Source organism: Chrysoperla carnea, chromosome 4, assembly GCF_905475395.1.
Source record: "Chrysoperla carnea chromosome 4, inChrCarn1.1, whole genome shotgun sequence".
NCBI lineage: Eukaryota > Metazoa > Arthropoda > Insecta > Neuroptera > Chrysopidae > Chrysoperla > Chrysoperla carnea.
This window is the reverse complement of record NC_058340.1, coordinates 53,822,320-53,931,994: the sequence shown is the minus strand read 5'-3', so window position 1 is coordinate 53,931,994 and position 109,675 is coordinate 53,822,320. Positions and strand designations below refer to the sequence as shown.

General features: G+C 28.5%; 10 protein-coding genes and 1 non-coding gene across 11 annotated transcripts; 6 read left to right on the top strand and 5 right to left on the bottom strand.

Annotated features, from left to right (window-relative positions):
- Window positions 1–6,723: 6,723 nt before the first annotated feature.
- LOC123298088 (tryptophan 2,3-dioxygenase) lies at window positions 6,724–20,828 on the top strand. The gene is made up of 7 exons (XM_044879992.1): window positions 6,724–6,916; window positions 13,296–13,453; window positions 13,857–13,990; window positions 17,836–18,195; window positions 18,358–18,607; window positions 19,569–19,872; window positions 20,687–20,828. Exons 1-7 carry the CDS (start codon window positions 6,894–6,896, stop codon window positions 20,709–20,711), a joined length of 1,254 nt encoding a protein of 417 aa, XP_044735927.1. The 5' UTR covers window positions 6,724–6,893; the 3' UTR covers window positions 20,712–20,828.
- Window positions 20,829–24,622: 3,794 nt separating this feature from the next.
- LOC123298089 (cathepsin O-like) lies at window positions 24,623–28,092 on the bottom strand. The gene is made up of 4 exons (XM_044879993.1): window positions 27,991–28,092; window positions 27,832–27,915; window positions 27,194–27,768; window positions 24,623–25,429 (listed from the first exon to the last, which is right to left on the bottom strand). Exons 1-4 carry the CDS (start codon window positions 28,090–28,092, stop codon window positions 25,126–25,128), a joined length of 1,065 nt encoding a protein of 354 aa, XP_044735928.1. The 3' UTR covers window positions 24,623–25,125.
- A 1,964-nt stretch (window positions 28,093–30,056) lies between these two features.
- Window positions 30,057–32,127, top strand: LOC123298096 (40S ribosomal protein S3-A). The gene is made up of 3 exons (XM_044880001.1): window positions 30,057–30,209; window positions 30,472–30,711; window positions 31,635–32,127. The coding sequence occupies exons 1-3, from the start codon at window positions 30,180–30,182 to the stop codon at window positions 32,088–32,090; spliced, it is 726 nt and encodes a 241-aa protein (XP_044735936.1). The 5' UTR covers window positions 30,057–30,179; the 3' UTR covers window positions 32,091–32,127.
- A 1,690-nt stretch (window positions 32,128–33,817) lies between these two features.
- LOC123298095 (Krueppel homolog 2) lies at window positions 33,818–40,655 on the bottom strand. The gene is made up of 5 exons (XM_044880000.1): window positions 40,208–40,655; window positions 37,824–38,005; window positions 36,871–36,938; window positions 35,291–35,424; window positions 33,818–35,228 (listed from the first exon to the last, which is right to left on the bottom strand). Exons 1-5 carry the CDS (start codon window positions 40,366–40,368, stop codon window positions 35,000–35,002), a joined length of 774 nt encoding a protein of 257 aa, XP_044735935.1. The 5' UTR covers window positions 40,369–40,655; the 3' UTR covers window positions 33,818–34,999.
- A 1,849-nt stretch (window positions 40,656–42,504) lies between these two features.
- Window positions 42,505–44,763, top strand: LOC123298790 (retinol dehydrogenase 12-like). The gene is made up of 6 exons (XM_044880887.1): window positions 42,505–42,768; window positions 42,837–42,944; window positions 43,004–43,180; window positions 43,243–43,456; window positions 44,319–44,511; window positions 44,572–44,763. Exons 1-6 carry the CDS (start codon window positions 42,606–42,608, stop codon window positions 44,761–44,763), a joined length of 1,047 nt encoding a protein of 348 aa, XP_044736822.1. The 5' UTR covers window positions 42,505–42,605.
- Window positions 44,764–49,341: 4,578 nt separating this feature from the next.
- Window positions 49,342–51,759, bottom strand: LOC123298101 (ras-related protein Rab-30-like). Its single transcript, XM_044880005.1, has 4 exons — window positions 51,723–51,759; window positions 51,402–51,608; window positions 50,064–50,399; window positions 49,342–49,857 (listed from the first exon to the last, which is right to left on the bottom strand). Exons 2-4 carry the CDS (start codon window positions 51,570–51,572, stop codon window positions 49,753–49,755), a joined length of 612 nt encoding a protein of 203 aa, XP_044735940.1. The 5' UTR covers window positions 51,573–51,608; window positions 51,723–51,759; the 3' UTR covers window positions 49,342–49,752.
- Window positions 51,760–53,791: 2,032 nt separating this feature from the next.
- On the top strand, window positions 53,792–75,169 carry LOC123298073. The gene is made up of 14 exons (XM_044879969.1): window positions 53,792–53,917; window positions 54,231–54,444; window positions 61,868–61,993; window positions 62,133–62,309; window positions 62,921–63,166; window positions 63,615–63,740; window positions 64,310–65,441; window positions 65,507–65,678; window positions 66,964–67,274; window positions 69,037–70,854; window positions 71,326–71,928; window positions 73,097–73,350; window positions 73,664–74,138; window positions 74,603–75,169. The coding sequence occupies exons 2-14, from the start codon at window positions 54,277–54,279 to the stop codon at window positions 74,977–74,979; spliced, it is 5,985 nt and encodes a 1,994-aa protein (XP_044735904.1). The 5' UTR covers window positions 53,792–53,917; window positions 54,231–54,276; the 3' UTR covers window positions 74,980–75,169.
- Window positions 75,170–76,775: 1,606 nt separating this feature from the next.
- On the bottom strand, window positions 76,776–79,029 carry LOC123298087 (probable asparagine--tRNA ligase, mitochondrial). The gene is made up of 3 exons (XM_044879991.1): window positions 78,899–79,029; window positions 77,774–78,805; window positions 76,776–77,088 (listed from the first exon to the last, which is right to left on the bottom strand). The coding sequence occupies exons 1-3, from the start codon at window positions 79,013–79,015 to the stop codon at window positions 76,819–76,821; spliced, it is 1,419 nt and encodes a 472-aa protein (XP_044735926.1). The 5' UTR covers window positions 79,016–79,029; the 3' UTR covers window positions 76,776–76,818.
- Window positions 79,030–79,917: 888 nt separating this feature from the next.
- On the top strand, window positions 79,918–84,481 carry LOC123298084 (mini-chromosome maintenance complex-binding protein). Its single transcript, XM_044879988.1, has 9 exons — window positions 79,918–80,038; window positions 80,100–80,282; window positions 81,138–81,239; window positions 81,390–81,629; window positions 82,169–82,515; window positions 83,087–83,266; window positions 83,328–83,571; window positions 83,997–84,164; window positions 84,235–84,481. The coding sequence occupies exons 1-9, from the start codon at window positions 79,955–79,957 to the stop codon at window positions 84,415–84,417; spliced, it is 1,731 nt and encodes a 576-aa protein (XP_044735923.1). The 5' UTR covers window positions 79,918–79,954; the 3' UTR covers window positions 84,418–84,481.
- Window positions 84,482–86,192: 1,711 nt separating this feature from the next.
- Window positions 86,193–86,264, bottom strand: Trnaa-ugc. Its single transcript has one exon. It is a non-coding gene; the product is annotated as a tRNA-Ala (tRNA).
- Window positions 86,265–91,807: 5,543 nt separating this feature from the next.
- LOC123298079 (5'-AMP-activated serine/threonine-protein kinase catalytic subunit alpha) lies at window positions 91,808–95,845 on the top strand. The gene is made up of 5 exons (XM_044879981.1): window positions 91,808–91,972; window positions 93,056–93,317; window positions 93,727–94,009; window positions 94,075–94,382; window positions 94,445–95,845. The coding sequence occupies exons 1-5, from the start codon at window positions 91,904–91,906 to the stop codon at window positions 95,773–95,775; spliced, it is 2,253 nt and encodes a 750-aa protein (XP_044735916.1). The 5' UTR covers window positions 91,808–91,903; the 3' UTR covers window positions 95,776–95,845.
- The last annotated feature ends 13,830 nt before the right edge of the window (window positions 95,846–109,675 follow it).

Below are 109,675 nucleotides of genomic sequence, written 5' to 3'. Positions count from 1 at the left end.
TGGATCCATAGAGATATGTATAATATTCTATATAAAAGATGTTCTGTTATTGACTGCAGATCGTTGGCCTACTGAATAAGCTCATAAAGATACGAAGGAAAAGCTTATTTACCAATTTTGGATCTGAGGCCTAGTTTGCGAAATAATTAACAAAATAAATTAATATAATATTAATAAAAAATAAATAACTATATCGATCACAATTCAATAAAATATTGAAGGCAGGTAGGAGGTGATCCTATATTCTATTTACATACATAAAATAAAAAGACACAAAAAATGCATAATTTTGTTTCCAGAGCAAGTCTGAATTAGTTGACTCGAGTCATCAATCATCATCAGCTTAGTTTATTATATGCAAATTGATATAATATAGTAGTGGGAATGGTTGTATCTATGTACAATGTCTCACACCCTATTAATTCTTCTTCTTATTATTATAATTTCTTAGTTTATGTAATAATACAATACCAGCCTTCAATATTTTATTAAATTGTGATTCGATATAGTTATTTATTTTTTATTCATGTTATATTAATTAATTTTGTTAATTATCTTGAAAACAAGGCCTCAGATCCAAAATTGGTAAATAACTTTTTCCTTCGTCTTTATAAGTTTATTCTGTAGGCCAACGATCTGCAGTCAATAACAGAACACCTTGTATTGTAAGATCGATCTCACTGGAAGTGCAGAAAAGTGAAGTTGGTTTTAAAAATATTTACTAGTACGCAAGATATGAACGTTTAAAATTTCTAATTAAACAAAGAGGAAGATACCGACTAGTGACGTCATACGTTGGTAACGCTCGGGGATTTTTCACAACAGAAACGGGCACCAGGTATCTGGTGCCCGGGGTACTTATGGTACCCTAAAATCCATCCTCAAACCCGTCTTTCTGTTCAAATTTTCGAACTTCAGTGCTTCGTTTCTGCAAGCATGAATAAAAAATCTCTAATTATGTGAAAAATAGCATGATTCAAGTTCACTTCGCTGAAGTAAAGACCACCGAATTGTATGTAGCCTCCATTTCCCTTGTTCTCACTTATCCTCTTTCCATAACACTCGAAATAGCAATAGGGATTGTTTTACACAGTCATAAAGTATTGAGTATGTCAGAGTATCCTGGTTGAAATACGAAACTCGTTTTTTGGCTTTTTTTTTAAATTTCCAAAAGCTATATCCAATGTTAAAAGTGCAGGGTTTTTTCCGTCCTTGACTTTGGAAATTAAAATTGAATTAAATTGCTCTTAATATCAATAACATTAGTGTTTATTTATTGAATAAAACGCACATTAATAGAAACACCCGCGGCGAATTTTTTGTATCAGGTGGCTATAATGATATAAGTTAATTCGCATTAATTATTATATACTCATGAGGGAGAGTACTTAATGTTTTTCTAGTATGTAGGTATGTTTCGAGTTCACATTTTCGTTTATTTGCTATTTGATAAGTATTTATATTGTTCGAAGATCACCAAATAATGAGTATGTATTGCGGGCCTTTATTGACGCAAAATATTTTTGCTTATCTTGAATAATAGTCTAATTTAACAAGCAGTCTAAGGGGCCATTCATTACGTAATTATTTAAGCATGATTTTGACGATTTTTGAACGAATCTATAGTAAAGGCAAAGATTAGTCAAAAGGGTTAAAAATGCCAATGATGGGTAATGTGTGATAACATTTTACCCAACATTGAGAGGAAAAACCATTAGTATTTTCTAAGCATAATTATTTTCTCATTACACATTTTTAGAAATTTCAAAGAATATATTAGCAACAATTTAGTCTTGTATCATGTATATAGATGTAATATACATAGCATATTAAGTTTAGTCCCAAGTTTGTAACGCCTAAAAATATTGATGCTACCAACAAAATTTTGGTATAGGTGTTCATAAAATCACCTAATTAGTTCATTTTCGGTTGTCCATCCGTCCGTCTGTGAACACGATAACTCAAAAACGAAAGACGATATCAAGCTGAAATTTTTACAGCGTACTCAGGGCGTAAAGAGTGAGGTCGAGTTCGTAAACACCATCCGGTTAAAAAAAAAACGTATATTATGATGCATAGAAGTAGATTCCAAGCTAAAACATAAAATAACTTCAAATCAATTTCATTGGCATTTAAATTAATAATTTATGGTAAAAATAATACATATTTAATATAATTGCTACTCTAGTCAATATATTTTTAGTATGTTGTCACAAACATAGCAACAAAGACGATTATTCAGTTGTTAAACAACAATTTTTTTGTCACAAAAGTAAAAGATGTTTTCTAACAAAACTGTTTTTTTTTTTTTTCAGATTAATTTGAAAAATACTTGCAGTTTTAAAAAACATTCAAATTGAATAACGTCTATGATCGATGAATTATCATCGTATGACGTAATAACTTTTAATATAACGGACAAACAATAATAATAACGGCGAAACAGTTTTTACACCCAGTAAAATCCGTCATTGAGGATGAATAATTTTCGAATGGAAAATTTTGGCGATATCGCATTTAAATGCTGGTGAATGTAAAAGTGCACGTTGCCGGTGGGTAGCCCGGTAGGATATTGGTTAAATTAATTTTTTTTAACAAATTAATAATATTGATCGAATTGCTTCAAAAATTTTATAATATAATTTCGCCAAAATTAACAAATAATGTTCTTAGACCTTTTTCTCTAAGTCCTCCGGTTTTCTGCTCTATACATGCTAGAAAGATGGAATTTTCACCAATTGACTCGAAATAAAGTCAAATTAACAGAAAAGTTCAAAAAAATTTCATTTTCCACAACGCAACACCTTGAAAAATCAGAAAACCCCCTTTTACCAATTTTCTATTGTATACGGTACAATATTGAACTTAGCCAGATGTCTAAATTCGGCAGTTTATTTTTTTTCAGTCTTTTGTTTTCCTTTTAGTGATGGAAAACAGCCTACTATACGTAGCTGGTAAAAAGGAGTTTCTAGGTTATCATTTATTTTATACCGTTTCTATGACTCGTCATTTGATAATTAATTCAACTAATAATAAATTAGTGTGAATAATTTACCACTATTATCTACTTAGAAGACCACAAGCCCATGCTGAAATTTTTCGGCTGAAATGACCCACCAAGAATCATGTTGGAAAAGATTCTCCTATATCATTTTTGCGAGATACAGATGAGTACAGGTGAGAATATTAATATCACATCCCTGCACCACCATGTACGACGGAAGTTAAGAAAATGTAGAGTTAGTATCCAGCAATGCCGTACATGTAGGTTGCCAAACATGGAGAGTTACTAAAACCATCTCTAGCAAAATACAGACATTCATTAACAACTGTCTTAGAAAAATACTAAACATCTTTTGGCCAAATACGATATCCAATGTTAACCTGTGGAAGAAAACAAATCAAACACCCATAACAGACGTCATCAAGCAAAGAAAGTTTGGCTGGATCGGCCATACGTTAAGAAAACCTCCTGAAGACATCAGCCGCCAGGCACTCGATTGGAATCCACAAGGCAGGAGAAAATCGAGAAGACCTCGCATCACCTGCCGAAGAACCGTAGAAAAAGAGTCAGAACTGAAAAGCAAAACCTGGAGTGAAGTCAAGAGTCTGGCCAGCAATCGTGTTCGCTGGAGATCCCTTGTTGCGGCCCTGTGTCCCCCTAATTCATATTCTAACCTGTACTCATCTCTACCTCGCAAAACGGACGCCATGGTGCTGTAACTTAATTTTACAACATGATTCTTGGTGGGTCATTTCACCCGAAAAATTTCAGGATGGGCTTTTGGTCTATAATTACTAATTAGAATATATTAGAATAATATATTTATTGCAAAAATTATTAATGTAAGTATCTAATTTGAATTCAGTGTTTTATTAACATATTTATTAATTTTTATAATCATAAATATTATTATTGAATTTTAATTATTATTATTTATTATAATTATTGTTGTTGTCGTCAGCAAATCTTGAATGACTTTATTACGTTCATTGTGTTGCTGTTGTTAACTAAACCTTAATATTCAAACGACAGGGTTGAGCAAAATCAATTTTACAATTTGTTTTTTGCAAAGGGTCCCAAAAGTAGTGAACACCAGAAAAATGATGGATATGAGATGGAATTCTAAGAATTCAACGATGAAAAATCTTATATTTAAAATTTATTCTGCATAATTTTCCCAAGTCTGGTGACATTATTGCAAGTTTGAAATATACTTATTTGGTAATTTTGAAAAAATGAGATAGATTGAAGGAATGGAAACATCCTTTAAAATTAAAGGAAGTATTTCCATCCCAGAATGAGAGTTTTCTCATTGCACTTTAATGAAAGTTATTAGATATTTCATATTTCAAATATGAGCACAATTACAAAAATACTTAAGTACGTTCGCATGTTCGAGGTCGTAGACAAACTCATCGGTGTAGTATTTATGTCGGACAAAATATTTTATTGTTTAATAATTATTAATGTTATTAAGTGGTCATAGTTTCCGACAAATTCCTTGCTGCGTTTTTTGAGACCGATAGCTTAAATATGACGTAATCGTGCTCACTTGGAAACACTGCGTTTTCGAAAAAAAATCGTAAATAAGCAACTTGTTTGACGTTATATACGTATTTCAAGTTGCCTATTTATTAATGTTGTAAGTCACGTTTAACATTACCATTTCAATGAATTAATACTTTATTGTTTATTAACAAATAGAAACATTTGCACCACTAACTCATGCATTACTAAACACCTAAGAAACACATTCCATGACATTTTGACAAAATATGAGCGGTTTCTTTCATTTTCCTTTATTTGTAACATCTTTAACTGTACTAGTATTGCTACATCAGTGTATGATGTATGTCGCGTCTAATTAAAGTTTAACTAGTTAACAGCCAACTACCCTATTAAATACATTCTAGTGACTTTTTTCAAAACAGATTACAACCCTTGTGTTATATTTTTTTATTAAAAAAAAAATTAATCCCAGTAGCTAGCTACCTGCGTATACTTACGTTACTTACATTCGTTGTTTTTATTTAGATAGAATGAAACAAAACAAAGTTCTTGTCAGACAAATGTAATATGATCATATTACCTATATACCACAAAAACTTCATATATCTTACCTTTATTATATTTAAATTAATTATCCATTAGTATGACAAAAATAAAACATACCTCCTATATAATATTATCCATTTGGCTATTGACATTTTCTAGTTTTCAAAGTAAAATGTTATTATTAATTAATATTGATGAAACAGGTATATGTACAGGTTGTAATAAGAATATGGTGTCATACTTTGAATATTTTTTTATATTTTTTTAAATCGGCCATTATTAGATTGTTTTTTTGGGAGAAACTTTATTATTTATGGCAAAAAAAATTTTATATAATATTATGCAAGTAATAAAGACTACAGTAAAAGATGTTACAAAAATCGCCTAATAAAGGAAAATGAAAGAAACCGCTCACATTTTGCTTAAACCTCATGGAATGTGTGTCTTGAGTATCAAATATCATTTGTAAATAATAAATTTTTAATTCAATGAAACGATCAATGTTAAAGTCACTTAAAAATTAGTAAATAGGCAACTTGTATGACGTATATGTTAAGTATACGTAATTCAAGTTGCCTATTTATTAATTTTGTAAGTCAACTTTTAACATTAACCGTTTCATTGAATTAACAATTTATTGTTTATTATCAAATAGAAACATTTACGCCACTAACTCATGCGTTACTAATGATATTTGACACTTAAGAAACACATTCCATGAGATTTTAGCATAATGCGAGCGGATTCTTTCATTTTCCTTTATTTGTAACATCTTTAACTGGGCTATATGGATTTTAAATCTATCTTTTAAAATGGTTTTTTTTTTGAGAAACTTTATTATTTATGGCAAAAAAAATATTATATAATATTATGCAAGTAATAAAGAATATGGGATTTTGACGCTAAGATGACAACTCCACGAGTAAAACAATGTAAGCCATACCTGTTAGACTCTAGCTGATTTTTTTTCATTGAATAAAAAGACAAAAGATACCTACTTCATATTTGCTCCCATAATTTTTTTATTTTATTTTAGTTTGTTTTCAAGCATTTTTGCCTAGGATAGTGGGTTCGATTTCACAACAAAAATTAATTTAATTAATAGTTGTGATGGGTTGGTGTGTGCATGGTATTGAGGAGCTGGTAAAAATAAACAGTGGTAAAACACATATATGATATCACAATGGGTTCTATAGCCAAAGTTTGTCCTTCGTGGATAGCCAATATAACCTAACCTAACCTAACCTATTCTAAAAACATTTCTTTCAACTCTACTACATTTTTTTCAATTCTGCCAAGATAATTTTTTAATATCGTAAGAAATAGCTAGAAGGACAGTGAGATTTACATGCTTTGAATATTAAAATCGCAAACTTTGCTGCTGATTATGTCGCAATATAAACGACCAAAACTTCTACAGCTTCCGGATCTCACAGCTAACATTATTCTGAGCCTGTGAAAAAATAGGCCAAATCTACTGACAAGTTCCTTTATGCTGGAAATACCTTTAGTTAGAACAAAACATTTTTTCTATTTTGTTACGTAACTTCCACCCTCGTAATATGACATCCTTTTTTCTAACACCCTGTATATTTCTATATAAGTATAATATAAATATATTGTATTAAATAAAATAGAAATATTCAATTATTGGTCTTTATTGACCATTTTTAAAAAAACTTCTCTATTTGTGTGTTCTAAACAATAAGATTCCTTGTTCCCACACACGCAAATTTAATTTCGTGTGTGTTATCCCTAAAAAATAGATTTTTATTAAGTTATTTTTTAATTTTTTTTTTTTTAATTATTGTGTATATTTTTATAAACTGTGAAAATGAGTTGTCCAATGAAACACATGTAAGTTTAATAAATAATTTTGATTGAGATTTTATTCAATTTTATTCTCTTTTTTTTTTAAATTTAATTTTTTTTAAATTTTATTTGATAAATTATGTAGAAAATTATTTACTAAAGTAAATTAGACATGCAATCACGATCTGTATTTATAGATTTAAAATATCGAAAAATTAATAATACTGATTTACTTAAACGAAAAATTAAGACTTATTTGAATAGAATAATTAACATTTAGGTATTTTGTTATTTTAATAACATTTTTAAGTTATTTTACTCTGCGGTGTATAAAAAGACAGCTGTGAAAAGAAAATTAATTATTTCTCTGATTTTTTTTTTCATATTAATATTAAAAAAATGTTTTATTATGTTTCCAAATCGACTTGAGTTGAATGTTGTTGGGTCGATTTATATAAAGTTGGCCTTTGTTTTAATAATTAGATAATATTTGGCTTTGAAGTAGTAAATTTTTAAAGTTTAGGTAAGGTTGATTTTTGGCGTTTTTTTTTCGCTCTAAAATTTATAACCACAAGAATTTATTCACAAATTTTGACCAGACAAAAGTAGTTTTGACCGGTTATGAGTTTAGACCGTAACATATGCATAGGTATATTAGATTATTTTAAATTAGTAAATTTTTATGAAATTCATCACAGTTCGGAAAATTAATAATTTTATTTCAGAAGAAAAATTTTTTTATATCAGAAAATAGGTAATCTGTGATTTTGCACAAATTACTTATAGCTAATTTCAATTTGATTGTAAAAATTATATTAATTTAATTTAAACAAATTTTCATACAAAGCACGTAAAATTTCTAATTAGTCTAAATGGCCATCCATAAATTATTTAATTCTGTGAAATCAGTTATCCGACAAAATCATAATCGTAAAAAGAAACATTGTTTAAATCAGAGATCTTTAGGCAGAGAAGCAATCGTGCTTGCCCTCTATCAATGATTAGAGGCCCTTTACTCAAACTTCTTCGTTTCCCTTCACTTTTTTTAGCATACGTAATCTATCTACCATACCTTCTAAAGGTCTGAATTCCATAAATTTAAATTCAACGGAGTTAGATAGGCCTGGTTTATCCTTATTTCTAAGCAAAATATCTAAGCATTAGTCTACCTTCACAATTTTATTCTCCCGAAAAAAGTATTCAATTACTAATATAAAAAATAAAAAACTAATAAAAATTTATTAAATTATTAAAAAATGAATTAAAAAAATAAAATTTTTAAAATACCAAATACAATATAATTATAAATGCACATAAAATTTTAATAGAATTTTTAAAATTCATAGTTTTTTTTTTACGTAATCTACCAAAATTAGTTGCTATATGGTTTACTAAAGAAATGAGTAGAAAACAAAATTATGTTTTTTCAAGTGAAATTTTATAATTAATAAAACAAATTTTATGGATTATTGATGCTTTTTTTATTCACTTGGGAGACTAAATATATTCAAAAAAAATATTCAATTTCGAAAATAACCAATAAAAAATTTGTTTACGCCCAAAGTCCTCACATTTATCTTTTGTTACCGTTGTAAACATTTCTTAAAGTAATTAAATATCGAATTCTCTAGAGGAAGAATTTTTTCAGTGGAAAACCTAGAGGCCGAGATAACTGGTGTAAAATCATTAGTTTTCAAACCCACCAAGCTCGATATGGGTCAGATTGAGGTTTGATTTTCCAGATATCCTGTATATTAGTAATTTTAGAAAAATAGGTTTTTAATAAAAAATAAATTATCACCAATTAGTACAGATGATACACTTATAAAAATGAGAATTGGCATTTTTGATTAAGCATATCTTATTTTGGTTAAAAAAATAATAATGAAGTTTCACCTCCGTTTTTCTGGCGTACGCCTTATCACAGAGGCCACCCACATCATTGTTTGTTAATCTTTATTTATTAAATTACATTAATTTTTACAATAAAATTTATGATGTGGGTGGAATCGGTTACTTCGTTCTTATCCAAGCGACGAAAATGTGATCAATTCCACAGATCCCATTAATTATAATTGTTCACACGGCCGCTGCCTGGATTCGAACCCGCAACCTAAGTCTAAGTAGTCAAACGGTCAAAGACTAACGCCATAGACCGCTCGGCCATTTAGGCTCTATTTTGGTTATTAAATTGGTGTTTTATAATTAGGACGGAAGAGCTGGTGACATTTATTTTTGGTACAAAAATATCAGTTAAATGCACTTATCTGCGCTCCCACCAAGATGTTTTTATTGTAACTATACTTGCCCAACCAAAATAAACTATGTCTGAAGTTATTTCATTTACGTCGTTGTTGATATAGACATTTATTTTTGAAACAAATATATACTTATGTTCAATACATTTATCTGCGCTTCCACCAAGATGTATTTATTGTAACTATACTTGTATCTATCCAAAATAAACTACTTCTGAGGTTATTTCATATATATCTCGGTGTAGACATTTGTAGTATTTTCGTATGATTTAATTTTGGTCAATTAATCAGTTGATCATATAAATAATTTTTAACTAAAATCTATTGTTATCATTAATTTCCGCTGATATCATAATATTATCTAATTTATATTCGACAATTGCTATAATTATTGGTAGGTAGATACATATACGTCAATGGTTTTATACAAAAACCACACAATAATTGAAATTTATCAAGGTCCTAATTTTATTCATACTAATAATTTATAATTTACTTGTAAATCCTCTGCCAAAGTCAAATCTCCATTCATTTTTTGTGCTCTAATTTTATTAAAATAACTATTTATTTTATTTTCTGGTCGAAGTTTTTGCTAACAAAAACGCATTTTTGTTATAAGTGCGAATATAATATCGATTTTCCACTCAGATTAGAGGAAAATTCCACTTAAATTAGATCAAATATCGTTGCTTTTCAGAAGTTAAATAAACAGCAGAAATGCGACCATCTCTGCCAAATTATAGCCAACTTGTAGAATAATACAGAATGGTCAAATTATGATACAAACAAGATCCGTTACAATCAATAATTAATAAAAATTTAAATAAAACATACGTTTTGATATGACACGTTTTCAAAATGGATAAAGTATATATTTTTCCAGATTTTCCCACGAGGTTTTACAATTTACTTAAAAAACTAGGGAATTTAGAGAAAAAATACTTCAACCCAAAATTCTACAGCATGAAATATTTAATCGATCTATATATTTTGATTGTTTCAAACATGTGTAGATTTTTTCGAAGCCATCCTTATCTTTTTCTACGCATGTAAAAATTACAAGTCAAAAACTACAACTTGGCATGGATTATGCTGCTGCTTCTTTTTTACTTCTTTACACCCATAATTTTTTAAAATATTGAACACCTTTTTAAATTTTATATTTGGCTTTTTCAAAATTTTATTTTTATAAATTTTAAATCAGTAGTTTAGTCAAAGTTTATTTTTATCATTTTAACAAAAATACTGCACTCTAATGGCGTCCTTTTCTAGATAAAATACTAAATAAACGAAGAAATAAGTTTTTACAAGCTAATTAAAAGTATAAGCATTAAATAAGACGAACAATGGAAAGACTTGGCTGAATAACTGCAAAGAACAATTTGATAGTATGGAAACTACGTTTCAACAGGATATAAAAATAAAATTATTATTTTCATACAATTATTTGCAAAATTTTTTTGAGAAAAAATTCACTAATTTAATCATATAATTAGGAAAAAATTATTCATAAATCGTGTTGAAATTAAAACGTTGTATACTTACTAAAATTTTCTTAGAAATTTAATGACACATCATTGAAAAACAAAACAAAATTAAACGAATTAAACAAAACAAAATTTAATAAATTTATTTTAAAGAATTCCATCATATTATCAATTAAATTGAAATAAATAGCTATAGATTAATAATATATAATTAAAATTTAAAATTTAAAATAATATTTACAGAGTCAGCGTAGGAACATTTTCTTATGTTTTCATAGCCATAATAGTAATGAAGAGATGTTTTAAGAAGGGGGAATCATTAAATTGCAAGCGGAAATTTTTTTCTCGGAAAACTTTTTAGAATATAGAATAATTCTGTTTCTTTGACAGTAAATATCATATGAATATATAAGTGTTTGGCTGGAAATTAAAACCGAATTTTTCATTCAAAACATAGTGCACTTGCAGTCCTTGGCATTAAAGAAAATGAATTAGAAAAACATTTAGAAATAAATTATATTCTCATAAATTCACTATTTGAATAAAAATAATAAATTCAATGTCATCCTGTTGTGAATCAAATCTTGCATTCCTCTAAACGCTCTCGCTGTTTAAGATGCCCCCCTTGAAAATAGTTCTGATTTCCCCTATGTACAGAGTGGGCCAAATTTGATGTTTTAATAGGGTACATCCATAACTATACGAGATAGAAAAAAAAATTTTCAACAAAAAGAAAACCGACTTCAAAAGAAAAACTTTTCCAAAACAAATTAATATGCACTAAAAAGTAAAAAAAATAACGAAAATATGTTTGTAGTTAAAATTATTGTTATTTTTGGAGTCGGTGTCAGCCAAGGAAACAACTCTGATAGAACAGTTTGCTATATTAGCTTGGCTGACTCCGACTCCAAAAATAACAATAATTTTAACTATACATTATATTATCGTTATTTTTTTACTTTTTAGTGTATATTAATTTGTTTTGGAAAAGTTTATCTTTTGAAGTCGGTTTTCTTTTCGTTAAAAGTTTTTTTGTTATTGTGATTTTTAAGTGAATCTTAAGTACACTAACTAATTTGTCACTAAATCAGGAATAATCGAAATCGGTTGGCGTGGTATTGAGTTATTCTACCTCTTGTCGTGCATACTTAATGCAATTTTAAGACTTTTATGGTTTTCTTATTTATGCCGTTGTCACACGAGAAACACCAGCTTTCAATTAGATAAAGAATCATTAAAATCGGTTCACCCAGTCGAAAGTTCTGAGGTAACACACATAAAAAAAAATACAGTCGAATTGATAACCTCCTCCTTTTTTGATTGAAGTCGGTTAAAAAGGGATCGAGAGAATACTATTCATTTTTCTCGTATAGTTATGGAGATACCCTATTAAAACATCGAATTTGACCCACTCTGTACATATGCAAGAGGATATTCAGGTAAAATTAATTGTAATTCCTGTGCTAGATTTTTTTATGGCCCAAATGAAGCGTAGTCTCTAGAGACTAAACAAACATCGTACGACCTTAAATAAATTGTAAAACAAGTTTGTTTTTTTTTTAATTAATTCTTATAAACATATAAATAATAAATAAAAATAAAAATCCGGAATTATATTTATGTTATTAATGAAAAATATTTTTACTTAAAATTTTATATAATTTCAGAAAAATGTATATTGATTATCATCAACAAGATTGTTTTGCGATAAGAATTTATTACAAGGTCAATAATAAACTTTATCCTCTAATTGCTTGCATAAGAAACAAGTATAATTAATCCAATAATTGACATGTCGTATAGAATGTCAAACCGAGGAAAATTTTCAAATCAACAGCAATTGCAGCTGTTGGGAGAAGTTCTGTGGAAAAGTTTGAATCGAAATATAGGTCATTTTCTGCCAATCAATTAAGCTCACATAACTCACTCCAGAACACATTCCACACTTAAGTTTAACTTATTAAGGCCATATGCCAACTACGTGGATAGCATTTCCAAAAATTAATTTTTGATCACCGAAACACTTTTAAAATACTTTCATTTTTCAACAATTTTGTTACTTGCCAAGGATTTTTGCCAATGCCATGATTTTTTTCAGTAAATATAAATATTTAGATATTTTATCATGACGACATACAAATATTTACTCAAGATATTTCCCCATTAAGTTATAAGCTGATTAAAACGACTCAAAGTGATGCCCCATAAAAAATTTAAAAATCGGCTAGTAAAAGAAAATGAAAGAAATCGCTCGCATTTTGCTAAAACTTCATGGAATGTGTTTCTTAGGTGTCAAATATCATTAGTAATCCATAAGTTAGTGGCGCAAATGTTTCTATTTGTTAATAAATAATAAATTTTTTATTCAATGAAACGATCAATGTTAAAGTTCAATTAAAAAATTAGTAATTAGGCAACTTGTATGACGTAAATGTTTGTCAAATAATCGAAAACTTTTATACATGTATAACATATATGTAAATCAAGTTGCCTATTTATTAATTTTGTAAGTCAACTTTAACATTGACCGTTCCAATGAATTAACTATTTATTGTTTATTAACAAATAGAAACATTTGCACCACTAACTCAATACTTTATTTAAAAAAACACTTCTTAATCCTTATTTTTTTGAGTATATAAATTGTTTTTAACTTTGGTTTTGTTTTATTTTCAACAGAGAACCAGGTCAAGAAGGTGATCAATTGAATGCTGAAGCTGGAATGCTTTATAGTGAATACCTTATGTTAGATCGAGTTTTAAGTGCACAACGAATGTTATCCTTAGAAAATGAGCGACCCGTTCACGATGAACATCTGTTTATTATAACACATCAAGGTAAAAAAACAAAATTTCTTATTAATATAACTAAAAAGAGAGGTAATCATAAAATCCTTTTCTGACCCTAGGGATTAGATTACATAATAATGTACGGAAACAATCCTTTCTAATATTATAAATGCGAAAATAACTCTGCTTTAATTAAATTCAATTTGGTACAGACAGTCTAGCGCCTGGGACGGGCATAAGCTACTTTTTAATGCAAAAAAGTTCTGTCAGGAGTTGAAATAGGGGATGCAAGTTTAAGGGGGTGCACAGTGGAGTATTTATATCAAATTTCTGGACAAAATATAATGAAGGGATTTTTATGCTCAAAATTGATTCAAAAGACTATTTAGATTTTTTCAATATTCTTTCCTTCATTTTTTAATGAATTAATTTGAATAACCTTTTTTTGTAGCATATGAATTATGGTTTAAACAAATTATTTATGAGTTGGATTCAATACGAAATTTATTTAATGTTCAATCATTAGACGAAAATCAAACATTAGAAATATTGAAACGCTTAAATAGAATTGTTCTTATTTTAAAGGTATGTTCAATTTATTTTAATATTATTATGTTCTTTAAAAACTCCATTATTATTCTCTATCATTTTTCTTACTATGGTACCTTCGGTAAGTAGCGAATAATAAATTATGAAATAAATAAATTCGTTGTAAGCAGAACCGAATATCGCAACACGCGCGAAAAAAATTATAAAGTCTATATCTTTTCATTACATCATGAATCTAATTTTTCACACAATCTTTTCCTCATTTATGTAATAATATTGTGTGTTAAATTAAAAATATAGGCAATATTACTTACAATACTGTAAAAAAATGTTAGGATTATATTCTAAATATACTTCTTATCTGATGATTTAAAATAACTTTTAAAAAAAACCATGTGGCTTTTCATTTATTCATTAGTAGCCGCAATCTTCAGAAAACTTTGTGACATATTTAATTCACGTATCATAATTTCCGGTATTTCCAATTGATAAACATAAAAAAAAATATCATATTATGAAACACATACACACAGAAAATCAATTGTAATATGATATTATTATTATCCACTATTTTAGTAAAATAATTTCATATTAGTTTTTAAAATATTAAAATGTTTTTTTGGCTTCTTCAAAAAAGAAGTGGCGCTTGCTAAGAGAGAATGTCGTACCGTGCGTGATTCGCAATTTAAAGTCATCTTGCCTCTCCTTATATCGTCATTCGTCGTCCACACTAAATATTTTTTTAATAATTTTAATATTTAACAGCTATTTATAAGAACGGTTTTTTTTTAAATATTTGATCCATGGTAAAATATCATAATGTAAGATGGATCTTCGATTGTACCTGATGACGCAGTTGTCTTCAACGTGTAATCTTTACAGTAGACTTGACAAAGTTTTAAGTTTTCACTTCCGTCAACAGTCCCCGTAACTGACTTTTTTTAAATCTATTTTACTTTGTCAACAAATACACTTGGACAAACCTTATCTCGGTTGCTTGCCTTCTGAAAAGCAAACTGTTTTCATATGGCTGTATCGTAGATAGGAATATATCTTTCTTCTTTCAAGAAACTGAAGGATAATAAATTAAGTGTATTGTTCCAAGAGTGAGGTACAACACTTTACCCTATTATAAAAACTAGTAGTAAAAAAATAATATAATAATGAAGCTTCCTTTTTCACAGAGATTATTGAACTTATTCAATTTAAAAGAATTCAATAACCTTTTTTGTAATTCAATCCTATTTATGGTTTATTTTAGGTGCTACTTACGTATTGTTTTTAAAAATTGTCCTTAATTAATTGATTGATTTGTTCTATAAGAACCATTCAAGGTTATTATACTTTTACGTGTTTAAATTAAAATGTTACTGTGATTTAATAAGCATTTCTACAGAAATTTAAAACACTAGGAAACGATCGGCAGAAATGAAGTCGGTTTAACAGAAAAATATTCAAAAAATTTCAATACAGTTGATTTTTACGACTTGCATTTCCTAATGTTAGTATAGCTTTAAAAATGTATATGCACATTACCAACGACTAATGAAAATAATTAAAAACTATCTGTCTTCAACGAAGAATCAGGAACGTCCTTCTGGCCCTGCGATCCTAGCCACTAAATTACGAACCCATATAACATGGACGTGAAATTCCTATGCCGAGCTATAAGCGCCCGTTGCTGAATTTATGGCGCCTATCTGAGCGAGGTCTAGTCATCGCTCGTTGCGTACTTTGTGCTGCGCATCAGGCTGCCTGAAAGCGATGTTTACACAATTGAAATTGTTTTCAATCAATTAAAAGTGATTGACAATAAATTGACAAACAAAAGGCAATAAATTGAAAACAAAAGACAGCTAGATGTGCAGTACAAAGTACGCAACAACCGAGGACTAGACCTCGTCCAGATAGGCGCCTGTTTTCCTGCTACCCTCTTCACTCGAGTTTCCTGCCCTTGTTTTATGGGTTCGTGCACTGAATATAAAAGTGCTTTTGAAACGGACTTTAATGACCTAATCGATTCTATCACAGAAAAGAAAGCACGCCGTGCAAAACTGTAGTAAGACTAGAAAGAGAATAGTTTCGGGTCCTAAAGATTAAGGAAATGTCCCGATTTTCACAAAATATGCTATCCGTTATTATATTTGTCAGTTTTTTTTTTAACAATTTATCTCAAACGCTGGAGAGAGGGGTGTCATTATCAAGTTAGTTCTTGACGCGGTTGAAGAAAAGCATAAATCCGGGGCTGTAGAAGATGTTTTCAGATTATATCAATGTGACATAGGTATATTATACACATGACTTTCCATTTTATATCATTTGGTTTTTGGTTGTCTATAAAAAACACTACCAACTTCTCTACAAAAATTTTTCGTAATCTGATTAAATTTTACACCAATCGGCTGTAAAAAATCAATTCTCATTGAGATCAAATACTGCAATCAGACTAATGTAATTGAAATAAATTTACAGTTACAAATAATAATTTTATATTATAAAATTCCAATCAGTTATTTGATATGAAATATAATTTCTCTGAATTGTGGTAGCGTCAATTTTATATTTCACACAACGTTTGTTTTCTACTTTTTTTAAATTTCTGTGTAAGCGTTAAGAAATTAGAATTTAATATATATTAATACATATTAATTACATTTACAGTCTTATTTATTCATTTTTACATGAAATTATAAGCAATAATTTCCTTGTTCTTATATCAATAACCAGAGGCGGATTCAGAAATTTTGTGCCCTTGAATTCTTTATTTTTTATAGAACCTGTAAAATTGCGTTGGTTGTTTGCAGTAGTTCGCCATTTCGAGCTATCGTTGTTAAATAAGAAGGTCGATAGATACATTCATCAAAAAAGCACTTTTATAAAAAGCACTTTTCTTGTTCTATTTTGAACTTATCTTCAGTGTTTTAATTGATCAAATTTTAAAAAGCTATAATTTACTGTAAAAATTGCTGCACAATTCTCGCCTCTTTTGAAGTTTAATCACAAATCTGCTTATAATTACTTGATATATTATCATTCTGAATATTTCCTGCGACTACATAATGAAGTAGTAATGTTTTCGGAAGATTCAACTGCTGGCGACGTGTTAATAGGTCGAATAACATAATTAAAGTACAGAACGGCTTACAGAACGACTGAAATAATTCGTTACAGACGTTATTTTATTTGCTACAGGTTATTCTTTTGAAAATAATGAGCACCGAAGCCAAGTACACTGAGGTACCTACACTAACATCCTCTTTTCATGCAAGAAAATATGCAAAAAAATATCTCCTTTGAATCTTAACAACATTTATTTAAATTAAAAACAAAATGTGCGTTAATCCATAAAAAGGTGTAATGCGTTTAATATAGCAAAAGCTATTAAAATCATCTTAAATGCAACCTTGACTTATAAAAAGCATGTAAAAATATGAAACAAAATTTGGTTTCATAATAACAAGTAACAATAATTCTGTTTCTAACATTTTTCTATACCTAATTTACTTCATTTTCGAACAAATAATCATTTTTGGACGATTGTCGTGAATAAGACATGGTAAATGATTTTTAAAAAAATTATCCCTTAACAAATAAAACAGTTAACGCCTATAACAAATTCTCCGACCATCATTTTCTTCAATTATTACGTAATTAGACCTAACAAGCAAATTGAAATTCAATACGGTGAACTTACGTAGGATCTGATTACAACTGTACGGTATACCGGATCATGGGTATTAATTTCTTGTCTTTACAGGCATATCTAGACAATTATCCGGTATTCAAGATAAAATTTTTTAACAACTCATCCCCATATTAAAAAATTAAATCAAAATGGAGCAACCGATATAATAAATATTTAATTATTTCTTTTTTTGCAGTTATTAGTAGATCAAGTAATGATATTAGAAACAATGACACCTCTTGATTTTATGGAATTTCGTGGCTACTTATGTCCAGCATCAGGTTTCCAAAGTTTACAATTTCGTCTATTAGAAAATAAACTTGGCGTTAAACAAGAACATCGTGTTAAATACAATCAACGATATTCAAAAGTATTTGGTAATGATGAAAATGCCATGAACGCAATTGAACAATCAGAAAAGGAACCACCTTTATCACATTTAGTACAACAATGGTTAGAACGAACGCCTGGTCTAGAACTAGATGGTTTTAATTTTTGGGGAAAATATCAGGATGCTGTGAAAAATTTAATTGATGAACAACGTGAAGCTGCCATGGTAAATAAAAATATATTAAACTATCTAGAAAAAACTTCTAGAAAAAAAACATGGATAAAGAAGTCTTTATTCAGTTTTTATCCTTAAAAAATTATTCGAAATTGACAATTTATTTGAGTTCATTCAAATTGTATTCATTTTATGATTTTTTTTTGGTTGTAGATGGAAAGTTCGGAAGTATTGAGAAATTATCGTTTAGCAGATTTAGAAAAACGTGAAGAAGTTTACGAAAGTATATTCAATCCTGACGTACACGAGGCGTTAGTCGCGCGTGGTGAGCGTAGATTTTCTCATAAAGCATTTCAAGGTGCTATAATGATAACATTCTATCGAGATGAACCACGATTTTCACAGCCTCATCAATTATTAACCTTATTGATGGACATTGATTCATTAATCACAAAATGGCGATGTAAGTATTACTTATATTTTTAAAAAATTTACAAAAGCAGCTTAAAATATCTTATGAAAAATATTGACTTCGAATTATTTAAATTTTACATTCGTATATGGTCAGGCCCGGAAATCTGTCGCCCTTAGACAGTTGTGAAAATTGCCGCCCCCTTTCCTCTCGAAACTTTGAAATACGATAATAGGCAATTGGAAATAAAACAATCTTCACGAGTGGATGGAGAATTAAAACAAGTGAAATTTACAAAATTAAAAAACCTCAGAGAAGTTTTTCGGGTACGGAAACCTAAACTTGCACTTCAAACGTATCTAAGAATACTCTCCATTAAATTACCTATTTCTTTAGAGCGTTCTCCAACCTGAACCAATTTTATGGATCATTGCCTATTTTTTAGTTGTTCCGGATAAGGAACCCTAAGCTCGTACTTGCCGTTCAAGTTCTTGCCGCTCTAGGCAGGCCTACTCTGTCTGCATAGCAAATCCAAGCCTGTATTTGTTGTAGTTCTGATTGGTTGTACAATTAGTGTTTCGTTATATAAATGTTTGTCAGGTTCCCATGATCTTGATTTCATGATAGTCATAATTTTGCTTAAATTTGCATCTAATTGTCTATGTTTATGATTTTGTAGACTTTTGAATCTCGAGACTATGTTAAACTTCACGAAAGCGAATCGCCGCTTTCTACAACTGTGCAAATTTCAATCACCGGCGAAAGTGATTGCATATTTCAGTTCGATTTTAGAATGCAAATTACCATAAAAATGAAACTCGGATATGGATAAATTTAAATCAGGAAATGCAGGCTTCTGTACTACCCATAATCATGCTGCATGCATCACAGCTTTATCTGAAAGTTATAGACAAAATTTAAAATATTTTGGGGGCTAATTTTCATAAAATCTGAAAGAGCTCGTGTAAAATATAACAAATTTGATTATAAGTTTTAAATAATTTTTTGACAGATAATCATCTGATAATGGTCCAACGTATGATTGGTTCATCCCAGTTAGGTACAGGTGGATCATCTGGCTACCAATACTTACGATCCACGTTAAGTGATCGATACAAAGTATTTTTGGATTTATTTAATTTATCTACATTCTTAATTCCAAGATCGTTGATACCACCATTAACATCAGCCATGAAAAGTCGATTGAATCTGTCGTGGGGTATGATGAATAATAATCATCATGAATCGGAAGATAATTCATCAAGAGCATCATCTCGGGCTGACCCAGAACTTGAAAGTTCCATGGAGAAATCAATGTAATATCATGTAGAAAAGATAAAAATGCTTAAACCTTTTTTGGGATATGTTTCAATAAACTATAAGTTATAAAATTGTTCCTTAAGAAGTAATCACAAATTTTATTGGATATTTTTCTTCTTCGAAAACTGAGTAACTTCGATACAAATCAATTATGAAGATATATTTAATTGCATTTAATTTTACCAAATCTATTCTATTTTCGAACAAATAAATCAGTAGAAAATTTTATTTGCTTACGAAAGGAACAATTTTGCAACATAAAATTGTGTTCTACCTCTTAACGTTTTTGGAACCCAAAAAAAAAAAATTGTGGTTGAAAATTAAATTTTAAGTTATTATAAAATATACTTAAGCTATGACTTTTTTGTTAATCTATGAATTTTTTAAAAAGATTTTAAGGAGATCCTCGTGGAATAGCAAGTAAATTAATTCTACGTTAGTTAATAATTAATAAAAAAACAATAGATTTCCTGAACTTTAAATGAAATAATTAGTTTTGAAAATTGCAATTTTTAAATGTAAGTAAATGGGGATCAATCCAGTTGCGTCTTTGGTTAAGAAGATTAAAACAATACAAAAAGTGGGTTTCCCAACGAATTACGGAGATATTAAATATTTTTTATGAAAAGTATCACATCATTCAGATGGTACTATACTTCGGTACTTCCTACTTTTAAAGCATAATATTTCACTTGGCAACACTGCCATTGAAATGCCTTTGTCCTTATGTCGATTTCAATGTACCTTTCGATTGATAAACAAAATTAGAATCGATAAACACACGAGATAATTTTTTCTTTCTTATTCTAGCAAAACAACATTATGGCGTCTATGATGTCAACAAGTGCTATTTCCCTTTCTTTCTATATATACATTTAAATCATTGATTTCTCACGATGTTTTGGCTCGATACCGAAGATCTTTTGAAGCAATAAAAATTTTTAGGGCAAAGGCCCATTATTAAAAATAATTTATAATTGATTAATAATAATATATTTTTTAAGCAAATAATAAAATAAAAGTTTCTTTTTATTTTTAAAATAAAGTGTCTATTTTTTATTATGGTGGTACTTGGATCTCCTTAAACGAAAGTTTTTATTCTGTGTTAAAATTTCTATGGTGTAACAAAATTTATTTTTTTAATATCACAAAGCAATAAACACGATTGTCACAACTTACAAAGCATGAGTGCCCAACCGAATATTTCCAACAGGAAGTATTTTTTATTTTTCTTGATTATCTTTCCGGTGATAGAGAAAAAAAATTTAATGGGCTTCTGTTTTAAAAGTCGAACCTTCGAAACTTAATGCTGAAAAAATAGAATAATTTGAAAATATAACAAAATAATTCAGAAATTATTCAAACAAAACTTAAACATACAGCTTGTGGATAATGAATTTTTATTTTCATGTTTCTAAAAGTAAATACTTACTAAACATTCTCCCCCCCCCCCCCCCCCATACACACGCAAACCAATGCTGACAAAAAATACAACCGAATGATTTAAACCTTTTCGTTAATCATATTAAAACATCGGAGGAACAAAATTAAATTTCGAAAATGAAGCGCCATTACCTGTATTCTACATAAATTGAGTAAAGGCTTACCTATCTCCTAGTTCCAAGGCTTGCAGATCTCCACAATCTGACTGTTGAAGCAAATGTGATTCGATATATAAAAAGACTAAACTATTCACCCTATTTTTGTTCATCGTAGAATATCAGTAATTTTTAAAACTTTTCCAAAATGAAAATGAACGTTCTGCCCTGCAGTTTATTACAGTTAATGCCATGAATATTTGATATGCTATTTCCAGGTAAGAAATCCCAGTGTATGTCGTTTGCAAGCAACAGTTTTAAAAGATCAGGCGAATTTCGTTCCTTTATCTTTTCAGTACAATGCGCATGAAAGTGTACGAATTCATTATTTAATAGCTCGAAATCAGAGAAATAAACGTCTCTTTTTCTCAATTTTGTACTTCTAATTGTTCCGATTTTAACACATTCAATCAAGTTGAACCCAATAATATATTTCCTGATTAACATTATTTGTTAAAGATGTACAAAATGATTGTAACTAAAAAATAAAATCCATAAATAATAGTCATAAAAATATTCATATTAAATTAAATTTATTAATCGTTTTGTAAATATAATAATAATAATAATAATATATATTATGTATCAAAAATATTTTTGTTCATTTGTTAATTTTAATTAAATGCAAATTATTTCTAGTATGGCACAATAAAACTCTTAGAAACAAACAACTTTTAATAAAAACTTTTTTCTTATTACCTATGCATTTATTTATTTATAAACTATATTTGAAAACTGTTTATAGCGACATCGTTTGATATAACATATCGGATATTGGATATTATAAGCAGGCTTAAATCTTAAAAAAAAGCAACAGTGTTCTATGGAATGGCTAGATCATTCAAAAGGTGGGTTATAAATGCCAACTGAGTTCATTCATACATTTCGCCTGCTGAAAAGAAGACACATTTACTGGTAAATATTTCATGCCTGAATCACAAAGTATGACAACTCTTAGGATTTTAAATTCTTGAATTTTTTTTCAAATTAATACTAAAAGAAATAAGCTACACTTTATTCTAAATATTCTCTTGGCTACCTTAATTTTTATGATGCGGTTAAATTTGGTTAATTTTTAACTGGCTCTCCTATAAAATTTTTTTCCTGTAAACATGAAAGTGCTGCTTTCTTTTTCAGATTGTTTCCATCATTTTATTCAATGTACATAATTTACATTCGATGTCTAAATAGTTTTTACTATATACAGAAAAAAGAATTTATGTTCATATTGCACCATAGATTTCTTTCCTTTGTCACGGTGTATTACATTCAGTGTAATAGAAAAAGGTAGTGCTATTACAATGTTATAAAACTATCCTTTTCTATCTTCTATTCTGTGTAAATAATGTATACACTATGGTACAAAAAAGAAAATACCTCATGAAATCGTTAGAAATCATATACAGTCTTTTAAATTTAATTCTTAATTATCAATAACCAATTATAGGAATTTAATTACAATAGAAAATATTTCTTACAATTAATTAATTTTGGGTGTTTAATAATTTACTATCAATAATATTATTATTGCAACTGTCTTGAGCAATTTTCTAGGAATATACGGGGAGTATCAATAAATTGGTGTATCAAAAGTGATAAAAGTTTGTACAAAACAATATGCCAGGGCTTTTAAAAGAAGGCAGTTTATGTTTTGGAATGATGAGAACAAAAAATTCAGTGCGATGATTATTTTAAAAGGTACAGGATTTTAAATCCAGAATTGTCAATTTGGTTGAAAAGCAAATATCTTGGTCGAAAAAACTCGTACGGAAATTTTAATGGGTCATTTTCAAAAAAATAAACAAGTTTTCGAGAGGTATTAGCTTTGTTGTAAAATAATTTTCAAAATTTGGGTACGTTTCAAAACTTTATTTAAACTTTAGGGATAACATTTCTCAGCATTTCAACCCTTCGTCCAAAGCGGCAAGGAATGATAAAACTAATATCACGAGATATATTTATTAACGTATCGCAGAGATTCAGCTGTTTTCCTTTATTACTTTGGATGAGTATATAATAAAATGTTACAGAAACAGCAAAGCTTTGAATGGCAAATTCGGTAAATGTATGAAAAATTTCTAGCTCCTGTAGTTCAGGAGGACAGCGTTTCCGCATACAAGTTTCTTATACCAAAATATTTCTTTTGTTATACCTTATGAGTCCCTAGATTATTCACTATCAATTCTGATACACCCGGTATATTCGTTATATGATTCGATTTCTTTATTTAATATTGTGTATAACTGGAAAAACTTCGACAAAAGTTGGAATGTGAATTAAATGTTTGTAATCAGTTCACGTAAATAGACATAGTATCGTATTGTTACGCATTGTTTTTTAAAATATTGCTACATATTCAGAACCGGCCTGAACACTAGGCAAGTTTAGCTCGTCTACATTCAAGGATACTAGACAAAAATGGAAGACTGTAATAAAGGCTTAATTATTATATGTTTCTCTGTTGGAGCTTATAACAATATTTGTATTTCTTAAAATTTTCATTGCCCTACATCAAGTTATATCAACTTATTTTCTGATATCTTACCGAATTGAATTATTTTTCAAATTAACATTATGTGGCAAAAAGGCCCAATCCATACTAATAAGAACAAATAAAGTGTTAAATTCGAAAAGAGCCAAGATAAATTTTCTAAGTTAGCTTCAAGCTAAACTGGTTAATCAAACGTCATATTAACGTTATTTTACCACGAATTACAGTGTAATACAACGAAGAGATTAATTAAAACATTATTTTTTTAAATATTAGATATTGCATATTTATTAGTGTTGTTTGCTGCAAGAATCAAGTGATTCCACGCTTTGGAAGACGGAGTTTTTTTAATTTCTAAACTATATATTCTGAATTCACCTAATCTCAAAACTTTTGATTGATAGTATTTGTATTCTAGAGTTAATTATCTTTAGTAAATTTAAAATAAATTAGTATTTATACATTTTTTGTCATGCTCCTGTATATCCTCCCTTGCATATTAATTTACTGTTTTCCAAAAATATGAAAACTAAAATTGAGAATATACTAATAAATCGAAAACTACAATTTAAATTTAATATTTAACTATTAACTTTTATAAAATAAATATAAAAAAAATTACTTTTAAACAATGAAAAATATAAATTAAAAATCACTTAAGTACGATGAAACTACTTATGAAAATTCCCATAACGATTTTAATTATTTCTTAAAATCTAGCTTTTCTTAAATAAAAATATTACACTTGACTCAAGTAACTTGAGTTTAGAATCTAGCTTATTAAATTCAATTCATAATTAACTTATAATATTAAACTCAATTTTAAAAGGTCAAACACTGGAGCTCATAGAATGACACAAAATAAATGTATTAAAATAATCGTGGTATGAAAGCGATATTCTTCGAATGCTTCTGGGATAATATAGACACGTGATATTTTAAAACGTTTTATAACATTTGAATAAAATAAGATATTCACTCATTTTGATAATTCGGCAAAGGCTTTATAATTATAATTTATAATTCTTAATAAATTGTAGTTTAAAAAAATCAAAACAATTATTTTAATCATTAAATTTTTGTACCATCCTTTAGTTTTAACTTGAAACTTTCAATAACAACGAAATAACAAAAAGTTAACAACATTCGTAACCAATCTATCACACATAAATTGATGCTACTTCATGAGCTAATCCACACATATTACTACCTATAGCAATTTTTAGGTAACCTTTCTCACCAAAACTTTCACCCCATGAATTTCGTACAATATAATGTGGAATTTCTGCAGTTAAATCATAGCCTACAATTTGTACAGCATGATTTAACATGTCTAATGAACTATCACAATGAAATTGTATGACACCACCTAAATAATTTTGCCAAGTTAATGCATTTACAGCAACAGCGACAGGTCCATGATTTGCGATTAAATCTAATATCAATTTTTCATTTTTTGAATACCTATAATTTAAAAAAAAAAAAGGCGTGAGTAATATTAAAGTTATAGTTTAAAGTTTAAACGAAAGTGAATTTAAAATAAGTTTTTTTATGGCTATGTCTTTACGAAAGCACTGACGTCACTACATCTGCACGTTTAACTGTGTAAAATTACACAGGTCTGCGACTAAAAAACTGCATAGGATTTTTTTACATTTTCACATAGGTTTTCATAGATATTAGTAACAATATAAACTAGCCTTAAAGTATTATTATTGCACAATGAAAATAAATTAGCTTCGCTTCCAATGGGGTATTCTGAAATGAAAGTGAGGCAAAGCTTTTACTGTTATTTTTTAGCAAAGAAATTAAATTTAATGTAAATGATGAAATTAATGGCAACATTGAATCGGAAGAATATTATTTCCTACTAACAAATAATTAAGATAACAAAATTTAGTAATATCAATGAACCTAAACAATCAATATAACCTTTGCTCATAATAGGGAATTTGTACTTTTTTTATTGCAAAATTTTAAAAATGATAGCAGAAAATAAAAAAGAATAACTAAGAACATTAAAATTACACAGGTCTGCAAAAAAAAATTTTTTGTCAGCTGCATGAGATATTTTTACTAATTATATGTTTTAGAATGCGCTGATTTCAGAAGTGATGGCGATTTCTTTCTATCGCGTAAGGTTTTTATACAAATACAAAAACCAAAAATTGGTAAAAGCACTCGTTTATTAAAAATTAAACAGCAGCCTGCAAGCATAGTGACATCCCATCTTCCTTGGTACCGTCTCTCGATATCGCGGATATCCTGGTGAAACCAGTCCCCCTGTTTTTCACTGTAAGCTCCCAGGTTTTCAAGAAAATATTCTATGTGGGAGTGTAAAAAATGAACCTTCAGGATTATCTTGCAGCCTTGAGCTTCATATGCTGCTAGTTGAACAATGTGTATTTCCCAAAAACTTTCGCACTACATCCTTAAACGATACCCAAGCTTCTTTTTCCTTCTCATTCATACTTTCCACAAAGAGGATGTAGGTTAAAAGCCTTCTTATGTCGGGGCCAGTGAAAACTCCCTCTTTCAACTTTGCTTCTGACAGCTTCGGGAATTTTGTACATAAATATTTAAAACAGTCCCCACCCTCTTGCAGTGATTTTACAAATTGTTTCGTCAACCCCAATTTGATATGGAGAGGTGACAACAAAACTTTTTTTGGTGGCACCAGAGTAGTGTTGATAACATTTTTATCTCCAGGTTTTAATGTTTCTCGGGGTAGCCAATCACTTTTAGTCCAGTGCTGTTCTCTGGCTCTACTATCCCTTAGGCATAAGAAGGAAGGGTATTTAGTATAGCTTGCCTGCTGACCCAAAAGCATCGTGAGTATTTTGAAGTCCCCACAAACCATCCATTAAAGGTCCTGATATTCGATTCTTCCCAGGATAATGGCCAAATTGTTATGGTTAGTGTTAGTTTTCTTCCATATGCACAGAATACCTCATTGGAAGCGAAGCTAATTTATTTTTATTGTACAATAAAACTACTTTAAGACTAGTTTTATGTAATATTACTATAAAATACTATATAATACTACTTAAAGACTAGTTTATGTTGTTACTAATATCTATAAAACCCTATGTGATAGAATGTTTTGAATATTTTTCCTGTTTTTAGGAGGTCAAAATCTATAAATGTACAAGAAAATGTAAAAAATCCTATGCAGTTTTTTAGTCGCAGACCTATGTTATTATTCTGCGAAATAAAAAGATAACTTACGTATTACAAGCATATTCCGTAATTCCAACGCCATAACTTGCACCTTTTAACAAACAAACGCCAGTTTTCCATTTCAATGGATAATCTGTGGCTGGTTCAATTTTAATTTGTTTAGCAAACATCCATTGTAATAAACTACAAATATCACCACCCGAACATCCATCATTCACACTACTCGAACAATCAATTGCCTCTTGTACACTTAACTTTTCTAAAACACCTGTTTTAATTGCATTCATTGTTTCTAGCGTTTCGACTGTGCTAAATGCCCAACAAGCTCCACATAATTTTTGATTATAAACAGGCGTTACCACACCTTTATCACGCCAATCAAATTTTTCAGGTAATAATGCTCGCCGTAAACGAGTCACTAATATTTCATTTGATGCTTCATTATTGTTCATACTATTTTTTTGTCGCATTTGTACACGTTTTTTTACTTTTTCATGATTATTCTTCAAATGATGTGTATTGAATTCACCGAAATCCATGTCAGAAAATTGTGTTAGACCATAATACGCACTACTATTAAAAGTTCTACCTGCATTTAACTCTTCAATCATTTTCAACGATTCCTAACAAATATATAATCAAAAATTTATATTAAAATAAATACATAAAAGTATTATATTGTTTACCTTAAATGATGCAAATCTTCGATTTAACTCCGTTACATTATACTTATACGATTTGTTAAATTTATTAACGTAAGTTAAAAATAAAGTATGTTCAGGAGTATCAGCTGGAAAATTTTCGTTTGTATTAACTAAAATATTTTCAGATGTATCAGCTGAAATTTTTTCTTTTATTTTCTCTGGTTTATCAATACGAATTGGTATTCCAAAAAATAATAAACAAGTCATTCCAAGAATTGTTAATATTTGTCGTACGTCTGCCATTATCGTTATTTATTAAATTATGTTATTTATTATTAATTATTGTAAAAATATGTATTCAGATAAATATAGTATGTACTCATTTATTTAAAACCAGTTTTTTACGTCATAATAACAGATTTGCTGTAACCACTTTATGCATTTTTTAGTAAATTTTTCATAGACATTAGTACAATATTTTTTTACATTTTAGTACGAAAAATTAACTACAGGGCGAAATTAATAAAACAAAAGGATATTCCACTATTTTTGAAAAAGTACTTCAAAATGTTGATTTTGCTAATTAATCTTGCCAAAAACTTAAATTTAATTTTAAACCTTTTTTAAACTGTCAAAAACGCGGGCATCCAATTTGATGACGTAATATGGGTATCATTATACGAAATAACACAAATAATTTTGACAGATATATTCATAGACATCTGATTATAATAAATATAAATACTTATTATCTATGTATATATTATACCCAGCTGTCTACACTGAACTAATTGATGGTCTATGACTCATACCGCTATGACATCACAGCAGGGCTTACCCGCGTTTTAGGTCACGTGATATACAGTTTAAAAATTATGATTTTTAATTTTAATATTTTAAAATAAAAATGTGCTTTTATGACACGAAATCAGAATATTTAAGTTTATTTTTACATAAATTTTAACTTTTTTCAAATTTCATAATTTATTTTTGACTAACGATAATACCCTAATGTTTCTATAGCACTTGTTTGATTAAGATGGTTTCAGAATAAGACACTTTTGATAACACTCCTTTAAATTTTCGATTCTGAGCTAAAAATAACGTTAAACATAAACTAATAAATTTTAAAATTTGATAAATTTTGAATTCTAAATTAGCAACAATACTAGCAGTTCACTCAGTTTGATTGAAAAGAATTAAAACTTCGCCTCACAATTATTTTTTATTTGTAAAGAAACGAATTTAGAGTTTTGAATAAAAAGAGAATAAAGAAATATGATTTTTAATAATATAATTTTTTTTAATGCTAAACTGTTTTTTACAGCATTGATAATTACTATCAGTTTTTTATATGCTTGTTATCACAGAATAAATACACGCAGTATATGTCGAATTTGTATGAAGTACTCGCTTCAAAATAAATTTGAAGCGTGTTTGATTGAACCTCCTTATAATTGTACTTTTTAGTATGCCGTACCAAAAGTTATATGTTTGAATTGCGATTTCAGCATCAAGGGTTTTGTTTTGTATAGTTGCATTAATCACAAAAATAATCTATATATGGCTAGAGATTTTATAATCAATTTGAAAACTGATAAAATAGAAATATATTAACAAACCTTAATCAGTCTATATGATAATGAAATTGCTTGAAAAAATATATATTTTATTTTTGGGTACTGAGCCCTGAAAATGATGTATGGTAAATACATAATTAAAATCAAGATTTTAATAAGAAATTAAATTTTTTAAAACAAGCAATTGGAAATATTTACATTAACTTGTTCTTTTGTAAAATGTGAAAATCAAATTTAAAATTTGCATTTAATAGTTATATTATAACTTGTTTTATTACAGATTTTAATATAATGCAAACCTTAACGTGTTTAATAAAATTTTTAATTAACACTTTATTTATACTCCAATAAATAAGTGAATAAAAACGTACAAATCATAAAAGTTAATTAAAATATTCATGGTAGAGAGCTTTAATTTGTGGTTTTCCATAGTTTTAAATATGTTATGTAAATAAATAAATTTAAATACTTTAATTTTCGATTAACCACTTTATTATATTTAATAATGCGACATGTTTCGGATATTACTCCATATTCAACTGCAGTTAGTTGAATATGGAGCAACATCCGAAACATGTCGCATTATAAAATATAATAAAGTGGTTAAGCGAAAATTAAAGTGTTTAAATTTATTTATTCACATATTTAAGATAATTAAAATATTTTGACTAAAATATTTTTCGCGGTAATAGTAAAAATAGAGCATGCGCAATACTATTGATATACTAGCTCACTCTATTAGTAATGTCTGAAAAATCTTTCTAGTTTCTCTTTCCGATCTGTATGTAAATCGTGTGCTTGTCTGTAAAAATGGCAACCCCAATTTCAAAAAAACGGAAGGTTTGTATTATTATTTAATTTTTATGAATGCCTTTTTCTATAAAATATAAATGCTAATCATTTTTTCTTAATTTAAACTATCGAAAATTGGTAAAACATTTTACTAAAATACTTAACCTAACATTGGATTGAATGGATAAGAAAAATGTGTTGTCGTTTATTAACCAACAAAATATGTTTTTAGAAATTATCAATTAAACTTCCCGACTTTAAGTTTCATTTACCAAGTTTCTATGTTATATTTAAATTTTTTTAATTTTAGTTTGTAGGAGATGGAGTATTCAAAGCTGAATTAAATGAATTTTTAACCAGAGAATTAGCCGAAGATGGATATTCTGGTGTTGAAGTACGTGTTACCCCAACACGTACTGAAATTATTATTATGGCCACAAGAACACAAAATGTTTTAGGTGAAAAAGGCCGCAGAATTCGTGAATTAACATCTGTTGTTCAAAAACGTTTCAACTTCCCAGAACATTCAGTCGAATTATACGCCGAAAAGGTTAGTTATTATTTATTATTCCTACGTTTTTGTGCATAGTTACTTAATACGATCACCATAAAGTGTTTAAAGTGTTACTTAATCGTTCATGATATATTTGAAAATCTATAAAGGTAGATCACGGAGGACGCCGTAGGTTTTGAAATATGTATCTCATTGTGTTTTATATAAGTTCGAATATAAAAGAGAGGAAAAAACACGAAAAACAATGTATAACTGCGAAAATTGAAGATTTTATAATGAAAAAATGAGGACTTTGAACAGCTGAAATATGTAAATAATTATTAGTTGACAATTGGTTCAAGTAAAAAGTAACAAATCTCTGTGTTTTTGATGTTCATATTTCAAATCTTTCGGTAAAACATTTCGTAATTGTTTTCTCTTCAATAAATAAGCCAGAAAAATTCTTGATACGTTTTTCCATAATTTTTTACTTGGTATGGCCCAAATGCTCTTTATTTAGCTTTGCGAATACGCGAAGTAGTTTATCGGGGGCCGAATTATTTATTTTCACAGAGCAAACGCATAGGTTGTGTTCATTTCGATTATACACAACCAATGCTACATTTTGTCGAAGGATAGGTCATTTTAATTAGGAATAAAGAAACAGGAGATAAGCAAAACTTCTTATAAAGAACGACTTTTTTTTCCTTAAAACCTCTATACGGGGACACACTGTATATATTGTCTTGGTCAAACAGATCTACCAAACCTATCCGTCACAAAATTGAATCGTAATTCAAAATGAAAGGTTTATTCGTTTGAGAAACCAGAATGCCTCGAAAACTTATATTTTATTATTTGTTAAAATTTTGTGTCTCACACGTAAAATCGTCCGTTTCTAAGTAGTCACTGTGATCCGATTGCGTATAACTTTTAGTTGTTAAAGAGCTATTCTTAATAAATTTTATTTAATTTTTAAGGTTGCCACTCGTGGTTTATGTGCAATCGCCCAAGCTGAATCACTTCGTTACAAGTTAATTGGAGGTTTAGCTGTCCGTCGTGCTTGCTATGGTGTATTAAGATTCATTATGGAATCCGGCGCAAAAGGATGTGAAGTCGTCGTATCTGGTAAATTACGTGGTCAACGTGCTAAATCAATGAAATTCGTTGATGGTCTTATGATTCATTCTGGTGATCCATGCAATGATTATGTAGACACAGCCACACGACACGTATTACTCAGACAGGGTGTATTGGGTATTAAGGTCAAAATTATGTTACCATGGGATCCACATGGTAAGACTGGTCCAAAACGACCATTACCTGATAATGTGTCTGTTGTTGAACCAAAAGATGAAGTTTTACCAACAAATCCATCTAGTGATATCAAAGCGGTAAAACCTGAATTTGCAACACCTATTCCAGTTGTTGATTAATTTAGTAATTTAATAAACAATTTATTATAAACTTTGATTTTTTTGTTCTTTATTATTAGTATCCTTTTTGATACACATTTCAACAAGAAGTAAGTAATTTATTTCTACCTACCTTTATGAAACTGGAACTTTGCAAGTGCACCAAACATCAATAATTTATTATTTCTTTCATAAGGGATTCATATTATGTACACTATTATTAAAATGGTGAGATTTATTGTATAGTTGGTTTTCCAAGCAGCTATCAAGGTAGTACTAGCACAAAGGTAGTTTTAGATTAAGAGTTGAAACTTAGTCCAACTTCATATAAAAAAACAATCTTTTAATTAAAATCCTTGGTGGTCGTACATCCTTAATAAGAACTATGAAGATTGAATTTGAGCACAGCAAGGGTCATAGATTAAAATAAGAAAATAATTCTAGCTCGGTCAAAGGCTACTTTTTTACAGCGAGTGATTTCCCATATCTATGGAAATCTTGATTCCTTACGAATAATATATCTATACTTACTTGTTACTTTGATGTGAAAATCGCCCAGTCTCGTTTTGATGAAATTTAGAAGAGAGATGGTTACACTTTGGAAGCTTAGAAGAACCCCTTTAACAGTAGGAAATCTTGAATCCTTACATGTTAATATGAGAAAGTTAAAAGAATAAGGAAGGACAAGGATAAAAAAATAAAAAAAGTTTCGAACAAAAGTCACATGTATTCATACATTTAAAAAAAATGAATATCAACATAATAACAAAAAAAAACTAATTAATATCTATTGGACAAACAATTCCACCATTCAAAATTTGAAGAAATACACCTTTGTTTTTTTTTTTTTATATATAGAATATTTAAAGATTATTTGATAAAAGTATTTTGTTTATAAACGATTAATATCTTAATAATAAAAATAAAATGATATAATCTTAAATTATTTAATATATTACTCTTATTATTTTTTTTTATAGTAAAATGTTCCAACTTTTATGGTTTCCGTAAAAATGATTTTATTATTACAAATATACGTTTTGCAATACAAATGCCATTAAATTGGAACAAATTCTATTTTATTTGTTTAAATTCTCTATAATTATTTTATTTGAGATTATAAATCATTTAATTTTGAAAAATCTGATTATAGATTTATCACAATATAGTACGTCTTTCAGTGGCGGCCCTAGAATAGTGTCAATGGTGTGTCACCCCCACATAAACTATTTTGGTTGTTTCAGCTTTAAAAAATTTAGATTTTTTCACGGTTTCATTACAATTAGTCATTGTATATTGAGGAATAGAGCACCATCATGAATTTTCGCCACTACTCTTAAAACTTGCTAGGTCCACCCTTTGAATTGTCTTTGTGGAGTGAAAAGGATGAAAATTAATATATTTTCATAATTGTACAATTGCATCGATTTATATTATGCCTTTTTTATAATTGCACTTATAAAAAAAACCACGTTGGGCAGTACCATACAGAGAGGAAAATACTGTCAAAAAATCATAATTCATATGTACATTATATGATTAAAATGTCAAAAATCATAAAAGTTTTAACAGCATTTGTTCCTATTCATTTGTTTTACGGATTCTACACTCTCGTAGTTTTACAAATGTGGCATTATATCAGACTGAGCTACAGAAAATTCTTTGAAATGTTAAACAGTATAAATAAAGAGGGTAAAGTTGAAATATTCCCTATTTATGATTTTTTTCTTTAAAGAGTCATATTTAAAAAAAATAGTCATAAATTAATATTGCGCGAGTAAAGAATCTATTTTATAATAACAGTTCCTATTTATTAACCAACATGCGGCCTTTGGAGTACGCCCAATCTACATTTCGATGTATAGAGATTACTTCCCACCACGTTTCATGTCCTACCAGATAAAATATCAAGTTTTTTTAAAATATACGACTGTTCAATATTTAAAACTAACCGAATTCCGCATTTCGGCTGCATGTTGAAAATATTTTCTATGCATTTTACCTTCTATGTTAACTTAATTTAAAAAAGCCGCATCTTGACATTCTCAGTAATTTTCCATTATTTCTTATAGACATGAAACGTATTAGGATGTTATTTATATAGACAAATTTGAATGATTTTGAGGTAGTTCAGTAGCGCTAACTGGTTTCATTTTTATGTAAGTATTATTACTCAAATATATCTGGAATTAAAGCTGGATGTTATTGCAATTGCGGATAAAACGTGATTTGAGAATAATTTTTTACAGTTAAAATTATTGTTTTCTGCTTTAAAATCGATATTTGGGAATAATTTGAACTTTCAATTCAATCAAATTAAAGCGAATTATAAAAAAAATGCATTAAGAAGCAACCTCTATAATTTGTGTATGAAACATGAAAATGTGTTACGAAAGGCAAAATTTTATAATGAAACATTCACGGATTTACAACAATTAACAGTATATAATAGTACAAAAAAAAAAAGCTTCTCAGAATTAAATGAAATATAATTTTCCGACAAATTTTAAAAATTTAATATAATACAAAAAAAAAACAACTATTTTCAATTTTTCAAAAACCAAATATCAAACACATACAATGTGCAAAACTCATTAACATAGTTTTTTTTAAGTGCAAATTTAAAAGTAAAATGCACTACGCATTTATTAAAATTAAGTTTCGTGAATATACGCCGGCGTATTAAAATTTCATGATGAACACTTTCGAATAATCTGGCACGAATATTTTTTTTAAATATTATTTAATTAAATTTAAGTATCTCTTTCTTTTTCATTTAAAAGTTTTCTGTATTATATTGAAATCAATAAAACCTCTATTATCTCATTATGGTAAATTAGAAGTTTTTTAAAAACTCTTTTGTTTTGTTTCTGAGAAAGTTGTGTTTACGGAGATTATTGTTTTATTTTATAAAAATATCATAGATTCAATTATTGAGCTGCAGCTTGCGCTTGAACTGGTGCAAGTTTGGTGGTAATTGTAATCATACTGTATAATGCTTTTCGTATGATTAATGGTAAATTTGGTTTTTGTGCAAGATTTTCAATTTGTAAACGTAATTCTCTGAACATGTTTCTGGTGTACGGATTACGTCTAGATAAATAACGTTGTACCAAAAAGTGATAGTAGATGAATGGTGTTAATAATCCAGCACGGCCCCTAAAAAAATAATTTTTATTTTTAATACGTGATATTGAAAGTAAATTTCCTAAAATACTTACATTAAAATTAGAAATACCGTGAACGGCATTAAAATAATTTCCGTGAAACTGATAAGGCGTAAGATATTTCTTGATTGTAGTTCTATTAAAGAAATCAATATTCGTGCACCCCACCAAGAATTTTGTCCCAAAGTCTATAAGGAAGTAAATAAAGATATTAGATTGATTTGGAATACGACTGGAACATAAGAAACACTTGACAAGGATTCCGAACTACCATTATGGAAAATAGATTGCAATTATTTCAATATTTAAAAAAAAGTTTTATCCTAATTTGGGTCCTCACGGATAAACAGCGACGTTTACGAAAAAATTTTCAAACAAAAGTTGTTTAGTTTTTTATAAGAAATATTTTTTACATTTTAAATTTTTGTTCTATCTCTAACGGTTTGCAAGATTTGTCCTACGGACTCAAGACCCAATTGACCTATGTTGCTCATTTACGAACTTAGCCTCAATTTTTACGTACTGAACACGCTATAAAAATTTCAGCTTAATATCTCATTTCGTTTTTGAACACCTATACCAAAATTTTTACCTTTTTTCTGCCTTATTTGCTAGTACCGAAAGTAGAAATTAGTCTACAAATTTTCTTATCATTTTTATCTATTTTGGAAAAACAGATTCAAAGTTCTTGTATCAAATTTTATAACCTTACAAAGTCTATTCCTACCTCCTTTTTTCTAATATTTATATAATAAATGTAATAAATCATCGGACATAAAATATAGTAATATTAAAATCACATTATTTTAATTGAAATGATTAAAGTTTCATAAATTAACATCAATAAGTAATTATCTTAATGAATAGTAGTCGGCTGTTCTCAGCTATTAATAATCATACATTCTTATTTATGTATTATATACAGGTTGCTTCACAAAAAAAGAAATCGATAAACTTGACGATAAAACAGGGTTGACAAGTATTTTCTTCTCCTACTCCCTGATCATATTATAAAAGGTAATATTGAATAGTACAGGGTAATCCGCGTTATAACAGCAGAAACGTTATCAACGTTAAAACAATGACAATTTCATAGCCAGGAAAACGTCATTTTTTAGATACAGAGTAAAATTTTGGAAGAAAAAGATTATTCTTGTGAATATTACCAAAAAGTCTGCATAGAAAAATTGAAAAGTACGAGTTTAGAAGCCTACACGATTTAATGCTTATAGCGATAGATCACGAAATTTAACGAACGGTAGAGTTTGGAGAGAAAAAATCTCTAACGCCATTGATTTTATTGCAAATACAATAATAAGCAATGCCTCATGCTTGGGGCATTGTGTGCCAAATTTCTATTTTTTCTAATCAAAAGTTTTTACAATTTTCACTATAATTTTTTTTTCTAAAATTTTAACACCTTCTATTTAAAAAAGGATGCCTCTCCAGCTATAAGTGAATTGAGAAATTGTCATTATTTTATTATTAACTACCACCTGATGAAATCTTGTTGTTATAACTTAGGCCACCATGTATAAGCACACACATATGCATTCATGTGCACATTAATGTATTACCGTAAGGTAAACAAATAATATCCACCATAATTTAATTATATTAATAATAATACTTACGTCTAATAATGTAAGTGAATAACTTGCTGAGTGTAAGGTTGCAAAAAGAACAACAGGAAGCAAAACCACTAAAAATCAACTGTTAAAGAAATATATTGTTACTAATAAATAATGAATAATATAGAATAGAAATATATATTAAATTTCCATTTTTTTAACCATGACCTTCTCATGTTTAACACAGGTTCGTATTGAAAGTTTTTTTTAAAGGAGCAAAGCGAAACATTACCATATCTGACCTACTTGTTGCAAACTTTTCAAATATTTTTTGCTAATTGGTATGGACTATTCCTATCTAAAATTCTAGCTAATAAATAACAGACAATATTCATTACAAATCACTCCTAAGTGTATTAATGCTTTTGTAAGGAACTGCAAACAAACCAAGATTTTGAAGGCGCAAGTTATCTGATATTTATGGCAGGGCATATAATTTTAATTAAATAACTATTCGCAATTTTACGTTCTTAAATAGAATGGTTGATTACATGATTAAAATTTTTGTCTCTCAAGATTCATTAATTAATGTAAATTTAACTCAACTTTTTAATTTATTAATTTATGTAAATTTAACTTGGTCCATGTTTAAATAGATTTTTGTTAACTCTTAATAAGAGAAGATACTATCTTATGGAAGTCAGTTCCGGGTTAAAAAAATTCCTATGTGTAGAGATGCCATATAAATATAGACAAGGTTAAGAGGAAGGTCGAATTATAATTCGAAATGCCCATCATTATTCTTAGAAACGATAATTTAAGATGTTTTTTTTTTTTTTTTTTTTTTTTTTTAATCACCTTTTACGACTTAACAATGGAAAAGATTTTTTCATACAATAATTTTTTATTACATAAATATTTTCATATTAATAATTTAATGAAAATAATGAAATCAAATAAAAAGATGTGCAGAATTTTTAGCGCTCTAAGCGAAGAAAGTTTTTTTAAAAGGATACATGTAGCCGGTGACACATACAAAAATATTAATGAATATAGTAAATAATGGCAACTGTCTTCAGCAAACAATTCGGCAAGAAATTCCTTTGTTAATGATACTCTTGGTAAACGTTGGTGCAGTCTTAATGCACTTGTAGCTGCATTGGCTAATAATACTTTGTTATATGTGTTGTTTGCATTTCTGAAATTAAATACAAAATCAATCAATAAATTAATAACTTGTTCCAAAGAATTTTACATTATTCATATTCTGAAATATTTATATTAAATTAATAATTCTACAAAATATATAAAGGAAAAACCCTAAATTTTTCATTTCTTATAGACCGAAAAATTATTTAGTGAGATCCATATAAATTTTCCGTGAGCGTTTTTAAATAATTGTTAATTTTATACATTTTATTTTTAACTGAAATTCCGGAAATGGCTGACCTTTGATTAAATAAATTTTTTTAAAGTAATTATTTTCTCTCAGAGCAAATTTGTTTCTATTAAAAGCTTATGATAGACAGGAACGGTAGAAAAGGTAACCAGTAATCTTCTGCAGGTGCAATTCCTATTTGAGAACGTACCACGTAAAAAATCTATTTTATTCTTGAAAATAATGTGGAAAGGAGTACACATTAGTAAATAGGTTATAATTTGGTCTTTAGAATTATTTCAAAAATAGTTATGCCTAGGAAACAATTACGTGATTTAAAAAAAAACTATTCACACTGGAACAAATTACGAAATTTAACATTTACGGTGTATTTTCATGGCATGGTAATTTCCTCATAGAATAGGGTGCCAATAGTGCCACAATTAAATGTAAAAACCTACGAAGGGGATCGTTAATTTTGGATTTGATTAAAAAAAGAAGACAAAACCGTCCATAAATATTTAATCGATAACATCATATTCGGTTAACAATGTTCTTGAATTTTCGTTTTTCAATGGGAGCTGTACGATAGGACCGACTGAGTTCTGAGCCAATTTAGGACGGTTCTTAATTTACTTGTCTGTTTATTACGTCCATTTTGCTCCTTAAAACTTTTTTCGTAATTTTAATTTGTCATTAATAACGCAAAAACCCATTTTTAACCGATTATTAAATTTTTTCCCAAAATGCACTATATTTATTCATCTGCCAAATTGAGGGCACTTTTTTTCCAGACATCGATATTCTAAGTAATATTTTACGTTTAGTTTGTAGTTTTTTTAAAAGATAAAACATAATTCTTCTAAAAAGAACTTATTAGTGTATGAAGCTGTAGTTTGAATGCGCTAGAAGGTTAACTTTTGAAGTCGGTGTGAAACTTAAGTTTCAAAATATTTTGAAATTCTCTCACTTGCATCGGTAGTAAAAATGGCATAAATTGATAGTATAAAAAAAACTTCGTGTACGCTCAGGGTCAAATTAATTACATTATTATCTTTTCTGCTGCTTAACCGAACTTTTACCGGACCGGAGTTTCGTGTACGCTCAGGGTCAAATTAATTATATTATTATCTTTTCTGCTGCTTAACCGGACTTTTACCGGACCGGAGTTTTAGGGTTCAGCTACATTCAGACGTCAAGTGACGTAAATGTTGAGGGTGGGTAGCTCATGAAAACCGAATAAGAGCCATCCATGTTAAGTTGAAATTACTTCTATTTGATTTTGACGTTGCTTGACGTCTCAATGTAACTGGGCCTTTATAGCCATTGACAGGAATACCTAGGGAAGCATGTGAGCTTTATGGGAAGTTCCAAGCCGCATATTTAAACCAACTTATTCTATAGGCAACATAAACCGTCATGAAGTTAGAATTAGGTTTAAATTACGCAGCCTGTTCTATTTATAATTTTCGTAGCCCTAGTTTGTTTGGAAATATTGAGTATATTTGCATATCTGTAAGTGAGATTAAATATTTTAAGTCAATAGGTCAAGTAAAACAATACAATAAGAATTGCAAAATTGGGCCCCGTAAAAAAACGTTGCAGATTTTTTTTAAATCGTCCCATCTATCTGAACTTTATAACAAAACAACGCTTAGCTACATGTTATAAAATTTAAATAACAATTTTTTTTTTTTATAATTATAACATAATACTTAACTATTATTTCGACCTTGAATAGTTCAGTATTAAATTAATTTATCATAAAAATATGTGATTAAGTTTTTATATAAAAATTTACAGACATATTCATAAAAAATTTATTCAAAGGCTATATTTTTAGAGAAAATATGCAAATGACATACCAAAAAAAAAAATAAAATGACGTGGCTAAACTTTTAGGACAAATACAAGTTTATATACTAGTCCTACTTAATAATTCAAATAATTTTGAGGTTCGGGGTACTCAAAATATGCATGTAATTCTCACAGGAACAACAATTAAAGAATGATAAAACTTACCCGAATATTGGTATTACATAAAAAATAGCACATATTATTGTAAGCATTCGAATTGCCCAAAGGGCAACATCAATTTTATTTGCAATACAATGTCTTTTTAATGCTTCCAAACCCTTAGGTCTTTGCTGATTTGAATTATTTTCAGATGTAGTATCACTCATTTTTTTAATGTATTTAAATACAGAACAATTATTAATTTTTATAATTTAATAAAATTATAAAATGTTTATTTTTTTTATAAAATTATAATACTGCTTAATCACATACAAGTTGAGGTTAGTACTCATGTATTGTTTAATATATTTTCACAACTTTCACGACTCTTGAAAACGTATTTATTAAATGTATGTTTGTCTTCTTTTACTTCTTGTGTAAATAGAAATTCGATTGAAAGAAAACAAGTTTTTTTTTGTAAATGTGTGTAATCGTGTAATGTAAATTGCGTGTTGATTCCTCTCCTTTAAATTATTAATTAAAGGTATATAATCAAAAAAGATACAGGTGCCTCTGTAGTCAGTAGAAATTGTTAAGATGTTTTCTACGCTTAATAATAGATGGTACTCATGTTTGTTCATTGTTTAATTTGTTTTATTTAATTAATTAAGCGCTTCTTAATTAATTAATTTATGTAAATAGTCAGGTAATTAATTATTACCATGTATTACAAAAAATGACATTTAATGTTTTATAACTTTATAATTACAAATTGTGATTAAAGCCGTTTAATTTTTATTTACTTATCAATGAATGTAAATGATTAACTTTCGATTCGATTTAAAAGGAAATAAAGAAAGTTAAGTAAAGATTTTGTAAAATGACCTTGGATCATTTATAAAGTTCAATGTACATCTTTTTTCTAAAGTACGTAATAGATTATGAGATTTTATTTCCTATAATTGCAAATATAAGAATATTTAAGAAATACTAATTTTTTTTTTTTAAAATATTATTTTGGTTGTGGAATAATCAATTATTTCCGTATTTCAATCAGTAAAATTTAATATTGTTATTCGTATTTTGAAATAATACTATGTTTTTAGGCATATTTCTTTTTAATAAAGTAAAATTAATTAAAAAACAGTTTTTTTTTTTATTAGGAATTGGAGGTGATTAAGGAAAAGAGCTAAAAGGGGTGCTTAGGTATGCTTAAACAGGAACGAACACATTACCACATTACCAAAAGCCTTCTTCAGAATAGCAAAATTTTTAAGTAATAGGTTACACATTTAGATTTCTAAATTTTTGCCCAGATCAAAATAATAATATCTAAACTTATTTACTTAAATATTCTAGAGTTCTAATTTAGGTTACTAATTACTTATATTCACCATGTTATACATACTAAAAGTAATTCCTTAACCTAATTTTTAATAAAACACATGGTAATATTGGTAATGATAAATGAACAACTAACTATATCTACAATGACTCGTGAAGTCGTGAATATGATTATCAATTGTGGGTTAATTAGTGCAAAAAAAATTTAAATTGTTAAATATCTATTTCATAGTTGATTATAAATTTATTTAGCCAGTACTGTCCAAATAAATCCTGAGAATAAAAAGTTAAAACTATGTTTAGCTTTTTTAGATGTGACACAAGTTTTTTTTCTAGATGGTAGCATGGCGGCATGGCTTAACTGACTACGTGACATAATTTGACGCTCAAACTCGCCGTCAAGTGTCAGCAAGAAAATACACATTAATCATTTTTAGGTCATTCAGGGACACATTGATCTGAATGCAACCATCGGTAAAATAAAAATTGTGGCAGTACGTCAAGTGTCAGCATGACAATACACGTTACTCATTTTTAGGCCATTTAAGGACACATTAATCTGAATGTGACAGTAAAATATCAGCCTTTATGATACCCTAATGTTATTTTATATATTATAGTGTAACTTTGGCATTAATTTTCATTGACTGTCAAATTAAACACACACACGTTACATACAAATGCTTTGATAAGCGTTGGATGCGTCTCGTACTCTCGTATGGAGGGAGGGAGTCAATAATCAAGTGCATTTTTATAAATGATTTTTGTGTATGATAACGAAAATTACACACAAATAATATGTTTGTATGCGTTAGAAAAATTATGAAAACATATGTTTATCTATTTTCAGGTTTTTAATTAAATTAGGGATGAAACGATTCGAATAGGGGATAAAATGAAAACCCACTATCAAAATATTATCGCACTCTCGTCTGTTTTAATATAAAATGGAATAGAAAGTTCATTTATATTCATAATGTATAGTAAACATACAGCACATTCTTAAGTGATGTGTTCAGAGCGACACTTGTTCTCAAAAAATATTCTTTACTTAATTTTTTAAATAAACAAGAAAATAATACATTCATAGAACTTAGTCAAAATTTTATATTCCGGTGAAATGTTTTGGCTTACTTTGTTAATATCGTGTACATTATTCGTGTTTTATTCAATACTTACAAGAAAATCGTGGATAATGCCTTTAGTTTACGAATTTCATATGAATTATCTGGGTTTTCGTGCAGTGGTTGAGGACCAAATTTTAAAATCAAGAAATAAGTTAAGTAAGCATTCAAACTACAGGTGCGTAAAGTATATGTTATAATTTTTTCAAATCGTTTAATTTGTTTAGAAATCGAATCACGTAAAGGATTTGTGGCCATTGTTACCGGGGGATCACGTGGTATTGGAGAATTAATTTCAAAATTACTTGTTGATTGTGATATAACGGTTATAATTGGTAATTTCGAATTGATTTTTTTTCAAAATTTATATTTCTGACCTAAAACATTTTTATAGCTTGTAGAAATATAAAATCGGGTGAAAATGTCGCAAAACGAATTTTACATGATAAAAATGGAAATCTGAATGATATAAAAGTTTATGAATTGGATTTAGCATCATTGAAATCTGTTAGAAATTTCGCTGAAAAGGTTTCGAATGATTATCCTGAAATTAATTATTTAGTAAATAATGGTACGTATCTAGAATTAATTTGGGGAATTTTTTTAAAAAGTAATCGTTGGCTTATTTTTTAGCTGGTATTATGTTTGGACCATACAAAGAAACCGAAGATGGTTTTGAATCACAATTTGGAATCAATTACTTAGGCCATTTTGTACTTACACATTTACTGTTGCCAAATTTAAAGAAAGGAGCGTTAAAAACAGGATATACGTCGCGAATTGTTAATGTATCGTCCGTTGCCCATGAAGACTGTGATACAATTCATTTTGAAGATATCAATTTAAAGTAGGCTTTAAAATTATTTCATATAATATTTTTAGCTTTTATTTTTTTATATTGCTTTGAACTCGAACTTTTCACGTTAAACTTCACTTTTCAAACTTACAAATTCATTGTATAGCGTGAAAATTGACCCCAAGCAATCCGGGAAAAATAGACCCGAAAAAAGAGTGACAAAAGTTTGTTACCACATAAATAACGATGTTGATGTCTATTTTTTTCGGGTCTATGTTTTCCGGAATTATTTTTTCCGGGGCTATTTTGGGTGGGGCGCTTTATGTTGAAAATGAGAGGAGTATAATAGTTTCAATACCATTATAATCCTCGCTTTTATAATTTAATATTTAATTATTTATTATTGTTAATCATTGTTAAATAATTTTAGAGTGAAAAATTATTTAAGTAGGTTTGTTTTCCATACCGACTGATACGCTGAGATTATATTATTTTATAATCTCAGTTATTTTTCTTAATATTGTGTTGGTTTGATGTCTTTAAAAATCAAAGAATCTTTATTAATACCTTTTGATTCTTCTGGACTTACCTTTTGATATTCTTCCCTTTCAGACAAGTTGTCCACTCGTCTTTATTTTGATGCTTTACGTTTGAACAACTCCTAATAAGCGAATTCTTTGAAATTTGCCATGACGGACGAAAATTTTGTTGCTAAGCATCTCTTCCACATTTCATTCTTCCTTCCACGTTTTTCGTTTCCAGTTATAAAGCAGTATATGTATTGTGTGAGCCTTGTGACGATGCTACCCCTTATGACTAATTTTCAATCAGTGAACTTTACCAAGATTGATTGGTTGGTTAATTTCTTTAAATTCTTCATAAAATTAATATATTAAAATGGTTTAATTTTCAGGAATAATTATATTCAAACATTAGCATATGGTCAATCAAAACTTGCACAGATTTTATTCACAAAATATTTAAATAAATTTTTAAAAAGCGAAAACATTGAAGTATTTGCAGTTCATCCGGGTATTGTTGATACATGCCTATTTGATAATGCGCATTTTAAGAAAATTATTCCCTGGATGACAAAAATATTTAAAGTGAGTTTTGATAAATATAAATGTTTAAAAAATGGAAAAAAACAATTTATTTCCTTTTAGAGTCCAGAACAAGGTGCCATACCAATAGTCCATACTTGTATATCGGAAAAATTGAATGGAAAAGGTGGTTCTTACATAAGTAATTGTCGAATTTTGAAATCATCAAAGCTTTCCAATGATGTTGTATTGCAAGAAAAATTATTTAATTTTACTAACAAATTATTAAATATAGAAAAATTTGGTGTACCGTAAAACTTTTTAAAAATTATTTTTATAATCAAAATTTTTCTAATTTATTATACTTAAATAAAAAAAATTTATATTTATTAATATTTTTTGTAATTTTTAATTTTTAATTTCTCTTAATTCTAAATAATGTTACGAAACTATGAAGGGTGTATATTTCGGAGTATTTCTGGAAATCTTCATTCTGACCGGGGATATTAATTTTTGCTTAGTGTTCGGTTCTTGAGTCATTCGTATACTGTGGCCTACTCAACAATGTCTCTTCCACTGCTGACATTTTGGTTCCATAAAATTACTGAATTTTGTTTTTAAATAGTTTTGAGACATCGGTTGTTGTGCACGATCTAGGTTTTACCGCCACAATTCACGACGTCGATAAATCTTAGTAATTAGTGATTTGATAATTTAAGTATTGCAAAATACGCCCAACATATTGTATAATACTCACCGCAGCGTAATATTCTGGTCAGCACAAGATTCTTGTCTTTGGTGTGCCTTAGTACCATTTTAATCAAATTAATTTTTCATGAAAAAGTTATAAATATTAATAAAAAAAAAAGGTTTAACGAAGGTACATATTCCTAGACGGGTGTTCCAAAATTAGTTAGATTAAATGAATTAGTTACATATGTATTAAAATTATTTGAATTACTTCAAGTCGTTTAATTTTGTATGTATCGTGCATACAACTGATAATAAAACGCCTCAACATCTTAAATGACATTGCATTTTTTTTCGAAACGATAAATATAATTTTAAAAAATACTTTTATTATGATTTTACAACTACATAGTATATTAACAATTTTTATTATGATTTAATAATAAAATAAAATCAAGTATTTAGTTTAATAATTGATTAACAAAAATGTTTTTTCAACACGATATGATATAAGTCATATTTCTTTAAAAACAAAATAAAAGAATCTTGAAATTAAATACGCCAACCTTGGAGCCAACGCAGTTGACTAATATCGAATTTGCCACATTACCCATAAAAATGTAGACGTGATATCCTAACATTTGAAAGTTAAATTAAAATTTAATAAAAAAACGAAGAAGTTATAAGCATTCAAACATTGCTATCCGTCTCTTTCAGACAAAACATAATTTTTTTGTAATCTCTATGGCGATACTGACATCACTAATCTATACATTCCTCTTTGTTTAATTAGGAGTTTTAAACGTTCATATTTTGAATACTTCTTAAGATTTTCAAAAACTAACTTCACTTCTGTCCGCGTGCAGGAGAATTCTTCACATGAAGTGATAAAAAAAAATTTACTCATCATCCCTATTGTCTACCACAACCCGAAATGTCATGTATCAAATGTTAAACGATGTTGAAGACATCGTGTAGCTATTGAAGTGCGTAATTCTTCGGCTAAAAGAAATTTGTTATAATTTCTATGTATTTAGACATTCATAATAAAATTACAGCTCAAATATGATACTCAATTGTTTTGAATTATTTATAACAAAAGGCGAAATTAATATGAATTAATCTAACATTAATACTTGTCAATGTATTTTTGAAACACTCCGTATATTTTATATCTCATTTACTTGGTATATTAAAAATTTTTTTTTGTCACGATAGTGTGATAGCCCTTAAGCATAATTTCACAGACCCCATTGTGTATTTACGAACCTTTTGGAAAAAAAATTACATTTTTAAACATAATAAATTGCATTATATTTCTTTTTAACAATAATAGAAGCATAATTCATTAATTTATAAAATGAGTATTATTAAAAATAATTAGCATATTATTTTAAGTACATATTGCACAAATTAATTTTCATAGCAGCACAATAAATTAAATACTTTAAATCACATTAAAATTTTCTTTATACAAACTATTATTTATTATTTACTGACCATTTTTTTAAATTTAAATGGTAAATTAACTAAATAATGTAAACGATCACGGTAGTTAGGTGCCCTTTTATCGCTTAGAAATGCAGTCAAGCCTCAATAACTTTAATCTTTAATATCTGGAATTTTTTCTATTTGAATAGAGGGAACGTATTTCAATTTTATGATAGAAGTGAGTTTTTTTTAAAAAAGAAAATTTTATTATGTCATTTGTTTACGGAATGTGTCGATAAAGGCAAGCCTGACTACAGTGTATCCTTCAACTAAAATATATTATTACAATATTATTACAACAGAAACAAATATATTTAATCACATATTTAGTTATTTCAAGATAAGATAGTTTTAAATGTTTAGTACCATTAACGAAATTATTCCGTTATTTTTATTTTAAACGATCTTTTAAGGTAACTATCAATTATAATAGTGATCAATATGAGTGTTTTGTGTACATTGTCCATACCAAACATTAAATATTTTACAAGCCGTAATTTCGAAAAAAAAGTCACAGCACAAACGAGATACTATTAACTATAAATCACAACCTCAGATGCTCGGTATCTCAATAACAAGTTCTTGAAGACTACTACTTAATATAAATATACATGTATGAGGAATTTGAACTCATATAAAATTAGAATTACGGAGATGGTTATGTACTAGATCGAATATCTAGAGGAGTCGGGTTGGCATTCCTGCTTCTGAGTTTATATTCCACAGTCTCGCCCTCATATGTTATGTGGTTTAATATAAAGACTTTGACTTATATAAAGTACACAATAACCAAGTTAGGTGTTGGTGAAACCACTCTCTGATTTAGAACATCAAGAACATCAGTTCCTTTGCTTTTTTGTAGTAGTAACCCGGTATCAAAATCAACCTGACTGTATTATTAAATATCATATGACTCAATTTCTCTTGGAACTGGAATCTTGGAGTCTCAAAAGTGAGTAGTCGACGAAATGCTGATATGAGATCTAATGTAAACTGTCGTGTAGTAAATTTGAGCATTACTCAATAGATCGAAAATTACTACGCGATAAACAGTTGCGCACTAACCACCAAGAGGGATGACTTTCTTTATTCTAGGTTCATAACTTTTCGCCCCAGATAGATATCTAACTCTTGACGCCTCCGTGTAAAGATACGATTCAGAAAAGGGTGAAAAATTTGGTAAAATTTAAATTAAGTTCAAGTGTTTGATATTGACAATATATCAACTAGACAATATGAATTAAATTAAAAATTGGATACATCTCTATAAACATAAATGAATCGGTCCTTGGGCATAAAAACATAGTAATATTGATTAAAATCTTATAGAGATAGACTGTACAACTTAATAATTTTATCATTATCTTATCTTAAAAAAAAATATACAATAGGTCTCTCAACCGGAATGGTAGGCAATAAAATACTTAAATGCTGTGCAGGTACATATCAATTTAATACAGTAAAAAACTTACTCTAACAAGAATTTATATATATATATATATATACAAAAGCAGAATCCCTTTTTACAAGAGAAAAAATATAGTACTCTAAATAGTGTTCTATTACTTCAGTAAATCTGTCAACGCTTTTACGTTGTGTTTTTACAAGCCTTCAGTAATAAGTTTACTTCTTTAATTTTGGGGGTTAACAATCCCTTTTAAAAAGAGGAATGATTTAATCAATTTTTGAATCAAAGTTCCTTCTTAATCTAAATTTTACTCTGCCTTCTCTGCTTAATTTTTGCTAGAATCTACCGAGTTTCTATCAATATTGCAAGCTTCATAATTTGTAACATTTTACAAACACTAGAAATTCGATATTCAATAATAGACAAGTTCAGTGTAAGTGTTTTACTGTATTATCAAAAAAATTATTTACATTTAAGAGGTTTTTGTTTTTTGTATTCAAAAATAAATAATTTTTAATAAAAATATGTTTCCATATTTGCTTAAAGAATATTTTTTTTTTTTATTATAGAAGCCGCGCAAGATATAGCAAATATATATTACCTATATATGTTTTTAATATTTTTTTAATTAATATAATTTAAATAATAAGTAGGTAATTATTATTTTTATTATTAATTTTAATTAAAAGTCTAAACTTAATTATATTGACTATTCGAAAATTCGTTTTTAGATTAAAATCTGTACAAAATTTAATTTATTAATATCATACCTAGCGTATAATTATTATTTGTTATATAGGTACTAAAAAATATTTAAACAACAAGCTGATTTTATTTTAGCATCACTGAGTAGGATATTTTAATTTGTTATTTGTAAATCCATTCGATTTAGTTAAAATACTATGAAATAAGCTTACCAAACTAAAACAACGGTGTTTCATATCAGAATGATTTGACTTAAAAATGAATTTTCAATGCGTATTTTATTGTGTACAACCCAAGTATTTTGATTACTCAAATCACCAAATCACTACAAACAAAATTTCGTGGCGTGAAATGGTTCATGACAATACAATTTTAGTTAGGTATTGTTTTTCCAACTTGAACACAAATTTTCGTTTTTTTACAATAGGTGATATTGCCGACATTCATATAATTTATGATATTGATTTATAAAGTCACACAGTAGTGAATACTCGAGTAATATCCTATTGAAGACCACATCAAGAAAAAAAAAAGTACCATTTAATCCGAAATATTTTCTAAATAAATTCCAAAATTATCGTCGAGAGTCGAAAATTCGAAATACTTGCATGTTATCTAGCTTTTACTACTCGATAATAGATAGACAAAAATAGATCAAGAAATCCATACTAAAAAAGCTATATAATTTTTCAAATGGATCTACAGTATTGCTTAATTACAAAATACCGACATTGGTCCAGTTTATTTATAGTCTGATTTTATAATTTAAAAATTATTTTAATGACTTCGTTATTCTAACTATTTATAGAGATGATAAGAACTAAACAAATATCAGACTCATTTAAACTCGAACCAAAACTCAGTTGAATTAGTTGAAGACACTTTTTTTTAATGATTATTCAAATGCCCTGCCAATACTTTCACCTCGTGTGTTTGTCATATTTGTCTTTTTTATTAAAATACCGTTTGTTTTGAATTAAGTTTATGACTAAATTAAATAAAATTATTTTTTACGACATTTTACTGCAACAACTACTATCACCTATGGATGTAGTACGTCCATTTATTGAAGTTGAATCCGTATTATAACGTGGTAAGTCTTTACTTCGTGCTTGCTAAATAATAAACAAATTTACATTAGTACAAAATAGTTCAATAATAAAATTTATTAAATCGAAGTTTGGCTAAGATTGAAAATAAGAAGTAAGAGTAATATCATCCTATTTTTATGTTTTTTCTAGCCCACTAACATATATTTTTTAATCGAAAATCATACTAGTTAAATTAAAATCTAATAAATAGAAAAAAGTCTATTAGTTACCTCCATTAATTCTGTAGCTATTTCCATAAATAATCGCTCAACATTTTCCGCTTCCTTAGCAGATGTTTCAAGAAAATACATATTATGTGCCTGTGCAAAATCCTCACCCACATGAGTTGGTATTTCTCGATCTTCACGATCAATTTTATTGCCTACTAATATTCTTAATACTTTTGCACTAGCATACTCTTCAATTTCACGTAACCAATCAGGTAAACAATCGAATGTCGGTTGACATGATATATCATAAACTAATATTAATGCGTGTGCTGAACGATAATAACTTTGGGTAATTGATCGAAATCGTTCTTGACCTGCAGTATCCCATATTTGTAACTAAAAACAACGATATCAATTAATATCAATTTCTGTTAATTTCGAATTAATACAAATAGTAAGAGCGATATCACATAGCCAGATTTACATCGGGTCCTTGAGGTGCCAATATTTCAATCGAGTATAGTCTATGAATGTTTCGAGGAACTTAATCGCCTGGCACTGAATAAAACAGTCAGACTGATCTGGATACCGGGCCATTCTAGCGTTAAAAGGAACGAAGTAGCGGACTCGTTGGAATGAGAGAGGTCGTCGCAAACGCCCCTTTCATCTGAGCCTGTCATTCCCATAACAAGATGTTCCGTAATTTACTGAATCAAGGAGTGGCTACGACAAGCACATCTTCATTACTGGGACTTTGAGTGATAGACCAAGTTGTGCATAGCTACAGCTAAATCATTGGATTGTGATCGGTTGAAACTGACTAGAACCCAGTTGAGAAGGGTGGTGGGACTCTGTTAAGGGCACTGTCAATTGAACTACCACCTTCATAGCTTAGGAATCTCTTATAGCTTCAGGTTCTAAGAAAACTTAGTTGAGTTTAAAGAGGGGTATCATTATTGTTGGCTTGGGTGGATACTTATAAAACAATTTCTTTTATTTCTAGAGGTTGATACTTAATTTTGGTATTAATTTCCCATTAAAAACGCATCTATTCCAATTGTTAATTCATGATTATTTCTAATTCATGTTTATTTTTCTGATTATTACAATTATATTCGATCCATTGCAAAAAAAATTTAATAACATTTTAATCGCATTAAAACGAATTTTTTTAACAAAGGTTAAATTGATAATATTGACATTATAGGGAATTCCAAAATATAAAGATCATGAAACAATTGTTGACATTGGTTTTTGAGAGATAGCCTTGGATATTTCGATAGAATAAAAAGTATTTGTCTATGTTTTTAGATGCTTAGAATATTCACAGTTTCATCACTGATTTCAAGACATGAAATGCGAATAAAATCAGTAGAAAATAAATGTAATCATACATACTTTAACTCGTTCATTATCAACTTCAACCGTTTTAATCATAAAATCAACACCAATAGTAGCACCTTGTCCAGGTGGAAATAATCCTTGAGTAAAACGTCTCACTAAACATGTTTTACCAACACCAGCATTCCCAACAAGGACAACCTTGAAAAGGAATTTGTAATCTTCCATAATGTTTAAAAATACATCAAAATTCTATCGACACATCTAAAAAAATAATTGAAAAACATAATATTACTTTCTAGAATGTTTTATTGTTGTTAAATTTCGAGGTGTGTTCCATATTGTTAAAAAAGCAAATAAAAATAATTATCGACATACATTTTTAAAAATTTCTAGTTATAAAATTCAATATGTTTCTTAATTTTATTAAGATTTTATGAGCAAATAATTTTTATATATATAAAATTCTTCATATTCTTTAATTGTTATGACATTTCTTTCACTCTTACTACCATTTTTGGCAATGATACATAATTAGCTCACAGGTAATACGGATTAGATAACATTTCAGGTAGATTGAATTTTAATTATTACTTATGAATATGAATACTATTAAAAACATAAAAAAATATGCAAACATGATTAAAAACAAACTTTTACTTGGGATATTTAATTTAATACGAATTAAAATTTTAAAATTCTTAAAAATAAAGTAGGTATTTTATAATTTTATTCGAATCATATGAAAAATTCTATAAATATAAATCACTCATGAAAAAATAAATGCTGTTGATTAATTACATTAAGATAAAATTGAAAACAAAATTTTCATTATTATTATGTAAATTCCATTATTTAGATTAAATTTCTTTTAAATATCATATTCAAATCAATTTAAAATTTAGATAGATTTTAAATAGATTACATCCAAACACTTCCATCAGCTATAAAGTCTTAGCCTGACGTAATGCAAATTACATTGCATTTGTATTCATGTACCAAAAAATATATTCGATCCATGCGTTCCGTAAATATCATATTCGTAGAAAAAGTTTTGTATATTAAATGATTTTAATTTTGTAGAGATTGTTCCAGATGATTAATTTTAGAAATTTGCGTGTTTTTCATTTCTCAAAAATTAATTCATGTAAATAACTCTGTATATTAATCTAATCGCTTCGAATCTATCGAGATGCCATATAAATTTCTTTGCAATAATTCAGTGATCATTTTAAATGTATTTAATGGTAAAATGCCTTATATAAAATTTACAAAACTGAATAGGGAATATTCATGTATTTTTTTGATATTTTTATTTCATTGTTTACACCGTTATAATAAAGTAAAAAATATAAATACTGCTTAAAAAATGCTGTATTTCAGTGTAAAAAATATTTAAAATACATTATAATTTTGAGATATTTAAACGCAGTTTTTTGGCGCTCTCTGTTGATGACATATAAGTTCGTGACCTGTCAATTGGTGACAGTTCAATGTATAATTTACACTTTAACAAAATGAATTTACAACACAGAATTTACACTCGTTATTATTAAGTTTTCTAATAAAAAGCCGTAGAATAATATAACTCAATGAAATACCATATAAAATGTAAGTAATTAATACCATACGTACAGTATGTCAACAAATTTGACAAGTCCGTACTATGATGTCACGTCCGTATAAAAATTTGAATTTCCGTTTTAGAAATTTTTAAATGCTCTCACTGAATTTGTACTTTTATTAATCAATTTCAATTAATGAAAAGATATTAATTACTAAAATAATGGTTTAGTTGAAATGTTCAGTCGTTTAAGTTATGGAAGAAAAATATTTGAACCAAATTTAAATTTCATGAATATTCCGTATTTATATATGAAACATCATGTAATATTAGAGTATAGACATAGAAAGAGGACTAATAGACCTGCACTCTCTAGAAAGTGAGAAAGCGGTCGTACGACCGTTTGGCCAATACTAGTTTGTTTTCCGTAGATTTATTGGTAGCATATGGACATTGAGAACGACCGATCGAATGTAGGATCGCTTTCCCCTATCCCATATTTCTGCTCGTACTAATTACTTTGCAACTGGATTGGGAAGTTCCCTGGGAACGCTCAGTCCATTTTTTATTTATTTGGACTAGAGATATAAAATCACTTCTTTGTGGTCAAAATATTACCATTCTATCGTAAATTAAAGTAGGGCTTAAAAAGTGGATGCTTTCATATAAAAAGTGTTATGACTGCTTTAATATAAAAAACTGTTTATTGAAATCACTTCCTTAAAAATATTTTTCATATTCACAAACGGAAGTCAAATATTGAAAACCATCAGAGACATCTGTATTAAGTTGAATAGGGTTGGATAAACTGTAACCAATAAAATATTTCATGCGCTGTGACGTAAATAAATAAAAGTTGTATGTGTCGCCATATATTCGCCATTTTATTCAGAAGGATAATATAAGAGAATCTACATTAGTCATAAAACTATAATTGTACATAACATTTTGTAATTGTGAAAAATGCAGTGTAGTTAATAATAAAAACTTAGTGATATATAGAATTTAGGTAAATATAAATATATTTAACCAATTATTGCGTAGTAATTCGGAATAAAAAGAATTTACGCTCATATTGTCCATGAAATACCTGAAGAAAATGATAACATATTTTCAATCGTGTTGATTATTTCATAATACTTTGTTATTAAAACTAATTGAATATGATAAACATTTTTAATTGTTTGTGTAGATCATTAAAAAAAATGTGATTAGTATGATTTTAAAACATAATAAAAAAAACGTCAATTAAAATCGAATTTTTGTTAGGTTAAATTTGATTTCGTTTATAGTAGCAATCACCTTTTTTGGTTTTATTATAGGAATGAGAATATTTGATGCGATCGAGAGTACATATTGTGTGTGAAAATGGCAAGTGCTGAAAAATTGAAAGAAATTAAAGATGAATATACATCGAGTTTAAGTGATTTAACGATAAATAGTAAACCGTTAATAAATATGCTAACTATGTTAGCTGAAGATTATATGGAAAATGCATCGGTTATCGTACAAGCTGTCGAGGAACATCTTGAAAAGGTTAAATTTTTTAAACAATTTTCTTCAGAATTTTATTTGTACCTTTTTTTTTCTAATTTTTTTATCTTGTATTATTTAAATTTGTAAATTTCTACGTATATTTTATTTAAATTTGTATTTTTAAATACACGTTGATTGCGTTTATTGTAGTTTTTTTATCGATATTTTTTCATATCTTTGTTTATTTTTTGGAATTGTTTGATAAACGCTAGCCAATCACATGGCTAATTGATTTAATTATATTATTTATAATATATTTGTAGAAATTTTAATATTTATTGCCAAATTTTTTTATAAAACTGTTTCAAATCATTAAATTTGTGTATTTGGGAAAATTCATAAAGTTTAAACGGAAAATATTTTGTATTTTCATAATACATCTAAAAGTAGACAATTTCAATATTATTTCTATTTGTAAAACTTTTGATATCTTAAGTAAAGCATGTTAGAAAAACCGACAATTCTCATTTATGGTAGATTTTACGATAAGTACGTCAATTTTTGTCATGTGTGCACACGACAGTACACGTTTTTAAATACAACGTGTAATTTAATTGTTTACTTACTGATTTGTTGGAAAATATGCAAATCATTATCATCTGCTATAATTAGGGCCTTGATTAGTAAAAAAAAAACACCGAATAATTTTGAACCTTTTTTTGCATTAATTAAAAAAAATAGGCTCATATTCTTCTAGCTTCGTAACAAAACAAGTAGAGATAGTAGTAATTTAGCTGAACTGGAGTCCAAACAAGGAAAAAGAATCCGAAACGCAGTAAAATGTGTTAAAATTTCCTACTAGACAAGCCGAGCACGAGAAACACTGAATCAGTGGAGAACTTTTTTTACTAAAATTCTCTGTAGCGTGGGATTTAATGCCAAAGTAGATCAAACCTTGAATATTTTGCGAAAAATTTAATGTTTTTATACCATGCATAAATGTAATATGCAAGGTATACTAACTTTAGTTCCAAGTTAGTAACACTTAAAAATATTAATGCTATGAACAAAATTTTGGTATAGGTGTTTATAAAATCACCTAATTAGTCCATTTTCGGTTGTCTGCCCGTCTGTCTGCCAATACGATAACTCAAAAACGAAAAAAGATATCAAGCTGAAATTTTTACAGCGTACTAAGGACGTAAACAGTGAGGTTAAGTTCGTAAATGAGCAACATATGAGTCCGTAGGACCCATCTTGTAAACCGTTAGTAATAGAACAAAAGTTTAAATGTAAAAAATCTTCCTTATAAAAAAATAAACAACTTTTGTTTGAAACATTTTTTCGTTAATATCACTGTCTACCCGTAAGGGCGCAAATTAGGCGTAAATTGTATGGTATGTATTATATGGGGATATCAATTACGTATGTTTGACATGTGTATTGTGATAGAGTAATCAACACTGCCTATGCATGGTATTTCAACAGTTAACTCAGTCATTTGTTTGTTTTTACTTGTTATAATACAGATTTTCAGCACTTTCAACATTAAGACACCACCGAAAGTGTTGATACTCTGTTAATCCGCTAACCACTATTTGACGATTGGCTAGATTTATCCGCCAAATTCAATTATCTGCCGAAATTTAAAACTCACAATTAATGCGCTTTCAGTTATATCGGCTTTTCTATGCAACTGTTATCATGCGTAGTATTGACATAAACACAAAATATTTACAGAATATTAAAATTTGGTTGAGCTTAACTTAAATATCAGTTGAAAAGCTTCTAATTTGAAGCTAATGATAGATCAATGTGGCTTATTTCTCGCTCCTCTTTCGGAGGTGATTGAAAAGTATAACTGAATTAATTAATTTTATGGCAGTAGAATCTTGTTTTGAAAAATGTTATATATATATTTGAAAAGTTGGAAACAGCTTTAAATACCTGTTTGTCTAAGAAATCATGGCAATTTTCTCTGCTGTAAATGGTTTTTTTAGGAGTGATCCGCTAATCAAAAGTGTCAAAATGTAAACTTTAAATTATACTATATATATTATATTCATTCAATTTGAACAAAAATGGTCTTTGTAGAAAAACAAACTACTTTTTATTTAGAATTTATTGGGAATTTTTTTTCTAGGATTGCCTAGATTTCTACCTATATCGCCTAGAAATAAACCCCCTAAACTGTACGGTTTGCGAAAAAATGTTTTGTACAAAGAATGTTACTTTTTTAATCAATAACTACTTTCTAATTTAAAGTTCATCTATTGAATACCAGCTATGGTGAGCTTAAATGTCTAGGTCAAGTTTAATGTCTGCATAAGATGTGCGCCCACACACCTAACATTTTCCGTTTGAAACATTTTTATCGATAAAAGTTTTTTTTGAGTTTCAAGCATATATCAACTTAAAAAAGGACACCCTGTATGTTAGGATATTGATAAGTTTGAATTTACTACTAATTTTGTTTTTACAAAAAAGCATTTGCAGTGTTTTTTAGATAAAGATTCGGACAGTCCATGTGATTTATTATGAATATAAATTTACGATTTACATTTTAAACTAACTCGTAAAAAGTTAATAGAGTATATTATTCCAAACCATTAAATTCAAGTATCAATGTACAAAATTAAATTATTTTTTGTAATTTGGTCTTAAATGTATTTTATGTGCATAAAATTTAATATTATATTCGATTGTATTCAAGCTATTAATTATTGAGCATAAATAAGTTGGCGTAATTTAAATAACATTTTATCTAAGAATTGGGATTGTGTATAAGAAATTGTATATTTAATTGGAAAAATTATTTGACCGTGAAAATAATTGATATTGAGCTTGTTTTTTCTCATTTTGAATTAGCCGGAAAATACCCATTTTGAGCCACCTTGTTCAAAAGCTTGTAGTAGATTATATTGATTGACAGATATAAGCATACAGGGGGGACCATTTTAATCTATTATGGCTACTAGCTTATTTTATAGTTTTTACTAATAGCTAATAGCTTATTTTATACAAATCAAAAAAGAATATTGGGGCTTAACCTACGTTTCTCAGGTATATACGTCTATAATAGCGGTCACCCACACCATTATTTTTAACCTTTTTATTTATTTACTAACCCCCGAACCAAAAAAAGAGGTGTTATAAGTTTGACCGCTATGTGTGGGTGTGTGTCTGTCTGTCTGTCCTTGGTATCGTAGCGCCTAAACGGGTGAACCGATTTTGATTTTTTGTTTCGCTTAAAATATAATTTCATGGAGAATGTTCTTACGTATGTTTCAAGAGTTTAGGATTCCGTACCCGGAACAACTAAAAAATAGGCGACGATCTTCAAAATCGGTTCAGTTTGGAGCAGGCTCTAAGGAAAAAGGTAATTTAATGGAAAGTGTTATTAGATATTTTTCAAGTGCGAGTTTGGGGTTCCGTACCCAAAAAATTTATCGAGGGCTTTTGTTCAAACTACATCTAATTACAATTAAATTTTTATAATTTGGGTGGAGTCGATTAATTTGTTCTTATCCAAGCGACGGCAGTGATCAATTTACCGCCCCATTAATTATAATTGTTTAACCAATAAAAAACCTAAACAAAAGTCGCAGAGTTTTATGCGGGGCATTATGTTTTAGCTTCAGCTTGGGCCTGGTTCTTCGGGTTTATTGAAGAGTTAGTATACATCCTAAAATGTAATAGATAGAATAACAATTTAAATTAGAAAGCTGATCCTCATAAGAAAACTAACATTTTTTCGAAAATCGTTAGCTTTCGGCGGAAATGTGATTTAAAAATATATTATTATTGCATTTAATCGAAAGTAAATACGCTAGCTTTAGAGAAATTTTTTAGACAAAAGTTATCAAGGATAATAAAGGTCATTCGTTTATGTTAATAACTTTTAAACCCAGATAAATTTTCAAAATCATTTGAAGATCAAGGTCAAATGACAATGAAACTAGAATTTTAGCCCAATGTCAAGGATATAGGTGAATGTCCTCTATTATCTTTAACAACTTTATTTAAAATCGCTCAAATCATTTTTTTTAAAAACAAAAATTTCCAAGATATAGAAATAAACTAGTTTCTAGAAACATATGTTAGCAGAAAATAATAAATTGATATGGAAAATTACATCATTAAAAATTTTCCCGTAAAAATTTAAAGAAAAACCCATATCTTATGCAATTGTCAAAATCGTCGAACAATAATTTGAAACAATATTATAAAGAAATTTAGCTAAAATTTTTGTATATATAGATAGGTACAAATAATCTTTCTAAAAATATTTTCTTTCAGAAGAATTTTATTTATTTTATAATTATAAGATAATATTTGGAGTTCGATTTTTATATTTTGAAACAATGATAAAAACAAAAGTAAAAAATAAAAAAATTACAAAACCAAAATTGAGTTTTTAAATAATTTTTCTATTTCTTTTTGATTTTCTTTTATTTAAGAAATTTATATATCATCAATTAGAAGATCAACATATTTAAGTTTATTAAAAATTATAAAACTTAAACACTGTTAAGGTTATTCGATTAGTAATGGAAAGATTAAAATTTTTTTAAAATTATTTTGAAACATTAGTGTTTCTTTCGTGTGACCGTTTCAAAATGGCATGACAGCATTGAAAAACGTTCTTTGATTAATGCAAATAAAAAAACTTCAAGGTGTAAATCCCAGTGCTATCATATCATTTAATATTAAAAATAAAAATTCAAGGGCGTACACGCGTCAACGATATTACAAAAAACAAAAAAAAACTATGATAAGCTTTTGTGCAAATGATTTCGAATGATAAGTTCAAAGAGTGACAAAAACCGAAGTTATTCGGGGGAATAAACAGACAGTATAAATCGATATTTCTCAAAAATCAATTTTCATAATTTAACCAAATTTTTCCATTTTTTATTCATTTAAAATTTACATGTTCCTACGGCTAAATATCATTCAGGTCCCTAGTTGAACGGCGCTGTTTTGTAAAAAGGCTAGGCTGTTAACTGAATGGCTATTTAAGATAATTGAGATAAGAACATTTATTTTGAATTCACAAATAGTAATTTTTTCAGTCAATAAAGTAAACATTTGTGAGAAGTTTGAAGGTTTCCCGATTAAATATAAATCGAAACGCATCTCCAGATATTAGTCCAGGTGCCTAATAATTGTAACCTTAATATGTTATTCAAATAGGAAGAAGGCTTAGTTTAGAGTTATTGTATTACAGTTTTCAACTCAACCGATTTGATGGGAATTCGAATGGGGAAATTTTTCGTTGGCAAACTAGAGCTTATGTTGAATGTGGAAGGGGAAAGCAAATCGGAAAATCCAGTTTGTATAGATGAATGAGAGCTTTCAATGAATTTTCATTGTAAAATAATGCCTGTTGATTGATTTTTATACCATGTATATATGAAATATATCAAGGTGTACTAAGTTTAGTCCCAAAATTATAACGCTTAAAAATATTGATGCTACGAACAAAATTATGGTATAGGTGTTCATAAAATTCATTTCCTGTTGTCTGTTTGTCTTTCTGTGGACACGATAACTCAAAAACAAACAAAGAAAGTGCTCATTTAAGTTCGTAAATGAGCAACGGTCAATTAGTTATTCTGTGGGTCTATGGGACCCATCTTCTAAAGTATTAAAGATGGAACAAAAGTTTAAATATAAAAAATGATACTTATAAAAAAATAAACAACTTTTGCCGAATTAATCGAATAACCTTAAGAGTATGACACATTTTTTGTGTGTGCATATTTTCATACTTGATTTGTAACAATTTGGATTTTTTTTTGTATTCAAGTGTTAAGAAATTTTCACTATTTTTGAAATAATAATGGGTAGTAAAAAAATTTGTTACAATTCGAGTATTTTGATATGTAAAATTTGAGTACATTCGCGTAAATGAGAAACAAAAATGTATTTCTACTATCCTTCACGAATAAATTTTCAAAGTATTATTTACAATTTGTAATTTGAGAAAACAAATATTAGTTGAGTTACATAAGTACAAATTTGATTGGCGAAACGAGTTTAAAATACTTTTATATCTGTGCATAATAATAATAATTTTTTGGAAAATTATTTATAAATCACAGATGAATTTTCGTATATTTCCACAAAGATTGTGTGGATGGTGTTATGTAAATAGGGAATAATCTTAAAAAAATTAAGGTTTTCGACGTTGGTATTAAAAAATGATGAAGTTTTTTTTGTTCTTAAAATGATTCAATGATTTTATTTAAGTTTATAAATTTAATTTAACTTTTTTCATCCAATAATTTTAACAAGTTAAAATTCGTTAAGTTTTCAGAGAAAGGTGAAAATATGAGTTTTCTTGAAATTTTGAGGTTATTTTGCTATGTTCAGAGTCCGATAGCAGATATTGTCGAAACAGAAATTCTTAACAAACAATTCTTTTTTTTTATTCGTCTCAATCTGTTCAATAGAAGCAGAAATATTCAAGAAAGCTTCACCAAAGAAAACAATGTAGAGATAAATTGCCCAAAACAGGGTGCGGAAGGTCCTGAGGATCATTCCGGAATCGGAAATCTCATTTTCTGTATTTTTTACAACGAAACAAACCTATTTAAAAAAATTAGCCTTCTCAAAATTGTCCGAATTGATTATCAAAATTTGGTTGTAATGGTGGTTGTAAAAATATAATGGGGCAATCCCCATTATATTATTTAATAGAGTTTTAAAAAAAATGTCGTAAAGGGCCTTGTACTATGTGTTCGTTCACTGCTAAAGTAAAAACAGCTTCGTAGCATAATACCATCCATGTGCGATTTGTGATAAATATTAAAATTTTCCAGAAAGTTGATACTAAAGAAACTTCCATTCTCAAAAGTTGCTAAAAAAGGAATCTTCCAACAGTTTTGAAGTGAGATTTTATTACTGTGGCAGAATTATCCCGTAACTACAAATTTCCAATACTTTCAATAAGTCTACCGCACGGCGAAATAGGTTTATTATACTCAAATTACTTGATTGCTTAAAGGTTCATTCATGAGAATATAATTATAATTTTAATTACACAAATAAAATCATTAAATTTAATCAAGTATTATTAATGTTTAGCTTTAATTTGTGTAATTCCTTGTTATTAATAAATAAACTTTGTAACATTTACTCAGTGTATTTATTAATAAAATTTAATGGAGCAACAAGTTAAAAATAAAACACATAAAACAGTCAAGGCTTGAATGTTTTAGTACAAATTAGAATATTCTAATTTGTACATTAGAAAGTAGAATTAGAATTTTCTAATTTATATATTTAAACATAACTGAGAAAGCCGTAAAGAAAACAAAAGGTATAGAGAAGTTTTGATTAATTATATATCAAGAAGTTTCTAAGTTAAGTATGTACCAATTTTTTGATATTTCCTGATAACAGGACTATCAAAATATTATTAACGTAAGTCTAAGAAAAACAAAATCTGCGTATCGAGCAAGTGTTCTGTGTTTAGGTTCGCAGTGAATATAAGCTTCCTGTTCTCTATCTAATCGACTCCATCGTCAAGAATGTTGGACATGCGTATACAACCTTATTTACCCAAAATATCGTTGCGAATTTCTGCGGCGTGTTTGAAAAGGTAAGATTATCCAAATTTTTTTAATCCTGATTTAAATTTGCCTCTTCAATTATTTCTACTTATTTTCAAGTTATTTTCCTTACAGAGGAAACACAAGTACTTCTTTAAAGAGGAATTTAAAAAAATATTATTTTCACAGGTTGATGAAAGAATACGTTCGCAAATGTTCAAACTACGGCAAACGTGGTCCGAAGTTTTTCCTGCCAAAAAAATGTATGCTTTGGATGTGCGTGTTAATGCTATTGATCCAGCATGGCCTATAATTGCACCTCCTCCGACACCAAGCATTCATGTAAATCCAAAATTTTTTAATAAGGTTTGTAAAAAACAAAATTTTAGAAAATATTTTATTTTGGAAAAATTTAAACTTGGCAACTACTTTTGGTTGATTTGGTTAAAATTTTAGCAATGAATAAACAATTTTTTATTTTGTAATATAAGTACGGTTATCTTTTTTAACCAACTTATTAAGTAATAAGTAACTGTTTATAGACTAGTTTTCAACAAACAGTAGCGAAAAATGAAAATTTTAAAAAATCCGCTGATGCGAATATCATACTTGTTTAAAGCCAGAATATAATAAACTAAGTCTGGAAACCCTCCAGCACGTATTTCCAAAAACCTTCCACTGAAAATAACTCAAACAAAAATTGTAGGAGTACTAGTGGTTGTATATAATATGGAAGAAAACCCAAAGTTTTACCTTGAAGGTCATTTTTGTAAATGGCAATCCATATTTTAATAATAGATAGGTTTTCTTCAAAAATTAAGGTGATCTTAAAATGACTTTGAAATTGACCTTCAAGGTCAAATCTAGCGTCTTCAAGTTAAGCCTTGCGATAACCCCCAACAGCATTCGACTCCACATTCGATCTTAAGAAACCCATTTTATGTCCTAGCTCCACAATATATTATTTTGTTTCTTAGAGTGCTGGCACAACTGCGGTAACAACTCCTTCAACTACAACTCCTGTAACAACTACTGCTCCAGTAGATGCAACGTTGGATATGCGTGCTAAATTGATAAGTAAACAAAAAGAACTACTTGAATTGCAACAAAAGAAAATTGAATTGGAATTGTTACAAGCTAAAGTTAAGTTGGAAGAACAGCAAAAACAGTTTGCGATGGCGCAAAAAACCCAAAGAAAAAATTCTCCAACAATTACGACCACGGTAATTATTTTAAACATATAAACATATTAAATAGAATATTTATCAATGTTATCGAGAAATAATTTTAGGTAGGGTAATTTGTCTTCACTCTTTCACTATCCCGTTATGCATGCGATCTACGCTAAAGCGATAAGTTGCGTTTGCCTGTACGCTTAACCTACCTACCTACCTACGTTATATTGACTTTTCAAATAAATTATTTGTGTGGCACTAATAATACTAGCACTTTTATTTTGTTATTTTAAATTATTATAAATTTCTCATATCATTAGTTGTAATAAAAATAAAAAATTATTGCTCATTTGAAGTGATTTGAAAATGTTTCCCGTTTCCATACTGCTATAATACCTTAATTAATTAAATGAATCGATTTCTTTATTGGAGTTGTTTGGTTTAATTCCACAAAACAAAAATATTTCAACATCTAAAATCTGTTTGTATTTAACAGGCTTCAACTACCACTTTACCATCAATGAAAACAATGCTTACAAAACCAGCAGTGTTATCAACCGTAGCCAAAAGTTCTGAAACTAAAACATCATCATCGAAACAATCTATGAAAGTATCATCGCAGGTAATTTCAAACTTAATAATTTTCAAATACATTAAGTTATATAAAGAAGAATTATAGTGATCCGAGTAACATTTTTATCATTATGAAGTGATGTTTTATAAAATTTTTAATGATTAATATTTATAAAAATTAATATTTACATCGTTTAAATGAAGGAAAAACGATATTCTATTAAATTAATATTATTAAAAACTAAATTCATTTTTACACATTAAATTAACGTTAAATCCAAAAATTTAAATGAATAGTCTGCCATTTTGAATTTTGAAAGTCTGGTATCAGATTCTTGATCAACATACCCAAAATTTGCATTTGAAATGGCATATTATTGTGGTTGGCCATTTTTTATCTACAATTTTGACGTTTAACGTACTCAGAAACCCGCAAATCTGATAAGGACTAAATTAATTTTCAGGATGTTTTGCGTTTATACTATTTTCATTTTGCATATTACATATACTATTTAAAAATCATATAATCGTATGAAGTTGCTAAATTTGCTATTTATGGCCTCATCTCCATTCTGTAGCCAAGAAATAAATTTTTCATTCATTTTCTTTTATTTACAGGTATCACAATCATTTTCTACACCCAAAGTAACACCTCCCACAACAAATGGTCCACGAATTACACCAGTGAATAGTGCATTAATTAGTGCTAGCTCTCGTGGTGTGTCCCGTGATCCACGTTTAGCAGCAAAGCAAGCCATTCAACAGCAGCAGCAACAACTACAGAGTACAGCGCCCACAATTAATGAAAAATTAGATGTAAAATCAAGTAAAAGCTCAAATAATGAACCTGTAAATATAGAAAAAAGTGATACAAAACAAAAAAATAATCTTGAAGTATCAAATAAAATTACTAAAGTTACTCAACCCCCTAATACTGCATCATTATCAATAAAAGACCCCCGTTTGATTAGTAGTAAAGTACATGGTGGTAATAATATTCAGAGTAGTAATACTACCCCTAGTCTAGGTAATAAAAGTGGTAAGTCGGGTTCTCGTACATTCTCCGATGGTAATTCACGTACAAAAGAATCCGGCATACCAATTTCAAACAATCGTAATAAAAGTAAAAGTAGACAAAAAGGTGGTAAACAAAGTGAACAGGTAGCCAACAAAGTTGTAGATATTACTAATGTTAATGTTAATAAATTTTCTAAAATAAAAAGTAGCAATGATTCCTTGAAAATTCCACGTTCCTCGCCCATGTCACGATCACCTTCAAAACCAAAACGTAAGGAGCGTAATAATTCTCCTGTAAAAAAGTCCCCACAATCCTCGTCATCATCTGAATCTCCATCAAAAAAACGTAGCCCACACTCAAAACATTCAAAGAATCGACATACTAGTAATAAATATGATGTTGACATGGATATTTGTAACTCACCGTCACCGACACCTCCCCCTCCAGCGCCGCCTAGTGTTGGTAATTTAGTGGAATCAACATCAGCGGCGTCATCGACTAATAAAGTTGATGATAAAAGTTTTAAAGATTTAAAAGGTTCAACAAAAAGTAGAAATTATATTCGACGTAATCGTGATATGTCTCGTAGTCCTGATGACATGTCACCAAATAAAGACGTCGATTTGAGAGTTGGTGGTGCTCCACCTGAAAAGCAGGCGCGCCTTCAATCACCAATACCACCGGAGGCTGATACCGTTGGTTCAACACTTGTACCTGAAAATAATTTGAAAAGTAAGTGATGCTAAACTTTTAAATGGGACTTTAAAATTTTTACACTTTTATTTTGTTTAATTTAGATTCGATTACAGATCAAATTATTAGGGATGTTAGTGTTGCTGCATCTAAAGACATAGATTTACGGCAGTTACCACCAGCTGCAGTACCAGCACTTATCGGTAAAAAACGATCATCAACCGATAAATTAGAAGCAGTTAATCCCAAAAAATCGAAAGCTGAAATGTTTGACGTGTAAGTATATTTTATTTTTGCAAATCGTTAAATTTAATAACGTATTTTAGTGGCAAAACTCCGCTCGAATAAGGCTAATCTAGAATTCAAATGTCGACTAACTCGGCATTATCATGGAGTCTGTTGGCTTCTAAGTCGCATTGAAGAATTGAAGTTTTTAAATGTTCTTAAAAGATTGAAGTCTTTAACCTCAAGTATATTTTTTGAAATATTTCAATAATAAACGCCTTCATGAATACAAATATCATAGAATATGGTTTATTAATATTCAAAAATAATTTATTAACTGGAAAATATATTTCACAAAAGTTTTGAAGTGAAATTAGTTATTTTTCCTCATAGAGCAGGTGTACAATATATTGTACAAAATGCATCAATGAGTGTCAAATTTTCAAGCTAATTACGTACTGAATAGGTTAAATTTACCTACCAAAAATAAATACAACTCACTCGATAATGAAAGCCGAGTTACAGATCAAATCAATAAATTAACAATGTATCTGTTGTACGGTATGCTGCACTGCCTTTTTGAAAATAAAGTTTAACAGTGTTTTTGTGGATATAATGCCTCCATAATGGCTTGTTATTTGGGTTATAAATTAATTGGATTTCCAAATTGACCCTATTTTATTAAGTCCATATTCGCCAATTAATTAACACTAAGAAATAAATTTGTAAAATTTACAGCCCTTGTAAAGGTATAACACAAATCATACTAAAATGGAAAACTAAGCAAAAATAGGCCCAAATTGATAATAAATAGGTTTATTTAGCTTAATTATTTACTTTCAACTGTCTTATAGATTAATATCTGGTTGGCAATAATTTCAAATTACCACTTTGACTATTACTTGTTTTTTTTTTTTTTATAAAGTCACAAACAGGTTTTCATCCGGTTTAGATTTTGGAGTCCGTCAGATATAAATGATAACATAAATTCTTAATAAAAAGTCAACAATTTGTTCGTTCAGTTTGATTGATTTGTTAATTAGCTCACAATTGAAAATCAGCTTACGATTTCGTACAAATTCTATAGATTTCAAATCATGATTCACTTATTTTGTTTGTAATGTGTGCGTTGAGAGTAATTTTTCTATTTACTCATCCGTTATAAAAATTGAAAAACGTTGGTTCATACTATTTTGATAAAAATTTTCTGTAACTCCATTCTTTTTAAATTACTAGTACCCAAATTACAGAACCCGAAAAACATTATATTTGATCTACTACACGTTTATAAAATCAAATTAAATTTCCTTTTAATTTAAACTATATTTCATCATAGATTATTTGGTAATGAGGATGTTGATTTACGTACGTTGCCACCCAAAATGGCAACCGTGCCACCTGTACAACCTCCAACACCCCCGCCACCTGTAATATCATCGCCAACATCATCAATGAACACTGAAGATTGGCAAAAAGCTAAAGAACCAAAATCATCACCAACGCCAACTTCACAACATTCACCACAACGTTCATCATCACCACCATTAAATACACCCAACACGCATCTAGCAACAGTTAGAGCAAAATTGGCAAATGCAACAAATAGAGATCGTTTAGGAAGACCATTATTATATAATAAGTTACCTGGTAAGAAACTATTTTTGTTGTGGAAAAACCAAATTATGTTAATTTTTAATAAAGATTTTTTTCAAATTGTACTGTTTGTATTAATTTTATATTATTTTATAAAAGAAAAAAAACATAACAAAGTAGTGGGGTTGATTTTTCACACATAATTTTTTTGATCGAAGTTTTAAATCGATCTACCAAATTCTACAAAAACATCAATCAATGATTTTCCTAACTTAATCATTCGAAAATTTGCAAACATTACGATAATTACGATAAGTTTTCTATTGGTTTAGTTGAAAACCAATGGTCGGTTTGTTTTTAAGAATTTGTAAGACCCATTTAGATCTTTCAAACTTAATTATTTTATACACTCAGTTTTTAGTTTCTAAATTTTATTTTATTTTCAAAAATATTTTTACGCGTCTGAAGAAGCAAATTTTAGGTTAAAAAAAAAAAAAATAGTGTAATCGATTTTTTGTGATAATTCTTATTGAATACACATTTGGCTCATTTTCAGAATGTATACTTAAAATCGCCGAGAAGTTTTTAAATACTACAGTATTTTTAATTTTCAGAGTAATATTAGAAAGTTAACGCACCAATGAATTTTCAGGGGGGGGGGTTATATTTCTATTGCCCGTAAGAGCAAAGTTGAGTTTATAAAAGAAATGAGTGAGATAATAAAGTTGCTCGTTTTTTTTTATGAAAACGGAATAAGTACTAGTGCACTTCTTACTGTTGTCATTCGATCATTGAGATTGTTAGATTGAATCCGCGGTTGTCAGTATTCACGAATACAGTACTTATACCGCGGGGTAACAGTAAATTTTTGCATGCATATTTTTAACAGTTAAAATTTTCTTTTTATCTGTACTCTTTTGTGTAAATTTAATTACGCAAAAACTACCTTAATATACCTATCAGATAAAAATTGGTTGTTTTTATGTATAGAGGGGCTTGTGAGCAAAATAGACTGGCATATCTTACATCAGGTTTCTGGTATCTATGTGATATGCTACAAACGATTTAAATTTCATCAAGACTTCATTTGAAACATTACACTCGTCAAAGATTTTTTACTATTTAATCAGTTTCAATTTGGATAATTTTTTATAATATTAATTTGTTTAGATTATTATTTGAAGATTGTTTCTACTAAAAATATTCTTATAAAAATTGCGCTTGAAAGAATGTGTCTATCTTGGGAACGAATTATTATTCTAAGCTTTACATTCTCATTTTTGCAAACATAGTTTTTTATCCTTAAAAAATTAATATTGAAAAATAAAAAATTTTATGATTTTCAAATTTATTTCCAATATTATTGGTTTGTATTTCTGCATATTTTCGATGATATGTGTGAACAAACATTTTGACTTCAAAATTAAGTTATGTTATGTTAAATTTTGAATAGTATATACGATAAACGTATGAAAAATTTTTTATTCTCAAGAACTGTTATATTCTTGAGGATAAATAAATTTTGATAACTTTTATCGTCCATACTCCACTAATCTTCATACTTATTGGAATACAAGCCAGGAAGATGCAAAATCAAATAATGTAATTGTGCTTCCGAGAAAATTAATATGTTCGTAAAAATGAATTCTGTTAGTATATGACATAATTTTGTGTTTTTATTCTAAAATTCATAAGTTGAAACTAAGTTTTGCACAGAAAATCGTTTACGCTGTTTTTATTTCACAATCAAAATAAGTTTAATTTTAACAAATAAGTTCAATTTCACATAATTACAACTTTTCTTGACTATAAACAGACGATCCCAAGGAACGGAAACGTACAATATCAACAACAGGTGATGTTGATTTACGACGAATACAAAAACCGCCACCAATTAAAACGGATGCAGCTATAAAACAATTCCTACAACAAGTGGAAGAAGAACATAAGAGTGGCAAAATGTCTCAAGCACAGTATCAAAATGCAGTGGAACAAGTAATTACAATTTTAGAAAGACAAAAATTGCGTAAAGCAAAACGTATGGAATCATTAAACGATTCGTTAGATACAAGTGGTGGAGCAGGTATGAATTTAAGTTTACAACCAATCAGCGACGATGAATTGAGTGCTGATTATAGTGAAGAAGATGAAGAATTAGAAAAGATGTCAACCAAAGATGTTGATGATCGTCAATTGCATGTTATTACAAACTTAACGAATACACCAGAAGTGGATAAGATTGATTTAACATCTCCAAATTCCCCGTATGAAAAATCAAACGAAAATCCAACAATTGATTTGACACGCCCTTCGAAAGATGATCGAGAAGAACAAGAACGTGATAATAGAGATCGTGGCCGTGATCGAGATCGCGATGAACGTCCTCCACGATCTAGAAGATGGGATGGCGGTGGAAATGAACCATGGAATCGACAACCAATAAGATCACCTTGGCTACATCCACCATTAGGGCTTATGGAAAAACAAAATCCATATAGTACACCTTGGAAATCTCCATTTATTAGTGGTATTCCACCATTAGGTGGAGGAATTTCGTTACATGGACCAGTAAAAGAACTTTTAGAAAATCGACCAAATGTTGCCGTTGGTGGGTTTGTACAAAGACCACCAGTTGTCCGATATGGACCTCGATCTGCATCCCCACCAGCAATTGGCTCACAAACAACGCGCGAACTACCTCATGCTGATCAATTAGTTATAGAATATATTAATAATGACTCAATGCGAACAATTAATATCGATGGAAATCCAACAGAAATTCGATATTATGGAGATACTGCCATTACTATGAAAGGTGATGAAGCTAGAGAAATAACATTTCAGAATGGTACACGACGTATTACTTTCGGTGAAAAAGAGAGTTATGTGCTGGCATTTAACGATGTTGCTCGAGAAGTAATGATTGCTGGAGTAGCACATCGAGTTCGTTTAGGAGCACCCACTCGCGAGTTATATATCGATGATAAATGGTACGAATGTTTCTTTGGTGGCCCTGGCATAGTTATTGAAATCGATAGAGAATATCGAGTTGTCAAACTAGAAGGACCCCCACCTCAAGTTAAAGTTGGAAATAAACGAAGTGATTTGTGTGTGGGGCGTATTAATTTAATTATAAATGCTAAAAATATTGTTCCAATTTTCTTAGATGCAAAACCACAGAAATTTGATATTGAAGGGAAAATTCATACGTTACGTTTTGTGGATGCTTTACGCACTGTTTTAATAAATGAAGAACCGTTTAAAGTAGATTTTGGTGGTTTACCAAAACCTATAATTGTTCATAATAAAAAACACTTCATACGTTTTACAAGATTACCGCCGGGTATCAAACCGGGGTATGTAGATATAAAAGACATGGAGGGTCAAAGATTTGCGGGATCACCGCCAAGAGCTGAGAATGAAAATAGTATGGATAGGCTTCTAGTTCCGGTTACTGAAGTTTTACCACCACCCACAGATTTAATCACTAACGAGCCAGCTTTACCAATGTTCGGAAAACGAAAACCGTTGGATGTAGCAGATCAGCCTACTGCCACTGGATCGCCAGATAATCGTGTAACTTCGCCCACGCCAACTAATCCTGTATTAACATCGAACTCATTTAAAAATTTCAGTAAGTTTATAACAATCAATAATTAAGCTGTTAATAACTTAAAACACTCAATAAAAGCACCCAATTTCTTGCTTGTGTTAGTTAGGTGTTGAACTTTCAAATAAAATAAGGCCATTTTTCCGATAGCCATTTTTTATTTATACCAGTCATTTTGAAATTGTAAGTGCATTATCAGTACATCGACTTCTTAATCAAACAGGATCACAAACTTAGAACATACATCCATTTTAAACAAAGTACTTGCCAGCGTGACTTTTGGAAAAAAAGGCTCATGCAATAGTTGCTTAGTTTAAAGCCGAGATTATATCAGGTTTTAAGTATGAACCTATATTTATTTCAGTTTTTTATCTGAGAAAACACACACATTATTAAAATTGAAACTTAGTACAAGCTTCTGAAAACAACTTGGTGCTTTTGTCTGATGTGTCCACTTTTTTTTTTCTTGCATACTAAAATTTTCTTATGTTTCAGATTTAGATTTACTATCCAGTATTATTACGCCAGCTATGGCACCGTCATCAAATATCAATGCAAGCGGTTACAATACAGATCTTCTAGTCAATTCTGATCCGACAAATCCATCTGAAATTCCTGGTTTAGGTGGAATACCGCAACCTGCACAAGCTTTACCGCCACCTCCAACTCAACCTCAAACACCTGCTATTGGCTTAACAGCACCGCCACGAAGCTTAGAAGAACTTACTGAATTAATACAAAAATTACAGGCCACTGGTATATTAAGTAATGTGTCAGAAACTTTAACAGCCAAAGAACCTAATCCAGTTGAAGTACAAGATAATGTAATAAAACCAGTTGATTTTGCTCAACCAGAAACGCTAAAAGCAAAACAACCGGCGATTATTTCTGCCTTATATTCTGGTATGCAATGTAGTAGTTGTGGAGTACGATTTCCACCTGAACATACTATGAAATATAGTCGTCAACATTTAGATTGGCATTATCGACAAAATAAGAAGAAGAAGCATTCAGTTCGTAAAGCAAATAGCCGTAAATGGTTTTATGATGTATCTGATTGGATTCAATTTGAAGAAATTGAAGATTTGGAAGAAAGAGGTTAGTTTCAGTTTCTTCTTAATGTAGCAACGTTTTTACTTGAACATCAGATTAATTTTGACCACTAGATTATTTTATCCTGCTAGAGCGAAGTCTTCTCTAGTTTTCTGATTTTTCGGATATTCGCTTGTTTATCTTCGTACATGGTAGAATAGCTTTTCATGTCTGAGTCTGTGGTCTTATATATTCTGAAAAAGTGGTCATGCAAGAAACTAAAGTAATATCACATATATGAACTGACGCACGCGTTTTATTTATTTCATGATGATAAATACCATAAACATATGCAATAAAATTAAAATTGTCCGTTATTCTTTTTCCCTGTATACGCTTTCATTCACAACCATATTTAGAACAAAACTGATTCAATGCCAAAAGTAGGGGAAATAAGTTGTCATAAAATTACGTTTTTTGTTAGCCAAATATGTCTTTGGCATACACAGTTTGACAATTAATTAGATTCATATCGTTTGGGCAAAATCTTATACAACGTTTCATGTTACTTACGGTATCAACTTTAATTTTTCTCAAAAACTAACTGCATATCCAATATCGTTTATATCCCTATAGTAAATACCTAGAATATTAGGGGGCGTCCATAAATTACGTGAGGTGTTTTTTTAAATTTTCTGTCCCTCCCTCTCCCCTTGGTGAGATGTCGTGAGGTTTTAGTCAACCCCCTCCCCCGTCCCCTAATCTCACGTGAGATTTTTCAGAATGTGGGTTTATTACGTAAACGCGTTAGATTGTTGAATTAGTGAATCGTAATCATATTACGTTAACGCTTAAGATTAAATTTTAAACATGTACACTCACTGTCAGAAAAAGTGCCACAGTTAAAACATTCTAAGCGTACTCATTATATGTTATGTTATAATAGTAACACTTAGAATGTTTTAAAACGAGCATTTTTTGTGACATTGAGTATACATACAATTTGGATTAAATTCAACAAAATAGTATAATATTTTTTTGTTTCAATCAGAAAAAAAAATTGCGTGATATTTGTCGAGACCCCCCCCCTCTCCCCAACGTGAGATTAGATGATATTTGACTCGACCCCCTCCCCCCCTTAATCATCTCACGTAATTTATGGACGCCCCCTTAATCTTCGAACATATGTTTTTGTATAATTTTCCTACTCATTATCATTTTTGTTTCTTTGTAGAAAAAAGTTGGTTTGAAAATCAACAAGTTGCAGCTAGTGGAGCTGAAAATAATGGTGAAACTGCTGAAGAAACGCCCGAAGAAATAGAAATACCTAGTGTAGATGCTCGTAGTGCTGGTGAAAATCCAAGATGTGATGTATGTTATGACGCTTTTGATCAGTTTTATAACGAAGAAAAAGAAGAGTGGCATTTAAGAATGGCAATTCGCGTTGATGATAAATTGTATCATCCTTTATGCTACGAAGATTATAAGGTAAAATAAACTTTTAAAATAAAAATTTTTTTCTTCTAAGACTTATAAGGTAAAAACAAATGTATATAACAATTTGAAATATTTGCCAAAAACAAAAAAATTTTCTTTAATATCCTGAAAAAAATAAATATGAACTGTCAGGCAGGCATTTCATTCCATATTAGATTTCTCTATTTCTTAAACAAAAACACTTTCTCTTTTTATGTTTCCAATTCTATAAACAAATCATTTCTTTCAAAATACGTTTGACTTGGTAATCAGAAGAATTAAAATGAAAATTTAATAAATCTAACACTGAAAATTTATATTACAGGTTTCATTGCTTGAAACGGAGCCACTTGAAGAATCTACTTCATTAATTGAAATTCGCGATGAAACTGATGAAAATACAAATGAAGATGATGTTAAAGAAATTAAGGAGAAAGAACCAGAACCAGTAGTAATTGATGACGAAGAACCGAAACCTGAGGAAATTAATTCTGATATCTTACCATTATTATCAACTGAAGAAAATCCTGATAATGAAACAAAAGCTTCAGAAGATACAAAAGAACAAGAAGAAGATATTGATGATTTAGATAATTCAGAACAAGATGTTTGTATAATATTACCAGAGGAAGAGATACCTATTGTAAAAATTGACGATACCGCAGATGATGAAGATGATGTATTTAAAGAGAATGAATCATCAAATGAGTCTACACAAAATGTGGTTAAACATAAGATGGAGGAGGTAGTATTAGCTGATGGCAGTATTGTCAAAATTAAATCAGAACCTCTTGATCCAGGTAAACTAATATTTCCTCTTTTATTTAAATCTTTGATTTCAAATGTAAAATTATTTATCATTATTTTCTGATTTCAACGTTAAAAATCTAATTAAAAATTCGTAAAGCTTTCAAGATACATCTTAAACTTACTCGAAAATGACTTTATAATTTTCTTCTGGAATATTTGAATTATTTTAATGATATAAAATGGAAGGAAAGTTTTTAATTAGATTTATTAACCAACTGGTCAAAATACACGATAATTCCTTACAAAATACTTGATTGTAGTTTTCAATAAGTTAAGATTCGAATCTCAGTATATTTATAATATTAAGCTCATCTCTAACGCTGCTAATAAATAAATGATTTTAGTAAAGTTTAAAGTTACGGAAGAAAAATATTTGAACCAAATTTAAATTTCATGAATATTCCCTATTTAAATCGGTCTTAATATTTCACTTTCAATGTTTTTTTTCTTATAGATATTGATGAACCTATCGAAGAAATAGCATCGACTACTGCAGATAATTCACAAATATCAGTACAAAGTTCAATAGACGGTAATGTGCAATTAGATTCAACTGTAAATATTGGCACAAATGTACACAGTGGTAAAATCAAAATAAATATATCAAAACCATTAATATCATCTCAAAGTAGTTCGCAATCTAAAGAGATATCCGATTTATCAAACAGTCAAAGTATATCTGAATCATTAGACAGTTCAGAACCCCCACCTCCAGGAGAAGAACCACCATTGCAAATCAAACTAAAGCCAGCTTTACAAGGTGTTAATTTAAAAGTAATGCCTCCAGTTAGTAAAGGATCTGAGTTATCAGGGTTGTGTTCAATCATGTGAATTGTGCTTGTGATATTAGGATTATGTGTGTTTGAGTGCAGCTTTTACGTGTAATGTCAATAAGGTGAAAGTGGCTTTATAATAAATATTTTGTGTAAAGAAAGAACAATTTGTGTACTTAGAATATTGTAAATTACAAAGACTTAAAACGCCGTATTTAAAATCAAGTGTATTTTTAATTTTTTTAATCAATTTTTTATGTAAATATTTTTGAATATACAAATTTTGTTAAATTTAGAGTGTCCAAGAATTTCTGACATAATATTATTTAAATATTTAAAAGAAATAAAAAAAAAATCAAAGTTGATTTTGTTGGGAGAGAAATATAAAAATTTATTTTTTGAAATATTTTGCAAAAAAAAAAAAGAAACATGAGAAAAATAAAAAGATATTTATTATTGTTGAATTTTTTGTGTTATTTTTCTTTCAGAAATTTCAGATGCGCTTACTTTTGAATTCCCAACAAATAAATTATTTTTCAAATTTATATAATGCAGAAAATGTTTTTATTTATTCAAATACCTACCATCTTTCTCTTCACTTATGTAATTTCCTTTGTTTCAATCGTAATTTATTTTTATTTTTTTATTTGGAAATAATAATATGAAAATGGTGAAAAAATTCTGAATACATTTTTTATGTTGTATAAATTTGAATATAATACTGCTGAGGTGCCAGATTAGCCTTAATATAATCGCAATAAAAACTGGATTTTAATTATCCAATTTAAGCTAATTAAAACAATTTTACACTTAATTTTGTTTAGTTAATTGTTTTGTATATATTTTGCAATGTTTAAATTAAAACAAAATAATAAAATTGCAATTTTTTTAGTATTTTCTTTTTACTTATGTGTATTTTTGCAGCCCATATTATTTTTACTTGGATAAATTGTAATTTTAAAATAAATAAATATTAAAAAAAAAGTATTTGTATACATCACACTGTAGTTAATTATTTTGGGTGATAGTTTTATTTTGTTTCTTAAACTATTTTGAAAATAAGTAGGCAATTTTTTAAGACATCGAAATTATTTGTCTATTTACATTTCTGTTATCACAAATTGATAATATTCCGAATAAAATTAATCAAAATAAGATAAAGTTTTTTATTTATTTTACAAAACCCTTAAAAACCATTTCAGGATAACAATAAACGCCGTTGGGAAAAAAGGACAATAAAAATGCAACTTATCAAAAATGGTTACTTTCTTAAAATTCATTTCACAGCATCTTCTATATTTTTGTTGAGTAATAACTGTTAAAACCGTAGCGCCAGAGTAACAAAACCAGAATTCGTTTATATCGCTCAATCACCATAACATATAGTTAAAAAATTGATTAGATCCTGATTCATCCCATCCTGATTCAATAAGATAAGATAGACAATCTTTACTAAAATGTAATTATTGAATTTGCATTTTGTGCAACCCAGGAGCGGATTTATGAATTTTCCGCCCATAGGCAGGCATCAAAGTGCCTGCCTAAAAAAATATCAAAAAATATTTTGAAATATTCCATTCTAGTTACGGACTAACCAACTGTATTATGCAATATATTTGTTAATTACTTAAAAAAGGTGTCTTCCTTACTTTCTGGAAGGGGATTTTGACCCGATGGCCTTTAAACAGTAAAGAAAATTTTAAACTTCGATATTAATCAATTAAAATACGTGATTCATAGCCTATAAATAAAAAATTTTGACCGAAAAATGATTTCTTGAGTTCTTGCATGAACTACCATAATTATGATATCAGCCTAAATTCTCAGGACAGTTACAAAAAATAATTCTACATGCTCATTTAACAGTTTAGTTTATTTACATAGCGATTCAAAAAATCTACATGGCACAATTATGTGGCCATCTTGGAAATGGAATAGTATCTTTAATATTTTGTATATTTAAAATAAATTGTAAATAGCGTTCGAATCCCATTCCATAGCCCCCGGTTGGTACACCACCAAATTTTCGTAAATCTAAATACCATTCCATTTGTGTTGGATCACTTTGGATTGGTATTTTTGATTTTAAAATATTATAATTGTTTTCTCTTAAACTTCCGCCAACTAATTCACCAACATTCGATACTAATAAATCAAAAGCCGCCACCTAAAATTAATTTAGGCGTTTGAAAATTGTTTGTGGAAATTGATACTACAAATGGCACCACTCACGGTAACGAAAAAAACTACAAACAAGTAAATTAATTTCTGTTAACTTGTCAGATTCAATTCGATCTGCGCTTGAAAAATAGCCCCGAAAGCGACAGTTGAGTATTTATCTGTCCAAATTGACAATCCGAAAATATGAAATTCCAAGATCGAAATTGTCTATCGCAATTTATATAAACAGGAAATATTATCGATAAGATTTTTTTCGGTAGAAAATGCAATTGCTTGAAGGCAAGCAAGAAGGCTTTTAAACTTAATATGATTAATTGCTCTAGCAATATTTGTATGAATCTCAAAAATACGTAAAATCTGTTTCTAAATACAAGCCATTATGTTATCTACCATGGTTTGTTTTTGTCAATTCTATGTATTTCAGATAAGACAAAGACAAAACTGCCATGGCAAGCATAACGATTTGTATTATGTCGAAATTAATAGCAAACTTTCTCATCGAAGATAATCGGATTTTAAAGATCATTTTCGGGATAATTGACCTAGCGCACATTGTATCGAATCATCACAAATACATAATATGCCCACCATTTTATAATATCAAATTATCGACCGAAATTAACTCATTGGCAGCCTTTTACGTCACCGGGGGTGGTGTGAAAATTTTTTACCTTATCATTTTCGACTAATTTCATATAAAAAGGTTTCAAATTTGCAGGCCAATTTATAACAAATGTTGGTATATTTTCATTATATTCGACTAGAAATAGTTCATGTTCTTTACCTAAGCCCGAACTTACATCGAATTTCGTTTTAAACTTATGATTATTCTCTAATAAAATTTTCGATACATCATCATAATTCATTCTAATAAATTCTTTTTCTAACCACGAAAAATTATTTTTAATATTTTCTTCAATTTGTAAAACTGAATTAACATCTCCCGAATTAGTGTTTAAAACATTTTTTGTAATATTCTTAATAAGACTTTCAACATAGGAGCATAGAACTTCTAAATTATCTACAAATGCGATTTCAGCTTCGAGCATATAAAATTCACTTAAATGTAATCTAGATTTCGAATTTTCTGCACGAAATGTCGGACCTAATGTATATACTTTAGAAAGACCATGTGCCGCTGCTTCTAAATGCATTTGACCCGATACACTTAGAAATACTTTTTTATTGAAAAATATATCACTTTTTTCGGAAGTTTTTGATTTGGCCATACTTTCTAATAATTCATTACTCTCAGGACAGACTGAGAAGGTTTCTCCAGCTCCCTCACAATCGTTTGATGTTAAAATTGGAGCATTAATTAATATAAACCCTTCTGAATTTAGATAATTATGGACAGCAAGAGTTGCTGAGTTACGAACACGTAACAGGGAGGAGAATTTATTTGTACGCGGTCTAAAATGTAAATATTGTCGTATGTAATCGGAATGATAAACTTTTCTAGGAGCAAATGGATAACCATCAGTTACAATACAGTCACCTATAATTTCAATCGAATTTGCTTGAATTTCTAATTGCCCTTTAGATGTTTTATTTAGTATCCCACTAGCGCAAATAGACGCCCCTGTATTTAAATTAGAAATTTTGTTTTTAGGTACGACTACTTGTAAGTTAGTACTACACGAACCATCTGATAAATCTACGAAATATTTATCTTTCATATTACGTAAAGATTTTATCCAACCCTAAAACATCCATTTAATAATATACGAATTATTTATATTGTCTCAAAATTTTCATGAGAAATATATATGGTAAAATACTAGTTACTTGCTAACCTTAACTGATACAGTATTTTTAATCGGTTTACGTTTAAATATTTCACTTATAAAATAAGTAGAGTAATTATACACATTTTTTGATTGAAATTTCAATAATTTATTGAAATTAATCATTTTTAAAAGTTTACTTACACAAAAAAACAATATGGACTACAAAAATACTAATTGAATGATTTATTAGAGATGCACAATTTAAAAATAGAAATCCCTAGTCAAGGGGGGCATTTTTTATAATTTACTACATGAACGTTGAATATGTTTACACCGATTTTTAGTCATATTTTCTCTGAAAATAAAGAATTATGAAATGGATCGAAGGCCAACGAGAATGGGTGCAAGTATTTTTAAATCCGTTTTGGGGCCCTCTGATACCTTACTTTCACTGCCTATTAGGAATGAGACATTTTTAATAATTGGCATTTACATTTCCATAAAAAATTAAGCCCGCTATATCACGAAAATAGCAATACTTATGAAAAAAGGTGTAGAGACACTTTTGGTAGAGAATTGAATTATCTATAATTTTTGTCTGAACTATTTTTGCTGTGAAACGAGAAAAGCCTATTTTTGCAAACTTCCCTCTTCAATAAAATTTTTTGCACAAGGAGGATTGATGGGGACTTTTCACAATTCATTTATAATAGTATTCTGAACATTCATACCAATTTTTAGCTCTATGGGAATTTTTGTAACCTTACTTATATTTTATGGACTAATTTGATTGGATAATAGAATACTTTATGTAGAGAGCAAAGTAGTGATGTATGTTTTTTACAATGTGCTGTCCACTCATATATTTAATATAGGTGCTTTAAATTTTAAAGGTGAGTGACTCCACCTTCAACGTTTTAACAACTTTTTGTAAAATATACCTAAAATTTAAATAACTTGTAATGAAAACTTGTGGTGGAAACCATTCCTTATAGAAACACATACAAAAAATAGGGAATTTATCTATCTACTTGTGGTATAACAATATATTCGCGCCAAATTTATTGCAATAATAATTTCATATGAAAAATTGTTCATCAATTCTATAAATAAAATAAAATCATGCCTATTTTACAAATAACAATCGATGAACTACTCACAAATAAAGAACAAACGTTACAACAAATTGAAAAAGCTTGGGATGAAGTAAGTAATTAATGTGATTTGTTTTCAATGTTTTTTTTTTTAATCAATGATTTTCGCATAGATACCTTTAATGAATGATATTGGATTGGATTCATTAAAAAATGGATCTCTGGTACGATTCCGTGGTATGGTTCAGGATATGCATAGTCCTGAATATTATTTGGATATGTACGAAATTAAAAATACAATTACAAATGAAAAAACTATGCGAAATGGAAAGTATAAGGACATTATCGATGTACATGTAAGTTGGTCAATTTCGCTCTTTTAAAAGTAGAAATCATTATTGATATTATTTTATTACTTTGCTAATACAATACAAAAATTCACTTCCACAATTTTATACTCAAAACCTTGCAGATTACCATTCTCTGATTTTCTGTTCGAGCTGTCAATTTTTACTTTGATAAATTTATAACGTTAACGAGTAAACCTTACTTTCAAAATACAAATTATAATTTTATTACATAAAATAAATATACAAAATGTAAAAAATTTCAGCTTAAAAACCCTGAAAAAATCGCTCAAATCTACCCAGGGCTCTATTTAAATTACCTCATGATGTAGTGTGTAGAAATAAACATGAAATTATAATTATTACATCGACTGTGGTTTTACCGAAAATGAGTTGTAACTAGTGTCCCTTAAGTGAAGTCGTAACTTGTTGGCTTTAAATGAACGGTAAGGATATTCAGACACCTGTCTAACGTTAACGCTATCTTTATCGAATTTTTTTAAAAAAAGCTCCTAGAACGTCAGGTAAAAAAACAAACAAGGCATTTTCTACGTAGATGCTGAATCCGTAGTCGAAGCTGATGAAAAATTGTTTTTTCCCTGTGATTGCGATCTTTCACTGATCCACGTGTTGGTCATGCTTTTAATGGGGTTGATTTAACACGGGTCTGCGGCTTTTTTCCCTGACGCAAGTCTATTTAATGATTTTAATTAATAATATCCATTTTAAAATGATAAATAATTTTTAAAGACTCGAACAAGATATCTAAATTGAAAATACGTCGGATTCTTGTCTTTAATCTGTTAGTCCAATGTGTAAGCCACCAATAAGCCACAATAACTTTAATTTGAACTTTTTTTACAGGATAATGAAGTATTCACTTTTGAAAGTGATACAAATGTTAATAAAGAAAGACAGACGTTTGTTGTTATATCAATGCCGGGATTAAATTCATGGACTCGTAATGTATCCTTTCTTTAACTAATAGTATTCGAGCAGAGAATAGTATTCGACCAGTAATAATTTATCGTTGTATAAATATATAAATTAAAATTATTTTGATGTTTTCTATCAAAAATATTGATACATATTTTATCCTTAATTGTATTATGTTAGTTAGAAAATGAGAGTAAAAAATTACAATTATGCACATCTTCAAATCAAACTAAAAGAAAAATTGAAGATGAAGTTGAAGAAATGGAAACGAGTGACTCATCGTCTTCTGTCACAAGTAAAAAAATATGTGAAAATACGACAGAGTCATCGAGTGAATCTCAAAACTTAAAAAATATATCACCAGAATTTCTATTGAATTGTCCGCTTGCTGATCGTCCTGGAAAAGCTTGTTTAGTTAAGGTAATTATGCTATTTTAAATAGAAAGGTAAAATTCGAAAAAATGCAGCCGCCATTCATGTCAATTGATAGAATTTCATTAACGATTCTAGTCTAGTTCGATAATTTAGATTCACAACCCTTTTCTCGTGATCCAATCGAGCTGAAACTTTGCAGTCAGACTCGTGTCGATGTTAATAATTTTCGTCTAAAAAAATTTGAACAAAAAAGGATATATTTTATTATATATAAATAATAAAAGCTTGATTTTCGGGTAAGTTTTTTTTTTTTTAATTATCGCATTGAAAAACCGGGCGGGTTAATTTTTTTTAATATGAAAATTTTCAGCCTGTTCTATAATTGATGTGTGTATGTAGCAAAATTTATCAAAAACATCAATTTGTATTCCTGGCTGTTCAAAAATTGAACAAAACATGTTCGTTAACTAAATAAGAGAGAACTTTGAGGACATATATAAGAGAAACAAAATAGTTTTTGATTCGAAATAAAAATGAATAATTTTATAATTAAAATTTTCAAATATATTATTTGTTTGAAATAGGTGTATGAAGATTATGATTGGATTAAAATAAACGAAATGATTGAAACCGTTGGATTTTTAGCAGTAAGTCCATTGCCAACAAATCCTACAACATCTGATGATGGTACCGTTGATATGGAGAATCAAGTAATGAATCCACCACCATCATTAATACCACGGATCCATTCGATTGTAATTAAACGAATCACACATGATAATCCATTATTACCAACTAAATTAGAATCGTATAATGATTCATTAAATCCATTTCGTGATGTTTTCAAAGATTTACATTTGGTCTTAACACAATTATTACTTGGTGATAAATTAGCTGCAGAATTTTTAATTTGTCATTTAATATCTCGAGTGTATGTTTTAAAATTTTTATTTATAATTTTAATATTATTTATTGGTACTCGGCTACTATTTTAAGTATGTTAAAATCAACAACACTGTAGTCAGTGATGGATTTGGTGGTGGACTGAACCAAACTGTTGTAATGAACATGTCGTCAAACGTTTGGATGAACTTCACACTTGTATCGTACGAATCGGTAGCTCAATTGGTAGAGTGCTAATTTGACAAGCACGAGGTTGTGGGTTCGATCCCCACCCAAGTGAATTTTTCAACATATCTACCATAGATATTAAAAATTTTATTTATTGGTATCCGGCTAATATTTAAGTAATTCGAATTAACTATTTCGAAAGACTTGATTTAAAAGCCAAGAGTAAATAATGTGCAGCACAGGTGCGATTCAAAATTAGTACTTTTAGGTCGTGTATGATGCTGCATACAATTTAACAAATACCATATCTAAAAATAAATTAAAAAGCTTGTGAAATAATTTTTTTTTTGTTATGAACTAACACTAATAAAACCAATACGTTAGACATTAGAAATCTTCTTAAAAAGTTCTTTAATCTATCGATTTTGTAGGTATTTGAGAAAAGATGTGATTTCTCTTGGACAATGCACAATTAATTTTTCAAATATTCCATCTGAAAAATACGAGAATTATGTGAAAAATATTTATGAAATTTTAGAATTGATGGTGCCAAAAAGTCATTATTTTCCAATGACTTTAGATAATATGAATTCTTTGGAATTTACACCAAAGTAAGATTTATAAAATTATCTGAAAGTTCAAATATTTGTTAAAATAAATGCTTTGTTACAGAAAAGATTATGATTGTAATCGTTTAACAACTGGTCTACTACAATTAAGTGCGCATACTCATTTGATTATTGATGAGAGTCGATTACAAGCGGGACGGTTGGATCAAATCGGTGTGAAAAATGTACAAGCACTTGCAAATGTCGTTCGAAATCAACGATTACCGTATGATTTTAAGTTTTATCAAATGGATTATGACACAGATATTCCAGTACTTATATTTAGTGAGGGTAAAAGTTTATTACCGGTATGTATTTTCATAAAAATTGTGTTTATTCACACGCTAGTTCACAAAAAATTAAATTGTTATCATTTTCAACAAATTCAACTAATTGTTGTTTGGAGCCATTCATGAATTGCGTAAGCATTTTGGGGAGGAGTGGGAATTTAAAAAATCCTGAAAGAGTATATAAAACCTAGGTAAACTGTTAAGTTTTAGTGTAACTGATCCTTTTCTAACAACGTTTTTTTAAGAAGGGTGAGAGGGATTCGAGAAATGGAGGGATACGTGGGGGAGGGAGGTGCTCAAAAATTCGTCAAAATCATGCTTACGTTCAATGTTTATGATATTCAACTTGCTTGTGAGACAGAACGGAATGTGGCAATGCTAACGTGTGACTAGACTGAAAGGAGTTTGTTCTAATTCAAAAAACTAACTTGAATTTTTTGCAGTGTGATTTTCATGTTCCTTTGGAACCTGATTCTGAATGTGTAAAAACGTTAAATGAAATCATCGAAGCCTCCAAACATTTTTTGAATTCAAATTTACTTGATCGTATTCGTAAATTTTTAACCATTGCTCGACATTCGAATTGTGAACTTACCGATGATATTCAAGAGGTAGGAATTGCTTATTTAAGTATTTAATTTAAAGAGTGCATTATTCAATTACAATGTATTTTATATTTAGGTAATACAAGAAGATTTTGTGGAAATGAGAAAAAAAGATCAAAAAATAAATTCGGAAGATTTACATAAACTTTTAGTATTATCCCGTCTTATCGCTTTGTCTGAAGGACAATGTAAAGTTGGCGTGGACGCATGGAAAAGAGCACAAGTTTTGGAAACAGAACGAAAATCTAGATTAAAATAGTTGTTATTCGTCGTTTATTTTGTACTTTTATATTTAAATTGTTAAATAAATATTTTAATTATTATTTACATGTATATTTCAGCGAGAATCGAATCCACTACCTACATATTGTTTTTCAGGCGCAGATCCAGAATTTCATTCGGAGAGGGTAGATAATTTTGATAAAATTTTACATATTTTCAGGAAAATTCGTTCTAAACAAAAAATTTTAAATTATTTCTTATCGATATACTTAATACTTTCATTTGAATAAACCTTGTATTTCTGAAATAAATGAAACAAAAACACATAGAAGCTATAAAAAAAGAAATACTTTAATTTGAAGTAAGTGCAGGCACATTATATTATACCTTTCTTAAGGTTTGCACTCTACCAATATTGTTGAAACTCTATGGAACTATGGAACTCTACTGAACTCTTCCTACAGTCCTTTCCTTGTAATAAGTTCGTTATGTCAATTATATAGGTTAGAGTTAAGGAGGATCATTTTCAAAGAACCGTTATGTGGCCATCCAAACGGTTGATCGTTATATTAATCGTAATATCGTTATATTAATCTTGGTACAACCTTTATTAATATTATATATAAGTGATCGAATTTTACTTATTTTGTATAAAAACTTTAATAAGTAAAGAAGAATCTCTGTAAATTTGTTTTATGAAAATGTACTTTTTTTGTTGTAAATAAATAAAAATCGTTATATATTTTAAATTTTGTTTTATTTTTTTAATTTTCTATCCTATTTTTTTTCAGAACAAAATTATCAATTAATTAATTATATACTAAACCTAAGTATTAACTTAATTTTATTGTTGTATATAAGCTGGGTGGCTGAGTGGGTATAGCACTTGCCTCTGAAACCAAGGTAGACTGGTTCGTATCCTGGGGTAGTTAACCTTTTACTTTTAAATTAAATGAACTTTTCCTGACGTTAAAATTTTCCATTCTTTTTATAGTTTAAATTATCTATATACCCCGCCCTCTTGCTATAAATAACGTCAGTTATATATATAAGAGGGCGGGGTATCTCTCTTGCTATAAATAACGTCAGTTATGTATGTCATAAATCACTATTCTGTTAGGAGGTGGGAATAGGAGAATATGAGTGAGATAAACTATATGACATGTTCTCCTATTATAAAATTTTAAAAAATGACTTGTTATGCTAAAATTTGAAACTTTTTAATAGGAGAACATGTCATATAGTTTATCTGACTCATATTCTCCTATTACAAAATATCAACATTTGTAATTTATAAAATTAAAAAATCGCTCGTTAAGACTAAAATTGGAAATTTTGAATAGGAGAACATGTTATATATTTTATCCCACTTTTTTATAACATGTTCGCCTATTACAAAATATTAAAATATACTTGTTTTGTTTGTTTTTTTGTTGTACATGCTAAATTTTATTCCTATTTAAAGGAATTTTATAAGATTTTGTAAAAGGAGATCATGTTATTTCAAAAAACAGTTAAATATGTTAGTCCCACTTTCCTACGTATGTCATAAATCACTCTACTGTCAGGGGGTGGGAAATAAAATAACATAAATTATACTTCGCTCTCTTACTTATTTGTCGCTTTTGGTTCTCATAACAATTATATATACAATTATTATAATTAAAGAATATCCGGGACAATGCTGGATTCAAACCAAGGTACCCTATAACCTGAGGCATCTAGGCTAGCCACTACTCCACCTTTGACATATTATGTTTACCAATAATGTAATATAAATACCTTTTACTCACCTATTTTCAATAAAAAGTTTGGAGATGCGGGGGATCGAACCCCGGGCCTTTCACATGCAAAGCGAACGCTCTACCACTGAGCTACATCCCCTTCGATGATTACATTTATAAAATTACGTTCTGAAGACGGAGAATCTGGATAATTAAGTTAAAAAAATATTTTGAAATTATTTTTGTCTAAAATAAGTCATAAACTCTTGGGTTAAAAAATAAAATTTAATTGCACATTACCGATTTTCTGATTATACATAAAAGGCATAACATTTGAATCATAAATACAAATAATCTACGAAAATTCTATCACTTAGAAATCTAAAATTTGACTGTCTCCATTGTTTTAGAATTTAAAACAGATGTTATTCATGTTTTCTTAGTGTATAATTGTTTAAATTCGTTCATAATACTATTATACCAAAGTCTGTGTAGCTACGACAAAAATAGATTAATGACGCCGATTCGAATAGCAAAATAAGAGTCCCCAGTATATCGGCCGTTTTAGTTAAATTAATTATCGACTAATCTAAAGCTTAAAAAATATTTTTTTAAATAAAAAAAATAATATTAATATTGTGAAATATATTAAATAAAAAAAATTATTTGTATTGTTTCCATTGTTTCTTGAATTAAATTTTTGTGATCAAATTACAAGTAATATTTTTAGAAGCACAGCAAATGTTTAAAATCGTTAAGTTATTCTTGAAAGGTATGTTTAATTAGATCTATTATACAAGTTATTATTTTTAGTACCTACAATGTAGTTTTAATTAATATTTATTCAAACTGTAATCGTAATAAAAATTAAGTTAATTAAAAGGATATTTTATTACTTTACTTAGATGTTCGTTCAGTATATAAATAATAATTTGCATACATATAATTATAATTGTTTACAAATATTATTATCTCTTGTAATATAATAATTAATAAATAAGTTTATTATTTATTTAAATTATTATTAATTAAAAATGAATTATATAGGTAAATCAAAGTTTATTTTAATTTTTTAATTTAATATAGAGGAACAAAAAAATGAAACACGTGTTTTTTTTAACATTTCCTGGTTGTGAAATTGTAGTAAAAAAAGAATGACCAAGTTTTAAAAAATTGTGAATGTATAGAGTGGCAAACAGCTCTTGAAACCCTGCGTCTAAACACGCCAATTAACGAGTGTTTAAAAGAAATTGGACAAAGTCCTTTGTCTTACTTTGATGGAATTAGTACAACTTGGATAACTTTAGAAGTATATTCCATTTTTAATAATTAATAATAATTTGATCCATAGATTTTATTTAAAATAATTAATTAATCATGTGTACAATGGTAAATATTTTTGTTTTTAAGGTTTTGAAATAAAAAAACCTTGTCTAATTTTTTTGTTAATGTAAACACCCTTTTAGATTGCCTGGCATCGCTTTAGATGTTTACTATTTGAATAATTTACGTTTCTTTTTTATTCAGCGATTCAAAACTAAAATTGTATCTTAGAAAGAAAAAAAAATTGTCACGCTTATACAAAAGAAACTGAAAATCTGAATAAAATTTTATATCAAGAAAGGTTTTGGTATTTGAAAGGTCAAGTTCGTTAATGAGAAAAATCAACAGATAAACAAGGGAGCGCAAAGTACAAAATTTGTTTATTATTTTTTGATCAGTCTTAAGCACAAAAGCACTCTTGTGATTTTTCTCTAGACGCCTAGTTTTTGAAATAAAAATTCTTGAAAAATTGAAAATTTAATATTCGATTTTAAGAAAAATGTGTTATTTTTTTTCAATTTCTGAGGGAATGCGCTTAGTTAACGCAGTTCTTGCGCTACGAACTTTTTATATAAAAATAATTTACTCTTATTTTTTATTCAACAATCCAATTGTACAAAAAATAATAAAATAGTAGAAGGTTAATTATCAATAATGTGATAATTAATATCTTCAGGTAAAGCTCATTTACATGACTATTATCAAGGCAAGTTAATAAATTACGTTATTAATTATAGATAAGCAATTCATATCACATGGGTACTCATAATAAAGATGTCCAATTTGAAGTAAACACGTTTATTAGCTAGCGATCTCAATTTTTTCTTGATTATTAATACCATTGATCATTATCTTTTGTGCTGCAATTACTAGCTTATAAGTACAGTAAGTTGCATATTATTAAAAAATAAAATAATATCTATTAAGACGGTTCTATACACATTTTTTAATAGCGTGAAATCATTATTTGATTTGATTTGAATCAGGTATAGTGGAAACGAAAAAGTACCTAAATGTGAACAATAAAAATTGGGAAAATTAACAGGATTTTCGAAAAATAAATAATAGCTCTAAACAAATTCTTTGGATCAATCTGATCAAAAACTCTCACGACCGCAAAATTTTATACCGAGTAGTTTTCGACCTACAGCCGATCAAAGCTACTCATATATTATAGTTATAGTATATGACTACCGTGTGTGTGTATGTGTATTTTGATCAGAACGACCTAAGGGACATTTTGGGGCCCGTTTGAAAAAAGTTTACCAGAAAGCCATTTTCCTATCCGATCGTGCGGGGTCCTTTCCGATTTTTCTAAACAGCCTTTTTGGCAATATTGAAAAAAATGTCAATTTGTTCTAAAAATTTTTACACCCCTTTTTTTACAAATAGGCAACTTGTATTACATATAAGTTAGACATGTATTATAGTTTGACAAACATTCATATATATATGTAAAACAAGTTGCCTATTTGTTAATTTTTAAGCCAACTTTTGCATTGACCGTTTCATTTAATTAACAATTTATTGTTTATTAACAAATAGAAATATTTGCGCCCCCAACTCATGCGTTAATAATGATATTTGACACATAAGAAACACATTCCATGAGGTTTTAGCAAAATGGGAGCGGTTTCTTTCATTTTCCTTGATCAGCTTTTCCGACTATAAACGTATTGAAAAATTAGCATTATTTCCTGCTATTATACCTTGGTCTACTCTGCTATAATACAAATTTTATTGTTTTGAATTTGAAATCGTATAAATATCGTAAAATATGTCTATTGATTTTATTACATTATGTACTTAATAAAATTGTACATAATAAATTTTGGCTCTTAATAAATTAATTTATGTACTTACATTAGACAGTAGATAATTTTATATGTTACTGGGTTCATCGTAATATTGGCATTCAATCAAAAAATTTAACTTACAAATATCTACACATTTTAATAATGTCAACAATAATAAAAAAATCTTTCTAAACAGATAAAAAAAATGAAGTGTCATATAAATTTAGCTGAAGTATATGGGGGAAGTTTAAAAGCCTCGAGGAAGTGTCTCTTGGGAACTGTAAAACAGTTCTTCTCGTCTAAGAAATAACTTAACCGTGTACTTTTTCGACAACGAGTTCGTTGCTTGATATTATTATATAATGACATTGAACAACAAAAACTTTGCCAAGAAACGCGAAATCAAAATTGCTCTTACACTTAAATATGGAAAAACCCTATTTTCCCCAATAAACGAGGTCTGACGTCTTCCATATAACCATTGGTAGCATCATAAGGTTTATTAAAAGCTCATACACATCCACACAGACATGATATCGTGGTGGTTAACATCCGATTAATAAAGGAAAGCAATACATAAAGTTAAGTAAGTATGTTACAATTTATAAATAAAGGAAAATGAAAGAAACCGCTTGCATTTTGCTAAAACTTTATGAAATGTGTTTCTTAGGTGTCAAATATCATTGGTGACGTATGAGTTAGTGGCGCAAATGTTTCTATTTGTTAATAAACAATAAACTGTTAATGAAAATGAAATGGTCAATGCAAAAGTTGATTAAAAAAAAAAAATAAATAGGCAACTTGTATTACATATAAGTTATACATGTATAATAGTTTGACAAACATTCATATATATATGTAAAACAAGTTGCCTATTTGTTAATTTTTAATCCAACTTTTGCATTGACCGTATAAAGACTTCACTTGAACCTTCTCCTGAAAGACGCGTAAATAATAAATCTGACTTCAAAGTTAAGAATTTATTAATCGAATGAATGTTTATACAATTTATGTCGTTATGGTAAATGCATCGTCACAGCCTTCCTCGTCTATTAATTATAATTGAATAATTAATAGTCAACGGAAAGATGCGTCCGCTACAACCGTTTCATTTAATTAACAATTTATTGTTTATTAACAAATAGAAATATTAGCGCCCCTAACTCATGCGTTACTAATGATATTTGACACCTAAGAAACACATTCCATGAGGTTTTAGCAAAATGGGAGCGATTTCTTTCATTTTCCTTGATTAGCTGATTTTTGTAACAATTTTTACTGTACAAAAATAATATATAGCATTATATATTCCAATTTCTATTCAAATTCGAACCAATCAAAATTGTTTAATGAAATTTGAAAATGGTAACATTTTTAAGAAAAGCATAATCTTCGTTACATTAAAGTTTATATTAACCGGAGAGCAGAAATAGTACCTGCCATAATGTAAAATTACAAATTTTGTTTTCAAATTTGAGAAATTACTTAAAAATTGTAGAAAGTGAAAAATTGTGTTAATTAATTAATCACTTTTGTTTATTATTATGCTCATTACTTATATATTTTGTCTTTGTTCTGTATCTCAAATAGCCAACTTTTTATCTCAAGGCTACAATATTGGAGTAATGCCAGAGGCATTTCTTCTCATTGACAAAAAGCCTAGTTTACATTGACAGTATCGATGATGGAAAAAAAGAATTCATATATGCCAGATTTAGATATTTTATTTAATAACCGTAGGTAACACCAAATAATCCCAAATTTTTATTTGGAATGTAGTAAAGCGAAAAGGAACTTCTTAACCAATTGCCGAGGGCCGTAAAATAAAGAAATTTTAAAATGGAAATGGAATTTTATTTAAAACCATACAACAGACTTACATTTCGCTAAAGAACGATATTTCGATTGCAACGCAACCATCGTCATTAGTTAAATTTATTGTGGGTTTCCCTCTAAATAATTTGTTGTGAACTGTTACAAAAAGTTTGGTGATCTTGAAAAATTTATTATTTCAATTTTGTGATAATTTTTGTATTTTTATAAGTGTTACTGTAATTTGTTGATAATGTTTTACATATTTACTTTTAAATTTGTAAAAAATGTTTATAATGTGTTATATGAATAAATTTAGCTACTGACGATGGTTGTTATAAGTCTGTTGTATGTTTTTTAATAATATTTTAAATAAAATTTCTTAATTTACAATTTTATTTCGAGTATCGTGGTATTTATTTCAATTCAACTATTATGTCTCAATTCGAAGTCAACGAAAATTTATCCTTATATAAATGGTATGATAAAGGTTGATTACGATCAAGATTAGAATATTTTTATATCAATCGATCGCTGCATTTTTAAAAGTAAAAAACAAAATTGTTTAATCGTAATACGCACATGACCACGGATCAGTAAAATAGTATTAACATTTTTTGTAGCGTAATAATTTGGCAACAATTCATCGAATAATCTAATTGTAAATTTTTCTTTTAATAAATGAAAATGTTTTAGGATATAAAAAAAAAATTATTTTAAACTGTTCAGTGTTTATTATTGGATTTTTTTATTGCAGTTATTTAATTAATTGAAAATGCAAAATTTGGAAGAGTATAATAAATTTTTAAAATGTCTCAACAATAACAGTTATTAAGTGCTATTAATTAACAATATCGATATATACAAAATGGCGAATCACCTCAGAAAATCCTTGAGTGGCAGTATACATCGTATTCGAGAATTTGAATTAGAAAAAGTAAGTTTGTGCATTTATAAAAAGTCTACTAAATAGATTATCATTTCCATTTTCTAATGGTTGTCAATTGAAAGTATCTATTGTTGCTTTGTTGAAGAGCAGGGGCTTTAAGATTGGCAGCATCATAAAACGGTGTAAAACCAAAAGTCTTAACTTTTTAACAGTCATTTTTTTATCATCTTAAAATACATAAACTTTTTTATGCTTTATTCAGGGAACTAAAATTAATGCTTGCTACTTTCCAATTTACTTTATTTAGGTACAGACAACATGCTCAAAAAATTCTAACAGTTTCGCATATATATAGTTTTCAAAATTTAAGTGCAAAAATAATTTAAGTCCAAAAATTTATTTGCATTTAAATTCCCATATTTAAAAAAAAAATATATCCGAAACTGCTGCAACTTTTTTAGCATGTTGTCTTAATTATAAATTAGAAAGTGGCAAGCATTAATTTTAGTTCCCGTTGTAAATTCATCAGTTTTTGTGCTGAATAAACCATAGAAAAAAGGTACGAATACTACCTTTTTATTAACAACATTATTTTTCGTGCAAATGACATAAAAGTTTTTTCATTTTCAAGGGTTTTTATGGTACTTTAAAAAGTGTATGATATTCTTTTTTCAAAAAACGTCAAATTTTTCACTTATTTAACGTTAAATACTCCGATCATCAATCGTCAATAACTCGGAAAGTATTGACTTTTGGCAATATACTTATATGACACTTTTTGCTTAAATTTAATCGCTCTATCGATTCTTCTTGCCATTTTGAACATATATTTTTCCACCTCCTAGAAGGAGAGGACCAGAGGCTACCACTCCTTGGGCAAAAGCATCACTAGGCACCTTGATCTAGAGGGTGAACAAAGCTTAATCCCAAATTTTCATCAAAATCGGTGCTATAGGTCAAAATATAGAGATTTCCTGTATAAAACATTTTGCACATTATAGAGTCATATAAACTTTAAATCCTCGAGCCTTTGACTCCCTCGCGACATTTAGAAAAGCGATATTCTTCTTTGTCTAACAATAAAAATTCCCAAATTCATATTAATTATTATTAATAATTAATATTTTGTAGGTAAATTTAGCTGAAGAGTTTGATATATTACAAATTGTTGGTGAAGGATGGTTTGGAAAAATTTTACTGGTCGAGCATCGTGCAACCGATACCGAAATGGTTTTAAAAGCCCTACCAAAAGCGTACAGCGCTCTAAGAGATTTTTATCGTGAATTTCATTATAATTTACATCTGGGTGCCCACAAACACATTATTACAACGTACGACGTTGCATTTGAAACAGCTGGTTTTTATGTATTTTCACAAGAGTACGCTCCGTTAGGTCTGTGGGTAGTGTATCTTTATGTATTTTGAAATAAAAAGCTTTATTCATGAAACTTATATTTTAATCTATTTAGAAATTGAAGGAATTTCATGGTTTTTATGATATTTTTGGAAGGTATAGAAGAAAGAACCATATGACCCAAAATCCTACCGCATAAAAAACCCTATAAAAGATGGATATGCTTATACTGCAATTCTTGCTATTTAGCCACTCCGGGCAAAAATAATATTTGCCGCTCTTTACACTCATACCATATACAGAGCGTCCTTTTAAGTGGACCCTGAATGATGGACAGACAATAAGGTAGAATTCTGTGTCATAATCTCTCTTTACCTACAGTTTTGTCAATCATGAAATTCCAAAATTATTACTTTAAAAAATAAATTTATATATATTCGCTTTACAGGCGACTTAACATCAAATCTTACCGATAATGGAATTGGAGAGTTACATACAAAACGAGTAGCTAAACAACTCACATCAGCATTAGAACATCTGCATGCTCGGGAACTTGTCCACCGTGATGTTAAATTAGACAATATTTTAATATTTAAATCGGATTTTTCCCGAATAAAATTATGTGATTTTGGTGAAACAAGGCGTGTGGGTACTGTGGTTCGACGACGTAACGAATGGCTACCATATGCTCCTCCAGAAGTTTTACAAATTGAAACTGATGATAACTATAAGTATGACTTAAGAAAATTATTATTATATAAAATGAGCTAATCGTTGTGGTTACTTTTTTTTATAGAGCAACCACTTCTCACGATGTGTGGCAGTTTGGTATTGTTATTTTTGTATGCTTGACTGGATGTTTACCTTGGCAAAAAGCAGCATCTGATGATCAGCGATATATGCGTTATATAACTTGGCATTCAAGTGCGTTATCGCCAATCAGAAAACAGCCAAAACTATTCAAATTAGTTACTTCAAAAGGTCAACGAATGTTTAGAAAATTATTAGAGCCGAAACCAGATAGACGTCTCACTGGGTTAAGTGAAGTTTATCGATATTTGGACGATCGGTGGATGGCAAAAGCTAACATTGAAAAAAATGCAGGTAAAAATATTTTTCATACATAAAAATTATCTAAAACATTAACTCTTGTTTAAATGATTTAGGAGCCGATGCGGATGATGGACTTTGCCCATCGATGTATAGTTTTCATAGCAGCCCTGAAGAAAAGAATAAATTATTGCATTCCTTAATTCAATATGGATTAGAAACGACTGTAGATCGTGAAGCAAAGAAAGACCGTATACGCGCATGGATTCAAAACAGTGTTATAGAAGAAGAAGATGAAACTCTTGAAGAAGAACAAGAAATCAGTGGTATATTATCATCAGATGAAGAGGAGAACATTGTTTTTCATGATAACGAAACAGGTCCAGCTGGAGAACGATTACATAATCGAGGGCCAATCAGTACAAGACGTGTAGCAAATGGCTCACGAGCTGATTTACATAGTGCAACACCTTTAGTTCAAAATACTACGGCAATAATGCTTCCAACACCACCAAAGAAGCCTGAACGTCACCATTATAATCATCGTAATGATACCAAACCAAAAATTGAAAAAGTTTATACACCACCAATTGATCCAACGATTCCGTTAGCTGTACAAAAAGTTCAAACACTTCCCAACACAAATTTGAATAATAATACGTTACCATCGCAAATTATTCGTAATCCAAATGCATTTTTGGTTGAAACAAATTCATTACAAAATTTACCACAAAGTTCGAATACAACATACGAAATAACTAATCAAGACGTAGCAAATAAAACTCTGGGTCATTCACATAGCAGTAATGCATTATTACAAAGTGTACAGGACAATTCATCACAAATGAATGCGATACAAAAATCACAAACCATCGGTGGTTATATGCCGTCACAAACTTCAAATCAAAATTATAATCTCAATTATTCAACGCAATCACTACAATTCCCTCCACAAAATGTCTCGAATACACCTCAAATGAATAATTCTACTAATAATAACAATATGCAAGCTAATAATTCGCAAAGTACAATATCAAATACACCGTCTTCCTTATCTTCCAACAGTAGTATTCAAATGACAACAAATCAATTGAATAATGCACCAAAACAAATCATTCCAAATTTACAAAAGAATTCAAAAACTGATGTATCAAGAGCTCTTGCAAATACAGCATTTTTAGCAATATCCGGTATATCCAGTACAACTGCTTCAACTAGTAACGAAACTCCAAAATCTATCGATTCACATGTATTTTCTGAAAAAGAAAAAGATCGTAATTATAATGTGTACGGTATTAATGCAAAAAGTTTAGTTAATGTACAAAATAAAAATGTACATCAGTCTTCACCACCGGTAAATCATAAAAAAAGTTCTAAATTTCAAGACAATCGTCATGTGACATTCAGTTCAACACCTCCTGGATCCACAAGGTCCGGTAGTAAATAATTGAAATCATAAAATTTTGTTCTTGGTTTTTTAATTTCCAATTAGAGTGTGCTTCATTATTTTTAAGTTTTAATTCAGCTCAAAAATACGAAAAAGAAAACTTCTAAATTATATTTGTTTAGAGGCTGTGACAGACAATAGGGAATATTCATGAAATTTTTGATTCAAATATTTTTTCCGTAACTTTATTGGCTGGACATTTGAACTAAACCATTATTTTAGTAATTAATATCCATTTAATTACTTAAAATTAATTAATAAAAATACAAATTCAGTGGGAGAAATTCAAATTTTAAAACGGACGTGACGTCATAGTATGTGGCTTGTCAGACTTGTTGACATACTGTATGGTACTTAGTTACTTATATTTTGTATGGTATTACCCTGCATATATACTATAATTACTACATAAGTGGGTATTGCACCTGTAGTAAACAGTACATTGAACTATCACCAACAGATAGGTCAGATATTAATATGTCATCAACAGGGAGCACCAAAAAGACTGCGTTTAAACATCTCAAAATTATTCTCTATTTTAAATATATTTTTACACTTAATAACAGCATTTTTAAACAGTATTTATATTTTTTACTATGTTATAACGGTGTAAACAATGAATTAAAAATATAAAAAAATACATCAATATTCCCTACTAATTCGGAAAAGGCAAATACACTGAACTGCCTTGCAGTCAAAGAAACAAATCACTAAAAACGGTCAAAGTCCGAAAAATTTGAACAGTAAGTCGGATTTGAATGCGGTAATCCACCGAGTAACAAGTTTTAAATTGTTTTCATCACTCTTTACCAAATTGTGAATTTAGTATATTTACGGTTAATTTGATACTGACGCTCTGACGAATCGAATGCCGAAAACCGCATTCAAATCCGACTTACTGTTCAAATTTTTCGAACTTCATTGCTTCGTTTCTGCGAGTATTGAACAAGTTAATTTTATTATTTAAGATATCTTGACCAATTCTAAAACCTAATTTTTAAGACTTATATCTAAGACTAAAAACCTTAATTCGTTTTTAAAAGAATTCATCAGTTTTATGTTTATCTAAATAAAAATAAAACGTACCTCTGCTGAACCTTTTCTTGAAGACTCGTTTTTATCTAGTAAATCAAGGGCTAGTAAATATTTGGATAGTCAGAAATTTACCAAATACTAATTTACTTCGCAACGTAGTTCGAAATTTATTTGAGACTTCTTTTATTATGAGATACAGGACTCTCGTGAAAATAAATTTTCAGAATCCACCATTTGCTGTAAAAACTTAAAAAGTTCGTTAAAAACCTTGAAGGAAATGAATAATTTTGAGCTGAAAATGCTGCTTAGTCAAATGGGGATCAAGTTAAAAGCGTTTGGTAGATGATGTGGAAGTCTCAGCAAGAGCTGATACAGTTCGCTAAGCAGTTCAAAGCAGATATGGCTGCTGATACTTTCTGCAAAAGGCACGATACTCAATTTACTTACTTAGTAGACAGGGCTTCCATGTTTTTGAAAATTTTCTGACTGCTTTACCACATTACAATTCAAAGTTATAACATAATATTTCAAAACACTACAAGCGGTTGCGCGCTCGCTTCGCTGGACAATTTCTGTTTTAAAACACAAGATTATCGCGTTATAGCCTTCACCCATTTGCTCTTAGTTATCCCCTCCACAGTTATTCCTTTTAAAATTAGGTATCTGCCTGTGAAATTCCCGTCAAAATCGGATCAGCCGATAAAAAGAAAGAACGTCTGCGTAGATAAGACATAATTTTAAGCTTTTTGTGAATATAAATATATAACTTATTTTTTGTGTAGAATAGCTTATATTTAAGAATTTTTGTTTCAATTGTTCCAGTAATTTTGCAAAGCTTTGGAACATTTCTTTTGTCTATTGACCAATTAATTGTATATTATTAAAGTTTTGCTTTCCAAAGTTACAAAATCTATAATTAAGTTTTTATTTTAAAATTAAAATTGTTTGTTTTCTTATTTGCTGGAATTATATAAATTAATTATAAAATGGTTAGAAATAGGAAGACGTTATTTGGAAAACAGAATTTTGATATAAATTGACAATAATGAAGTTTGTTAAATAAACATATCAGTTATAGAATTGTGAATGTTTTTTAGTAAGTTTTTTTAAACTATTTATTTAGCCCCTCGAAAAAAGATTTTAATTTTAATTATTAAAAAACTCGCTTTGCTCGCAGGGGAGTTTCCATGACACCCGTGGCGGCCTTCGGTCTTGGTTCCGTGTCACAGATAGTCATTAAAAACCACATCTTTACAGCTTGTAAAGAAGAAAAGGGATATTTTTAGGGGTGTTTTTCCCCATTTTTCTGCGGATTTTGAGTCACTCAGTCAGTCAGTAAGTTTCAAATAGGACTAATAATTCAAATGGGATTAATAAATTCCGAGTACTTTTAATATGTTTAAAATTTGCTAAGCTTCAATATGTCAAGTCAGTATTATTTTGGTTCCAGTGGTAAAGTTTTCCTTTTCTTATTATAATCCAGGGAAAATACTCTTAATGGCGCACGAGTGCGAAAAATTTCTTTTTACTTAACGGTAAAAACTTTCGAAATAGATGATAATATGTTTATACCCCAATTTTTACGTCCTGAGTACGCTATAAAAATTTCTGCTTTATATATCTTTTCGTTTTTGAATTACCGTGTTCACACATTTCTACTCGAAAAATCGTTTATTTACGAACTCGAAAGTGAGTTTGAGTTCGTAAATTAGCAACATAGGTTAATTTTTTTTTTGGGACCGTAAGACCCATCTTGTAAACCGTTAGAAATAGAACAATTTTTTTCAACAACAGATTTTTTTATTATCTGCAACTTTTCTACAGAACATTTTTCAATAAGAGGTGATTTTTCGCAAAATAACGGTTTTAACTCCTAAAACCAATCCCCATTTCACTATTTCCAAATCGATGCAACTTTTGTCAAAAATTTTTGTCGCTACAATCGATAGTTTTCGACTTGAGGGGATTTAAAAAATTAAATTGTTAAAAAATTTTGTTGCATCACTTTACAAAAATCTATTAAGCGCATATTCGTAATCAGTGACCTAAAAACCTTCAGAAAACACCGCGATTACTTATCCCGGTTTTGCTTCCTACGAAACTCCTATTCCGTAATGACTATAATCCGATTGAAGTGTTTTTAGACTTTTTGATACTTTTTGAAAGAAAAAAATTATATTTTGGTTTGAATTTGGAGGTTTTATATTATCTTTGTCCCGATACCAAAACTGGAGAGACTGCAACACTATATAGGTATCTAAAAATAGAATAGAAACACGTGACATATATTGATGACACTGAGAATTGAAGACGTAATTTTTCTGGATTACCAATAAAACTTTTAATAGGCAAATATTGTTCTCACCTATTTCAAAAAGGATGTAAAATTAATAATAATTTTTCATTATAATTTTCATTTATTTATACTCACTATGATCATAAAAATATAAACAAATTTGTATCTCTATATTATAGATATTATATATTATTGACTGAGATCATTGATAGTATAAACAATTATTGTATTTGTTTATTTAAAAATTGAAGGTAACTTTGTTTAAGAATTTATGTTGAAATGCATCATATCATAATATTAATTATAATCTTTCAATTAAAAAATAAATATTGATTTTATTTAATAAAAAAATTGCTGTTTTTATTATATATTGTAATTTACCTACAGGTTAAAAGGTTAAAATTTTAATTATTGTTATTGTAGAGTCTCGATAACTTTAACTTCAATAACGTAAAAACCTTTATAAATTAATAAATATTTCAAAGTCTCTAATAACTTAAACGAAACATTTCGGCATTGAATCTCAAGCAGCTAATGTTTTGACGACTTCAATATCTATCTATATTATTTATATTTATAAATTATAGCTCATGTGCTATTCTGATGTATGAGCTATATTATTGTTAAGTATCATTCAAATCCATTCATTATTTTTGGCGTGAAAGCGTAGCAGACAAACAAACAAACATCCTTACTTTCATATATTTATTATATATATAGGGATATAGTATGTAACTTTTTAAATTAGAAAGATACTGAATACGGAAAAGTTAGTTCGAGAAAATTCAAACAACCTTGTGACTACTGAAAAATTAAAACTCCGTAGTAGTCGCACATTTCAGTAAAAATTTCAGACAGAAGTATTGTGTATATCAAAAATTTGTCAGTCGGATTTTAACTTCTTGTAAAGTTAAAACGCAGACATTTGCAGTAAAAGTTTTATCCGTGACAATATCTCTTTAATCGAAATCGTTTTTTGAATCCAAAATACAAACTGAATCCTATATATATTTGAAAGTTATCATCCGAACTATAAATTTCAATGGATAGATATTATGTAGTATACTTCAAAATTCAAAATATCTCTCTTAGAATGATTTAATGGATTATTTTTGTATCCATATATTTACAAATTTTTAATGAATAACTAAATAATGACTTAATCATTATTGAAAGTACTTTCAAACATCTTAAGGCAGTAAAAATTACTATCAATAATTTTTGGAATTCAAATGAGTAAAATTTGAGTTATATTATTTCTTAGAATTTATTTGATTTCGGAGGAAAAACTTTTATATTCACTAAATTTAAGTGAACCTACTTAATTATTTTTAATGTAAATACTTGACTCACATTTACTCAATGCATGTTCCAAATTCTTTTTTAAATTATTCCGGATTTCGGGGAAAAAACATTTTATATGCACTAGGCTTAAGTGTACTTCACATTGCTTTTAGTAGATAAATCGATGTATGTTTACTTTAAGCATAGTTTGAATTTTTTCCGAATTTCTAGACCATGTACTCTGGTGGAAAATAAATTTTTGTACTATTCGACAATCCTGCTAACGCAGCCTCTATCTTTCGATTTTAATTTCCTTTTAACAGGAATGATAATTATATGCTTTTTATAGTGATTACCTACGATTAAATAATTTAGGTTGGCTATATTTGGTTTTTTTGGCAATAAAGTTTTTTTTTTTTTTGAATATTAGATAAAATATTTTCGAATAAATATTGCTGTGAATGTAATTCAGTAAATGTTATTTTACATGCATCTAAGGCAGAACTTAAAGTAAAAAGGAATGGGAAATAAATAAACCGAAGGGAAAATTGGATGACTAACCTGGGAATTTCGGCAACAATGCTCACATCAAGAATGAGAGTCTAGCCAGTACACTTTACACGAAAAGATAACATGATAAAGTAAAAATTTTCAACTCTTTTTTGAATATTCAAAAGTCTAATGAGTAATAATAGTTTATTTTTCAATAATTACTTAGTATACCTTTCAAGCCAAACCTTAGGATATACAACGTATAGCTTCCATTGCAATACTGGACAGAATTACTATAAATTGGAAGTGAAAGTATTACGAACAAGTGTTTTTGGGTTTTGGAAATTTAATTCTTTTCTAATGTGAACATTTAAAGGAGGGAGGAAGTCAAATTAAAACTCAACGTGTTATTTAAATAGTAAAAAACGTGAGAGACACACGTTACGTAGTTTATTGACGTTCTTTCACAAAGCGCAAGTTAATTATATATTTTTTCCACTCGTTTCATTAACATTAATTTTAATTAAAAAATATTACAGGATAGTGTCAACATAAATAAATTATGGCTGTAGATATTTACATAAAAATTAGAAAAATAATCCACGTGTCTTGCAGTCACTGTGTAAACAAAGCAAATTTTCTTAGAAGAAGAAAAAGTATAGTTGAATATATTAATTAAATCTTATTTTCTTTAGTTTTATCTTGTGATATTTTTCGTGAAATTCATTGCATTAAGTACGTAACGTAACAGAAGTATCAAATTTCCATATTTATAAAAAACAAAATGAGGCAGATAAAACTATTTTTAAATGATTTTCCAGTGTCGAAAAGCTAAAACGCTGTGTTTTTTCAAGGAGTTACATTAAAAGTTGATTTCTATAAAAGTTGCAAAGCATATCAAACAATAATGAAGCCACGCTCAGGGGCGACTTTGCAAAAAAAAAAAACAAACAAACAAAATTAAGCTTTCTTAATAAGTCACTGACAGTGACAAGGGAATATAAAGTAAATAAATAATAAATTAATTGAATTATATGTAAGTATTTACACACAAAAAATACACAAACACTTGCTAACACTTATTACCAGGGCCGGCTTTAGCCATTTAGGCCTGTTCTAGCTTTTTGGTCAGTTCTGTAACTTGATTTTCAATGACCAAACTGAACAATGTTAAAAAATAATCATTAAAATTATTGATTGTTTGAGACATTGTAGACCACAAGTACGTTTTTATCAAATTTAGTACAAAAAACTACTTTCGCCACTTGCAACTTGCATATCACAGCAAGTCCTCATCAATGTCAGATTTAAAATTTATCGTTGACTTTTCTTGCAATGCAGAACAATGTCGCATTAGTTCCTCTATATTTTGTCTAATTTTTATGATTGAACAAGAAATTCTACGTGACAGAAAAGTCTTGCATCTGTTCAAATCTTTCCTTTATAGATATAAGCGCGGTGTCCAAAAGAGCTTTAATGTACTCGGCTTAACTTAACACATTTTTATCAGTAGCCTCGCAATTAATACCTCTTAATCGAGTTTGAAAAATGGCTGTGTATCAAGTTCGCATGCATTCAATTGCTGTTACTTGTTCGAAACCACAAACTTGTTGCTTGTCTAATACGCGAATTAATACACTAAGTTTACTTTTCTTTTAGATCAATAGAAACAAGTATTCAAATTAAATGGTTAAGTTTAACAGACGTGCAACGTACCCTGTAGAACCTGGCACCCCAGACCACCACCCCGGTCACCCACCTCTAAAGCCGGAACTGTTTATAACTTACGATTCATTCAAATTTTTCTAAGATTTAATAATAGCCTTCACAGAAAATATAAAAATCTTGGAATACTTAATTTACTAACGTAATAGGTAAGTACATACTTATTAAATAATAAACACGTTTTGCATATTACTTGTTAAATAAGTATATTTAACGATTTTTGATTAAAAATAATCTAAAACTGGTAATGCGAACTTTTTTTTTGTAAATGGAATATTACCTCCTTATACATATGTCAACAAAATATCATTAATGGAAAAGTTCTTTAAATTATTTTGGAATGTATTAATCACATAGATTATTATTAATAATAATTACCATTGATGCCTTCTGTCATCTTCATTTACGAAAAATTTAATTTTTAATGTGTTTGTTATGTGAATTTAATAAAGTGATATTTCTAAATTTTAAAAAATCTTCAATGCTTTTTTATTACAAACTTTTATTTAGTTTCACCTGTCCCGTTGTTAGTCTGTAATAAAATCTTGCAAGTCAAATTTGATCCACTTCCCAGTTTCCACACAACATGTTGACAATCCATGGTAAGGTTATGGCGTCCTGATTTTCCCATCGTTTCCACCATATTTGATATATATATACATTTTTTTTAGTCTTAAACTAAAATTTTTAATAACAAATACTTTTTAAGGGACAAGCTTTTATTGTACTAAAAAGTAGAAAATAATTTTATTTATGAGTCACTCATACCCGACTATTTGTAAAAGCTTGAGGCGCTTAATATCAAGAATGAATCGAAAAATTATTAGGCATGTGGAATAGATGAGTTGTTCCGATTCATTTTTGATATGTTTAATTGAGCGCCTCAAGCTTTTACAAATAGTCGGGTATGAGTGACTCATAGATAAAATTATTTTCTACTTTTTAATACAATAAAAGCTTGTCCCTTAAAAGTATAATATTTTTGTATACCTTGCATATATGAAATATATACCTACACAACCAAAGTATTAGAGCTTTTGAATAGCTTCTAAAAATTTTCGAATTTGGAAGAGTAATAGCTCGTTTGAAAACTTTTACATTCTAGTTTTGGGATCTTTTGCTCAAAAATTTTTATCACCCCTTGCCGCTTTGTACGGAATTGCTGAAAGGGTGTGAAATGGTATCCCTAAATGTAATTTGAAGTTAAAAGCGCACGAATATTTTAAAATTACTTTGCAACAAATTTTTTAAGATCACTCGAGAGTTTTTATTTTTTCTTGTAAACGAGCTGGAAAAAGTTTCCAAACGAGCTTTTTGGATCAAGACTTTTACATCTCAAGAATTTTACATTATAATTATTTTGTAGTTTTTTAATCAACATGTTAATAAAACCTTTTGAGTTTGAAGCCACCAATCACGATATCCAAATATTTGTCTTCCTTGCACCTCCACCATTAAAATTTTTCTTTCATATCGTATTTCCGAAATTCAATATGATATGTTATCAGATAGATGGACTCGTATTACTTTATTGTCATCAGCTCTTAATAAACTTGCAAAATTCGTGTGTCACTTGGAAGTATTAGTACTATTTTAGTTGTTTGTTTTATTTAGCTGTTCTCTACTACAAAATAAGTAAAAAATATTGCGTTCGACTTCAAAACATTGATCAGAATTTAAATAAAAATACTTTTTTTAGAGAAAGGCTTTTATTGTACTTACTAAAAAGTAAAAAATAATTTTTCTTATGAATAATTCATACATGACGGTTCCAGCTTTTACAAATAGTCATGAATGAGTGTTGCATAAGCAAAATTATTTTTTTTAGTAAGTAGTACAATAAAAGCTTGTCTCTAAAAAAGTAATACTGATGGAAGTCAAAATTAGTTTTTACTTTTTTATGTATTTTTTAAGTTGGTTATATTTTTTCTAAAAAAGCTTTTTTATACATCTTATTAAAAAGGATTTTAAAGCCATACAGAGTTCAAATATAAATCAAGGACGATTTTTTTTGCCATTATTTTATATAAAAATTAACAAATAGGTCTCTCAGATTAATAACTGATTGCCAGATTAAATAATTTCTTGTTTTTAATTTTAATGTAGGTAATCAAGTATATTTATTTATACGTCGTAAAAAATTTGATGCAAAAATCATTTGTTAATTATACACCTTATTGTGTAAGTATTTGAAATAATCCTAAACAGGAAGCGCTAAGGTTCAAATTTTGTTTACATTGGTAAAACGTATCTTTTGGTAAGACTCGATTGACATTCATATTTGATTCGAAAGGGTTACGTTCAAATTACATTGAAAAGTGGTCTGGTAAAAAAAAGTATTTTATTTTATAAAAAATTTACCTAATATATTTTTAATTAATACACGTGTTTAATGTAATTCAACGTCTATTACTTGAGAATTTGTATTAAAAAGATTTTAGAAAAATATCTGGTGTAAAACACTCATATGTGTCTCCCATATATATTAACTATCTTAAAAAAATCGGCTCAATTGATCAACGCTGCTCTTCTTAATGGTTTAAACCAATTTAGGTGTTTATAGTAAATAGAGCGCCGTAAAGCATAAAAATTATAAAATCTAGGAATCTAAGACTAGTTAATGAATCTTTATAAAAACTGTTCGACTGCATTATTCAAAGCTCGCATAAAGAAGTTGTAACGGACACATCTTTCCCTTAACTATTAATTATGTAAATAATTAATAGTATCTATGGCCTACCATTTTATGATTTGTCATATATTAATGAAAGCTGTGTCGTTTAAACAACGTAATTTGTATAAATCAATCATCCCGATTAATAAATTATTGCTTTGAAGTCCAATTTATTATTTCGGGGATTTTCATCATTTCAGAAGAAGGTTCATTCAAGATATAAAGTTAAAAATAAAAATTTATCCGAACTTGGGTCTTGGGTACGTAGGATGTATAAAACATTTTGATAAGCGTATAATTAATTTTAAGGACAGTTTTTATGACGATATTCAAATATGTTGTTACGAGTAAAATGATCCTCTTTATATTGGTTAAAATGATCCCTATTTTTTGTATGAAATTATAATATGTAAAATGAACTCCATCATGTGGTGGGTTTTGAATGTATTGATTTAGATGATTTTACCAGTAGTTTTTGTGCTTATACTAATTGTTGATGTAATGTAAAAGAAAAATTAATATTTTATGTGAAATCTTTGGTAAGAAACGTAATGGAATCGTTTTACCCACCTATTCTAACAAGATTGGTAAAACGATCCCTTTTGAGAAATATTGAATAGTTCTAAAAATTTGAACAAATCAAAAAAAACTGGCATGCCAATATTGCTACACTTGAATAAAGAATTAAAAAATATTTCGACGTTATATATATCTCGAATAGTTTTGCTATAAATTACATTTTTTCTTAGAGGTTCGTTTTGGGACACCCCTCGTTAATTTGTATATAGAGGTGCAAATAATTAATTTGTATATACAAAATAATGTATACTTGTTTCATTTATGTATCTGTATTAGGTCCCTAACCTGTGGATGTATTATATATTTTGCTAAGGTTATTGGCTTTGAGAAATAAGCACATAATTTATTTAGATCTCGTGTTTCGCATTAAACTATACCATAACAATTATATTGAAAAGGAAATTTTATAACTTTCTTACGATTAATTTTAAAAACTTGAATCCATTAACGATATTTCCTTTAAGGAAAATTAAAGCAAGCTGTAGCATTAGTTTTTCCTTGAAACATGATCGTTTTAGCTTGAGTTTTTAGTCATATTCACTGTTATAAATAAGTTTTATGGCACTTAGAGCACATATAAATTAATTGCAAACGTGATTTTATACATCAGAGCTTACGTTAAATCCGTTATTTTAAATGTTGTTTCAATGAATTATCTAAGTTTGTGACTTCGAGCGCTGAACGCAACTCAAAAATCGAAAAAACCGTGAAAATTTCTATAAAGAGCTTGTTTTTCATAGTACCTTTTCATGTAAGCTAAGTTTGCTACAATATGAGGCTAGAGTTGTCTCTGTAAACCGAGCAGTTTCCAAAATAAAGCTTTTCAAACTTTATCATTTTTTCGAACTTTGCAATTTTTTGCAATAGTCTGGCGTTCTGAATGAATTTTGGTGAAATATTTGGTAAATTTGTATCAGATTTACGAGGGATTACCAAAAATTACGGACAAGATTCATTCAGAATATTGCAAAAAATTTCGAATTTCGAGAAAATGGTAACCTTTGAATGGCTTTATCTCGGAAACTATTGGGTCTACAGAGACAGTTCTAATCTCATATTGTAGCAAATTTAGACAACTTAAAAAAGTGCCAACAAAACTAGTTCTTTGGGTTATAATCGTGAAAATATGTAAAAAAGATGAAATTTATGAAAGGGGTATAAAGTATATATTTATATATACCCTTAAAACCAAGGTTATTTTTAATTTAAATATTTAAATTATATCATCAAAAAGTTTGAGAGTACTCAAAGGTTGGTCTGCGTAGGAGCATACAAGTTGAAGTACAGAAATACTGAATCCAAAACTCAATTAATGTATAATCATATATACAATAATTTTTTTTCAATATACAGAGTGTTTAGAGTGTGAAAATCACGAACAAATAAAAAAAAGGCTTTCTTAACGTTTTTCACAAATTTCACCATCTTCGGAAATTTGATGGGAAATTGATATTCACCAATTTTTACGGAAGAGCTGACTATTAGAAATTGTTCAAAAAAATTGTTTATTCTATCGCACATAAAACTATTAGTAGTAGATCTTATCCGTCAAGGTTCTAGATTCAAGCAGATAAACGTTAAGATATTCATCCATGCGCATCTAGCCATTTAGAAATGTTTTTCTATTTTCGTTTTAAGGTCGTTTAAGGTTCAACCCACCAGTCTTATGAATTTCATGAAATTTAAATTTTTCTAGCTATTGTAAAACGAGATATTTATTATTAAAGTACATATAGTGTGTTGTGAATCTATGTATTCACGAAACGTCTAAGTATTATGTAGAGTAACATGTCTGTTGTCACAAATAGTGCACTCAAAGTACAAAATTTTGAATTTTTTTTGTACTTATTGATCAGTTTTAAGGAAAAAAGTACTCTTGTAATTTTTTCTCCAGGCGTTTAGTTTTCGAAATAAAAATTCTGGAAAAATTAAAAATTCAATATATTCGATTATTTAATTTAAGAAAAATGTGTTTTTTTAATCTCTCAAATAGGAAATTCACTTAGCCAACGCAGCTTCTGAGCTTAGATTATTTTTTTAAATTAGGCATAGACTTTGTAGAAACTTTGGTGTTAAGATATCGGCTGTAGGTCAATAATATCAATATCGCCCTGTCGTCGGTCAAAAGGTTAATATTATTTGAGTTGTTCGTACTGGTTAATAATTTCTTTTTTGATGTTTTGCGTTCATATTTTGCATACTTCTAAAGATTTTCAAAACTAACTTCACTTTCTGCTCGTGCAGTGAGAATTCTTCACCTGAAGTGATAAAAAAAATGTAGTCAACAAGCCTATGAAAATGAATCTGGTGAAGTATCTTAAAGCCAATATTTTCGAAAATGATTTAGGATAAATACAACAGCAGTCGAACCGAGATCCTCACTTCAAAAAGAAAAATATGGTAATTATGTGTTCTCATATATGTTATAAATATGAAATTTTATTCATACTAATTTAGTTGTGTAGGTGATGGGGTCGATGAACACTTACACTACACGTACTTTTATCAGAATCCTCTTGAAAACTTGTTTTAGCTAATACATCGTAATTTGAAACATTAAAATTACATTATTAAGTTCAATATATGAATAATTGTAGGATTTTCTTCCCAAATATGATATGAATATTTTGATAGAAAATGAAAACTAGATTTAAGGTAGTACAAGCGCCAAGGTAAGTTTAGACTTATGGTTGAAATTATTTGTACCTTATTTTCAATTTTGATGATGCATTTTGTTATAACTTCATGAATGTAGACGAAAAATAAGAATAAATTTTTCGATATCTACCTTGATTGTCGAAATATGGAAAGCTAAATAATTAAACAAAATGATCAATTTATCATATTTTGAAAATTACTCCAGATATCGAAAATTTTTGTTAAGGACTTTTTCAATTATAGTTTAGTTTTATTATTAGCATTATATAAATGTAAGAAAAGCTAATATTTTCTAAAAGTTTCACTTGGTAAAGCTTTATGCATTAAAGCAGCGCTTTTAATACAAATCGATAATGTTAAAAAAAGTGCTATAACTCTACATCAATTCTTTTACTCATTTACAAATTTTTAATCAGACGTCAGGGAACCTTTAGGAAATATATATTGAAAATTGTTATTGAATTTTGATTATTTTAGTTTTCTTTACGAAATAACAAATTTTTTAAACAGGCAGATTTGTATTAAAAGTTTAATATTGTTTTTTATTTTTATATTTAGGATAGTATAATTGAAAATATTAATAAATTAATTAAAAAAATTTGATAACAATTGAAATTTTAATTTTTTTCAATACCATGGTATTGCTGAGTCTATATTACATCATGGGTCTCTAAAAAAATCAGTTTTCAACTTAAAAATAGTCAAAAGTTATGAAAGAGAGTTAACAGTTTTATATACGATTGTTAAATCTAACTACCAAAGAAGACCGGCTCGTATTGCTTTATCCATACCTTAGTTAACACGGGTTTAGCTTGCAAGTAAAGACTTTTTTCTGGTATCTTATTTTTTACTAATTTTAAGTAAGTAAAAATAGTACAAAAAGAATTCTACTCTTTATTTTACTACGGAATATTGATGACCTCTAAATTTTAATATTTGGGCTGAAAAACTAAGGTTCCTGCTCAAATATTTCGGTTTTTTGAATTTTATAGAAGTAGTGCCCTTTGAAAGTAGAATCATTTAAAAGTAGAGATAATCAAAAGTATGTATTTTTTTTTATAGATTTTGGATAGAAAATAGTAATTTTATTTAGGAGTATATTTTAATTAAAGTATAATGCTTAAAAAGTAGAAACATGTTTAATAAGAAATATTTTA

Excerpts from the sequence above, each read along its gene's own strand:
- LOC123298088 (XM_044879992.1), top strand. The coding sequence starts at position 6,894 with ATGAGTTGTCCAATGAAACACAT. Across the intron at positions 13,454-13,856 it reads GTTTATTATAACACATCAAG|CATATGAATTATGGTTTAAA; the intron begins GTAAAAAAACAA and ends CTTTTTTTGTAG. Across the intron at positions 18,608-19,568 it reads ATTAATCACAAAATGGCGAT|ATAATCATCTGATAATGGTC; the intron begins GTAAGTATTACT and ends ATTTTTTGACAG.
- LOC123298089 (XM_044879993.1), bottom strand. The coding sequence starts at position 28,092 with ATGGCAGACGTACGACAAATATTAACAATTCTTGGAATGACTTGTTTA. Across the intron at positions 27,916-27,990 it reads CAGAGAAAATAAAAGAAAAA|TTATTTTTAACTTACGTTAA; the intron begins ATTTCAGCTGAT and ends CCTGAACATACT. Across the intron at positions 25,430-27,193 it reads ACGGAATATGCTTGTAATAC|GTATTCAAAAAATGAAAAAT; the intron begins GTAAGTTATCTT and ends TTTAAATTATAG.
- LOC123298096 (XM_044880001.1), top strand. The coding sequence starts at position 30,180 with ATGGCAACCCCAATTTCAAAAAAACGGAAG. Across the intron at positions 30,210-30,471 it reads CAATTTCAAAAAAACGGAAG|TTTGTAGGAGATGGAGTATT; the intron begins GTTTGTATTATT and ends TTTTAATTTTAG. Across the intron at positions 30,712-31,634 it reads TCGAATTATACGCCGAAAAG|GTTGCCACTCGTGGTTTATG; the intron begins GTTAGTTATTAT and ends TTAATTTTTAAG.
- LOC123298095 (XM_044880000.1), bottom strand. The coding sequence starts at position 40,368 with ATGAGTGATACTACATCTGAAAATAATTCAAATCAGCAAAGACCTAAG. Across the intron at positions 36,939-37,823 it reads GTATGTGTCACCGGCTACAT|TGGTTTTGCTTCCTGTTGTT; the intron begins GTATCCTTTTAA and ends GTTGATTTTTAG. Across the intron at positions 35,425-36,870 it reads ATTCACTTACATTATTAGAC|ACTTTGGGACAAAATTCTTG; the intron begins GTAAGTATTATT and ends ACTTCCTTATAG.
- LOC123298790 (XM_044880887.1), top strand. The coding sequence starts at position 42,606 with ATGTTTTGGCTTACTTTGTTAATATCGTGTACATTATTCGTGTTTTAT. Across the intron at positions 43,181-43,242 it reads TAATTATTTAGTAAATAATG|CTGGTATTATGTTTGGACCA; the intron begins GTACGTATCTAG and ends CTTATTTTTTAG. Across the intron at positions 44,512-44,571 it reads GGATGACAAAAATATTTAAA|AGTCCAGAACAAGGTGCCAT; the intron begins GTGAGTTTTGAT and ends ATTTCCTTTTAG.
- LOC123298101 (XM_044880005.1), bottom strand. The coding sequence starts at position 51,572 with ATGGAAGATTACAAATTCCTTTTCAAGGTTGTCCTTGTTGGGAATGCT. Across the intron at positions 50,400-51,401 it reads TTGATAATGAACGAGTTAAA|TTACAAATATGGGATACTGC; the intron begins GTATGTATGATT and ends CGTTGTTTTTAG. Across the intron at positions 49,858-50,063 it reads TAGCTACAGAATTAATGGAG|CAAGCACGAAGTAAAGACTT; the intron begins GTAACTAATAGA and ends TTTATTATTTAG.
- LOC123298073 (XM_044879969.1), top strand. The coding sequence starts at position 54,277 with ATGGCAAGTGCTGAAAAATTGAAAGAAATTAAAGATGAATATACATCG. Across the intron at positions 65,442-65,506 it reads ACCTGAAAATAATTTGAAAA|ATTCGATTACAGATCAAATT; the intron begins GTAAGTGATGCT and ends TGTTTAATTTAG. Across the intron at positions 73,351-73,663 it reads TATGCTACGAAGATTATAAG|GTTTCATTGCTTGAAACGGA; the intron begins GTAAAATAAACT and ends TTTATATTACAG.
- LOC123298087 (XM_044879991.1), bottom strand. The coding sequence starts at position 79,015 with ATGATTAATTTCAATAAATTATTGAAATTTCAATCAAAAAATGTGTAT. Across the intron at positions 78,806-78,898 it reads AAAATACTGTATCAGTTAAG|GGTTGGATAAAATCTTTACG; the intron begins GTTAGCAAGTAA and ends TGGATGTTTTAG. Across the intron at positions 77,089-77,773 it reads AATTAGTCGAAAATGATAAG|GTGGCGGCTTTTGATTTATT; the intron begins GTAAAAAATTTT and ends AATTAATTTTAG.
- LOC123298084 (XM_044879988.1), top strand. The coding sequence starts at position 79,955 with ATGCCTATTTTACAAATAACAATCGATGAACTACTCACAAATAAAGAA. Across the intron at positions 80,283-81,137 it reads AGGACATTATCGATGTACAT|GATAATGAAGTATTCACTTT; the intron begins GTAAGTTGGTCA and ends CTTTTTTTACAG. Across the intron at positions 82,516-83,086 it reads TGTCATTTAATATCTCGAGT|GTATTTGAGAAAAGATGTGA; the intron begins GTATGTTTTAAA and ends TCGATTTTGTAG.
- LOC123298079 (XM_044879981.1), top strand. The coding sequence starts at position 91,904 with ATGGCGAATCACCTCAGAAAATCCTTGAGTGGCAGTATACATCGTATT. Across the intron at positions 93,318-93,726 it reads ACAAGAGTACGCTCCGTTAG|GCGACTTAACATCAAATCTT; the intron begins GTCTGTGGGTAG and ends TTCGCTTTACAG. Across the intron at positions 94,383-94,444 it reads TAACATTGAAAAAAATGCAG|GAGCCGATGCGGATGATGGA; the intron begins GTAAAAATATTT and ends TAAATGATTTAG.